At 40.0% G+C, this 144,179-nt stretch overlaps 3 protein-coding genes across 5 annotated transcripts; 2 read left to right on the top strand and 1 right to left on the bottom strand.

The window, feature by feature from the left end:
* Window positions 1-52,936: 52,936 nt before the first annotated feature.
* PDCD10 (programmed cell death 10) lies at window positions 52,937-65,553 on the bottom strand. Its single transcript, XM_065845034.2, has 8 exons — window positions 65,417-65,553; window positions 58,712-58,926; window positions 58,031-58,084; window positions 56,639-56,756; window positions 55,874-56,000; window positions 55,414-55,492; window positions 55,023-55,105; window positions 52,937-53,422 (listed from the first exon to the last, which is right to left on the bottom strand). The coding sequence occupies exons 2-8, from the start codon at window positions 58,805-58,807 to the stop codon at window positions 53,341-53,343; spliced, it is 639 nt and encodes a 212-aa protein (XP_065701106.1). The 5' UTR covers window positions 58,808-58,926; window positions 65,417-65,553; the 3' UTR covers window positions 52,937-53,340.
* Window positions 65,554-65,690: 137 nt separating this feature from the next.
* SERPINI1 (serpin family I member 1) lies at window positions 65,691-114,962 on the top strand. 3 transcript variants are annotated; one of them, XM_065844952.2, is made up of 10 exons: window positions 65,691-65,799; window positions 89,830-90,095; window positions 91,759-91,989; window positions 94,581-94,775; window positions 95,578-95,782; window positions 103,510-103,607; window positions 109,333-109,419; window positions 110,669-110,758; window positions 112,516-112,638; window positions 112,895-114,962. In XM_065844952.2, the coding sequence occupies exons 2-9, from the start codon at window positions 89,846-89,848 to the stop codon at window positions 112,590-112,592; spliced, it is 1,233 nt and encodes a 410-aa protein (XP_065701024.1). In that variant the 5' UTR covers window positions 65,691-65,799; window positions 89,830-89,845; the 3' UTR covers window positions 112,593-112,638; window positions 112,895-114,962. The 3 variants fall into 3 exon arrangements, with proteins under 3 accessions (XP_065701024.1, XP_065701023.1, XP_065701026.1); XM_065844954.2 differs by adding an exon at window positions 66,206-66,312 and having other exon boundaries at window positions 65,695-65,799; window positions 112,516-114,962; XM_065844951.2 differs by having other exon boundaries at window positions 112,516-114,962.
* A 12,513-nt stretch (window positions 114,963-127,475) lies between these two features.
* On the top strand, window positions 127,476-138,908 carry LOC136105354 (uncharacterized). Its single transcript, XM_071812301.1, has 8 exons — window positions 127,476-127,509; window positions 128,530-128,641; window positions 133,845-133,995; window positions 134,968-135,061; window positions 135,965-136,083; window positions 136,993-137,135; window positions 137,808-138,005; window positions 138,315-138,908. Exons 1-8 carry the CDS (start codon window positions 127,476-127,478, stop codon window positions 138,424-138,426), a joined length of 963 nt encoding a protein of 320 aa, XP_071668402.1. The 3' UTR covers window positions 138,427-138,908.
* Window positions 138,909-144,179: the final 5,271 nt, after the last annotated feature.

Here is a 144,179-nt window from a genome sequence, read left to right as displayed (position 1 = left end):
GTCTCCCCCTCAGCACCCATTTGCTAATTGCCATCATATGGTGCTGTAATAAAGCTCCTAAACACTGCCCTATAGTAGAGAAATGAAGAAATAAAATGTGATTGCTATTCCCTAGTTCAGCAGAGCTGAACAGAACTGTAGCAGGACTAAGGGACTTGAATTGTGTGTGGATAATGAACAAGGAAAACTCATATGAGGAACTGAGATTCTTTCTGAAATATATTCCGATATACGTACTTGTTTGTTTTAATGCTTAATTTTGTTCAGAGACAGTGAAATGTATTAGCAGAAGGGCTGCTGTGAGAAGGGTAGCTGAAGATCAGTTAAATCTGTTATAATAATGAAAATAACCTTGTAGACTTCTACTATATTCTAATAACTACATGAGTCTATAGGTAGTCAGTTTTTCACTGAATGAAGAAATCACTTCTATTTTTCCCTTTTTAAAATCAGCTACCCAAGATCCGGTTTTGGGTCATGAAGACCAGGCTGCATTTGTCCCTCCTCAGTTGGAAATGTGGTCAGGTGTCAGGATCTGCCATCACAGGCCACTGTCCCATCGCTGTCGGTGAGTAGCTCATTGTGCAGGGAACTGACACACCTTAGGAAAATACTTTGTTAAACCACGAGTTAAAGACAACTGAACAATTACAAGGAAGAAAATCTGCCGCAGTCTTTAGATGGACACCAAGTAAGATGCATCTTCTGTAAGGACCTAACACAAAGAATCATTGATAGTAACCGGCATGAAACAGCAGGTGGTTTTACCTTCTTCCATTCAAGACATGGCATTTCATCTTAAAACTTATGCACAGGGCATATTGTAAGTTATTCTGTTTTAAGAGTGGCTCTTACCTTCCCTGCAGGCATTTGGCAAATGGAAGACTTAAAATGGCTCGCTTAAGTGACAATGGATACGCTAAAGCGTATCCATTGTAGTAAGTCAAGTTATCTCCAGTTCCCTATTAGCATCCTTTCTATATGTAGTAAATCACTTTTTCTCTATTAAAACAAGTTCACAAGCAGATGAAGGGCCAGAAAACTACAGCAGAAATTAATTTAAAGGCTAAATTAACATTGCTAAGGTGTAATACAAAAGCAATGCCAACTGCCAGGGCCCAGCAGTCCAGGGTTTACTGGTGCTCTGCACCGAAGGAGTATTCACATTCTTTGCTCCCAGACCATAATACTCAGAAGGTGCACAAGTAGGTTTCTTAGTGTGCACAGAGCAGAGGGTCTTGTCTTCACTGGCATGGGTGGCAATGAGTCCAGAGGAACTGGATCTTCTGTGTATCGAAAACAATGGAAAATCTCCCATTAAATTATGAGAAGCAAGATAAGAGCTTGATACCATGAACACCCTTGTAATTTCTCTATGTTGAGCCTTCAATTTTTACATAGTGAAAACCAACAAAATACAATACAATATCAAAAATACATCACTTAGCGAAAGGCTTATTTCTACTTCTTCCTCCTGTATTTCAGTAAAAAAACAACAAAGGAGAATGGAAAAAAGTACAATACCAAAAACGTTATTGAAATGAAAGCTTATTTCTGCCTCTTCCTCCCTCATTTCAGTAAGTCAGTCTCACATCAGCTGAACTGTAACACCTTTCTTCTACCACTTCTATAGCTATACATTATGCAGAAGTGTTAACGTTAAGCCGAACTCTTCCTCTTTTGTGGCTGTTGCAAAATTCAATAGTCCTCATGATTGTCAGAATGGCAAGAATAAAGGCAAAAAAGTTATGTCTAGTAATTGATGATTCATGCAATAGCTGTTACTTGATATATGTGGAGAACTCCATTTATATTGAAGTACCAGTTCTCATTCTCTGGGAAAAACACCACATTGATACCTAAGTCATAGAGAACATCTTACTAAAGGTGTTTATGAGCAGCCTCAGTGCTGATGTTGTTTTACTCTGCTGGGCAGTGGAACTCACCAGACCAAATTCTGCACTCAGAATCATTTTTGTGTTATTAAATTGCCCAGAGAAAGAGTTGTAACCCTATGAAAAAAAACCCACAAAGGTATCAGCCACTATCTTTTAAATTAACTTAAAATCTAAAAGCAGACCACATGGAGTCTGTCACTCCCATCAGAAGGAACAAATTCTTTGCTCGTGTAAGCAATGTGAAAATAACTTGTGTTCATGGCAAGACTTTGTGATACATGGCAATATCCTTTTAGAGAAGCAGATTATTGTTTTTACATTAGTAGCACACCACACTTCAGAGCTTAAAACTCTTTATAGCCAAGACTTACCTGCTAAGAGTGGAATTTCAGGTTGCATTAATGGCCACGTGCACTGTTAGAAGCCATTTAAAAGACAGGGACTTTTTGCTTGGTGAGTTCCCAATGTTGCAATTCCTTAAGCTTTAGAAAATATTCCATATAAAACTATTAAGAAATGATGGCTGAGAATCTAAAGCAGATCACTGATGTTTTCAGAGCAGCTTTCCTGGCCTGTACAGATTAGCCCTTCATGTGAACAGGCTACAGTGGCGCCGACTTCCAATTCCACTGAGCAAAGTCTTGAATCTGTCATGGATCACAAATTCATTGTAAAACAAACATTGAGGACATAGGGAAAAGTGGAGAAGAACTGGCAGAAATGATTCTGCAAAAGCTGCAGAGAATTTACCATCTGTTTTGTTTTCTATCCAGGTACTTCTGGGCTCTGAGCAAGCTTTTGTGTCTTGGAAATTCACCAGTTTTATAGCCGTCTGAAAAAATTCCTCGTTGCTATGGCAATACCATTCTTTCGCGATGAATCCTTCTTGAAGGTAGAGGACATTGGCAAGATTAAATGCAAATCTATTTTTTCCTGTGTCTCTGTGACAGACAAAAGTGGCTGGAGTGGGGAGCATTCCTCACCCCCAGAACAAACATTACTAGTATCGTCTTCATTTGAACAACATAAAGCAGCTGTGTAATAGCATTGTTTGCCGTCCACAAAACACATCCATAAGCCCCAAGAACTCATGGTACGGGGCCACCGATGCTGCTTTGTGAATGAGTTCCAACGTTCTCAATGTTGCCTCTACGCCTTGAGGTCTGTTTGAATGACGCAGAAAGTTGAGAGAGATCAATAATGATCTCCCCTTCCAAAGAGCCCGTTAGTGCAATCTTTGTAAAGGTGATAGGTAAGGAAATTAGAACCTTGTCAGGTTCACACAAAAGAGGATACCTTGTCGTTTTATGGCAAACCACAGCAGGTGGAAGCCAACTGCGGATACAGGCAGAGTAACAAAGGCTGAAGAGTGTATGAAAAGAATGTGATAGCCAAGCTCCCTCTTCTTTTTTTATCCTTCTTTCCCCCCTCTTTATTTTTCTCTTTTATGGCCTCTCTGCCTGCATACCAGCACATCTCCAGCTAAAAGTACCCCAGATCTGAACCTCAACATGAGCAGCACAACCAAAAGGCAGATGTAGCAACACTTAATCTCCTGCCCCCACTCCGAGCCCTCCCATGCACACAATCTGATGGCTACTGAAGCCGCTATCGACCCTGCCCATGTAGAGTGGAAAATCAAATGAAGCCACGCCTTCGCCATTAAGACTTAATCTATCCTTCTGCAACTCAGACATGTGCAGTGATTTACGACCGAATCCATTCCACCCCTAAAATGCCCTTAACATCGCAAACAGGCTCAGGGACTACTTAAAAAAATTAGAACGCAGCTCAGCATAAGCGCGGGAAATCTGTTAACCTTTTGAGCTTCTTCAAAGGGCGATACTGAATAGAATTAAATTCCAAACTGAAACATAAGAAAAGCGATTTACAGATAGCATACCAACATCATCTTTTGATTCTCTAATAAATTGATGCCAGTTTGATGACTGATTGCTTTTCAGTGTGGGTAGCATGCTAGAGATACAGGTGATTTTTTAAGTCTCTTCTGTGCTTTGGCTGTTGTCCTTGAGATTACTCATATTTTGACATCTTCAACCTATTGATTACATATTTGATTCTAATGTTTATTTTTGTAGCCTGAATCAAGTGCAGTTCCAAAGCATCTCTACTGATGTCACTAGCATTACAGCTAAACTGCTTTACGCCGATCAGTTTATTACAGCCTGGTTTTCCCTCTCTTAAATTCCACATTCATTCTATTATTCTGGCATTGTCATTTTTACAGCCCTTCAGGTTATGAAATTCGCTCAGCGTTGCGGCCGCCCACTGTCAGTGCTCTGCTCATGCCACGTTGTATCCATAGGCAGCCTGAAAAGACACCTTTCCACAGGTAACCAACTGCAGGACACTTGGCAGCGCTCAGAGATGGTATTTAATGCAACTTTCCTGGTTAACTATTTCTAATAGTGGTGAAAATCAATTGTAATACGTAATAATTACCTGCCTGAATGGATAGACTTGCATCATAGAGCTTTGGTCTATGAATACATGATAAAACCCACGTTATCCCCTAGTTAGTATTTTTATGAGTCTAGAAAGGGCTCTGGTAGGAAACAGTGGTTCAAAGCAGCATTAAATATGTTATGGACTTTTTATTCTAAGTGCAAATCAGTGACTGTACTTGTTAAGATTGTATTAGAATGATAAAAAAAAAATAATGAAAATAGACTTGTTGCCTTTCTATGTTTTGAGATGCTCCTGCTTTTAAATATATGAATTCATCAATTCCATACAGGTTGCACATGTTTAAAAGGTATTATAAAAAAACTGTAGAATTGCCTTTTGAAGTATTTTTTTTAATCTCTCTCTGTCTGTCTTACTTTTCTGAAAGATGACAGTTGACAATACTCATTAGGGAAGGTTGAGAAGAGGATGGAGCTACAGCCCATTTCTGAGAAAGGAGCAGAATTTGACAGGAGAAATCTCTTGTGATAGTAGCGAATGTTTCATTCCTGCAGTAATTTCAGTGAGAAGTTCACGGGTGAAGTTTGTACACACAGTAACGGCGGTTGTGGCCGTAATCCCTTCATAGAGACCGAGTCCATCGTTTCAGAAGTTCTGGGTCACAACAGCTTCCCCGTGGAAGCTGGAACTGCACCCAGGAGATGGAGACTCCCTTTTTACACGGAGTCACATGGAAAAGATCACAGCAACAGTAAAAACAGAGCTTTGCAATTAAGCATTTGTCATTGTAGCACAGTTTGTTGCACTTTTCCTTCTCCAAATGATCAAAACCAATTAAATTATTGAAATCAGGAAAGTGACGTATCTTCAAAGTACTACACTTGTCTGAGAAAATGAGATAAAACAATACTGACTTTGTGGCTGTTTTATTGCTCAGTGTCTTTAGTTCATACATAAGGCCAGTGAAAAGGAACTTGTCTACATCTTTAGGGAGCGTTACCTCTGACCTGTAACAGGACTTTGAGTATATCAGCCCCCTAAAGTAAACTTCTGTATCTGAATTCACGTCAGATCTAATCACACAAAAAAACATGTAAGGGAAAGTTAAAATTCATATTCCTGGCTTTCTTACAAGTATCATTTGGTGTAATGTGATATATTTCTTTAAATGCCCTGCTCATGGACACAAAATTGTTCCACAACTTGGCAGAGAGCGTTTCTTCCCTCTTGAAAATTCGGTTAGATGATTTAATTAATTCCTTGATTCAAGCAGCAAATGCTATAAGCACAAATGTTGTATCACTCTTATACATATAATACCAAGCCTGTACGTTATTTTAATTACTGTGAAGTATTCTGTTTCAAGCAAAGAGTTGCTCTCATGGCCAACATGAACCTGGATTTTCAATTGCTTAGTGCCTTCCATCCAGAATGAAGTCAAGATGACTAAAGGTACTGGTATCAACCTGTTCTCAAGTAACATTTAAAGAATACAAATTTTTTCACTGAAGCTTGGAAGCCCAAGTCAAACTTTCCTTTAGAAATGTTAGTTTCAGATATTGCCTTAGAAGTGCACTTTAAAAGGATCACCAAAACCCACACACCCTTCTCCTCCATTCAAAGAACTGCCACAGCATATTGAATTTCTTTTATGGGAATCTTATTTATCACTGGACAAGCACTATACAAAGAAATAGGATATCTCCAATGCGTTAACCTAGAGTATAAACTTCAATCACATCAGGGAGCTGAAGGCAAGGATTGTAAAAGCATCTCACTTCAGCTATTTTGAGAATCCTGTACCAAACCCATAACTCTGTTTATCACCCGCGCTGTCCTAAAGGCATCATCTAAAAAGGAATAAAACCAATGGGACTCTTCCCATTTACTTTAACAGGCCTTGGATCAGTGCGCAAACATGTTACATTTCAGAGATAAATACATATTTCATTCGGTAAAGTTTCCCAAAACAGATTCTGTTAAGATCAATAGCAAATTTACCGGTCTCCTGGGGAAAGAGATGATGCCCACACCTACCGCTCCGCTCTACCCCTGAAAGCTTAAACACAAGTAACCTGCATTTCGGCAGTGGTAACACCAAGCACAATGCCAAATATTTAGCTTTCTTGTATTAAAAGCTGCCACAAACTCCTGTTGCAACACTGTCTCATGTGAATAACCATCGCTAATACATTAATTCTTCCCAAAAGCCATTTAAAGGATTGACATGTGCGACTGCCTGGAAGACAGTATCACACCTCTCCACCGTTGGGCTTTAAAGTAGATTTGCCTTGAAAAATAAAGACTAAAACAAGGCCAAAGCTAAGCTTAACATGAAAAAGTCTCTGATTAACACACCAAGGCCCACAACAGGTGCACACCAGCCTTTGTGCCGAGAGGCTGCTGTCCCGAACGCAGCAGGGTTAACTGGGCTGCTGGTAAGAAAGTAATAGGGAGAACAACGTTTTGGTTCACTGGGCTGAAGGGACCTTAAGAAATATTCACCTCTATCCCAAATTACCTGACGTTTTTCTTTACCTTGCTCTGAAATGGAGTTCAGAGCTTTGTATTTGAAACCAACGTATTATTACACAGGGTTCGTTATGATCTTGTCCTGCGTGGCTCCATCAGGAATTGCTCTGTCCCATGTCCCTTCCCTTTCTTCCCACAGGAAAGGAGATTGGGAGCAGCTTCTGTGATCCTCCCTGGACAGCACAGGGGCTGCCGTTCAGCCTTTCCCCAGGGCACATTCTGCAAATGCAAACCAAATTCCTCAATCTATCACTGGCAGAACAGGCGTACGTGAACAAAACAGCTTCAGCCTAAAAGCAATCCAGTCTAAACCAGAGAAATATTGTGACATTAAAAGCACTGGAAATATATGATACAACATCTAGAAAGCATTTAATCTGGATGAGTCTGAGATAAGGCTATTGTCACTTATGGAAGTTGTCACAAGCGCATTTCAACTGAGTTATGTGTTATCTGGTCGGTGCATGCGGTATCTGTACCAATAACATTATTTGTGGCTGTTTTACAAACATTCATTGTCACTCCGCATTTTTTAAATTCAAGCTTGCTCAGGCTTTAAAGGAAGAAAATACCATAAATAATGTTTTAGAAACTTCTGAGATTGACCAAAAAGGCTTCTCTGTAGATAAAGGTGACACTAGTTTAAAGTCCAATCTATTGCCATCTCCCAGGACTAGAAGCAGGTGTTGTGGGAGGGCAGGAATCTTCTTTGTTCGAGAGTATAAAGATTTAATTTCAAGCCCCGAGGACAGAAATAATCAAGTCTAAGTTATTGCTACAGCAAAGCTGTTGCTCATTTGCACCTCAGCCCCGCACAGCTCTGAGCTGGGGCAGATGTGCAACAATCGCTTCCCATTTCTGGGAGGCAAGAAAGGGCATTGCTGCAGCAGATCAATTTTTAAAAATTGGCCTCTGCTGGAAACTCCTCAGGTTTGAAATTAAATTTAACTGATATGAAGAAGAAAGTGTTTTGTGCGAGCATCAGGCAGTCAAAAGGGAAAGGACCCTCTGCTCCCGCTGTGCTGGCAGATCCATCTTTCCGACATCCTTCGTAATAATCATCTCTCTACCTTTTCACACCCCAGAACTGCACAGCGCTCAGCCCAAGCCCATCTGCTTCTGCCCTGCTGTTGAGACCCTTTGCCAGACCATTTACAAACCTACCCACATCCTGCTTGTCTCATTTCACTCTGCCATTTGAATATTTTAATTATGTAACTTGGAGTTTCTCAGAGCAAGGATAAATTTTGACTGCTTAGAAAGCATCAAGAATCCAGTATGCATGTCATTGAGGTCCTAAAGTCATTAAGACAATAATACAGGAGAGCTGTAAAAAATTATAAGGTAAACAGACATAAGAAATGAGAGATAATTCTTGGAAAAATAAATACAACAAAGATTTAAAGTTCTATTCGTCAAGTCTTTGGCTTAGTTGCTTTACTCAGTTTGCTTTACTTCATGAATTTGTCCACTGATTCTTATATCCATGCCACTAGGTGCTAGAATGGCTCTGAATTAATGAACACATACTTGATATTACTCATTATCATGTTACTATGCAAGTATATTCTTGTAGGAGTAGATTTGATTAACTTCGATGTTTACATGATACTGTAAAAAACAAGTTTTGACCTTGCAAACAACTATGCCATTGATTTTTTAATATCTATATATATTTTTTACAAGCATTTGTAAACCTGAATAGTCCTACTGGATTCAATATGACTGACGTCTTGTTGCAGGATTTGGTCCTGATTATTATTCTACGACAGAATATTTTGCAGATTAACTTAAACTTGAGGATGAGTCAAAATGCTAACATTATTCCAATAAGATATGTAAATGGGTTTGAATAACGTCCATTTAATAGTGAGAAAACATTTTCAAATAGAAATGATAAAGACAAACACTCTGCAGAGAGCGGTATTTCCTGAGCAGAAGCTGCATCTGAGGCTGGAAACCAGCTTGTTATTTTCTTCCTATAATCTGACCTTGCTCCTTAATGAATAGCAAAGCTCCCGGTGGAGAAAGAATTAAAGCTAGAGTTTTTAGAAATAGTACCTCTTAAAATGTTTCCATCAGTTCAGGCAAGCACTCCAATAGTCAATTGCTTTCCCCAAATTCATCCAGAACAGGTATTAAGCGAGAAAAATATAGGAAATTAGGTTGTCTACAGAGATTTCTTGTCCTTCACATTCAGAAAGGAGATTAAACAGTGTCAGAATATTGTTGTGGGGGTTTTTCAATATCCAAAGAAACACAAAACGTTTATTTTCCATTTCTCAGTCCAAGGGGAAAAGCCATAATTGCCATGACTAATGCTTTGACACTACCTACTCCAATCAAGCATCCAGCTCAGCTGCTAATTGCCATTTGCATGTGGCTTCACAGATATAAAGGGATGTCTGGTAGAGGTGTGAGAGCAAGTTCAGTGCCCGGATTTACTTAATCTGTATTAATAAATATCAAACCTTGGGGACGGCACGTGCGTAGCAAGAAAATCCCTGCAAACATCAGATTCTTCTCTGGCCTCGCATTTGAATTTCTCTTTTTAGGGTTAGAACAGGAAACTCTCACAGAAAACCTGGAATTTGGAAGAGGGTTAATGACTGATGAATAACTTCACTGGACCCAAACTACTTGGTCTAAATCAGATATGACTTTGATTGATTTGATTTTAAAACACTCCGAGGAACATCTGAACACCTAGAAACTTCAGCTGGGCTTGAGAAACGATTTAGAGCAAACAAAAAAAGCGCATAAAAATAACCTCGGTGATTGTAGGTACTTGATGAAAAGCAACAGGAAAAGCAAGAAGAGACGAGCTCCTGGTTCAGCCCTAAGAGCTGCGTAAGGACAAGAGCCCAAGTAATATGGCTGAAAATGTTGCCCCTAAGAAAAAAGCGAGTGCATTGTAACAACCAATAATGTGTAGCAAAGGCACTTTCGCTCTGTATATGGTGTTCTTTATACACACCTCCCTTTGTAAGTGGAGGTGTATTTTTCTTCCAGCTTTGCTTGCTACTTATTTCTTTTCATCTTGCCTTCGCTGCACAATAGTTCACAGAGTTGCCTTGCTTTTTGTTCATGCATTTCTTTGGGGAACAGGCTCTTCTCATCAAATACAGCTTTGAAGGCTACGAAACAGGAGTGAATCCCACATCAAAATCAGTTATCCATTTGGTGAGGTACAGAGCGACAATCAGGATGCTGGAAGAGGCAAAAAATAAAAGCGGCAGACCTCAAGAACTGTACTTCACAGAGAACAGCGCTGAATTTTCTGCTTCCAGTTCGGCTGACAAGTTTCACTGTATGGTAATTTTTCTCCCAGGTGGTGAACCGAGGCTTGTTCAGTGCTGAGGACCACGCGTGCTCATCCCTCCCTTGCAACCTTTGAGTTCATTGGCCAGGTCTGACAAATCTGATACAAGAGTGAAGATCTCAAAGAACTTCATTGCTACAAAACAGGAAAATAGATGGATGGAGGGGGAAAAACCTTTTCCTTAGGGAAGAACAACATGGTAAATTTGGTGCCTTAGAAGACTAAAGGGAGGACAGACCTTTGGAGATGTTTACAGATATGTAAAGGGTGAGTGTCAGGAGGATGGAGCCAGGCTCTTCTCGGTGACAACCAATTGTAGCACAAGGGGTAATGGGTTCAAACTGGAACACAAGAGGTTCCACTTCAATTTGAGAAGAAACTTCTTCTCAGTGAGGGTAACAGACACTGGAACAGGCTGCCCAGGGGGGTTGTGGAGTCTCCTTCTCTGCAGACATTCAAACCCGCCTGGACACCTTCCTGTGGAACCTCAGCTGGGTGTTCCTGCTCTGTCGGGGGATTGCACTGGATGAGTTTTCCAGGTCCCTTCCAATCCCTGACACTGTGTGATTCTGTGATGTCCCCATTCCTGGGAAATCCTCAGCCAGAGCCTGCACCGTGTTGGGCACTGAAGTCAAACCCCATCAGTCTTAAGGAAGAAATCCCTGGGAATGTCCCTTCACTCATCTTTTTCTAACTGCTTATTATATTTTATTTCTTTCCCATTTAAATATCTGTATTAAAAATTAGCTGCGAATCCTGAACCGACTGAAGGGAGAGGCCTCCCTCCCTGTATGTGCTGCCTGTACCTAAACCCTTGCAGCATCAAGCAGAACTTTGCTTTTTACTTTTGCAGAAGCAGTTAATCCCCTGGTTGACTCAGAGAGACCAGAGTGGCTTTATTGGTTTTTCCTTCTCCAAACCTCCATTCTTTTAATTTATTATAACTTCTATCCTGCCATTCTCAAAAAGAAAAACAAATCAACTGATTCTCCATTGAAACAAGAGCACTAAAACTGTTCTCTGAAAACCTGCAACCATTTGTTTACATATTTACAGCAGCCTGATCTTCAGGGATTCCTCCAGTTCCAGATTAAGGACAAGATCCTTTCTTCCCATGCGCCTATATCCCTCTCGCTAACAGCAGATGAGTTCATGAATAGGAATTAAATGATATTCACTGAGCTGTTACTATGACATCAGATAGTATCTCATTTGAGCAGCGTAGGCTGGAAGTCCATAGTACTTTCTTCAGGAGAGAGGCCTGAAGAATTAACTTGTTATGAATTTCATACACTCGTATATTGTTAATAAGATGATGAGCGTTAGCTCATCAGAACATGGATGAGCTGCAGAGACTGAAATTGCTGCAACCATTTAGGCTGAAAATTCACTTGCATTTAACGAGCTATGAAGCCAGTACGCAAAGACTGAATTTTATTCCCAAGTTATTGTTAACAGGGTAGAGACCATTAAAAAAATAAAATCAAAGGTATCCGATACTCCCTGAGCCCTGCTCATTACTGCTTACCCAGGAAATGATTCCCTTTGTGCAGAGGAGGAAACCAAGAAGCAAGACATTCAAGACAAGTTTTGGTCCAAACTGTGGAATCTCACCTTACAGCTCTAATTACAGATATTTAGCTCTTGGGAAAGCTACAGGAGTTTATCTATTGATTTCAGTAAGCTTAGGATGAAACTTGCAGTGATTTAACGGATTAACATTTTAAAGATGTAAGTTGTGTTTCTGGCTTCAGTTAATTAAAAGATAGATTAAACTGAAAAAAAAAGGCAGCTAATTAATACATTTCCAGAGCTTAATACTTAATTTCAGATACAAGAAAGCAATTTAAGCATGCACTTAAACATGAACAGTTTTGAGTAGGAATTGTTGTTAAACTTAGCTGCAAAAAAAGAATCTGATACCAATTTACTGATCCCCTGATCCGAAAGGCAGCAGAGTGCTGCTCCCGGCTCTAATGAGATGCTTCAAAGCCTCAAACAAGTCAGTTCATGGTGCCGATGCCCACAGCATTGCAGGAAAAATTCTGAATAATCAGTGTGCTTGAGGTATAACTGTGTCCACAGAACATTAAAAATACTCAGTGGCACAAACTGAACTGACGTGACAGAGATTTATATTAATATTAACAATCCAGCTGTATCCTCCAGAGAGTAGTCAGGTTTACTAGTAGCTGTATTTAGTTTGATCAAGGTGATATTCACACACAGCAATTACACTTCCTTCAAGCTTTGCTTTTAAAATTGCATCGCCCACACTGTCCTTATGGCATTAACTCTCATTTATCTCTCATTTTGAGCATCTCACAGTGATGTGAGAAGTGCAAGACTTACTCTTCTTTTGCCTGGCGAGGATGAGCTTTGAGCAGTTAAAGCTAAAATAGTGGGAAAGTTCTGAAATGCTGGAATTGTCTATAACAAAACACAGTATTTTACACCTCGCCTTTCACAGGAAAAGCAGAGAGAGACACGGCAAATTAAATCCTTAATGAGAAAGAGCATCCCTTGGTCGGATGAAAACAGGCACCTGATTCAAAAAATTAACGCTCATATAACAATTAATTCAGTTGGCCTTGCTGAGTCAGCTGCAAAGTGTCTGAGTGTCTTTCAGCTCATTTCTTTCCATCGGCTTTGCTACTGCCCTTTGCTGTCCATCTCACCGAAAGCCAATAGTGCCTCACAGATACCATCAAATTCTGACCTTCGAATAGCTGATTTTTGCGTCTACAAACCATGATCAGTGGAATCGTGTGACGTGCATGGTTGTAAGTGTCGTATATCCTTCATACCACAGGCAGGTTGGTAGCTGTCATGTTTTGAGCGGAGATTTTCTAAGTAAAAGGGAGAAGCTGCAAAGCAAATTGCAAAGCCATCAGAAAGCCTCATCGCAGATGCAAAGACACTAATGAATGCACAAGTCAACTTCTTTAATACATCAAATTCAGCAGTTATAAGCACCTTGCCAAGAGCCAGCTTGACTTGAACAGCGGAAAGGTGTCTCTGAAATGAGATGACACCAAGATAGCAAATGATGATTTTAAGGAGGCTGATACATTGATATTTTAGTGGGACTTTGATTAGTGTTTAGTAGGGAGGCGTAAAGCAGAACGTTGTGTCTGAAGGTGCTTGGTAAGGAGAATACAGAAGTAATTGAGTTTTCCCAGCCTCCTTTTTAGTGCTATATTTCCCTTCAAAACATTTCCGACTTTGTTCCGTTTCATCAAAAATGTCCTTTTAATGACTAATTAAGCCATCGCCAGGCACTTACACATTCAGCGTTGGTCAGGGAAATGAGGAGTTGCCTGATGCTGCTGGGTTGTGACTGCAACTACTCCAAGGAGAAAATTAGTTCTCAAGTTGAGTGGAGCAGCGGCTTGCCCAGCTTTCCTTCTCCCACCTTCAGTCATCAGTTATGTGTTCCAAATGGACGGAGGGAAGTCTTTCGTCTTATTAAACATCACACCCGGGCAGAAATCAACTGGTAGAATATCCAAATATCGTTTCCATCTCATACTCTTGCACATATTTTTTAAAAATCTGTTCACAAATTAAAACCCTTTTTTCCTTCGGTCAAACAAATTCACAAGTCAGTATTTCAGACTCAGTTTTTTCAATTAACCTGTAGAGCCTGATCCAGTGCCTAATGAAACAAGTTCTGATTTTTCCAATCAAATTCAGTGGCTTATGAAACAAGCCCTTACAAAGTAAGGATTATATGTCTTACTACTTACTTGAAGCCTCAAATCAGCTGCTAAGCCATAAATCTTGGAGTTCTCTATTACCTTCATCTCATTTTAGCACAGATGGTAAAAGCGAGTGACCTTTATTTTTTGCCTTTCTGCACTGAGAGCTGGAGTAATGAGAATGTAATCAAGGTCTCCTCATTTTCCAACAGCCTAGGAAGACTCAGACTTTCAGAGCACCACTCCTCTGTCTTTTCCCTGAACTATTTCTCACACAGAACAACAAAGTCAGACCCATTCGTGCCATCAATCTCCTTAAGGGCTCCGATATTCAACGACTTAAATGCACCTTAAAAATCCAGGTTTACTGAAAACCCAAATGTAGTTGTGCTTCTGTGAGAAGTTAACTTTTCTCGTCTAATCTTCATAATATTACTCTACCAGGCAATCTAGTTACACGCAAAAAAATGTTCAGGACCTCTAAACAGGTGTGTAGGATAAAAACATGATTATTCTTTTCTGTAAGACACAGTCAATACTTTACTACCTTTCAGGGAAAAATAAAAATGTTACCTTTCTTTCCTAAAACCAGCTTCCACTTGGGTTAAAAAGCCAAAGCTCTGCCTGCTCCAGACAGCATCCTTCCTAAATAAGATGAACACAGCGAGTACAGTAAGCGCTGGGAAATTGGGCCAGCCTCTTGAAGATAACTAATAGTGTTAATTATAACTTCATTTGGTGAAAACAAGCCTGTACCGAGAAAAATTCAGGTGCTGCGTTTCATTCGTTGCTGAAATATTTAGATGTCATTTGCAACAATGATACTAAGAGAGCCAGGCTCATATCAAAAGCAAAGATGTCCGTGGTGCCACTGAAATAAATCTGTACTTGGCTGCGAGTCGCGTCTCTCACAGACTCCCTGAGCACAGCGAAGGGGGTGGAAGGATCTGCCTCAAGGTCGGGCTCACCGGAGGGATCCGTCCGTATTGGTATTGATCCGGTGAGCGAGTTATTCACTGTTTGTGTGTCAATGCCTGCATTGCCATGTCGCACACGCTGTCACCTTCAGTCTTTTTCTGACATATAGAACCGTGAGATTCATCTGCATTTGAGCACAAGCCCTATGGGGAGAGGCTGAGGGAGCTGGGCTTGTTCAGTCTGGAGAAGAGGAGGCTTAGAGGTGAGCTCAGCACTCTCTAGAACGACCTGAAGGGCAGTTCTAGCCAGGGGGGATTGGGCTCTTCTCCCAGGCAGTCAGCAATAGGACAAGGGGGCATGGGCTTCAACTCTGCCAGGGGAAATTGAGGCTGGAGATGGGAAAGCAATTCTGTGCAGAGAGAGTGGTCAGCATTGGAATGGCTGCCCAGGGAGGTGCTGGACTCACCGGCCATGGAGGTTTTTAAACTGAGATTGGCCATGGCACTTAGTGCCGTGATCTGGTCAATGGACTGGAGTTGGACCAAGGGTTGGACTTGATGATCTCTGAGGGCTTTTCCAACCCAGTCCATTCTGTGATTCTGTGAAAAGCATTTGGGGGAGATATTCTCTTTATAGATACATTTTATATATTTTTTTTAATATTTATATAGTTATATATTTCTATATGTATGTAAATGCGAAACAGACCTTTAGGGAGGAATGCAGAATAAAAATTGTATTGTCTGTCAGCTAAATAGGAAGGTTTAGGCAGCCACAAGTGTTCTGCTTTTAGATAGATCCCTTTTATAACGTGTCTATACAAAGAAGTTTGAAACTATAACTGTTCTTCTGCAGGAAGGCTCTTTTGTGTTATCCATTCTGAAAAGAAAAATTAAAAAACAACCCCAGAATATCCTGTGCTACATGTAACTAGGGAAATTACATCAAAAGAGTTGTGTACCACTTCACCACTTCATGTTGCTTTGCCATTTAAAAGTTTCTTTCCTCTGTGAATTTTTCCCAGACAATTGAAACACTTTTTGGCTATAACATAAAGTCCAAAGGGTCGCACGGACTCTCTCCTTTTGCTGGGATGAGACCCCTTTTGGAAATAGCCACAATTTCCACAATAGGGTGAAGTGACGGGACAGACAAATGTGTTTGCAAGTCTGTGCAAGCTTCTGTTTCAGTGAGCGTAAGCAACACAACTAGTCGTAGCAATTTACGGTCAAATCAAAAGCCCTTTAAATCCAAAAGAAAGATTCTTCATGGTTTTGGAGGCCTTCAGCTATTTGCAAATTGTATGTGAAATGACCCACTCGCTGTGCAAATGCAAACTAGAAGTGTAGCGAGTGAGCCAGTAATGCAACTTACATAATAAGGCTCCTGATCATCACTTTTTAATGAAGTTTTAATTATGTAAAAATTAGTAACTGGTCTAGAGGTTTAGACATTACCATCAAAAAGAACACACTCTCAGAAATGCCTCACATCACTGCAGAATTGGAAACTAGGTCATGTTGATGTGATCCCAAAGCAATTTTTACTAAAAGCACTATTTCTGAGTAGTCTGGCTCTAACAAAAGAAAATCCCTTGCGAGGCCAATTTCTAGTAAAATATTTAGGAGAACACCCAACAGCCAGTTTCTTTTTCATGTTCTTGTAGAAATGTACCCAAAGTGGTACAACTTGATCGATTTCTCTTTCGACGCTACTGGAACTCGGAGACAAAATCTCTGCCATCCCATCCCTAAAGCCACTTCCCAAGGCTGGAAGGTGGCAGAAGGGGTTGGGAAAAGGCAAAACCCAGCAATGCTTCAGAAAAATGCACCCAAAATGACACTTACTTAGTAATAAGCAATTTTCCTATCAAAATAATATAAACTACAATACCGGGTCCCATTCACGTCTGATTTCTAACTGCTTTACAGAGCGAAATCTAAGGGGAATGCTCTGAAATTCGATTCCAAAGCATATTAAAAATATTTTTCACTCTCTTCTTTTTATCTGCCTCTCAGTCTTTCACAAGTACTTTATCCTGTGTAGAAATTACTCCACACGGAACCAAATTACCTTCAATTTTAATTCCTTTTGATGATTCAGATGGTATTTTTAAGATGAAATTTGTGAATGTTATCTAAAAACTATTTTCATACTGTAAGCATTTTGAGATTTTATGTTCAGAAAATTTAATGCAAGGACATATTTTAGTACAACTGCCATTTATTCTGCTTCTATTTTTTATAGTCCATGCTACAGAAGGTTGTTGAAGAATGAAATGCTTTAAAGAGTATCAAAGCAATAAAGATTAATACATCATATTGTCAGCAGGATTAAATATTATCTTTCATAATAGCATCTAACAAAGCATACATCATTTTTGTGAAAACAGAGTCCATAAATGTAATAATAAAGCCATATATGCTATATTAGCAAACAGGCATCACTCTATACTGTCCCCCTTCCCTTTGAACGGGACATTTTTTGGCACATAAACAAGATGCGCTCAGCATTTGCCATCCAGGCCATGACAGACAATTCCATTTGCTCTTTGTGCATTGTATGAATCCATGTTCCTAACTGGGTGGTGGGGAAAGCAAAGCTTGAAAAACTTGAGAAAGCACCTAAATTAATTTAAAATATCGTTTATGTTACGTTAACAAGCAAACGGTTCAAATTGGAGACAATTCCAATCTTTTATTTTAACATAAAATCTTGAGGTCTTCCAATATTATCAAAAGAATTGGGGCTGAAGTGTCCTATATTTTTGGCTTTTTATCCAGTTTTGCTGTAATAGGTCAAAACATAGCACTGCATAAACCCACCTTTTATAAGTTAAATTACTGTTTATCCTCCATGCCAAAATTAGGAGATTGCTCTTCAAGACAAGAGCATTGTTTCTCTTTGCACCTTCATCCTCATCAGCCTTTTTTCTTGCACTTGTTTTTGGCAACATCCTTCCTGTGAAAGGCAAGAAGATTTTTAGTTTGCTGATTTTCTTCCCGAAAGTACAGAGCAAAGAGTCGCTCAAAGCTTGAATAATTCCTTGTAGTCTTCAAATAAAATAGGCAGACTCTCCTACATATAAATAGATGAATTGTCATCCTTTTCCCAAAAGAAAAAGAAAGACACAAAGCAAGCAAGAACAAATCTCCCCCGAGACATCCGTAGAGCTGGAGTATTTATTTCAACCGTGGCAGTTCTAAAGAGTGTTGTTTTTAAAAGTCAGAATAACTACCATACCACAGCTATGTTTTGTGGTTCATATTTCTACCCAAGCACGGTTTAAAGAGGGAAAAGTCACTCCTAAGATATTCCAGCTTTGCAGAAGGAGCGGGCTGGGGGTCCTCAGGGAGAAACAAATACACCCAGAACATGGGCAGGAGGTGCCCATGGCAGTGGTGGAATCACCATCCCTGGAGGGGTTTAAAAGGCGTTTAGATGAGGTTCTTATGGATATGAGTTAGTGCTAGAGTGAGGTTATGGTTGGACTCGATGATCCTGAGGGTCTGTTCCAACCGAAATGTTTCTGTGATTCTATGAAAGCTTCCCCAGGACCATTGGTGACTGCTGGTGATCCTGGCCCTGGAGGCTTGATATGGAAAAGTCTCCTTCTGCTGCTCCCTGTTTGTGGTGGGTAAGAGGGGAAGGAGTTTTTCTCTAGGTGCCTGGTTAAATGCTCCCTAGGGGCAGGTAAAGGGCTCCCGGGGACTTTGCTCAGTAACTTAGACCTGACATTTGAAGCTTTGGCCCATTTTTCCCTTTGATAAATAAAACAAAACCATAAGTGAAAACCAAATCCTTTGCACTTGTCCTACCAAATTAGAGAACAAAAAACCAAAAATAACGTGGACTGATTTCTTTGTATTCTACCTCTATATTCCATATTTTCACTTACCTGACCTATTAGAAGACACGGACTCACTTCACCATTAGCCGTGATGGATCCAAGTCCAGTGTGAGCGTCTCACCCACCATCGGCTTCCAGGGATAACAAAGTTGGCTCCACGCTCCTCCTAAAACACAAATGTGGCCAAATGGGCAGGCTGAGTAATTCTACCTAAAGTAACTTCTGTTGTGCACAAACTCATTGTTCCAGCCACTTTTAAAACAAATCCGCTAATAAATTTAATCCATGTGAAATACGTATTCCAAGTGGGTTGCTAGAAGCATCCATTTCCCAAAGGAATGCGAAATGCAGAAGAATTATAGCACAACAAAGATGTTCTTTCAGAAATGTAACCTTTATTTCCTATTCATGAATGCTGCGATCCATATCTCTGTATAAACAGTTTTCTTCATAGGAGTGAAAGTAACTGGTGAAACTGCATATGGATGCAGAAAAAAAAATTAAACAAAAAAAGAAATCAATAGCCCTATGAACAGATTTCTTCAAACATAGTAAATATATCCGCAGCTTTGCAAATCATTTTGTAGACATATGATCCAGATTTGAAGAATGCCCAGTAAAAACAGAGTATACTTTACATTCTCAGGGCAGAAAGCAGCTGAAGATACTGGTACAAAACCAAAATGTGCCATGACATATCTCCTATGCAACCTCACTGACTTTGGAGCGATTTCACAGGCTATACGTCTGTACATACCATTCTACGCTTGTTGCCAGACTGGGTTTACACTATTTAAATTCCCTGTCAGTATCAGTTATGATCAAATCATTTCACATAAAAAGTGAAATGGATCCATAATGAGACTTAATGCTTTGTTGTTTGAAAAACTACTCCAACATGCAATTAAAACCTCCAAGGTCTCTAATTGAACTGTTGGTTTTTTGGTTTCACAAAGAGAAAATTCAAGATTGTTACACAAGAAATCAGGGTCATTAATAACCCCTCTTCTCACTAAATCTCATTTTACTCATGATAGACAAATTGAGCCAAAGCACTGTACGGAAAATACTTTAAAACACCTGTCAATGAAATATTCCTTCTACTGTGTAGAAAGAAAAGCCTCCAAGCAGATTGCAGAAATCAGTGTCAGTCATTAAAATCACCTGCAGACACCGTGTGCCTTCTAGAAGCCCTTTAAGCACAAGCACGTTGCTGTTTTAGTCACTGCTTATCTACAAGAGATATTCCCAGCTTGTATCGAGGAGCTGGTGTTTGTAAATAGGGATTACAGAAACTCACAGCCAATTTTCCCGGCTTTGTACTTCACTGCTTTCCGAATCCCGATCTCTTTTGAAGAGAACTTGCACATTCGTGCAATTTTATTATAACGAGCTAAATTCTGCCATCCTTCATCACGATAAAGAGAATCATATCCCAGAGATTAATCACTGAATTTCAGTAGAACCATTCATTGACTAATGATCAAACTCAACAAACAAGGCGGCAGATGGCGGCCATATGAGATTTCTCGTGCCTTCTCTAATGAGCACAAAACAGCCTCCACCTCATTTGCACATCCCAGCCACTACATCAATGAGTTGTCTACACACAAGCAGCTGTTTGAACAGAAAAAGCGGTGCCTAATTACGGGGCCACATCCTCAGCTGACGGAAATCTGTCTTGTTCCTTTTAGATCAGCGGAGATGGAGAGTTTATGTGACCTGAATACTGGGTTGGTGACTTCTGGAGGTGTTTGTGTGGCTACAGGATCATCAGAGACACCTTTTCCAGGGAGCTCCAGGGCTGCTTGCTCAGGATTCCAGCAGCAGGGTGAGGAATAATGCCTAAAAGCTCAATAAGCTGATTGCTCCTTTGACATATCGCTGACATTCACAGGATTGTGAGCCTTCCTCTCCTAAAATATTTAGCTCCTTAGAAGCAGTCAAAGTGATCTGCATCCTCGCTGGCATTACACACACAGGAGATCACTAATTTATTTCTTACAGCCCCCCTGGGTGCTGTATGTGCAGAGAAAACTGCGTTCCTAGAAACAGCCATAAATATCTCTATTTATTTTCCCATCATATTGACTGGGGAGTTGGGGAGCGGGAGCCAGAATACGAATCATAGAGAGAAAATGGCTTGAGAAATACTCTCAATACTCTTCCTTCGGTGGAGTACTCGACATCATTTCCCATCTACTGCGCTGTAGTTTGGAGTGGGCCATAATTAGGGATTTCCAACCGGCATGATGATTATTATATATTAGATTTTAGTCTGTAAAGACTGCCAAACCAATGAAACATTCAGGTTTTGAGTGGCCTCCAGGGTCGGGCTCTGCGAGACTCAGTTTCATGAGCAGTTATGTGTAGTCTAGAACTAAACAAGGCTTAAGTGAAGGGAATGCTGCTCGCTGAAGGTAATGATACGAAAATGCTGCTGCAGGTCTGTGACAGCAGACAGAGCAACAGCCTTGGGAATAGATTGAAAGTGTGGAGGTGAACAAGGTGAGTGGCACCTCAGGGCTGCTTTTCGTCACTCTGACAGGACAAAGTCATAAATAATCCCCCCCCTCCAGTCTACACTCAATTATCAGTAATTTAGTAGAACCCAGGATATTATATGCATGCGAAAATACAGCATGTCACCTGCAATTCTCAACAAAATCACTTGGATAAGTTATTTTTTCACCTGATTTGGATTGCAGAGGCTTTGGAGGATTGAAACATGGTTTAAGGTAGATATTTTCCATGCTGTTGCTCCAAACAACTTTTCCACCATAGCTCCCTGCTCTAAACAACAGTAACTTTAAATGAATTGGGCAAAATTACAGAGACAAAAAATAATCTTACCAAACCAAACATATACGTGCGCTATAGAAGGTTCACCTTAGAAAGGGTAACAGAACTTGCATTCCTATATGGGTGTAATACTGGTCACTGGAGGAAAAATAAAATAAGATTGCATTTTGAAGATCAGACTGTTAAAATACTGGTAAATGTTTTCTGAGGAAGGGAGAAATGAGTGTTAAGGGCCGTGCTGGTCTGTATATCGCAACTCCCACCCCTGCCCAGATTGATTCTTCAGCCTTTGAGACAAGGATGGGAGATGCAGGGAGAGTTGAAGCTTTTCTCTCTGCCCCTTTTAGGCAGGAATAAGGTTCATTCTCAAGGGCTTTTAGTCCTTCCTCCTTGAAGTCAAGACACGAGCTTTGCCTTGTGTCTTCTTTTCAGTGCCTGTGTAATTGCCAAGTCGATTAGCAAGAACTGAACTTGCAATCTTCGCTATCAAAAAGGATCTAAATTAAAGGCTGAAATGCGTTACCTGCTATCGCTGCTACAATGAGATGCTAAGGAACACACACCAACCAAGCCAGTGAGTTATTTAAACAGCTAAAACCACACTGATTCAAAATGAAATCAGTGAGGAGTGAAGATTACATATAGCACTACATTTGAAACGTTTTGTGTGTGTGTGTATATTGTACTTCCATGCACGATGTGCTACACGGAAAACGTTATTTGGATGCGTGTAGGATGATACGCGCCCAGCTGTCCTCGCAGCCTCACCACTGTAAATCACACACATCCTCACACACCTCTGGGGAAAAAAATGCTATATTTGAGGAAAAACTTGTCCGCAGTACACCAATATAAACCTATATTTGTCCTTGACTCTCAAAATGATCCGATTCGGTCATGTTTGGTAAATTATAGAGCTTGGCCACCAGCCAGCATCTTGGTCCACCCATGGAACTGTTGAGCAGCCACGGTGATAACGGCGGCACATTCCCAGCTGATCTATGGGGCAATAAACATCCTGCTATCTGTAACAAGTGAAATAATGCAGCAGGAGGGTAGGATATGAATAGATATGGATAGCGACCCCCCTTCCCTTCTGCAACTTGAACAGAAAATTGCTGCAGGTTGTTCAGGTGGAAGGCTGTAATTACCCTCATAAAAGGTGCACAAATAAAGCAGGCGCAAACAAATGAATCTAGTCACGCCTTACTGCTACACAGGAGTGTTTTATCTGTATTGTCTTAAATATGATTATTATTTCTAATAGGTTGAACTGAATTTTGAACTGAGCTGCCATAAAAATGCCATTGCTGATAAATCATAGGATGAAACAGTAAGTGCCACAAATGCTGTTTCTCACCAGCACTGAACACTGCCCTGAATACAACTTATATCATGGCTACAGTGGCCCATACATACATATATATACAACCATATCAGTATCTCAGAACATCTGTTACCTGCAAAGTACAATGACATCCTAACCTCAAATGATACTCAGATCTACAACATGAGTATGTGGATCTTACCACCTGAAGAGGTGGTTGATGCTTTTCCAATGATCAGTGCTCAGGGGGATGTCCGTACTTACCCACAATTGTAGGAAAGCCAAGGAAACTTAAATTAGGCATTCCATTGATACAACTCATTGCATTCCTATTTAGCTATTGATTGGAAAGAGAGAAACAGAACCAGATAGCAAAATTGGTATCTCCCCAAGCAAGATTATATAGGATATAGGTGGACATGGCAAAGTTTCAAAGAGGGAAAACAGCTGGTTTGTACCTATGCCAGATAGAAATAGGAGGTAGAAGTAATCAGCAACGATAATATTTTCTTTAATTTTATCATTTGTTTTTAGGAAGGAAGAAAAGCAAGTAAATCAAGTGATCCCAGATGAAAACCAACAGGTTTGATAGTCTGATAGAAAGATAACAGACTGATCTTCACCAAAACAGAGGTCTTTCAATCCTGTCCAATGTACAGATTACAAACAGAATTTAGTCTGTCTGCAACTGTATTTTGCAAAGCACAGCAATTTTTTATTGTCTGTAGATTAACATGGACTTTCTGCTCACCATGCCAAACAAAACTGTATTTAAAAGAACCAAAGCCGTATCTACAATTGGAAGAAAGAACAACGATTCATTGAGAGGACAGCATGGAAAATAAAACAAACTTCAGGCTCCAGTTAGAGCCTGAAGTGCCTGTGTGAGAACACAGGTGGGTTGTTCCCAAGCAGAAGTCACCGAGGACACTGGCTTTGGAGCTCACCATAAAGCCCAGAGGGACCAGCTGGCTCAGGCAGAAACTCAGTATTCAAATAGTCCCAGAAAATGTGCTGACAGCTCATGGGGATTCATTTCATCTTGTCAGTCACCTGTACATTGGATCTAAACCAGTTACGTAGTCTTTTACGGTCAACGGAGCATCAGATAACAGCTCATCCCACCCACAAGACAAAAACCTACATTTGCTGGAGACAAAAAAAATAAAGAAAAAAAAAATCAAGCATTTCGATGATTGAATTTGGATGAGGTCAAGTTTAGACCCAGGTCTCAATGGAAAACAACGTAACAATGAATATTCTCCATTCATTGCCATCACGGATTCAGGGGTTCAAAGGGAGTTTTAGCTACTGAGGAGCTGTGAGGAATTTGCAGGCACGTGTGAACAGCAACAGTGTGTTCCCAACTTGCAGCTGGTGGTTATTTCATAACAACAGTGAGTACTATTCATATTGCAAAATAGAGAGAGAGGTCCCATGCACCTTGGTACTAAAAGGCATTTTTCCCCATTTCCAGCGCACTGCCAATGTATTGTCTCCAGCATGCTTTTGGTCCTAACTGGGTATTTTCCTCCCTGAATTTATATCCTAAAAGGCACAGAAAGATATTTTGTTTGAAAGTTTCAAAGGAGACAAAGACACTAAAGCAATTTATCCCTCTTTATCCCTCATTTCACAGTGAACAACTGCTGTGTAAGTCATCTCCGATAAAGAAACATCTGCATTCTTTGAAATTCCAAGTTTACAAATGAAATGTTTGCAAATTATGCCTCAATATTTTTCATAATAATGGTATAAAAATTTAGTGGAAAACTGCTTTTTATAACTTCAGTTCTCAAACAATTTTAAAGTTCATTTTCTTCTCTACTATAAAGCAGAGAGAACAAAGCCTTGGGAAATCAATGTTGCAGCAACCCTGTGCTGTAAACACCAATTCTACAATAGCCTGAACAGGGGCAGACCCATGGCTGGAAACACGATTCAGGATTCACCCTGCAGAACGGGCGCTGTAGTTTGCAAGAGATACGGTAACACATTTCTGCAACTTTTAAAGCAACATTCAGTGCTGTGCCAGACCTCAATCTCCATCCTGTGCCGAGCTGCCAGCCAGTGCGTTACTAATCTGAGAAAATTAGACTTTGATAGATTTTTATCTTAAAAAAGCTGAAGCAAACTATACATTTCAACAATATATTTTCTCCTGTTTTTTTTTTTTTGTTATATCATATACAATACACATCCTAACACGTAACCATTAGCATCCTCTTTAGTGCCAGGATCTGGGAGAAGTCAACTGCTCCGTCCTTTCCGACACTCAGTTCATGATCACGGTGAAATCCATCTTTAAAATAAGAAACCAAAAGAGAAGTTAGTGTAGGCAAAGCAGAAAAATGCTCTAGTAATTTCAGAACAAATAAAGCAAAATATAGCCAAAAAAAAATGATATAAGCACAAAAAATAGGTGACAGGAGTTACGAAATCACACAATGCTATGGCTAAGCCAAATACCTCCCATTGTGGCTTTTTTTCCCTCGATACACAGAGAAAAGCAGCATTGACAGTACGTCCTGTTTTACAGGTAGAGGAAACGGACAAAAATCAAATTACATGTTGCAGGTCATAACATAAGATGGTACCAGAGCTGTGTATCAGAGGTAGAACACAAACCAACGACATGATGCATATTTTATCCAAATCTCCATGCTTCTATTTGCACAATTGAATGCTTTGAATGAAACTCCTCTGTTTTTCAGTTAATCCTACGCATAGGATTGTATAACCGAGTTTTTCCTGCACTAGCCCAACGTCGTGCTAAAAAAACCCCATAAATTAGGGTCTGTACATTGCCACACGCCAATATCTGCTTTTCCTAGGCTGATATTCATTAATTTGCAGTCTGGCTTCACTACCTTAAAATAGCTTTATCACAAGACAGAGTCTTGGGAAATATTGATAGTACATCTCATTTAAAATGCAATATAATTCACGCGGTGATAATTTATATTGACAGTAATTTCAAATAAGATGTATTTGCCACTAAAGATGGAATGCATTGCACCTGTTGGTATGGCAGCTATGCATATTTCATGGCAGGAATCCAGTTCAAAGGCATCGCATACACTTGTTTTATGCAAGGGAGATTCAGGGAGGCTCCATCTTCAAGTTTGATTTACAAGACAGAAAAACTGAAATAAGGAATTCTGCTGCTGTGTCATCCCTGCTGGAAACGCTTGACCTCAAGCTTCAGGACACTAATTCCAAACTCTGACTGTTCTTAAAATTTAGGCTTCCCCAACTTTATTCTTTCAAGAGCACTACCATTGCGCCTGATTTTTTTTTTCTTTTTATACCGATTTAAAATAGGACTATGGTTTTGAAATGCTACTTTTTAAAGGTTGAAATGGAAGACAGGTATAATACATAGAAGACCTAATAGACCTAATGTTCTAAGACAGAACTTTGGTACTTAGACAAGGCCTAATGTAGCATTAAGAGAAGCCTCTTTTCCAGGAAATGCATATTATTGTTCGTATTATTAGGTCTTCCCACTTCTCTGAAGTGACATTCCCCTGAGAACACTTCTCATTAGGCAAAGCCAAGAGTTTAATTCACATTAACCTCGGCACCAGCACTGTGGATAGCAGGGAAAGGCATAAGGGCATAAGCTTGACCTTTCTTACAAAACTGAGATCAAGGCAGCACAAATGTAACATTTAAATGAATTTGCCATTATATAGAGAAGCTTCTGCCTGTGAGGTACCACCAGATACCAGAAATACTTTGAACTTGTACATTCAATTTCGACTGTCGTGTCTCAGCTACAACAGCACGCACCCAACTTGCAGTGATTTTGGTGACCGACTTAAGTCGGTCCTTTAGTCCAGGGTAAGCCAGATATACAATGGGCTCAGAACAAACTCTATTGACTTCCTAAAGCATCACCAGCAGCAGCACGGTCTGACCAGCAAGCACCACGCTGAGAACCACCACACTGACTCCTTGTCAGCTCAGCTGCTGAATTTGTGCATCACTTTTATCAACCTTGCGCTCTTTGCGCTGCCACCCTTCACTCTGCAGCACCAGCAACTCTCTGCACATGGATTTTTTGCTAGTGGCTGTGAATATATATGACATATTTTATTATAGAGCTCGTAAATGAAATTGGATGTGGCAGAGCTTGCCCCTCTGAAGATGCAAGTTTGGTCAGTAAGTTAGAAAGAGTTTCATGTGCGTTCAGCTTAACAATTAACAGTGCTATATACTGGCCAGTTCTTTGCAAAGCACCTATTTTCACCTGGAGCATATAGGCCAAGGTCCAAGACTAAAGTCTCCTTCGTTCAAACAGTGGTTTGCAACATCACCAAACTTTTGAGAACATTACAAACCTGTTTAATTCTGATTGCCTTTTAACACACCAGTGTTTGAATACACACCACGAGTGTGTAAATGTTATAACGTTATAATGTTTACTGACATAACTCCCATTTAAAAATATTTATATTGCAGTGGCAAACGTATTAACCTGTTGAATGAACCGGTTGATGACACATCTCTCTAACTGACGAGTGCTCCAATTAAAAGTCCTGCTTTGGTTTCCAAAAGTCTCACACCACACTGGGCCTGGCACATTGTAGGGGCTGCTCAAAAGCTGTGCTAAAAGGCACCATAAACCAGTGGGGTCAGTTCCTTGCCTGATTTCTTATACAGCCTCTCTCATTTAGAAAGAACTGAGTAAGAAAAGCAGGATTTCTACCAGATGTTGCACTGTGCTTGAAGCAAGGATGCTACGGTTTATGTGTCTATCTAGGATTTTAGACAAATAATGAAATCTATTTCCTCAACAGCATTATAGCTTTAACATCTTTCTTAGCAAGGCAGTGGAAACCAATATGCTATTCTTCAGACATTTTGTATTTGGGTAAGATTACAAGAGAAGCCAACTCCTCAAAAGGCTGAAGGAGAAGGATGAGCTTTCCTGCACCTTTCCGGTTCCACATGTGCTCCTGGTGAAAAGCCTCGTCTCGCTTGCTTCCAGAGCCACAGCGCTAAAGAACTCCACGTCACCATGACAACCAGTAAACGGTTTGATTTTCTGCCCACTGTCAGTCAGCAAGAAGGTAACAGCAGATCCGTGTTCCAGCTGAGTACCTGGGGGAAAGCAGAAACTGCGATGAAATATAAAGTCTTGCTATATACGTCTTCATTACAATAACCTCATACACACGTGCTCCGAACTTACAAAACGCTTAAATCCAAAATGCAAATTGCAGAGTAGTTGGCACTGATTTTTATTTCTTCCCGCTCTTTTTCATTAAAATGATCTCTGATCTTGCACTATTGAAGCTCCTGGGAAGATGGTGAAGCAGGGCAGCAAATCCAGCTGCATGCTGCTCACAATTTGGGAGGCACGACAAGCAGGAGCTGGTTGGTGCTGAGGTAAATCACAGAATGACATAATTGACTGGGTTGGAAAAGACCTCAGAGATCATCCAGTCCAACCCTTGGTCCAACTCCAGTCCATTGACCAGATCATGGCACTAAGTGCCATGTCCAATCTCAGTTTACAAACCTCCAGGGCTGGTGAGTCCAGCACCTCCCTGGGCAGCCATTCCAATGCTGACCACTCTCTCTGCACAGAATTGCTTTCTCATCTCCAGCCTCAATTTCCCCTGGCAGAGTTGAAGCCCATGCCCCCTTGTCCTATTGCTGACTGCCTGGGAGAAGAGCCCAATCCCCCCTGGCTAGAACTGCCCTTCAGGTCGTTCTAGAGAGTGCTGAGCTCACCTCTAAGCCTCCTCTGCTCCAGACTGAACAAGCCCAGCTCCCTCAGCCTCTCCCCATAGGTCTTGTGCTCAAGTCCCTTCACCAGTCTTGTTGCTCTTCTCTGGACTCTCGATCTTTCTGATATCTCCCTAATGGCCAACACAGCTCGAGTAATGAATTACCAGCCCCTGGAAAGTCAAATTCAAGAGAGCCGATGAGCTTTAGAATTCATCAGTCAAATTAGATTTACAAGTTAGGAGAAATTTCATTTAAAATCCACTGTAATTGTTTCTTTTCTGTGTTTTGGTCAGTGGACATGAACTTGCTCCAAGTTAAAGCCCTATCATCATTTGCTGTAAAGTTACACCAGAAAGTCACATCTGATCACTTGACTTCAACCCAAAGCCAAGAAATCATCTCGCAATGCATCACAAGGCATCATTTCTGATTGTACTATCACAGTTACAGCCCTATTTTTATAACATAAAATTGCCAGCCACTTCAGAGGCATCATCGTGAGTCTTCTACACGTCAGCTCAGGACCGAGCCTCTGTGCAGTAAAGGTGCTTCAGACTCGCTCTGTATTATTTCTGTCTCACAAGTAAGACACACACACTGCGCTGTCTGATGCAAAAATAATGCAGGGAATTCTCCTGGAAGCAAATGCATAATACCTTCCAAATTCTTTGCAAAAAGCTTCTCACTATATTTTAAGAGACAACTTCAAAAGTTGTAGTTCTTCGTAACGCAATTCAAACCTAAGAAAATAGCCTGGGGTTTGCAGCCAATGCACACGACTAAAGTGGAGAAAGCTTATATCATAAATTAATGTTTGATCTTAACACATAAGGCCATCAATTTAATCCTAATCTATTCTAGCAACAACTGGTCAAAGTTATCAGAAATATTTTTTGTATATTTGTAAAAAAACGAATTGAAGTGAATCAGCATGAAGCTGCCCTTTAGAAAGTCTTATAATATTTAATTACTTAAACCTATTTGAGAAGCAATATACCTCATACTTACTACATTATGAAGGCTGCTTCTGCCCTTAAAAAATCTCAAACAGCGAAAACTTAACTCTGAGTACAAGCAGATTTCCTTTTAACATGAATGTTGATATTTTCTTACGCATTCTAAGCTCTCTGCCAGTTGCTGAAGGACCCTGAGAGGCACAGGTTGCTCAGAAAGGGGGAAAGAGAAATATTGTATATTAAAGAATTATGCACTGTCTCAAAAATATGCTGGTAAGGCTAAAGGGAAAAACATCACGGCAGCTATCACAACTCAGATCACTAATTTCAGAGGTTTTATACATACATGCATATATATATATATAAAAATAGTGCTTTATAAGCAGCTAGCAGAATCAAGAGCACTGAGCAGTACAATCACACAAACGTGTAAGGACAAGAATTAAAGCAAAAAATTAAAATCCCAAGGCAAGAAGCAACTTGGCAGAGTCAAAGATAAGGAGAATAAGAGGAAAATCAGGAAAAATATTGGTTCATTACAGTAAGATTTCGGCAATGCCAAGAAGGCCAAAGTGTTCAGTGTATTATTTAATTAGGTTTATTAAAGATGTCAAGCAGGTGGTTAATAGCAATGACAGAAGGGCAAGAGCTCTCCCTGAAATAGGTCAGCTCATAATCAGACAAGATGGGTGTTTGCAACGTCTGAGCTGCAAAAGCTCAAAATCTCAACAGTTCTCACTTGAGGAATCATGGATAAAAGTGCGATTTCAGGAACCTGGAAATGGCAATTGTTCTCCTTGTCTGCTAGAAGAGGGAGAAAAGAGATGAGAAAGAAGAACACGACAGCATTATTTTGAGAGGTGAGGAGGGGTCAGCATTCACTCATCAGGAACAAAACATCTCATTTCCTTGCACAGCAGCATCGCAGAAAGCAGTTAATTGCATATATCTTGATTTTAGGCAGACATTCTCCTAATTAGTTGTCAAGATGAAGCTGTTCTAGGAGAGAAGCAAAGCAGGTGGACGGTCGTGATTTACTGCTGGTGTGGGAGGGCGCACGATGTCACGGTGTGTCAGAGCTCCGGATCCATCCATGACTTCATTTACCATCTGGATCGTGGAAGGGCTTGGAGACATGGATCTGGGAAGAGAATGAATTAGGAATCATGATAATTCTAGCTGTTATTCTTCTGCAAACCCCAAAAGTTAATGATATATTGACATACCTGTGAGACTTTGAGCACAAGACCTATGGGGAGAGGCTGAGGGAGCTGGGCTTGTTCAGTCTGGAGCAGAGGAGGCTTAGAGGTGAGCTCAGCACTCTCTAGAACGACCTGAAGGGCAGTTCTAGCCAGGGGGGATTGGGCTCTTCTCCCAGGCAGTCAGCAATAGGACAAGGGGGCATGGGCTTCAACTCTGCCAGGGGAAATTGAGGCTGGAGATGGGAAAGCAATTCTGTGCAGAGAGAGTGGTCAGCATTGGAATGGCTGCCCAGGGAGGTGCTGGACTCACCGGCCCTGGAGGTTTGTAAACTGAGATTGGACATGGCACTTAGTGCCATGATCTGGTCAATGGACTGGAGTTGGACCAAGGGTTGGACTGGATGATCTCTGAGGTCTTTTCCAGCCCAGTGGATTGTGTGATTCCGTGTGATTCTGTGACTTGTGAGGCATTAGAACTGGTCAAGCTTCCCCCACAACACCATCCCAGTGCTGGAGAGAGGTCCAGAGAAGATGCGGATCAAGGAGAACAACGAGACATCCAGACGTGATTATTTTAGTGTAGAGCGGGCTGAGGAAAAATACGACAACAATTTCCAATTACCTGAGGGCTGTTGCACAGTGAAAAGGGAATAACCTGTTGTCTGTGGCCATGGGGGGACAGACAAGCGTTGGTGACCTCAAATTGCAGAAAAGAAAATCTAGTTAGACATTAGAAAAAACATTTTTCAAGCTTTTTTTTAAAAATTATTTTTTGGAGAACATACATCTAGAATAAATTATTTGAGGAATTAATGGAGACTCCATTACCAAAAGCTTTTAATGGCCCATGGCTGCCTGCCGGGACCTCATTTCTCCTCCATGGCAGAGGCTTCTGATCAACTCATCTAAATTAATTTAAACAGGGAGTGTGAGAGGGAAGTTCATATCTAGTCATAGAGAAATAGAAAAAAATAAGATAATTAAAGAACTGGCACCAAGAAACGTAAGCTCTGTTGCCAACTGTGTCAAAATTGTCAGATAAAAGGTACAACTTGACACAGAAATGTGGTTGTACCCCAGTATGAGAGAAAGTCGAAAGGTGGGGGAATTGGTTTAGCACTGGGCAATTCTGATTACAGCTCCAGATATCTTTCAGAAACTAAAGAATAAAATGCCAATATTGCTCTTGTGTGATTTAATTACCAAAGCAGTAGAATTCAAGGTTTATAACAAGCATTTCATGGCCAAGTCAGCAGACCAGTTAATTCTGTGAAGGCTTCTCTGTTCAAGCTTACCCACGGTTCAGGATATGATCACTTTGGATGCTGACAATAGCGTTGAATTTAGCATTAAATTCTACACCTCACTTCCACGCTTTTGTGAAGACCAGTTTTCCAGATGAGAGGTTATATGAGGATTTTTTACCCCCCTTTTAAACCATTTCTAATAGGTGTTAATACATTTAGTGGTAATTGCAAACAATTTTCAGTGTATAGCTGCATAGTTAATCTTGCCTTTTAAACCAGGCATACAAAAACCTAACTGAATAACTCAGTTTTTACAATGGGTTCCAGTAGGATAAGAAATGAAGTTTTATTTAATAGAATTGTGTATTAATGGGTGATAATGAACATGTCAAACTCAACAGATGTACTGACTGGAAGAGAAGCTGCTCCTTTCAAAAAAATCAGCATCTCCAATTGAATGAGTAGAAGACTAAACAGCAGAGGGGAAAATAAAACACAGGGCAAGGGATAAGAAAGGCCCATACACCAGTGTAAGTGAAGATGCACATTTACAGCCCAGAAAATGTATATTTCACAGGTACCTGCCCTGAATGTTCTTATTTTCACACTTCAGCAAGGCTCCAGATACTAAAAAAGCCAAACTAGATTTAGTAATAAAAACCACAAGCCACAGGGCAAGGAGTTAGGTTTAAATCTAGACACTAACTACCCTAAATACCTGAGGGAATAAATCTGTAATCTAGATCACATCCATTTATAGATGTGAGACAGATTTGCTCCATGGAAGAGGCTGATTCATCTCAATAGATACCAGACTTGTATTTGAAGTTTTTCTGAGATGTTTCTGTTCTCTTTCACATGGACCTTATTTTATGACAAGCTTTCTTGAAGAAGTGTTTCATTTCAGGAAATGTGAACGAAAAATGCAACATCTCATGTGAAATCCATGATGCTCATTGCCACCAGAATTAGTTGTGGTATTTAAGCATCTATTCCCAAATCTCCATGCAGCAAGATCTCACCTTGCTCCTCTGAGCCTCTCCAGTAGTTATGAGAAACGCTGTAGGCAGAAATGAGAGAGAAATTGATAAATAGTCCACAGCAAGCAAAAAAGTTTATAACAACCAATAACGACCGTTTTTTCCCCGATTTCAAATGGAGGATTTTTCAAATTTTAAATTTAGGCTTAATTTCAAGAGGGAATGCTCTTGACAGAAAGCCTGGAGTGTTTGAGCAGTAGGTGTTTCCATTTGGCAAGGGCAAGATTTTTTCCATGAGTTTTGTATGCAGTGATATTTCAGAATCCTGAAGTAAAAACTAAAATAAAATAAATAAAATAAAATAGCAGTAAGAGGCCCAAAGATGCGTATAGAACGCAGAGAGTGATCTGAGGACCCACCACTCAGCCCAGCGCTGCCACAGGTCTCGGTGCTGCCACCTTGGTTTCACCCTTTTGGCAGCATTTTGCACCACAAATTACAGCCTGTGCTTTGAGTATTTAACTTTTCAGTGTTACATCAGAACAGATTGATTATCCAAATGCACATATCTCTCTGGTTTTTGAATATCGCTAATAAAAACTCCTTATAGGTGGTTTTGTTCCCAAAGTAAAGGCAGCTGGGGATGCTGCTGGCTCATCCTTTCCTTTGGATTCTGGTTTTGTGGCTCACAGAGCCTTCAATTTCAACAGCTAAACTGAAAATGCATTTACCTTGAAAACGGTATTCCTCTTGCTATGTAAGACTTTATTATTAATAAAATTAATTTGATATTTAATGTTCCAAATTCCTTTGAAGCCTTAGACAGAAAACACACAGGAACTGGTCCACAGTCCAGGGACCTTCTGCTACTGCCACAATAAATGCATACATTTGTTTGATAGCGTTAGAGTAGTAAAGTAGAACTCTAAGTTACAAACAAGAGAGGATTTGCACTGGCAAAATACAAGAGTCATGGCTGAAAAGCAGGTAGGATACCGGTGCTGGCAAGTGACATTTTGATTCAGCTTCCCGAGACAGGAAAAGACTCTCAAATACCGATCTCGCCTGATCCAAATACAAACTACTCTTGAAGATGATAGATTTCAAGCGTACTCAAAGCTATTTGGGAAAGACAATTCAGCCTACGATCTATCAGCATCAGCTCCCAATGATTCTAAAAGTTGTTTTAGCACCGTGCGATGGCTGACAAAAAAATTGTAAAGGGATAATTGCTAATCACGCAGGCTCCTAAGAGATTGCATTAGCGTTCCCATTAATGAAACAGTCAAGTAACTTCTTGTAGAGTTAAAAACATCTTAGCTTTAGGAAACATATTTAAGAAATATTGGTTTGTTTAACCTGAACACACTCCATCCAGAGGGAGAGGATTCTGACCTGTGCTTTCAGAGATGTGGGCACAGACAGATGGCTCTGACAGCAAACTACATCACTGGCTGCTTTTCTTTGGCTTTTTCTTTCCCTTATATTTTTTAACAAGATTGTAGCATTTCTGCCACACTACAAACATCCATTTGCACCAAACAAAGCAATGAAAAAAGACACAATACCCCGTATCGGGACACAATATGCTCCTAAGTTTGTATCTCAGGCAGTAGGTATAAAAGATGCTGCTTGGGCATCTAGAAAATGTTATCGGAGGCGTTTCCCTGTGTAACAACCACAGCTCTTCATTGAGATGCAGGTGCTGCTGCAATCCCAAAGTCTGCAGCACATCGTTAAAGTCCTGTGAAGACAAACAACACTCGGGCTGCATACCAAGTGGTGTTACATTTAACAGAATCATTTCAGTATGAACACATCCAGGTCTGCCACCGGGAGCCACTGGTGTAAAAAGCGCCGCCAGAAACGGACCCGCGCTAATCACATTTCATACGCAGTTCAGAATTGACCTCAGGGGTAGGGAAAGGTGGTAATAAAGAGCAATTTTATAACTCAGTTCATTTGCAATTGGCAGCCACATGAAGTCGGGCTTTCCTCAGAGATAACCCCAGATCAGGAGGTTTATTTCTATTACAGTTGGTCCACTGGAGCACAGGACACACAAAGATTTTGTATCTCTTTGAAACACCAAACCTTTACCAGAAACTGAACCACTTTCAACCGTGAAAGGCTGGAGCACTTGGGCTGATGTGCCAGTGCCACTGGCGTTTAGGAGAAGCTGATTACCCCTATTTCTCTCCAGGGAACGGCACAAAACATCACAATTAGGCTACAACAGTATCAGATCATTTCCTACCCAAAGCCAAGGGCTGTTTCTTTTCATCCCTCTGAGCTTTTGGAAATCTCTTCCAAGGACATACTTCCAAGGTTTTTATCAGGGAAACACAAACAGGTCAGTTTGCCTTATTCCTTTACCTGGCTCAAGACTGAACTGCTCAGACACAACTATCGGCTTTCTCACTGTCTCTAATGGTTCTCCTAGTTTCCGGCTCCATTTCCAGTACCTTCAGTTCATTCTAAAAAGAGATAAAGGACCATCTCTGAGCTTCATTAGAACAGAGAGAAGAACGGCATTTCAGGTTTCTGGGAACAAGCCAGCAATCTCCTGGATGTGCCGCTGATGCCAAATGCCCCAGATCCTCAGCACCTGTAAATGTAATAGAGAAATCACCAGTTATCCCCAATTTCTGCTTCAGAATGGAATTCAGAAATTAATAGCTTGCACTGCAGCAGGTCTGCCTTGCTTATTATTTTCCTCATTTGCCCCTAAACACATTTTGGTTTGCCTTGGAAGGAGCTGTCAACCACCATTTTCCATCATTATTTGTTTTGATCCAACACCCTGTTGTACTATTTTTCATTGCATGAATACACAATATATTCCAGCGATATCCTGCTCCTACTCCAGCACGTTATACTTTATGGTTTTCACATTCCTTTACAAAAGATTTTACGTTATTGTACGGAGCTGCAGAGAGGTTTGTGACTTGCAATACACGAGGTTGTGAAGCGGTGGGGACACCCAAAATAAAATACGAAGTGTGGAGGTGCCTGTGATTGCGAGGGAATCGGCTCCATGATCGCCATCAGTGCTTCTAGTCACCTATTCTGAAGACACAGTCTTTGTCTAGACGGGCTTATGTATTTCATGTTCAAAGGAGGGGAAAAAACAAGCAAATAGGTGATTTATCCAAGGTGACGAAGTAGATAAAGGGCACAGTTAGCGATCAGTCCTGGTTCTGATCTCACTACAATGGCTCAGCTAATGAATCACGCTCATTTTCTCTTCCACAGTTCGTGACTTTCTCATTTGATGCGTCTGCATCGAAACGTATTTGGTTTATAATCAGGCAAATGAGAGGAAGCAAAGCCATTATGACTAAAATCTCTTGCACACAGAAGGAAATTAGTTATCAGAAAAGCTGAAAGCTCAGCAGCAGCAGAGCTATGTTTTGCAAGGGTCTCCAAAGACCTGGAAATATCATATATTAGCTCTGCAGCTAATCAGCCCAGTTAGGAAGCAATACAGCAAAAATCTCCTGCGGAATCACACAGGGACTGATACAAGAGACCAGCGGCTTAGATGGAAATATCATGGTCTGTTGTGCACATAAATGAACAGCCAATTTCTAAACCAATATTTACTCGGTGTGTCGTAAAGGGCTTTTCATAAGCCTGTGGCAGTAACTGCGACAGATCGTAGGAACTCGCCCGTTCTGCAGGGACGCCGGGGTCCATCCTTTGTAGCATTCCTGAAAACATAGAGCTGCAAGATATCAATAACTAAATGCAGACAAGTAATCGATATGCAGGCTCCTTCAAACAGGGCTCGCCACACATTTCCTCTGGATCTCTTGCTGCAAGAGGCCACCCAGAAGAGGCAAAGATTTTACTGGATGAACTAATCCCATTTCTCAAAAAAATGAGTGGATTATATATTATCTTAAAATCTAAACGTTTATTACAGTGGTAATTATACATAACGTTTTTACTTTTAATTTCATCTTCAGCTACCCAAAATTTCACCCAACTATTTTTCCAGACTGAATCTTCTCTCTTTCCAAGGTGATTTGTCTTTTGAAATCACAGCCACCATTTAATCGCTGCGATAATTCACCCTGCTGGGTGATGTCCACACAGGTAAGGATCCATATAGAAAGAGTAAACGCTCCACCTGACTCAGGAACCACAGCTTCTCAACACAAACACTCTATGGTGTGACAGCATCAAAATGCGTAACGACCTGACAAACCCCCACGTTATTTTTTCCAGTTAAAACCCAACTGCATTTAATTTTCGCAAAGGTTGTAAGTGGTATTTATGAAAAGTTGTGTTCGCACGCTTGGCAATTTGCAGTTTGTTACAAAGACAAACTCATTTCTGATTAAATTGTATTGTCACATTCCTCAGAGGACGCCTGACTAAAAGGTGATGTTGAAGTAATTTCTATAACATCAAACTATACAACAAATTAAAAACCTTGTAGAGGAGCAAACTGGGGAAAAGGAGCAGGCTGAGAGTTGGGCAGGGAAAAATTTAATGAAATATAACAAGGGCAAGTGTAGAGTCTTGTGTCTGGGTGGGAACAACCCCAGGTTCCAGCATAAGTTGGGGAATGAGCTATTAGAGAGCAGTGTAGGGGAAAGGGACCTGGGGGTCCTGGGGACAGCAGGGTGACCATGAGCCAGCACTGGGCCCTTGTGGCCAGGAAGGCCAATGGTACCTGGGGTGGGTTAGAAGGGGGTGGTCAGTAGGTCAGAGAGGTTCTCCTGCCCCTCTGCTCTGCCCTGGGGAGACCACACCTGGAATATTGTGTGCAGTTGTGGCCCCTGAGTTCCAGAAGGACAGGGAACTGCTGGAGAGAGTCCAGCGCAGGGCAACAAAGATGCTGAAGGGAGTGGAGCATCTCCCGTGTGAGGAAAGGCTGAGGGAGCTGGGGCTCTGGAGCTGGAGAAGAGGAGACTGAGGGGTGACCTCATTAATGTTTACAGATATAGAAAGGGTGAGTGTCAGGAGGATGGAGCCAGGCTCTTCTCGGTGACAACCAATGACAGGACAAGGGGTAATGGGTACAAACTGGAACACAAGAGGTTCCACTTAAATTTGAGAAGCAATTGCTTCCTGGTGAGGGTGGCAGAGCCTGGCCCAGGCTGCCCAGGGGGGTTGTGGAGTCTCCTTCTCTGCAGACATTCAAACCCGCCTGGACACCTTCCTGTGGAACCTCATCTGGGTGTTCCTGCTCCATGGGGGGATTGCACTGGATGAGCTTTCCAGGTCCCTTCAACCCCTGACATTCTGGGATTCTGTGAGAAGGAACAGACTTCTTTATGGTAGCGCTCAAAAGGGGAAAATTCAGCTATTGCTCTGAAAACTGCGATGCTGAATCTGTTTTAAAAAGCACGGCATTTGATTTTCAGCTCCTCGACAATGTTTTGCTTCATTCTTAGAAATCATTTTTCAGCAGCATCCAGATACCAGTAAAACGTTCTCCGAGGAGCCAGCCACCGCCGTTTGGGAGTTTCATTGCATGGGGACCTGGGCCCCAAAGTTATAATAAGCAAGACGAAAACCAATTCTCCCGTCCTCAAGAAAGGATTGAATCTGCATGTACTCCAGCAATCACAATAATGTGAGATATCCTGAGGGGAAAGATTATTTCATCATTCAAGAAAGAAAACATTTGCAGCCTTCCTCTTCAGACCTGGCTGATCATTTGAATGAGCAAACTGGAGCAGTGAAGAAAGTAACTTAGAAAGACCTAACGAGGAGGAAAAAAAAAGGTTCTGTCAACCTTGAAATTTCAAATCAGGACATTTATCAAGGTGGTTGTAGCAACTGCAGCATGGAGATCCCATCTTGTTAACAACCCCTGCCTGGCAGGTCTTTACATTTTAGCATCACTGTGGTAGCTATTTTCCTTAACGAGATTGAAGGTGGTTTTCTTATGAGAGATTGAAAGACCTAAACATGTACAACTTGGGCATGTGACAAATAAGGTTGTGACAAAGTGAGAGAGTCATTGAAGGCAGCCAATGTAAATAGGAAAAAACCTGTTTAGTATAGTAGGATGATTATAAATGTGAGGAATTGTGTGCAGCAAAGATGAGGGTAATTTATCCTGAATATTAGAACAAGCTCTAACAGTGAGACTAAATTCATGTTCTGTGCTGTCAAGGGAATGGACTAAATGACATGAGAGGGTTGGTTTTTTTTCTCCTGTAATTTCCATCATCTTATGATTCAGTGATATTTCCTTCCTACCTTTGCGTTTCATTCCAGTCATGCACAGGTAGCGCACCAGCACAAATCTCCTAAGCCGCTGGGTTGAAACCTGCGATGCTGTGAGCAATTTATAATAGTCTTTTCAGAAATTTAGTAATATCCCTCTCAAATGCAGTAATGCCAACTGCAGATTTTCTTGTTGTTGGATAGCTTGTCTTTTCTTCCCACTGGACAGCTGTAAAACCACCCACCCTAATGGTGACAGCACAACTAAATCATTCAAGGGCAGTTTATATATGTTCTCCTGCTAGTACTGTCCTTTCTCCTGGCTACATTTTTTCCGACCCATTTATCACCCTAAAATATATATGAATGCTATCACATGACGCAAAGAACGCCGAGTTTACCATCTCATTTACTTAATGGAGATATTTTTCATTTCAAAGTGAATTTAACGTTATTATAGAATTTTTATCAATGTACAACCACGACATTATGTTGAAATGAGTGTCCGGACCTTAGTACCTACGAACGTCAGAGTGACTTCATGCTGACCATGACTTTCTGTCACAGCTCGCACGCCGCAGCGCTCCTGTCCCAGCGCTCCGGTACAGTCTGCACCGAGGAAAAGTTCTTGGGTTACAGCAGCAAATCTCTTTACTTGCAAGAACGACAGCTATAGAAGAGCCACCACAAATTAAAGAAATAATGCATCTGATAACTTGCATATCCCTCTAACAGAATGGATTTAACAGAAACTTCTCTGAATTGGTTACTGGTTATTGTTGGTACCAACTGGCAGCAGGATGTCTGATTGCTCAAGTGGACCCCTTTCACCCTGGAGACTCTAAAAAGGGCAAGGAAATAACTACAGTGTGGCTTCTGTTGCTCATAAATCTCAAATTGTATTTACCAATGAGCCAAAGCAGCTTAACTATGAGTTGTATCCACGCCACCCGTTCTGAAAGATCCCCAAATATCTTGTTATCATAACTGAAATGACCCATCTGTAATTTTAATTATCAGCAAAAAGTAAACCACATTGAAATAATAATTCTTGTCAGCATTGTCACCTCTAAAGTTGACACAGATGTTCGGACTCAGAAGACCGGTCCTAATGTCACGATCAATACCAAAAAGGCTGTGCCAACATGTAACAATGACGCAGTAAGATCAGTATTTGAAAAACATAAGAAGCACATATTTGAACTTTAGGCAGAATTGATAGTTGTGGCGACTTCCCTGACATCGAGGGATGAGATTACTCCACAGCAAGGGATGAAGCGTATGCGCCACCACTTGCTCTAATCTACAACCGTAACGACAAGGGTGAATTTCATACATTCTATTCAGCCTAAAAGAAAAAATAGTAGTAATTCCAATACCTTTCAATTCCCTGGGGAGTACACAGTGATATTGCTGATATTGCTTCCTCTGTGGGCCACTCATTCTGCTGAACCTCCAAAAGGTGTAAATTAATTCCAGGCCTAATGAGGTAGGTTTTTTTGTTTGTTTTGGTCTTGTCTTTTTTATTTCAGATGATCTATTGACTGTTGGATGGTAATGATTTTTGATCTGGCAAAACTGTCTGGAAGCTCCTGTATCTCATCGGTGATCTCCTCAGCAGTTACCCTGGAGCACACTTTACCTCAACTGCTTCAGTTGACCTTTACGAGCAACGTGTGGAGTTACATGGGGCAGGGTGGTGGAGAATCCAATCCTGCTTCTTCATGACAAATTCCCGTCTATACCAGTTAATGTTGACTCTATTTTTATGATAAATAAAATATGAGAAATAAATTCAGCTTCATAATACCTGTGAAGAAAAATCACAGCTAATTCTTACATCAGTTCTATCAATATTTTCCTATTATTTCTGCTAGTCTATATTCCACACGTGATAGTCTAGACTACAAACGATATATTTGAAGAAAAACTTGCTTCGCTCATGAGAATGAGGATCTCTGCTTTATGAAATGTAAATATACCCGGATTTTCTAGGGTGTGAAGCAACCCACACTCAATGCTTTGCCCACGGGACAGTAAGAGCAGAGACAGAACAACTTATGTTGTGTCTTGGTGGCTGAAACCTAAAGCCAAAAGGAACAAAACAAAATCAATTTTCACATTGTGATGTATAAGAAGTCCTCAAGCTCAATCATGAGTTTTCTTCTACTAGAAATGTTTTAATTAAGACTTAAAGTCTAAAAATTAAATTTCTGAACGTGAATTTTTTTAAAGTGTAAAATTTTTTTAAAGTGTTGCTTTTTTAAAAAATAATATTTCCCCCATGTACACCCTTCTATTTTGGCAGTTAAGTACCAACTTCAATCTGTTTTTACAGCCAGTTTCAATCAGTCCAAAGTGGCACTTTTCACTGCAAAAGAATTTTCCGGTCGAGAAAGCTCGCTTAAAGTTTACACGAGAACGGAGCTTCGGTACATCTGCTCATTGTATCATCACACACTCCAGGTCACAACCCCCTTCCAAGCCATTTACAATTTATAAGACCTCTAAAGAATATCTGATAAAGGGAATTGCCGTTGGCTCACAGCCCTGCAGTTCATCTCGCTGACTTCACACTCTCCAGGTACTCAAGCGTTCACACCCAGCGCTGTGTCCACTCGGCTGCAGCCAGGTCGCTCACTTAGAAAGTAAAGAAAAGCCCAAACATCCCATCAAAAAAGAAATAAGAAAAGAAACTACAGTTTTCTGTCGGGGAGAATTGAATCCCTGGCCCCCAGCAGCAGCTCGCGATGGGGATGGCGCAAATGCTCACGTGGAAATCGGCCGCTCTGCAGCCGCTCACCCTCGCAGACCGATAAGCCTCAGGTATTTATAGGCTTTATCTAATTTCCTGTCCCCAGAAACTCCCCTGCTCAGTTACACAAGGTCTTCCAAGAACTCGAATTCCACTTAGGTTCTTTTTGCTTTTAAGGAAGAGCACACAACTTCTTCCTTAAACAAGGAGGAACGCCCACTTTTAATAGCTAACAACTGTAGACTTCATATTGTCATAATAACACCAACATACAACCACATCATCTATTAGCTTAAGCAATTCTCTTTTTATCTATCTCTAATATTAAAGTAGAGAGTCATACTCTTCTGATCTTGATTAGATTTTGAACAAGCCAAACCCTTAATCTCTCTTCACAAAAAGATTAATCGATTCCCTTGATCTTCTTAACTGCACTTCTCTGGTTCCATTTCCATTCCAGGCGACCTCTGCAAAGAGGTTCCAGGAACTACCCACACACGTTTTCAAGTCACCACTGACCATCATAATTATCAAATACTTCTCTGACTCTAAAAGTGTTGGAGATGCTTCATTTACTCAAAAAATAAAGGGGATGCTTCCCCATGGCTCTCACGCTGGTGACCACAATCATCCTTCAATCCAGATACAGCCCTGAGATGTTCTGTGTGTGAGCGACTTGCCTGGACTCACTCACTTCCAGTGTGGGACTCTCAAAATGTCACCTATGGCCTATTGTAAACACATGTTTAACCACAAAGACAGTATGTGCCAAAACATCTTCAGAACTGGGTCTGTCAATCTAACCTACAAATGCACTTAATGTAAAAACATTTTCTTTACCCCTTTTGGCACCATCACCTTCCTCTTTTTCCATTTGATCATCTTGTGTCAAGTACAAAATGTAACTTATAAATTCACTTATAGAGTCAAATTGCGGCCATCTCCTGTGAGCAGCCTCTGAAGCCAAAGATGGGTTGTTAGAACAATAAATCTGATTTGCCCAATTTTTTGCCCCGGTATCAGCACATGATGCTCATCAAGACATAAAGTGCATGACCCTGAATACAGTTTGAAATCCAAAATCAGTCTGTTCCCCACCACCACCACCTTACATTAAGGGATTTTTAATTTTTTTCTGCGATACAGCAAACTATATTATACTTTTGTGTGATTTTTCTGTGATATTCTCTCCTAATATCTTTGTTACTGAAATCAGACAATAGGATGTTTTCCCCTTGCAGATGCAAGCTGGTCTATACAGAAGTGACATAATTCAATAGTTTGGACAAAAGGCAAAGGGAACCTTGTTTCTTCTTCCATTGTGCCAGCAATCTTTGCAAAACTCTTTGCTATTCTACAAGTCATCCTGTTTTGAACTCCAAGGTCTTTCACCCCTAATTTATCTCTGCACAAAATGAAGCACAACAGGACCCCACTCTGAACTGACAACTTTCAGTGTTACGACACAATAAATAACGCTGTATTTCAGGAACAAGTTTGAAATAGAGACCACCTGGGAATAATTTTTCATAAAGATTAGGAGCTCCTACTGTATTCTTAAAACAAAAATGATGCTGAAGACGACATTTTGTTGAAGCCAGCATGTTATACAGCAGCTCCAAAAGCCTTGAATTGGGAATAAGGCAGATATCTCAGCCAGATATCTCCAGTCTTGGAGCACGATGTGTGTCCTGTGTGTTGTGGTACTTACCGATGCCAGGAGGAGGACACGTGGCAATAGGTGGTGGCAAGATGTCCAAATATTGTCACGGCCCATGGAGCCACAGGAACCACAGCTCAGTTCCACCCGCACCTCTGCAGGTCCCGCATTGAGCAACGCGCCATTTCAGACACCACTCGCATCTTCCTGCTCTGGGAAGAAAACACGTAGTAGACATTTTAACGAGACAGTAAAGATTTTTACATTCCACACAACCATTTTCTACACATTATGACTATTCTTCCCCCCACCTCCCCGGTATTTGCTTCTCTGATTTTGTTCTGCCAATATAATCCATGCAGAAAATTGTCAGAGCTCTTTAGCTCAAAGACACTTGTTTTACCTCGATTCTAAAATATTTAGAGGATACCATCTAGTTTTTGAATGTTGCCATACCACAAGTGATTTGCCTTTGCTCACATTAAAATGTTTCTCATTCTAAAGACTATGCAGCACTCGAAAATGTGACAGACTCATTGGCTTGCAAATCTTTCCTTTCTGCTTGGGAAATTTTATTGTTATTACAGCAACATAGCCGGGATCAGGGCCCCATTGTGTACTCCTTAAATAATGAGCAGGGAACTGAGGCAGGGAGGAATTAAACACGCCAAAGAGGTCAGACGAAGGTTGGGATTGCTGGAACTGCAGCCACCGTTTGGGACAAGGCCACCCTTGTTCCCTGCTGTGGTGTCAAAACTGCCCCGAAACTAGGGACAAAACAACCCACCCACCGCTTTTAACGAAACAGAGACCACTTACACCAGCCACACAGCAGAAATAAGTGAAGAATGAGACAAATGCATGAGTCCAGTATAGACGAGATGAACGCGGTCCCACATCCCTGTTCCTCCAGGCTCTATCCCAGCTATAACATTACTTTATTGTGCCAGCACATGTACAAAATCACTCCGCCCACCAGGTCCAAGGCAATTCCCAGCAGACATTTCCAGTTGTGTCACGTACAACATAATAGGATCTGCCTTTATTCAGTTAAAACGGGACATAAATCTCGTGGCGTCACGAATTTGCTGGCAGCATCAAGAACAAATGTTATATTTTCATCGCTGACCAGAGTTAGGAATTGGGGGCTGGGTGTTTAGGGCATGGCTTAAAGATATTAAAGAGGTTTTATGTTTATTTTAAAAGTGCCACAGTGATGGAGCATTGAATATTGTCGCACATAGATTTTTCACAAGAAGCAAACTGGTCCTAACAATAGTGATAGCTGCAAAAAGGAAAGTGAAACCCCCCTGCACCATCAAGTTTTACTGGGATTTGATTTTCCTTTTCAACTTAGAATTACCTCTTGATTGATATTCTACACATTGGGAAAACGTTGGTATACTTTGGATATGCAGATATATAGTGTTTGCAAAGCAAAGAGAGACCTTTACCAGCTAGAAACATTCCAACACTATGTCTAAGGTAGGAAGGAACTGTTGTGAGGTTGTGAACAGGCAATAGTGGGAGTTCCAGGCTTGCAAAAGCCACTGCAGGTTTGATTTCCCTAAGCCGGCACTTGGTTACAGAGAGGGGCATCCAAAATCTGCCACGTCTGGAAACCTGTTTGTACGGACAGAGGCAGCTCTCGGGGATAAGCTTCCAGTGTCACACTGTTCATAAGGAAAATTTCAATACTTATTTTAATACTTATTAACAGAATTTCAAGCACTGTCTTTCTCGTTTTCAGTTTCCATCCATAACAGCATTAATTCTTTTGTCCAGCTTAGAGTTCTTGCACTGAGATGAATCAGCAGAAATGCAGCTTTTTACTGCAGAGACTGAAGACAGAGGATTTTCAGCACATCATCCCTGAGAGATGCGGATTGTGTGTTGGCTTCCGGAGCTCAGGTCAGGAATGAAATACAAAACTACCTCTTTGGTTTCTGTTCCCAATCCAGCCACAAAAATCTGAAATGAACTTACAACTCCTTTGCTTCATGGGAAGGAGAGATCATTTCAGCAAAGCAGCGAGAGTCTTCACAGAATCCGAGAATGTCAGGGGTTGGAAGAGACCTGGAAAGCTCATCCAGTGCAATCCCCCCATGGAGCAGGAACACCCAGCTGAGGTTCCACAGGAAGGTGTCCAGGCGGGTTTGAATGTCTGCAGAGAAGGAGACTCCACAACCTCCATGGGCAGCCTGGGCCAGGCTCTGACACCCTCACTGAGAAGAAGTTTCTTCTCAAATTTAGGTGGAACGTCTTGCGTTCCAGTTTGTACCCATTACCCCTTGTCCTACCATTGGTTGTCACCGAGAAGAGCCTGGCTCCATCCTCCTGACACTCACCCTTTCTATATCTGTAAACATTAATGAGGTCACCCCTCAGTCTCCTCTTCTCCAGCTCCAGAGCCCCAGCTCCCTCAGCCTTTCCTCACACGGGAGATGCTCCACTCCCTTCAGCATCTTTGTTGCCCTGCGCTGGACTCTCTCCAGCAGTTCCCTGTCCTTCTGGAACTGAGGGGCCACAACTGGACACAATATTCCAGGTGTGGTCTCACCAGGGCAGAGTCTTGTGACTGATCCTAAACATAACCACCCAAAACGTGTAAAATCCCCGCACATTAAACTATGCTCATACACTGTAGTCTACAATATATACACCGTGTAGTTAAGACTCTGCCAACGGCACAGGAAAAGGCAGTTAGAAGAGAAGCAATGTCATCCCAACAGTGAGCATGTACAGTATATATAACCAAAAATCTTATCCTGTTTCCACTGTGGTGGGGCAGCCACACATTTAATTCAGATGGAAAGACTTTCAGATATTATTTAAAGGTTTAACTAATTTGAAATCAGCATCACCTGACACCACCCCCAAGAAATAACAACCCACGAGACTAACACTCACCACTTTGAATATTTTCCAGAGGCCAACAAAACAGATGTAAAGCCCAAGTTTTTCATTCATTCATTAATTCATTCATTCATTTCTACCATATTATTCTCCTCCAAACAGCTTCCTATCTAGAGATGAACAGAAGCAACAGCAGTTTGCAGCTGGGCCATTCCCCTAGTAAAATCCACTTCTCACAGTGAACTTTTCCACTTGTTCCTAAAGTCAGGCTCAATGGACAGTGAATAATTGTGTGGAAAAGAATTGGAGCTTGTGGTCTGAATGCACCAAACGAAGGCCAGTGACTGGTGCTATGAATATAAATGGCAGTGTGTAGATGTACCTTGTCCAAATCAATTCTGAAGTTGTCGCCTCGCACAGAACGGCCATGGGCAGAGTGGGGACCAAGAGGACTCAAGCAAGTGATGCCAGAGCTAAACCCAAACTGGACCAAGAGACACAGTTGTGGTCTGTAGAAATTAAGGATGATTTTGTAACAAAATCATTAAATAAACAAACCAGCCAGCTTGCATCTCCTGCTTCTTACATTTTAGAATGGCAATATATATAATATGACATGGAAGAAGACATCGTAGTTGTTCGTTGACTCAAGAATTTGGTGGACAAAGCAAGATCAGCTCAGACCGAGGGGGCTGTTGGTTTTGTCCCCCACAAAGCTGATGTGAGAACACCCAGCGTGTCCCACAAGGCTCCGTGTCCTTGCAGACAAAGCACCGGCACAAGGTTACACATCACACTTGACACCTCAGTAAATGAGAATTGGCCAAATGACACGTTTGATCTCCAATTATTCCACAGCGTCAGCCTTGCTGTTCAATTTGTGTCTAACAGACGTGATTACTACAGGTTTTATTCGCACCTCAGCTGTATTTTTCTTACGCATTACTATGCAAATGCAAGTTGCTTTCTTATATTGGCAGAGAATTACAGAAGCATTATTGCATGTTCATGAGAAAAAGCTCCAGCCAGAAAGAAGCCAACAGGTTGAACTTCACTTTGGCACTGTCAGCAGTTGTTATTGCTTGTGTTTCATGATTAAAACAACTCTCCTTATGCTAGAAGTGAAAAAATGTAGTTAGCTTTTCTGTCCTGGTAACGCAGGTATTTGTTCTCTTTTTGAAAACAGTTCTCATCTGGGTATTTCTGATAGAAAGTATCGACTTGCACAAGGCTTTACTGTTAAGCCTTTGCCTTGGTTTTTATTTTTAAAATTATGTAAAAATGCAGGTTAAAGTCAGCTCTAATTACATTTTCCTTTGCCCCTTAACCTTTGTAATTCTTATTGAATAGAAACAGATAGGATTTTTTTCTCCCATTACCTACAGCAACCGAAGCTCTTTGTGAGAGAAACCTGCATTAAATTTGAGTTTGACAAGACTCTGATCGGCAGCACAACTCCTGAAATACTAGTGCTGGCTTAACTGACCACAACTGGACTCCACCTGTGGTGTCACACGCATGGGACCTTTACTTCGATATCACTATTGCGGAGATGGTCTAGATTGAGAGGAGCCCTCCAGCTGGGATTGTTTTGCATCTTCACCTTCAGAGCTAAGATTTATTTATTATCCTTCCTGCATCACAGGAATTTCTGATTCCAAACCACTTAAGAAAATTCTCCTTGTCCCTCATTAAGAAGCTGTAGAAAATCACACCAAATTATTAATACCAGAAATCTACGTAAACAGCAGTGAAAATTGTAACCACGTTTGCCTTGGTAAGCGAGGCCAAATCCTTCCAATTAACATTTTAATTAGAAAATTCACTTACTATGAAAGCATCCTGCATTTTCTTAAAGGTTATAACTCAGTCGCCTTTCAAATTCTTCTGCAGCATTTTTCACTGTGGTTCTATCCAAGATCAGGCACCCAGCAGCAAAAAGGGAGTTGAAGCGAATTAAACCTGTAGGTCATACTTGATTCTCTTTACTTTAAAACTTCAGGTACTCGGGCTTCTGTTTCACCCGTCACTTGTCCTTGGAGCCCAATGCAGCTTCAGGGGAAAAAAAAAGCAATTACTGACTGAGAAAAGTCCAGTAGTTACAATTATGATTTAATAAAATGTCAAAGATTTCTAATTTAGATAGAGAGTTTTAAACTTTTTAGTTTTAGCTACAAAATATTCCCTAATATCATTACATCCACCAGGTGCAACAACCCCTTTGACTGTGAGAACACGTGCAAATTCACCAACGTTTACACAGCACATCTGAGCGTGCATTAGAAATCAGCACATTGAAAACTTATTTTGCTTACCTTGTCCCCAATAATGGAACTAGGGGGGTAAGAAACACGTTTCCTTCCTGAACACACTTTGTAAGTGGAACACTTGTGTCTGTAGGGTGAAATGAGTTCAATGTTACCATCGCTCAGTGTTTTTCTTCCTCCTGGTGCTCAGGAGTCTCACGGTCCCTGACGGTCCCCACAAAAACACCTGAATTTCCCTCCACAGCCACCTTTGGTTTCTGGTTTAAAAAGGAAGCACATAGAGGTCTTGAATAGCAAGAAGCAAATCCCAAAGGAATACCAAGAGGAACGTCTAACCAAGGAGAAACCTTTAACTGGAATTTTCTGACCAACAACGCACATTTATCTTGCATGACTCCTAAACTGCAAATTCTCACTGCATGTGCTGCCAGATCCACCCATCTTAACACCATTTGATGGGTGATAAGAGCATTGCAAGGCGGTAGAGACAGGGAAGAGATTAAACCTTTTATCCGATAACTGTGTACTCTGATAGTGTGCAGGAATCCTTATCACACTCCAAGCCACAAACAATTCTTGCGCCTCCCATTGCTGAGCTGCATTCCTCGTCCTTACAATGGTTACGCTATGCCTACAAAATCAGCGAGAGGCAGAAGAGAGGGAGCGAGAAGCCAAGAAGGGTCATCAGTTCCACAAAAGTCTCCAGATGAGTCAAATCCTCCACCTTGGAGACACCAACTCCAATTAATTTAGTTGCAAAACTCAGGTTTGCGTTACAAAGACCAAGAAAAACAATTCTCAGCCTTAAAGGAGCAAATTCATCATTGCCTACTAACTCTGCTCTTCTTAGAGAGGATCAAAAACTGGGATTATACATCTTTAAAAAGCGAAACCCAAGATGTCATCCAGCTCATCCCAAGACCAAGTGAAGAAGGGAAAAAGAACAGTTGGTTGTGGACAAGGTTAGCGAGTTCTTTATCATAAATTAAATTTATGCAGCATATTAAACTTGAGTATTTGAAGGTGTTTTTTTCTTTTAGACTGTTTTAAGGTGACATCTAATAAGAAGAATAAGGACAAAGTTGGCCTTAAAATAGAACCTGACAGATTTATGATCAACATTATATGATACTGTTTAACTTCTGCGACAGGGACCCAAACTCGATGACCGAGGAGCATCTTTTCAGTCCTATTTTTTAGCACTGAGGTTACTGCTGGGAAGCACATTTCCTGCTAATCTCTTTCGAAAGCAACATCTGCCCAGAGGAGTATGAGGAAAAGCAAAATAAAGGAGTGAAAAATGACAAAATGAACAACTATGTGGAATCATTATGCAAAGCTTGAAGAATTCCCAGACCTCACAATCAGAAATTCCCTGTAATCCCTTTTTCCAAAGGCTCTGGTGGGTCCTGCAGGAGGATGAGCACAGCAGAGCAACGTTCTCCAGCACAACAGTCAGCACCTACTCCAGAGGTAAGTGATAATATAATCCAGTTATTAGTATTGCACACATCAACTTGCATTTATTTCATCTCCCTTTCAAAATGGAATAATCTCAAACTTAGATTTATGGCAAGCTTGTCTAGATAACCTTCTTTTCATTCCCCACCTAATTCAGAGGAGCAGAGACAGTCTCTTTGTAGAATAAAGAGATCAGATAACACCTGCAGAATAAACGAGGCACATCCTCCCTTGACGTACGGTGAAAGATATGAGAAGAACATCAGGGAAGAGCACTTCAGCGGTAATCTAGGTAAGATCACGTGAAAAGATAACGCTTAATCAAGACTGATACCATCTCGTCTTACTGGATAAATGGAAGTTCTGACACCAGAACTCCGTGAAATTTCATACTTACCACTTTATGTCAACTCAAGATAAAACTTATATTGAGCTGGGTACCCAGCACAACTTATGGAATTTCAAACAAAACTTTTTATCAGTATTAAAACAAGAAGCTTCTAACCAGAAATAAATCAAAGCTTTTCTTCATTTCTTTATAGGCTGAGAAAGATCAAAACAAGCGATTAAGACATTTCTTTGCTTCGTTAACAAATATACAAAGTTTTATTTTGTTTATGATTGGTTTTCTGTACGTTAACATTATCATATCCATTCTAACCCATAATCACATCGGAAATTTTCTGTTAGCATTTTGCGACGCTAGCTGCTCTATTAGAAATCCTTAAGAGAAACTTATCTTTAGCTACTCAGGTTACTTGAATAATAAAGTGCAAAACCACAATAAAAATTGACAGATATATGCTCCAGACCATATCCAGTGGAAAATAAAAGTTTGTAAGACCACTAGAGTGGGATTCACTGCACACGATAGAAGAGCGTGACCTGAAGACATCTGGTTTCAAGTTTTCCCATTACAATGAATGATTTTCCTTTAAGGGTAACAAAAATAAATGAGAATAAGGTTACCAATGAAACATCGTACTGGTCAGACTACACAAAGCTTAGCCCTCAACTTGGTACCTTTTACCCAATAAAGGTTTTAGGAAGAACTGATGAACAATTCATTTCTTGATAACCTTTTTGATTTTCACTTCGAGGAATCAATCAGCAGGACATAACAGCATCTTGTTCGGGACCCAAGTCAATTATTTATTGTTTGTCCTACACCTGCAGACATAAATGTGGAGTCATTCAATCAGTCGGGATTGCCCACACCACTGTCCCTCTCAATCCAAGAGAATTCCAATAAAATTCTGAGATTTCTATTACGCTCAACTCACAAAGTATAATCCAAGCTTTCATGTCTCCCCTTGCAGCCACTGGTGCAGCCTTCCCAGTACCAAACACTTTTCAAGACAAACGAAATATCAGAAAGTCTGCTTTTCCCTTTCTTCTACCTGACTAATTAGTTTTCATTAAACCCCTTGGTCCTACAGTTTAAAGTTCACATCAATCGCAAGGAAGACTACTCAACCTTCTCACTCACAGCATTCAAAGATGGAAATTGAATACTACTCCAATGGAGTCAGCCCGCCTCCTCAGGACCTGCTGACATCGCTTTATCACTTTCCAAGAAATTAGTTTAGCATGTCACACCTTAATTAATAACAAAAACTTCAACTATAAACAGTGTATGCACGCCTTTGTCATGTTACTAAGATCAATTTGCTGGTTAACACAAAATACTGGCAAAACAGCAACCAGCCTGAACAGCCAGCTTTAAGGAGCATGTCCTGTTCATAGCTTCATGTAACCAAGAACTTCAGAAATACATTCCCAAGAAGTCATTTTTACACAATAATCTCCTTCACATTGATGATATTTCACTAGTCAGTGCTTTCAGCGAGGGAACTTTTCCATGCACGGATATACGGCACAACATCCAGAGCTATTTTGGAGGGCTGAAAAGAGCACTCTCTGCTTTTATATCATTTACGCAGATAACCAAGTTCCAAGACGCAGCAGTTGCACTCTGGATAAGGCACTTGCCCCAACGGAGCAATACAGCACCAGGCCGGTGTGCAAGAAAAGTCTGGATGTACCTTTTCTTCATCATTTGTACCTAAACAAGGAACATAATAATTGTGTAGCAACTATGCTTTCAGTCTGAAGCGATCCTTCTGCAGCAGCTTGTGCAGCTTTACAAACTCCTTTGCATTCTTCCCAAAACTTACTAGTTACGTAAATATTCTCCAAGTTTCCAGTGGTTTATTCTATAAAGATTCCCTTTCAAAATCAACTCAAGGTGTACCTCAAAGGGGCCGGCAAGATATTCATGACAACTTGCGAAATATTACTGATGAAATCACAATGCTAACACTTGAATCTGGCCATCGGCAGTTTTTAACCATCTACATCAAGTTTTGTCAATCGAGGTCTCACCGGATTTCAATCCCTGAAACAAAAGAATAGTTGCCTTATTGGCATGCATAGTATAGACATCACTAGTGCTACCTGGACGAGTTCCGTCTTCTCCTCCCTCCCAACAGGGCACCAACATTAGCTTAATATTTTCAATTCACCCTTTGCTGCATAGTCAATTGCATCTATATAAGTAATTCGCTGCTCAAAACGTCCGAGTAGCCTCAAAGTACAAAAAACATTAATTCACCACCAAAATATTAAGAAATAAAGGGAGATTTAGTTTCTATCACAAATGCACACCTCACTTCTGGGTTTCTAGATTACTTTTCCAAAGACATTTAAATATCAGAGGCTGTACTGATTTGAACTGCCAGTAGTTTTAGGCACCCCAATAACTTCAATTTTTCCACGTAATGGATGTTCCGCAATTCTAGAAAGGTGAGTTATGCATTGTCGTTCACATACAAAAAGTCAGTCTAACAGATGTAAACTATTTATTGAATATTTGCCACCAATATTGTTAAATACATAATCTTGCAGTTTTCCCGCTTTCAAGTTAAAATGTCAGAAACAGAACACCAAATATTTACAATTCTTATAAGGAATGTTACATAATGACACATTAAGGCGAAAATTCTTTTGGCTTATAATTCTGAAAAGAATGATAATAGCAAAAAGTGATGCAAAATCTTCATTGTGAGATTATGATTAAGCTACAATGTTTTACAAAAATATGGTGTAAGATGGCAATAATCCCATTCAAAATCCTGCATTAGGCCCCTCAAGAGGGACTGATAATTTATACAGTCAAAACTTTAAAATTTACATACAAAGGTACCCTATCCACCATTGAAAAGTACAACTCTCAACATATACAGTTTTCAGGCCACAGTTTTGAAGGTCTGGAGTATCAAGTTGGTTTGATGAATTAGTCGGTTGGCACTTATGAACACATTTATTGCCCTGTTAAAAGAGAAAGATAGTGCATCAGACATTTCCAGAAACATATAATTCAATAAATAAAGCATTAACTTCGGACAACTAAATATACTAGCATCTGGGCTCTATGACTTGGAAGCATGTTGATGTTTTACCCTGCTCTGATCCACCTGAAGCTCACTGCTGGCTAACAGACACTCATTTGCATAGCTAATCCTAGAAAGACTATGTTTATTGGCAGAAACTTAAAGACTTTGGCTCTCAATCACCACTGACATCTCAATCATGTATCTCTGAGGTATTAGCTAACCAAGAGTGGAGCAGATGATCATTAAACACCTCTTCTTTTCAAAGCTGAACACTCCATCCCCTAGTAATTTCAGAATTTGCAACTCATTCCTCATGAAACATGTGGAAGCGACACACTGTTTTAGTTATCTTTTTTTGTTAGGAAAGAGGTGGGGAGTCACTGAGTTTTTCAGCTCAACAATGACATCTGTGAGCACGATTATTTTGTTTAGTGCTGTTACTTTCCAGTGGGAGCGCAGTATCTTCCTCAACATGCAGTTCAGACAGATTTAAATTACTTCTGATTACACAAGGATATGAAATTCAAGCTTTACCTGGGATTTCTTGCAATATTGAGAATATTCACGCTTAAATTATGCCCACAATACACAGCACAGTTTTCACTTCATGCAAGGCTAAACAGAGCTGGTGTCTTTCAGTACCATGGGGGTACACACACAATATCCAACCCTTCCCCCATTCCTTCAGTCAAATACTTTTCTAATCAACTGAGACTGTTTAGACTCAGTTAATGTGAAAACTTATCCATGCATCTGTGCAGTCAAAGCTAACAAGGTCTAAATTTCTCATTTTGGTATAACCAAATTTAGCCCCGATTACAGTAAGAGGAGGCAAAAGAATCTTTGATAGGCAACGCACTATCCCCTGGGTGCTGTCAGTCTTTGCCAAGCTCAACAAGACCAGACATGAAAGTTAGTTCTCATCTTTAAAACAGCAGCACATGGAACACGTTGGCACTGTCAAGGTCTGATTGGGATACACTCATAATCCAAACCAGTCGCTATAGTGAAATATAACAGTAGCAAACCCAAGGTGAAGACCTGAAAAAAGCCTCACTTTGAAGGCTAAAATATTCAAATATAAAATGATAAATCAGCAGAGTAGCTCCAAATACTGTGAAGCACTATAAGGAGCTATACAGGACAATAAAAATGTAAATCAAAGAAAACACTGCACAGATGTTTAGTGTTTGCAAATGGTATTTCAAATAGGTAGACTACTTTTTTTTCAATAAAGCATAATTTTTTGGCACTGAAAAAAACCCACACAAGACCATGAAATTTAACTTCACATATTCAAATCGTAAGCTAATTCCACACGTGGGTGTCGTATTGGTGGTGCATTTAGAAGACTTCCCTTCCCTCAAAAGCATTACAACAGGTATAAAAGTATTTTAAAGCAGCTATGGTGGCCTGAGGACACAAGTGAGGAAGTCCTGAAGAAGGCAGCTTATGCCCAAAAGCTTGTCTTATCTTCCCCTGTTAGTCAACAAGATCTTTCATTACATAAAACACTAGTATAAAAACATACTTACTTTCCGTCTTTAAAATAAGTTTTCAGAGTATCACTGAAGCTTTTGGAGTATTTTACAAACTCTTTCTTTTGGTGCTCAAGTGCCTAAGAAAAAAAACCAGCAGGAGCAGAGTCTTAGTTCACATATTGCTGGGTACAATCAGAATCTTAATGTTAAACTGAGAAGATTGGCTACCATTAAGAAAATACAGAAATTTTGATTATTTTAGATGACATGCAGAAAAATCACCCTATTCCTATCAAAATGCTGAGACCTACCAAAAACCAATCCTGTTGTTAAAGTATTATGTCACTGACCCGCTAAGCTCTCCTATTAATCCTTTGATCAAAAGGATACACACTTCCTCTTATACTATTAAAAATATCGTGTAAAAAACAGTTATTACACATACCCGCCGGTTCTGGTATTGGTATTTCTTGAAGACATTATTTACTGTGTCAAGAAGTTCCTTTATTGCACTTGCGATGTCCCTGTTTGGCAATAAAAAGATAGGTGTAATATCCTTAAGATATCCTATTTAAATATTGGAACTTAATCCCCTTCTTGTAGTTAAATATTTCTTAAAACAGTCTCTACAGAATAAGTATCAGAAAGGATGTAGCAAGATCAAATTCAAAGTGACAGATCAGTAGACATAGGAATTCAAACTACGAATCAGCAACTTAAGCTCAGTCTAATAACATAGGGCTCTCGTTAAAAAAAATCCTTAAATCTGTCCATTTATAAGTGAGGATTAGGCTCCTTTCCAAGGGAAACAGTGTTGTTAGCATCTCCTACAGCATTTGAACATTCAGATTTCAATAAAAAGTTTGCCCCCTCAATCTGCAAAACATATATAATACAGTACTTACTTGATTGTCTGAAGAAACCTCACTCTGTCATTGATCTCGTCAGGAATCTTACTAAGAATCTGTTTAAGTGCTCGTGCCTTTTCATTCAGATCTTGGAATTCTGGTTCTGGTCTTTCAATCATATACTCTAAGAACAAGAACATATTCAAAAATAGCATTAGTTTTTCCTCAAGTCTCTAGTGGCAGCTAAAACCACGACTTCACAAAATGCAGCAGTATTGCCACGTTACATTTGAAAGTGAACAGCACAAAAATAGCCACGATCGGAAAACTGCAGTGAATACACCCTGCATCAACAGAAACACAGTGCAACAATAATCTCTATTGCGGCAAGCTGGAAAAAGAGCTTGTCTTTATTTTAGTGAGACAGTGAAGACACTGCACTAATCAAATGCAGTATTAGAATAACTTAAAGCCTACTGTATGCCCTGACAGTCTAACTACTGCTTTTAATTTGAAGCAGAGAAAAGGTGTATTATATTCCACATACACCTTCTTCTAGTCGCTAGCAGCATAGAAGGTGAACTATGCACACACATAAACATAGTTCTAAAAATTCATTTTCTTTCTCTTAGTGATCAACTATGTTTTTTTAGGGAGAGATAACTTTTGCAAAAGAGGTATTCAGAAAACACAAATATTATTTTGCCAAGGTGAAAAAAAGCTATTTAGAAACAAATAACCTGTTCTGAAAAGAGGCACCTAGAAATACATGTTCCTAGTTAACGGTGTAATGAAAAATACTTATTCAACATATGATATTACCTTCTACATCATCAGCTGCCATACGCAGGAGAGACTCCGTGAAGTTCACGTCCACACTTTTTTTCTCCAGAATTTTCATAATTATGTCCTGTGTAAGACCTGGATTTTCTTTTTCAGCCTGAAGGGCAAAGAAAATTTGTTTTCTTAAACACACAAGACCTGAATATTGCAAGCACAAAGGCAGATTTTCATGTCACTTGCTCCATATACTGCAGGACTTTGCCAGAAACTTTACAAGTCTGATGGCTTTAAACTAGCAGACTGCACTGAAAACCATATTTCCACGACAACACCCATTTTTCTCAGATTACAGTGATTTTGTATGAACAACTTTTCCAATAAGCTTTTCCACTCATTTCAATTTGAGTAAGAAAATTTTTCATGAATTCTATATTCTGCTATATTTCCCTAAACACTAAGCTTTGAGACAAAGACATTGTATCTGCTGGGATTTCATTCACTCAAATACAGGTGCTACTCCTCCATTTTGTAAACGTGCCTCTTATGAATCACATCATATGCTCAAACATATCTTGGAATTGCTTTTTTCACAGAAAAAAACCCTTTTGTTTGATGACACATTTAAGGAAAGCTAAGCTAGACTAACATTGGAGGTATTCCCACTATCTGTGCTGCTATCGAAAAATTACAAGGGTGTGCGTATTTTAGTTAGCACTACCATTTCCATCAATATCTCAGATGGGCATTATTTGGGTTTAGCTTAGCTCCTTACCACCATTTGTAAAAATATTTAACTTGTACAAGCTCCAGTTGAGACTTAGGACCACCTATGTACACTTGGATTTAAGTGTAGAAACAGGGGAGTGTTACTAAGTTGAATAGCTCATATGTTAAGATATGTCATGTCTACAATTATTTCTCTTTAAACAATTCCAGATGATCACCACTTCAATAAAGCAGCATAAAGGAATATCTATATTTTCATTCTTTAGGAAAAGTTAGATGAATCTTGAACTTATCCTCATCCACAAAAAAATCCCATTACCATTCACTTTGTAAACTATTTTCAAGTCTGCTTCATGTCTGTCTCTCATGAGCACCTATTCTACATAGTCTTGTCATATTTAGGCTAGGTTTATTACCTTACCACCTTCACTGACTCCTCATTTAAGCTTTTATACTACGTAGACAAGATTCTGTTTGTCTAAAATTGCTCAACATGCTTGTATCATTCAGATTTCTACTCGTAAAATTTGCAGACATCTCAAACTTATGGTCCATTGCAATTGTCCACTTTATTTTCAGACTATTGGATCACGGATGCGTTCTTCAAACATGAAGACACAAGGAAACAAGACAGCTGAGTTTTTAGCTTCGTCATATACGGTTTACCTTTCAAACAAGCATTCTTCAATACAAGTTGCTTCTCACCTTAATAAAAGCTGCTCTCAGTGTCTGAGCTGCAGACAGATTTACTCTTTCTAGCTGCAAGAGAAGTTGAGAATTATTAGCAATTCTAATGTTATCGGAACAAAACAAGTACTCATGCCTTGCCTTATACAGCATAATGAAAAGGGGAACTGACAGTATTCAAGTTACTGGTCTCATTTGAGGGAGAAATACTACAAAGTTTCATCCCAAAGGAAAGACTTCCCCCTCCCTAAAATAAAAACATTAAAATCAAACACGTCGCTGCATTTACCCAGCCTACAGCAGAGGTCTCACAGAAGCTTTTAAGAACATCTCAACCACCTCCGATATTCACAGAAGAGCAAATATCCTATTAAATTATAGCCACTAGCAGCAAATTTATATGTATCAAACTGTTCGCGGGTACATGTTCAACTGTATGTTACTTCTTGCCATCAAATGCAGGACCTAGCATTTTCAGGAAAATCCTCTATAAAGGGTAAGAAAAAATGCTAAGGTCCAAGACAACTAGCAAACTTTGATGAGCAAGAAATTGTATTTACAGAAAAAAAAGATAAAACAGTACATAGAAAGATGGTGTTGGACACAAAATTTCCCCAATGAAGAGGAGCAACCTGCTACTGTGATCGTATTTCCTAAGGTAAAGGAGATTATTACATTTTAAAGCAAAATGTTACTTACCTCGTTAAAGACAGGGTACATAACAGCATAGAGAGGCATGGAAACCATAGAAGTGGTCTCTGCTTCATTCTTCATCTCTTCCATTGTCATCCTCATTCAAAGCCCCACTTCTCAAGGAAAACACTATAGAAGCAAAGAACTCCTCATTCACTGGAATGTTTTTTCTTTTTCCTCGTTGTGCAAGAATACTTGAAGAACTTGAAAAATATACGGTCCTTTGGTTGTGCAAGAAAACAAAACACAACACACAACAAAATTATGAATGCTCCTGACTGGCAGCTTCTAAAAATGAAAAAGCACATAACAGTAATTTGTTACTGCCTACAAACTAGGAATTACTTATGACATGAGTTGAGTAAATATGGAATGACTGCTTCATGTAACTTCAAAACCTTAACAGACATCTATTAAGCACACAGATATTTTAAAGAGTGAGGTATTACCAAAGACATTTTACTTCAAGTTCTTATGGAATTAATTTTCCTGAAGAGGTTTTATTCGAGAAGTATTACAAAAAACTTGTAAGCAGCACCATAAAATTCCCAACAACTCACATATATAAAAAGCCTGAAAAGGATTTCATGCTGTAAACCCAGACCCCCTACAGATGCATTACGACAATTAACACAAAGGCTACCTATAAATACTCGATATTTTTGCATATGGTCAAGCTGTGATTCTGCTGGAGATCAGTGCCTACTTTCTGCCCATTTGAATTCCAAATACTACATCTTTGTTTTTATATAAGCAAAATCTTAAGTCATGTTTTCACTCAGGGTGTGTCAACGGCTACGTTAACTCAATGGAAAATTATTGTTCCAGTAACTGAATCGAGGTTTTGGAAATTCTCCACCCAGTCCAGCTCATCATATCCAACACAGAGTGATCATTGCTCAGACCCAGAAATCATGTGGAAAAGAAAAAAGGTCACCCTAGTGTTCATAATAAATCTTTATCATAACTTGCTTCATTTTCTGTTAATAACATTATTTTAAAATATTTTATGTGACATAACCAAGTTCAAAGACCTGAAGTTCAAGTTAGGAATAAAGATAAAGAGAAAGAAATTAATGGTTTAAGTTTTTAAATTTCCTTGGAACATTGAATGCATGAGAGTTTTTTCCTCCTAACAAGCTTCAGACATCAGGCATTTGTATGTTTGTGTACTGATTTTATTGATATTTTAGTAAGAAGCAAAATAAGTGAAATTTTTAAGAAACAGCTGAAGCTATTAGAATAATCAACATCACTTTCCAATAGCTTGAACAGGTTACAAAATGCAAGGTATTTTTGCAAGCTATACTCCACACTGGCTAAAAATCTTCAGGCTGTTTAAACAGAAGAACAGATATATGTTTTTTGCCCAGGGCAGGTATACAGTAGTTTAGTTAAAATTATATAAGTGAAATCTGTTATTGATTACAGTAAGCGTAGAGAAGAACTTGGACGAGTAGAAAAATCATGCGCCTCATCTGAGCCTAAGATTAAGCAGTATGAATAAACCCAAAATTGAGAACACAAGTGAAGAACTGGTCACACTACAGAAAGAGCCAACCGTTAAAACCTGAGTTGAAGAAAAATGAAACATGACCATAGTAACAAGCAACAGCTCTTTATACAAGTCTGCTGACATGGACTACTGATTGCAAAATCTCATCTTTGTTTCTCTTACTGTTCCAATCCTTCAACATGACATACATGTAGGCACAGAACAAGATTACCGGGACTTTAAAAAGAGTTCTGTGTAGATGAGATGCGTCCCCATGGATGGAAGTGCAAAAATCAGGGCTCTCGTACTGTTTATCACCTACTCGTTGATATTCTACAGCTGTCGAGAACGTGGAAGAATACAAGTGAGTATTTACCATTCCTCGAAAAGTTGAATATCTTTAAAGAACTTGTTTCAGAGTTATAGAAATTCATGCAAGGTCTACTCACATGGCAGGAGGGAACTTGTCTGAACAAGTTTTCACTCACAACTGCAAGTACAAGCTGCCCCATTTATTATACATGAATGTTCCCTGCACTACAGACTCTGGTGTGTAAGGGGCAGAGCGGATGAAGAGCTGTTTGTTTCACCGTTTAATTCAGTGTTTCTGGAAGTTCAGTAAAAATATATACTCATGCAAGATACTACATTAACAAGCATCACAGAAGACAGCCTTCGCAGATTAATTCACTGCAAGTTTTTATCTAGAGTACTGTATTGTCAACAGAATAAGTTTTTAAAATAGTTAAATCAGGTCATTGAACATTGTTCTAGTCTACCCAGAAGATTTTTCACCAGAGGAAGAAGGGCAAAAAAAGGACAAAATAACCATCAGATACAATTACTTTGTTTTTATGGGTTAGCAGTATCCACAAAGAAAAGAACTTCTAACTGAAATGATGGATTTTTATGATGATGAAAAGCTATTACACTGTGGACTACCATGAAGAACTCATTTTCTCCTGAAGAGCCATAAGCTATTGTTACGAATCCAAAGTATAGTTAAACCCTCCATATAAAAACAATTATACACCATCTATTACTGCTTTACCAGACACTGACACTCTTCAAACACCACACAAACCCTTGGATTTATATTAACACAAAGGATACAAGTGTTGTGACTGAAGACAAGAGGTAGATTCAAATACACATGCACAGAAGAAATACATAAGAACAAATACTTTTTTTCTCAACATATGAAATGTACTCAATATATCACACTGCTTGTTCATTATTCCAGAAATCTTCCCATTTTCCAGAAGATACTTGCACAAGAACATGACATTACCTCGCGTATTTGACCGCTAACATTGCCAAACTATTTGTCTTTGCAGCCAGGGATCAACTTCTTGACATCTTTCAGATGTAACTTAGATGCACTGCAGTCTTTGCTAGTGTTAAACAGCAGGGATAAAAATCTTTACCAAAAAAACCCACATTTATTTATATTAGAGAAAGATAGTTTGTCATGGCTGCACTATACCACATACAAATACCTTTGAAGAAAGTCTCGATCCTGATTATGGCCCAAATCCCCATGAAAACTGAACTTTTTGTTCTATTATCTAGATCAATTATTAGAAAGTCCACTAGCTTTCAAAATAGCCTGACTAAAGCCAAAGTTTAATGCACATTATCATGCAGCAACTAGGAGCTGTCAGTATTTCTTTTGGTATGTGATCACAAGCAGCCACCTGCCAAGTTTTATGGCAACACTGACTTCTAAAGGCCTAACTTCAGTTCACTACAGTCTCAAAACAGTCCTTATTTGAGAAGAGTTTGCCCTAGTTTCACCTGTCAATTGTGTTTTTACATTTTCATAAAAAGGTGGAACAGGATTCCATGAGAAGGTGATCTATTAGGACAGCACAACGTGGTCATGCTGTTCAGAAAATCCTGGCAAATTGCTGTAAGATCCAAAAAAGGTGTCACTCTGCTGGTAAACTCGTTAATTGGTCTGAGAGGGAAGCCAAGGACAAGACAGTAGGATACTGCTATATGTTCATCTGCATGCAAGATTCTTTTTTTGCTACAGTGATCCCACAGATTCAAATCTGCTTACGTGCAACCAGAATCGTGCTTCATGCTACATCAGATAAAATCACCCATCGGAGAGAACGTACAGAACAGTATAGACGATTTAAAGAGAATTTAAATTTGAAAACTATGCTGCTCAGTCTTAAACCATCAAACACCTCAAGCTGTATTCCAGGAGATGCACTAACATGGAACATATACTTTCAGTGTTACTATAAGTCTTATATTCTAACCTTTAAGTTGCAGCACTAAAACATTATCCCAAATGTTCAGCAAACACTGAGAGAACTGGTATATTTTAGGTGAGGAACAAATTCGTATTTTTGATAGACCTATTCCTAAATATCCATCCAATAATATTTTAAATCATTCAACCAAATTTTATCAGGAAAAGAAAAAAAGGAGAAAAAAACCCCAATAACATTAAGATAAACTTCCTGTAAGCCAAATAGCAAAAACCACCACACTTCCCAAAATGTACAGCTACTGTAGTCAGTACCTAAGGTGACAATTTGTTTAATCGGTGTCATTTACTGACAGACTTCAGGTCATGCACTAAAACCAAGTAGCAGAACTGCAGAGCTATTAACCAGAATGTAACCACAGCAATAGAAGTGCAGAGTGCAGTCACCTTCCACAAACCCACGTCTGTTCATTGGCCAGTGACAAAAACAAGCAAGGTATCCATGATGGAAAGGTGTTTGATTAAAACTACCCTTTGAAACAGTGTTGAAAGAGAACAGAGTTTCACAATTAGAACCTTTAGAGAGTTTTAAAACAACAGAAACATTAAGGATCAACTGGCAGGATTACAATCTTTGGTTATGTCATCAGTAGATCTACCTATATACTGATGTTGTCTCTATTCCCTTCTCCAGGCTCCATCTACCTTAGATGTGAAAAACTTTAAGCACCTAGACATTAATATTCTTTTTTAGAAGAGTACTAAAGAGGAGCAAAGCCTGAGGCAGTGATCTACCAGAATGATTATTTCAATGGTTGGGTTCTAGCAAAAATTACAGCTCTATTCCCGCTAGAAAAGGCCACCCTTACTGCCAAGAAGTTCAGCTTCACTTTTGCAGTGAGGATTCAAGAAGAGGTTTGACTTTTAGCCTGATCTGTGACCCCTGAGTTACCAGAAAAATTAATTTACATTCAGGAAGAAAGAGTAGGGGGAGGGAAATAGCAGCACAAATTCTATCCTGAATTCAGCAGCAAAGAGCTTGGCTTCTGTTTGTAGAACCAACATGCATGAAAGAAGGGAGTTTTGGTAATTTACTAATTACAGTTGCAAATATTACAGAAGAAAGACTTGCAGAGTATGCTCTTTTTAACTACATGCATACCCCACACATAGCTGGGTAACTAAGTCTCCCTTATTAACGGTCACTTAAATCAAAAAACCCACACTCCTTTTCCTTGTCAGATGGTAACTTACCTACCAGCGATGTATTTCAATTATAGATTGTAATTATCTCCCATTGTATAAGTCAGATCATATGGCACAAAACTTAAAGGCTTTGTGCTTCAGATACAGAACTACTTTCCTTCTTTTTAAAGCTGATGTGGCTTCATGGCAGTATGGCTGAATTAATTTGAATTGCATATAGATCAACTGCTACAATAACAATGTCTGTATTTTAAAAACCAGTAAAGATAACAAGAAACTTTTAAAAGGTACTATGCTGTACTGATCCTATATTCTTCTAATGCTTACACACAGCAGCTTTGCTAAAGAGTTAACAAAATGATTGTAATTAGAAAATAGCATTGAGGTTCTAAAAGTATCTTTAAATGCCTCTCACTAGAGCAGAGATTGGCAGTTTTCAAATATGCACACGCATAAAACAGCCACTTACAGTTGAGTTCACTCTGACAAAGCATAACTGCTTATGCATTTTATTATTTTAAGAGCAAGTTGTATGACTAATTCAGAAGTCACACAAAATCACAATAAATCCCAGATGTCTATTTGTAGAATCAGATCAACTTAAAAACAAACAAACAAAACCAAACAAAATCCAGGTCTGGTCTTAAGTCAGATTTACAATTAGTTCATGTTCTTTTGCAATGCTGAACTTCATGATTTACTGATTTAGTCTGTCCTAATACACCCAGCTTTTGTGTCTGCTCAACCCGTGAGAAACTATAACCTCCTGCACTGTACCCCAAATTCAGTAGTTACGACCACTGAAATTATTATACAGCATAACTAAACCAAGTAAGGGTTCTTAGCTGATATAATCATAACATATCCCTGTTTTCATCTTTCTTTTTTTTTCTCCTTGGAAACGTGAAAGTAAAGCTATTACTCTGCAACTACTACCAGCTAAGGCACAGTTTCAAACATATAAACACATTCCAGCAAGTCAACAAATACCAGAGAGCAATTAGTTCCTCTGATAACAGCACAAACCTGGCCCAGGATTTCAGCGATCCACCCGTGCCCCAGTGTGTGTAGGAACCAAGCAAACCGCCCCAGCTCAGTGAGCAGCTCAATGGGACACCGGGCGTCTCCCCAGCCTGTTCAGTGTTTCAGGGGCACACACCCGGGTACCGGTTGCCCCTGCCCGGCAGTTTCGCCCCGGAGCCGCCAGGTTTGGTGGGAGGAAGGAAAGAGCCGAGACGCCTTTTCCTCCGCTCACACCTGGGAGGGCCCAGCCACCTGCCGGTGATCCGCTCCGACCTTAGAACGAGCTAAAAATAAGACACACAGCCGGGCCTACGCTGCTCGGGGCCGCCTCAGGTCGAGCAGCCCCCTCGGCCGCTCCCCCGCCCCGGAAGGGTAGGGAGAAGGACGAGCCCTCGTCCCGCTGCACCCCCGCCCTGAGGGGAGAGGAAACAGCGCCGGACTGTCCCCTGCGAGGGAGGAACGGGCAGGGACACCCTCCGCCGCCCCGCACGGCGACGCCCGAGGCTGCGTTCACCTGCGGCGGGAGGTCCCGGCGGCCTCACCGCTCCTGCCCCTGCCCCCGCCCCGTCCTCCTGCCGCCAGGCCCCGGTACTGGAAGGAGTTTGAGGCGGCGCAGCCCCAAAGGGCGAGCCAGGCCCTGCGCAAGCACACTAACGGCCCCCCCCGCCCTCCCGACGCGCTCGCTCCCCCGTGGGCACACGCCGGGAAGGGAAAGACGGCGGTAAAGCCCAGGGACAAATCGCAGCCCCTCACCGGCCCTCACCTCACCGCCCCCGGAGCCCTCGAGTGCGCCGCTCGCCGCGCCGGAAGCGCCCGCGAGGAGGAAGCGCCGGCCGCGGTTACCACACACCAGGCGTTGTCCGGAACCAACCGGCGGCCGCGCGGGGCCCTGGGGGTTGTAGTCCCGCCACCCGCGACTACAAGCCCCACAATGCAACGCGGGGCAGGGGGTGGAGACAGGCGGGGAAGAAGGAGGCGGGAGTGGCCAATCGGAGCGTGAGGCCGGCGGGTGGGGGCGGAGCTTCCGCGAGGCGATGAGACTACCCCGGCGGCGGCGGCGGGGGGAGCACACCCGCGGCGGAGCGCGGAGCGGCGGGAGCCGGGGCTGACAGCGGGTGGGAGTGTTACCGCGCCGGTAGCGCTCCGGTGAGTGCGCTCGTCTATTCACTGCTGGGAGTGCATGTGCTGGGCGGCGGCTCCCGTCTGTTTCTTGAATTGAGGGGTGCTTCGCGTCGCTCCGTTTCGGCACTAAGCGGGTGTTGGTAACGGCGGTGCGGCGGAACGTTCCCCTATTTTCCTCTCCCCACCCCGCGCGGGGGCCGCCGGTGGGAGCGCCGGTGCGAGCTCAGGAAGGCGCCTCCGCAGCGGTGGCGGTTCCGTTAGTGCCTGAGGGGCGGGAGGACGCGCCCGCCGGGGGGAGGCGGCGGCGGGGATGGAGGCGTTGGGGAGTGGGGGCGCTTTCCCGCCGCTGAGAGAACTTAACGGGGTGGGAAACCAAACCCCGAAGTGCTTCAAGTGCTCAGTCCCCCTTTGTCTCTCCACCTGCCGGCAGCGGCGGGGAGGATCCCGCTCCCGTCTCCCGGGAGCTGAGGCGGCCCCAGCCCCACTCGCCACCGTCTGCGCCGCAGCCCGGGCACTTTGTTGTCAAGTTGGACTGTGGTAAGTGTTGCGAAAATAGTTCATAAAATCCCGTCCCTGCCGAAGAAATTGTCGGGCAGGTCAGTGTGGCGTTTCTGGGCGCTCTCCGACCGGAGCTGGAGCCCTTTTTTGAGGAGATTTTCTCGTGTGTGGCACAGTCGTGCCGTTAATTTGGTCAGTGCTCCACAGACCGTACGCTTAGATGGAGTATTTTGTCTGCTAAAAAATGCTTAACTTGTGTGTTGTTTATCGAGGTAGTTGTGTCACTGGGAAGCTTTAATACTTGAAGTTTTAAATATTTTTATTATTTTAATATTTAAAATTAACTCTACTATTGAGCTGCTAACTCAGTTTTGGATTTGATTTGCATTTCTGATGCATCAGTGTGAAAACTTGCCTTTTAAAAAAATACCGACTAGCATCATCTGTGCTAACAAGGCAGATGGGTTCCAGTGCGAGCAGGTGAATTGACCAGTAAATTATTAAACTTGTCAAACATGGGCTGTAAGTTGCAGCAGTGAGATGGCAAAGTGGGAAGACTTTGATGTCTGTGAGAACAGACAAATCCTGTGCACAGACTGTCACCGGTCCCCATCACCTTCACGTACGTGAGCAGAGAATGCTGGGGACAGGGAAAGAAAAATAAAACACCTGGATTGTTATATTTATTATGTGTACAGACTTCTCACCCTACCACTTAGTTTTATTTTAATCAGACCTGTGTATGATTTTGCATATATCAAATACTCCACTCATCTCGGTATTGAAGGACTGCTTAAAATTTACATAGTGTGTATGGATTGTGTATTATTAATCACTGAGTATCTCTGATTCCTCAGCTCTTGTCTAATCATTTTTGATGCTATCAGTAATTCAGTCTAATGGAGAATGATACTATTCTGATTAGGTGAGAGACATTTACCAAAATGTCATAGCGTGGATTGAGCCAAATGCATGTCTATGGTGTTTTATCCTTTCAGTGAAATGAGTATGTTTTCAAGTAAAACTACAAAGCTGCAATCCTACTGGTGCTAACACTTGAAGTAGAATATGTCATCCCCCTCCATCAATTTAGTGATACTTCTTCAGAGTCTGTCCTTTTGGATTGTTTGTTACAAAAGCAACAAGGTCTTGGACCGGATTCATATTTTCTTGTGTATATGGTATTTATCAGAGTTGTTGTGGCTTGGTTGAATGTTTTGAGGAATAACTGTCAAGGAGCTGAGTGATTGAATGGTTGTTGGCTTTTCTGTAAGGTCTGGGTTGTCTACAGGATTACAAATGGCAACTTAAGAGGTAGTACAAGGTGAAGGCTTGTTAAGTTTGGTGTTAGATGCGGTCATGAGTTCCGAAATTTATCTTCACAAGACCGTCCGTCTTATGTGTTCATGTCCTCAAGTCGAGTTTGAGATTTTAAATTTGCTTTGTTGTTGTTTCCCCATCTACCATTTTCAGGGAATGGTTTATTCACAAGCTGATGAAAATATCCGTGAAGTTGTCACTCATCTACTTTCACATTCATTGTTGAAACCACACGATATCCTGTGTGTCTGCTGGCCTACTGAATGCCTTGGATACGGTGCTGCCAGCTCACATTGATTCCAAAAGTGGCCTGGGATTAACACCTTTGAGCTGCGGAGTGACCGGTGTGATGTGTTTCTGTGCCCCTTAAGACCGGGGTCTCTTGCGACCTCCTCTCCTATGGAAGAATGCGTATATGTTCATATATAGTCTAGAGTTCTGGGGGCATGTGGCTGTGAATGCTACACAGTTGTGATAACTCTTCTGAAATTTATTCTGTGGATGTAAATGTCATGTTTACATGTAGTTTAATTCAATTTCTGATCTTAAGTATCACAAAATATAGCAGTGGAGAGGAGGTAGTACAGGTAGGTTTATTCACATCGAGATCAAGCTACTCTCATCTCTTCAAAATCCTTTTCAACTAACATATCTGATGTTTTTTTTCTCAGAATTTCGTATTTGTGTTTTGATTGCTCATCATTCATGAAGGCACATTTTTTGATGTGGCTGAATACCTTTTAAAAGAATTTCTGCCAATTTGTGTTCTGTGTAGGCAATATGTTATTCTTTGTAAAACACAGGCTGAATATGAATTAAATACGGTACATCTGTCCTATACTCAGTCTTTAAGCTGTCCTCACATTAAATGCACTGTGTGTTCAAAAGGATGTTAAAAAATAGTGTGTAAGCATGGCTTTTAAAATGAATGCCTTATTTTCTTTATTTTGTGTACACTTGCCTGCTTCTGATACAGTCAGTATCTCTGGTTACAGGTCAGTATAATGGGCACATGGTAGGGAAAGACATCAATATAGACAACTGTGATTAGTGATAGCTTTGTATTTTTCCTCAACTATATGAAAGACCAGTGTAGTTAAATTTGGAAATATCTTTAAAATTTGGGGGTTTAGTGTCTTTTGAGTGCTGTTAGTCTTGTGAACGGGATGTCAAAAGGTTAGTGAAACTTCGGGTGGAAATACTGCAACATACGTTCCTGCAGGAGGAAAGGATATACTTTATGAATCTTGGAAGATTCACTTGACATAATAACAAATTTTCTTCAAATTTAATTGTAAAATTATGCTGGAGATAATGAAGCTATCCACATCAAGACAAAATACCACCATTAAGTAATAAGAGTAAAGTTTTGGACTTACTTTCCACTCTGTACTTGGCATTTGAAGCAGTACAAAATGAGAGAGGTGTAAGTAAACTGCATCAATCACATGAGGAATATATATATATTTTTATCATGTAAATAGCTTAGTTCAGTCATTAGCAAGGGAGTTTGTGTTGGAGAAGGTCTGTAACAGCTCAGTACTGTGAGAATTCAAGTAGGATGAATGGTGGTGTGAAACCTCTTGAGTTTCCTGACTTCACTGAGAGAATGCAATGTCATCTTTTTTCGTTTTCCCCTCTTTAAAATTCTGTTTCTGCAAAGGTAAACATAAATGTACATGAGATGGTCTGTGCTTTTTGCTAGTAAGTAAAGCTATGCCACACTGCATTATTTTAAAACTAAAAGCTTCCATTTCTTTTTTATCCTGGCTTTGTACACATGTGTGCATTCTGCTTCTTGCTGATCCCTCAGCCCAGTCAGGATCTGAGGTTCGTGTTGATGGTTTTCTGGTGGCTTCGCATTTAAAAGCAGCGAAGTCCCTTTGCAGGAGGGTCACCGCTTGGCTTTTTCTGCCCATTTGTGTTTTATGTCACTCTGAATAGCATCTCATTTGGCGGCAAAGTGTGTATGGTAAAGAGTTGTTCTTATGTGGTGTGATTAAAATATCAACTGTAAGGTCATGTTCTGCTTTGTTTAATATGCTTCAAAGCCAATGATTATGAAAACTGCAGACTGTGGCTAATGTGATAAAAGCTGTGAGAGTTATCCGCATCCTTTTTGGTCTTTAGAGTGACTGCAGAGCAGCTGTAGCTGTGAGATGGGAAAAGAGAAAATTTCTTATTGATACAAGCTAATGAGTTAAATATGTGTCTGATTTTTGGGTTAATGAGATTTGACCTCCTGTATTGTAAAGGATTTTTGGTTTAGTTGAGTGTTTAAATATTATGATAATTCTTGAGAACTATTTTTTGAGACCTTGAGACTATTCTTTCAGGAAGAATCAATAATGACAAGTTATATTCTGGCTAAAAGAAGAGAGTTAAACAATGTGATTGTATTCAGTTTTAACAAAATAGCTAAGCTATTAATCAGGAAACTTTTTAGCACTTCATTATGTACTTCAGCCCTGCAGTCCTTCACCATTACCATTACATATAAAAAATAAATTGTTAAATGGTGGAAACTATTTCTAATCTGCTGTGTATGTCTGACAATTCTAAAGCTGAGATGACTTGATGGGGCTGAGGGACAATTGACTTCCTCTAGAAAGATCAGTTCTGTCAGAATTGAAACTGAAACTGTACCATGTGTGCAGTGGGATTTCTTAAATATAGAAAAACCAAGCACTAGTTAGGTAGGAATGATCTCTCCAAACCTCGGAAGAACTTCAGGTCCTGTGTTTTCATCTGGTTTTGTCTCCATGTTTCTGCATGCGCAGTGGGTGTGGGGGACTTCTTCATCTGAGAAGAGAGAACTGTCATTTCCTTTCTAACTTCTTTGAACAACATATTTAAGGCTTTGTTTTGCTTTTGGAATTCTGACCAAGTTCTGAGAATTTTGCTCAGACACCACTGGAAAGCAAACACTTTAATTGCCTTTGCAATAAGATAATATGCCCAAACGCTTGCTCACTAGTTGCATTTTGCATCTGGTACCTTTTGAGCAGTGATGCCATTCCAGCCCTTGGTTCTCCTGTAGAAGTTTGGAGTAAGCTGGAGAGCTTGGACATCTACTTTTCAATGTGATATTTATTTCATTTGTTTTTTTAACTGACCTTGGCATGTCAAGGTAACACCAGGAACATGGGTACTTTGCCAGGCAGCCTGTCTGAACTCCTCACCGTCACTGAGCCGCTCTCCTTCTGTGACAGGAGAGCAAAACATCATTTTTCAGTAACAGTTTTTGTGTCGGAGGTTGTATTCACTGCCCCAGTTTTCCCCATACATCTCAATTATGTAAGTTGTAGCTGGAAAGAAAATAGGTTTAAAGATTTAAGACATCATTAATTGCTACACTAAAACTGCCCCTTTGAAAGGTTTTCTTTCCACATTTAAATTAAAGCAGTTCTTGGAGCATTTAATGATTGTGTACTTCACAAAGCAATTCGAGTTCACTGAAGCAACTCATGTTTTCTTTCTCGGATACTTTTTTTTATTAAAAAAGTGTTTGCTCTACTTTCTAAACTATTTAAAGGTATTAATCAAAACCTAAGACAACAAGAACAGCTTACTGTAATATCAGGTCTTCAACTTGAGATCCTGTTGATGTAAAGGAAAGCTGTCTAGGTCCTTACCCAAATTGCTGTAAATACATGTAAAGCCTGTAGGTGAATGAGAACCTTATCATCCGTAAAGAGAAACATGAGAAGTAGGAGGAAGAAGAGAGGGAAGCCAAGTTATTTTTACTGTAAATATGTCAGTTTATTGACTTGTTAATTTCAGATTTATGCAAAAAAAGCGTGAGGAAGAAACAGTTACGTCTGCCAAAAACAAAGTAATTAGTGGGAGTTGAAATATGTCTAATGATTCTTACAAGTACTAAAGAGGAATAAACTAGTCTCTTATTAAACTGGATATGGACTTTTAAAACACTGTAGTAGTTCTATTTTGTCTCTGAAAGCATGTGCGCTTGCATATGGTGAATAAAAACCTCTTTATAGAGTAACACTGTTTATTCACAGTAATGTTACAGGCAACAGGTGTTTTTGTGATTATCTTTTTAAGTAAGAAACTGAAGCTGACTCCACACTTCTAAAATAAAGGTTCAGATAATACTTGACCAAGCTTTTGCCTTTGCTTTAAGTCATTCCTTTGCAGCAGAACTGGGCCTTTCCTCTTCATGTGCTGTTCCTCGGTGCCCAGGCCTGACCCTGGAGATGTCCCTCTGCAGCATGTCCGTGCCCGTCTTTGCTGCTTCTGATCTCCAAGGGACATTACCCACCTCCTTCTGCCACCTGAAATGCCATTTCAAGGGAGCAGGACTGTCAGGACTGCTAGCTGTGGCTTTCGTTTTAGTGTATGCAGAAGTAACTTTACTATTAACTCTTTGAACAGGAAATAAAAGTAGTCTCTGGAATATCCCACCCCATGAGAACTTTTCAGAAGTGTTTTTTTTTTTAAAGTTTGTTTCTTTTTTAAGCCAGAGGCAAGAGAATGATGAAAAACTTCATATGTCTCCCCATGCCCTCATCTGACAAACTCAGGTGTGTAAAGAGCATCTTTAAATACCTATTGGGAATTCAGCAAGGCGTGAGGTAACATTCTCAACGCAAGTGTGGTGCCTGTTAGGACTGAGCAGCCTGAAACAATGTGTGCGGTGCTTTGTAGCTGTAAGCTTTCTTGTTATTCTTCCTGGAGATGGGTTCTGAAGTCTCACATGCCATGCATGCCTTTATGCGGCTTCTCAGTTCGATGTCACCTGCGTGATCACTGCATGCTACAATCGCGCTTTTTCTCAATTTCATGCAGGAGAGTGTCTTTGATTAGTCCTCCCCAGCATCGCTGAGGCACAGAAACTGTCATGGTAGCACAGGAACCCATGTGGATTTTAGAGCTTTTGGAGTCTCCACTTGCACAGAAGCTACTTGGCATCATCTGTAGCTTGCAGTTTCCATCTGCTCTCCCTACTGTGCATTGTGTTGGAATATTAGAGAAAGCAGGATGTTAGATCTATGAGGAGATACCGAGAAAAACAAATAACAGAAAAACAAGCAAGCATAAATATCTAATTATGTGGGATATGGAGCAGCAGGGCATATAGAGAAGATATCCATGAAAGTGAGTAAGAAACAAATTGACTGTAAGTAGATTTATTTCAAGGGGATGATATGCATGAAGTGAAAAAATGCCATTGGTAATTTTTCATATAAGACTGTGAGGGAGGAAAATGTATGAACAATATCAAAACACAGTGCACTTGTGAATTTGACAGAACTGATAGCAGGTCTTCATATATGAAGTGACAGCAGAAAACCCTTTAGCTTCAAGAGGGCAAGCCTTCACTCAGTAACAATTAAAGTAAATTATTGAGCTGATGGAAGCTTATTTCTCAACAAGAATGTTAGGATATCTTGTATTTGAAAGGAGAAGAAAGCAACGTAAATTCAAGTCTGCATATAAAAAATTATTACAAGGAGCTAGGTCTAATATGGTATCATCTTTACCTGTAGTGAAAGCCCTGTGGAGGCAGATGTGTGAGATATGTTCCCACTATTCATCATATCAGGATTGGTAGAGACTAATTGAATTGATATTCAGCATCCTTTCCTAATCCTTATTTATGCAACTGCCCTATATTTGAGTTATTACTTTATCTCTTAAGAATCGTATGGCTTTAGAAGAATCCCCAGAAATATTGCTGAAGCGCCAAGAGATCAAGGACAAAATCAAATTCTTGCTTTCAAAAGCTCTAGGATTGTCGTAGGCGCTCAGAGAAAGGTAATGCCAATGGATAGCATCGTTTTAAAAGAATAAGAAAAAAGCTTGCTTGTTTTTTAGATCGTTTGGTAGTGGACAAGTCATTTAATCTATACTTAACCTGTGTTTCTCCAATGTAAAATGAGTCTTCCTACTCATAAAATAAAATCTAGTAATGAGTGTGATGCATCTGAGTATTAGTATGTTAAAAGGTGAAGGTCTCTTTGAATATGATTAATACTTTTAAGAACCATAATGTATTTGTATATAAACCATGTAGGCAACTAGGTGGCCATATAATTCATCAGGCCTGGCAGGCTTTGCTATGCTAGAGCAGCTTGGTATAGATTTTTTAGGGATATTAGATCATGCATTTTACTTACTCTAAGGATAAATGGTAAAATTTATCATAGACTTCCCATTTTTATTTTCTAAATCTTTCAATACAATGATTGAATAACATTTGAGAGCTAACAATTGCAAATCCTAGATATTGTTTGAATTATAGAGGTATTTTGTACTGTCTTGATCAAAGTAACATGTCATCAGTAGATGTACATAACACATAAATCTCACGTATGTTCAAGGAGGCCATTAGAATACAGCATTCATTTGGGAAATATTTGAGATAATAATGTATCATTCACTCATAGAAAAACTCAATATTGAGTTGAATTTCAATCAAGGCTGTGAAAATACTCGATATCCTTTGGAAACAAGAAACTGTGCCATCTCTGAAGTCTTTCAAGGTTGTGCATAGACAGGAAACAGCAAATTAACATAAAATTTCCATCTTTTTTCATGCTTAAATGATGTAGATGTGAAGTGAGTTCATTCAACAAAGCACCAATTTGGAGCTACTTTGCAGAGCTTGCTTGAGACAATGTGCTCTTGCAAGTTCACTTCAAATATGGATTATGGTAACTCCTGCAGATTTTTTTCACATTTAAATTACAACTAATTTTATTTTCTTACTTTTTATTTCTCTAGTCAACCAGGTAAAATTTTTCCTCACTCTCTTCTGGCTTACACAAAATATAGTTAATTAAGACATGCTATACTTTCTCCCCAGAGTCAAAGTATAATGTTCAGCTGGCCGACTTGCATGAATAATCCATCACTGTGAATCATTAATTTAGAAGACAAGCTATGGTAATTGATGTCTTTATGCAAGCTATGGAACCGCTTAGGGAAATAACTTATTTTTCTTGTTGGTACATTTTAAAATTTGTTCTAGAGTATTTCTAGGCCTGAGTAGTGTTGGGTTGTAGCCTCTGAGACTGGTTCACCTGAGATCACCTGTTTCTTTGGGAATGTGATCTGTTTCTTCTTTTTGAGGCAAAATGTGAGTATTTGTGTTCTTAAAAACTATTAAAACCATAAGGCACCCTTGGGCTCATCTTATATGCATATACTGGATGAACCACTGTTTAAGTTTTGGACGTTTCTGGTGAAAGGACTTGGCATAGTGATATTAGCAGAAGCCTTTATGTGATAAAAATGCCTTTCAAAAATCATGCTGGTTGTATCTGATAATGCAAACGGGGATTGCAAGCGCTAATACCTACTGTGTAAGTTGGAAATTAGACTCTTATATTCTTTTATGTTGGAAATTATTACCTGATGAGATGTTTCTGCATTGAACTAAGCATATCAAAGGCTGATGATATGTATAGTTTGTTGGAAGACTTCTGCTTGAAGATAATTTAGAACACAATTCATGAAGTCTGCTTATATGTTAAATTATACCCTTACCATCATGTCTATATGGCAAGAAGTGGTACTAATTTTTGTTTCCTTTGTTAAGAATCTCTTCACTTTCCCTCATAATTGAAATATTAGGGTCTGCTAGTCTGCAGCAATACATACCAATTGACAATTATTTTGTCTGTCTTCAAAACAAAGATGCAGCTTGGTCAGTATTTGTGTGGGAACCAACAGCTTGGTGATGTTTTGGTGGCAGTTCAGAAGCCAAATATCAATTACCTGTTAAAAGGAGTTAGGTTGCCGAGGTAAAAACAAGTGGCAATGGCTTTTGTATTATTGCAGGTCAAGGTAGTTCCAATGTTCTTTTCTTTTGTTGCTGATCTCCTGTATTTGAAAATAAAATGTGTATTCTGCCTCTAAAATTCTTCCTGTATCAGCAACCAAAGATGTTTGTCTTCAGTTTGAGTCTTTCAACTTTGTCCATTGTATTCCAGTTCTGGGAAGGTTATGAACTCCTCCTCAAATAGACTTTACATTTTTCATTAGAAAAACAATTTTATGAACTTATGAAAGGTTTTTAATGCACGTGTACAGATTTCATATGTGCCAAATATGACAGAATTAAAGTCAATTTATTTTAATGGGTCTTGTACTAGAGGTACATAGCACTGGGCTGTTTTCTATTCCATAGAGAAAACTTCTTAAATATTTCTAATGTGTTCTGTAACTGAAATGCAAAATAAACCACTTCTACATATAATATTTAAGTTGTAATGATTCTTAAAACAACCAGGTGTGTGTTTGTTCGGGTTTTTTTAACCTAGAATATTTACCTCTCATTTAGGCACCAAAATAGAGGTTTGTTGTCTCATGTACTTGGCTGTTCCTGTTTGTTCTCAGCTGAGCCCTGGTACGCTGTGCTCTTAGAAACCCACCCCTGAATTTTGACATTATATATAGGAAGAAGAGAACATGTTCACAGGAAACTGGTGTTTGAGCTAAATTCAAACAGGCTTTGCCATTTTGGTTCAATTTCTCAAGGTATGAGGAGTATCATATTGGTGATAACTTCAGTTATTGAAAAATGGTAATCACAACTTTCATAAAGAGAGATAAACCGTGTTTATTAATGCTTTCTGTGGACACACAGTGATTCAGCCTTGGAAAATTAAATGGGTAACTGGGTTGTGTAATTAACTTTTTTCCCCTATGGACTGAATGGCTGAACATGAACAATTTTGAGTAGCTCCAGAATAGTTTTGTAATATTAGTTCAAGCCAAGGGAAAAAAGAATTTTTTTCAGGCCTTTTAAATAAGAGCAAAGATGCATAGTGAACAGAACTTGGTTCCTAATGGGGTTTGTATGGCAGCTGTAAAACTCGCACAACAGCCACTACTTCTGTGTTTCCATACCTGGTACAGGAGAGAGATTTGAACCTTAATTGCCCGCTTGGCCAAAGAATTCCGAAATCATCGAACCAAAAGAGATTTTGAGCTGGACCTTTCTTAGTTTTCCCATAACAGTTGTTTCATTCTGTGTAGAGCGCATATCAGGAGCAGGTTTATATGGTCTTTTTGTCTTGCTTTCCCTCATGCACCTCCCAGGCAACCTATTCCAGAGCTTTGTTTTATTTACTGTCAAAATGCTATTGTTAAAGTCCAGCCTTATGTTTTGTTACTACAACATGAGACTCTTCTTGTCCCATCCACTACGTGCACAGAATCAGAATAGTATTTTGAATCCTTTTTTTCTTTTCCTTCAGTGATTGACATCAAAGAAATTGGAATAAACTATTACCAAACTGGCAAAATTTGAACTTTTAAATCCACGTTACTTTCGTACTTGTCTACCTCAACTGGTGGTGTTGTTATGCAGATTGAAAAATAAGCACCTGCTTTAAATAACTCATAGCTGGACTCATGGTGCAGTCAAGCTTGGGAGAAAATAACTTTGATGTAGAAAACACTTCTGTTTTTTGAAAAGCACTGCTTTTATTTCACAGTAACCAGTGTGACCTCTTTGACAATTCATTAGTAATATCATAAACCAAATACACTATCTGAGATGTCCACAGTTTGATCAGGACATCACAAGGAAACATTTCTAGTATTCATTCTTGAATAAAATAACCTCAGTGATTGTTAGATGGAATGATGAGTTGCCAGTGTCAAACGGCAGGTGAATGTGGTTATGGTTCTCTTCCTGAAACAATTCAGCCAAAATACAATGGTGAGACCTACAAAAATCTGAACAATCTGAGGACTTTGAGGTAGTTAGCGCTGTAATATCATGGTCTGACTCTTTGTATAAACAGGTTAAACTAGTAGAACCTTTTAAACCAGTACAAAGCAATATTTGTTTAATAAGGCCATGGTAAAGATTTCTTCCTAATGCAGACTGAGGGAATGGGAGTGGAACCAGTTTGAGGTTAGGGATCAGCTGTGCCCATTCAGGCTTGTAATTACAGCTGTGATAAGTGTATTTTCAAGTCTTGCTGTACTGAGAGTTTTCTTAAGCCATTATTTTATTAGGCCTTTCATTGCCCCTCCTAGTGCATTGTAACAATTCCTGTGAATCATGGGAAAACAAATGTTAGGCTATTAATTTATAGCTATATAGAGACATAAGTTTAAGTCTTACGTAGGCAAGTGTGTGGTCATGTCTGACAATATTATATTTTGTAACCATGTTAAGTGAGTGAATATTACACCTATATATGCAGTGAAGACCGGACTATTTAAAGTCTAGCTTTTTAGTCTAGCATTTGGGAAAAAATATGAACTGTTAGTGTATTATTATTAATAGACTTGGTTGCTGTGTTCTTTAAGAGCTAGGAAAGATGTGTCCTGTTGAAGGTGTGGTGTTTGCTGCAGTTGCTTTTCGTATATTTCGATGAAAAGCAGCACGGAGCTGATATCTCATTGATTCCTGTGTGCTCTTTAAGCCCCGTGGAGATCCAGGCCATGGAGTGTCAAACAGGGTTGGACACTTGGTGCGGTGGAGCTGTTTTCACCTGCTTGTGAGCAGTTCACAACAAATCTCTCAGTGTTGTCCTTTGTGTATCTTCCACTTGGATGGCTTTAAATAAATAAGAAGTAAACTTAAAAAGAACTTTAGGTGCATAATTTCATACTCTATCTGCTGATGAGACGGAGGTGGCTGAGCTATGCAGTCTGGTTTCCACAAGGGGTACAGCTGATCTCTATGTGCTTCTTCAAGGATTAACAGATTCCATATGTGATTAGAGATGAGCTTTTGCCCATTTACACTTTGGGAGGTATTTGATTCCAATAGAATAACTGTTCTGTGGTGAATAACTAAAAAATAATGTGCATGCTTTGGGCAACACTTTGCATACAGCTGCATCAACTCCAGGAGGTCCATATGAGGCAATGCATTCTGGTTAATGGTTGGCTAATGAGTTTGCTGCTGAGATATATTGATTGAAAATTAAAATACCTTTTCTGCTGTGGCTGTGTTAATGGAACTGCTTGGTACAAACTGGGTCTAAATTCCTTATGTTGAGGTACAGCTGTCCACCTCGCCTACTTACCAATGTAATTTAGACATAAATCAGAACCTGCAGAAAGCTTGAAAATTGGCATCTTGGATACAGGCACAAGAATTCAGGTTAGCCGGTTTAGTCTTCAAAGCCACGCTAATTAAAAAGATTAACCTAATTTTTAATAAGAATGTGTATATTATCCGCAGATGTGAAATATTAGACGCCTATGAATCATAGCATATAATACAAAAAATGGGAGTAGTACTGCAGTCTCTCCAACAAAAGGTAGAATTAATATTAACTTGCTGTAGGAAATTCTAGAGGAAACGCCTATGACTTGCTGGAAAATAGATAGTCTGGGTTTTGGGAGGGGGAGACAATGAGGTTTCAATGCTCGTTTTTCACACTGAGGGTTGGAAATGACTTGATTACTTTCTGTAGGCTCTTGGAGTTTTTGAATTACAAGAACCCATTTAAAAAATCTTGAAAAATAATAAAAGAAAACAACCAACCAAAACCCAAACACCCTATGTAAAACATACCATAGAGGTGTTTATGTAGCTGCAGGGAGCTTGTATAGATGTGAGCCAGTGAACAACAGAAGTTGACTTCACGATTGCTCTTCTTCATGTGAATTGCTTTAGCATTTAGAATCAGATTTAACATGATACAGACTTCTCTGTGTGGGAGAATAAGCAAGATTAAGAGAAATTCAGCTCCCTGCATGTGTTGTTTAAAAGGCTCATCATTGCGAGGATACTTGGAACAGCAGCAGTTCCCATAAACACAAAGCAATGAGGCTTGAACAGTGATGGCAGAGCCGCGCTCTGGGGCCAGATTCCACGCACACAGCTTGAAAACCGGACTGTAAACTGAGCTGTTCTGTATGCGGTGAGCCAAGAGGGACAGATCAACAGCTACAGTTCTCCAAGGCCACGATAAACAAAGCTATTAGAACAAAAATATTCATATTTTCTTTTTTATTTTTTTCCCCAAGTAAAACGAGCCTTGTTTTTTGCCTCTAACTGAAGAAACTGTATTTCTTTGGTTGTTGCCTATCTTCTGTTGTGGATAAGATACTTGCGCAGCAGGGATTGTTTTATTCTGCTGTGCCTTTCTCTTTACGTTTCCAGCTTTCCCATTTATCCCTTGAAACTGTTGATGTTCCAAGTATTCTCTCTGAACAATTTCAGTCACAGATGCAGGGCGCTGAATTTGCTTCTCATCTTCATACCCCGCCAGCTCACCCACTTTGAACAGGATGAGGCTACTACTGTTTCCTTGTATTTTTGTTTTTCATGAGCTGGATGCTTAAGAAAAAGTGAGAGGGAGGGAGGAATTGAATGAGGATGTGGAGAAAAAAGTGAGGATTTTAGTGGCAATTCTGTCCTCTGTGCCACGCTAGCTGGTTTTTCCTCCTGTCCAGTTACTATGTGAGCTGATCAGTTGCTTGTGTTGGTGTCTGTAATCAGGCAGATGTTCTGGGTGCTTCCCTCTTTTTGGTTTTCCCTTTAAACATATTTGCAGAGCTACTCTTAAATGGAAGGAATAGAAAATTGGAATTCTGGAGCTGAAGAAATCATGGAGATAAGGGGAAAAAAAGGAAATATTTGAAAATATATGAAAACTACTACAGCAGAGCAGATGGCAGTGATGCTGAAGCCTGAGAGGCAAGAGTTGGAATTGGCCTTAGGGCAGGAGGAAGGAGAAGTTGGGTTTTCTTCTGCACATGGGCTCTCCGTGCTTCTCACTCCTTTGGGAATATCGGTGATCAGCATGCATCACATCAAAAAGAAATTCTGATCACATGTCTGCTTTGGAGTTTTCCATTGTGTGAAATGCAGAGTGAAAAATCCTGCTACTGGCTGAATATGGCATCCAGATTATGCTGTAGTTTTTAGAAAAAAAAGTGTTTATTTTGTAACAGATGTTATGATGTTATCTTAGAGTAATATTTGAAGTGGTGAAGCTTATGAAGATGTGCTATATTTTTATCTCAGAGTTGCAGATTTTGATGAAATGAACTTTTTCACCGACTCCATGGTGCTGTTCAAAAGTAAACACCCTGTGAGTGCCTCTCCTGTCTCATCCTTTTGTCTGTCACATTTGTGTGCAAGACCAGCTTTACCAGGTGCTTTTATTTTGACTTTTGTACGAGCTGTGCCTCTGGTTGGGCTCAGCACACACACCAAAACATTATAAATAACAATCCTTGTAACGATGAATTGCTGTTTGTAATTAATCAGAGGATAACATCTACTTTTAATACTGGAGTTATTTTTTTTCTTTTAAGCAATTTGTATATCTTATGACTCTGCTGTAAGAAACTAATTCTGATCTAAGTAGTGTTAATGCTATAACAACTCTTTTGGCCATAGCAACATTACCTAAATATGAATGGAGCTCAACGTTGGTGGCAGGTCTGAAGCCAGTATTGTTTTTAGGAAAGCAAGCTGGTTTGTATGTCACGCTTGCATTCAGTTTATCAAGTGGTGTACTACTGTTCTGAAATCCTGATACATTTTAATTAACTTCATCTTCTTGACATAGTTATCTTTAGCCTGATCTTTTTTCTTCTGAAGTCCTTGTGAAGGAAGCTGAACAATGTATTGAAAAATTAACTCCTGCTTTGAACTTTTGAAAGGCTGTCTCACAGACAATATAGACCTTGTCCATTTAGTTAGTTTTGGGTGATTTAAGGATCATCATTCTTCATTGAATTTTGTTAAAGACATTTAAAATTTTTCATGAGTTTTTGAAATGCATTCAGCAAGTCTCCTCCAAAGAGACACAATTTTAAGGTACTTTAGATGCAATATTCTATATTCCTATGAATCACAGAATAGGGAAGGGCTCCTATTCAGTTTTTGTTTATCCCTAATTAGTTGTGTCCTTCAGTCCTCCAGGTTCTGGTGGTTTAAATTTACCTGTGAGATGTTGTATTAATATAATGCCAGGCAAAGTATATAGTTTAATGTAACATATCTCAAGTGACTTTATGGAGTTGCAAGGAAAAGTGTATGGCACTTGAAACATCGTGTTCTGAACTTGCTTGCTGTAAATGCTTTCACAAAATGTATTATTAATATTTTTTGGTTCTGCTGAAACGGTAATATCATAATGCATTACGGCAATGTCTGTGACATAAGTGACAGCTTTCAGCGCTTATAAAACTACGCTCCAGTACAGGCAGTAACGTCGCCTTTAGACTTAAACTGCAATGATTGCATCTGGCAGTTGCATATGGTGAAACTTCACTGCTGCCCTTTTAATTAAATTATAGTTGGGAGCTCGCTTCTGGGAGCTTGCTCATCAACTGAATTTCACAGTAAAACAACAGAAATGAGACTGACTGTAAGTAAGGGGATTCACAGTGTGCACAAGAACAGGCAAGAAGTTGTTCTTGTATTTGAAACAACCGATTGGAGTCATCTGCAGCCATCTCACTGCTTCTGGTAGAAAATGACTAGTACAGGATCTGATCACAGCCTCTCCTTTCCTTTCCCAAACCACCCTAAGGAAATCTGAGGGAGAGAAAATAATCTGAGTCATTTGGGGTATCTTCCTTAGATGGTTCCACTGTGAGTGAAGTACTACCAAGACCTCTTCATTCAAAAGAAAACAAATCCAAAAGTGCAACTTGTTGAAATTGTTTCTGAAGAGCCTCAAAGACCCAACCTCAGCTCCAGTTGTCTGGGCCTTGTCCTTCCCACCATAGTGGAACCAAGTCACCATCCTCACCACGAGATCAATACGACTGAGAGCGACCTCATTTGGAGTGGTGTACAGGACTGATAACCCTCACTAAAATAAAGATATGTAAAAAAAGCCATTGGTCTGTGTGTGGTTAAGCTGCTTTTATGGAACTTGACAGGTAGACCCCTCCTTTTGATCTGTTGAAAGCAGATCCTACATAGCATTTCAATCTCTTGAGACTCACCCCAGTTGGGCTTTTTTACCTTTCTTAGAAGAGACGTGTGTACACCACTGATTCTGAACCTTCAGAAATCCTAAATTCCCTAATACTTCAAGTCTTCTCCTTCACAGAGCTTGTTTGATTTGTGTTTTCTTATTCGTAGCTTTTATTTTGTGGGAAACACTGTAACTGTCGCAATGCCAAAGGATTTATAAGACACTTTTTCTTCTAGACAGAAAGAACAAATAGAGAAATTGTATATGGGGCCTCACAATTACAGGCCTTATAGTAATACTTTTTGAAATAAGCCCACCTTTTCATAATTGTCTAGGCATGAATTTAGATGTTTGCTTTAGGCTATTCAAATTTAAGTATTTTGGACATGGCTTCTCAGCATCTCTTTTTATTTTTTAATTGGAGCTGAGGGATTATGCTTGAGGAAGCTCAATTAAGACAACTTTGGCTTGCATAATTGCCTCAGCAGGTTGGTGACTCAGTGCCAAGCTCGGTGAAAGTTTAAAAACATTTGGGATTTAATGGCAGAAATTGTCAATATGAAAGTTTGCAGTGTACCATTTTCCTTTCAGGTTTTCTCAAAGCTGCTGCTGTTATGAGGTCAATTAATAAAACAGAAATAAAGAATCCTGAGGGGCGTGCATTGCTGTGTGTTGGAGAGCAAGGTTTTAGTATGGTCCAAACACTTACAGAATGACTCTTCGTTGTTTCAGTTCCTATATACTAGAGGTTTGAATACCCCGGTATTTGATATATTGTTACTGTGCTACTTTTTAATGAAATTGACCTCAAGGTTTCTTGCTCCAGAAGACAGCGACTCCATAATTGACAGATGATGCGAAAATCCCACAACTTTATTACTAATGTTTGTGCAGATTGAAATATAGATGTCATTGCACATCTCTGAAACAAACAGATTCAAATGGGATTAATGATTCTAGATGTGTCTGTAGAATCTGTTTGACAAGGTCATATGCTCACATCAGCTAAGGACAAACTTTTTTTTTCAACACAGAAAATGTAAATATGTACCCTAATATGAAGGAGTTGACTTGCTTGCTAAATATAATACATGTCATAGCATTTGTGTACCTGTCTGGTACCAAGAGCTGTGTAAGATTTCACATGGTTGTCACCACTTCCAACAACCAAGCTACTTCTAGTAACCAAGGTGCTTTGTAGGTACCTCCATGTACTGCTTGCACTATCCATGACGGCCCTAACTTAAAACATTTCATAGATATCTGATTATTCTCCCATTTCCTTGGGTATATTCTTCTGGCCACAAGCAATAATACCTCATGAATCGCATATCTGTTGCTCTGAGACCTGGTACTTCCATTTACCTCCCATCACCTTCAGGCAGACTCTCCTGTGTCTTGGTTCTCAGTGTAAGGGTTTCCCAGTGGATTGTCTAAGCAAACCCTTACACCACTTGGTAGGATGTAGATTTTTTTGCCTGTTTGCACTCGTTATGTAAAAGAAATTATTTTTCAGGTTAAGCCACCTTAGGTTCTACCTTGTTTCACATCACACTGTCTGTCAGTCCCTGTGCTGGAGGGAGAGAGCGGCTGAAGGACAGGCAGGAAAAGGATGATGAACAAAGACAGCAATTGATGAAAGTGCTGCATTACTTCTGTGGTTAAAACCACAATGTTCCAGGTGTGAGAGTACTTTGCATCTCTAGCTAGCGTTGCTGGAGGACAGTTTTGCCCAATCTTTGAGTAAAGATCTGAAAGGTTGGATTACTGGACAAAACAGAAAGGATTGAAAAAAATTATTCTGAAATTGTTCTGCGGTACAAATGCATCGAGTGGATTTGTGAGAACCTGGAGATGTGTGGTAGCAGCCCCGTTTGCCTCTTGTTGCAGGGCAGTGCCTGAGGCAAGCCTAAGGCAGCCCAGAGCTCAACCTGGGAGTTTGAGCTCAGCCTTATGCTGGTCCCTCCTCTGCACATCCCTGGGGTAGCCATGACAACCGTGCCTGGTCCTGGGAACAGCTGATGGGCTTGCAAACTGCTCAGTGCATCTCCTCTGCTCTTCACTGGTGGCTGTTTGGATTGATTTTCTAAATTATTATTACTAGTTATACAGTCCCTCCCTCTTTGATATTGTGTTAGTTAAGATTGTCAACAAGAAATCATCTAGAGTAAAGGTGCCTGCGGCGATTGTCATGTTTACTAACTGGAAAAGCACTAGTGACTGAATTTCACCAAACTTGTTCATCCTTTTGTGATTATCTGTCAAAACCGTGATACATCTGTGAGTGTTTTTGAGGGGAAGGAGGAGGCACCCAGCTCCTACCTAGAGCCCTCAGTAAATTCATCTCTTACTTTATAAAACTGTTCTGCCAGACTTCTGTCTCTTCCTGCAGATGCTCTTCTTTACAGGAGAGGATGTAATCAGTCTTGTTACCACGCTTGTTTTTCTCCTGGAGTGTTTCTTTCCTACACTGATCAGGAGGAATCAGCAATTCTTCTTGTTGGTGCTTCCCACACCTTCGGTGTTTAGCTTGCTTGTAGCCAAGCGTAAGCTTTAGTGCAACTGATCTTAGTTTAGTCTCTGTGTGCTGAGGAACTAAGGTGATATATCGGAGTTTTATTTGGTAGGTTTTTAAAGCCATAAATGTTTTTTTTTATAAAACCCACAGTCTGTAGAGGTGTGAAAGACAAGGAAATTATAACCTCTTTTTTCAACCTGTCTGGCATGCACAAGGTACTGGAATTTAACCCTTATCTGAATTTTTGGCACCTTCCTACATTGAGTCCAATCTTGCCGTTTCAAAATTCATGGTACTTCATGTCTGTGAACTCAGTTTGAATTTGTTGATACATCTCTCAAAATATCTTGGCTTACAGAGGATGCTTGCCCCTTTTGCATTTTTCTGAAAGCATATGTACCAAACCGAATAGTTCAGAGTTTGTGGGTGTGAGGGGGCGATGTTTTTCTGCTTCCTCTTAGTCATTGCAGCCTTATGCTTGGGGAAAGGCAAGATCTATAGTTAATCAGTCCTCTATTCTAGCCTATGAATGTTTTGCTTCAAACATAACTAAAGCTGGTGTGTTTTGTGCCTGTGTACAGGAATGCGTCTGTGCCGGCCACAGGCAAATGGACAGAAAGGCTGCCCTTAGCCCAGGCTGGTTGTGACCTGGTGTGGAAACACAACAGGCTGGACTTTCAGGACTGATTAAATCTTTACAGAAGGTTTCTGTAATTTTGAACGAAAAAGTTTCTGGGAATTGAACTAGTCATGGCCTCAATGCAAGTACCTACTGCATAACATATCTCTGAAATACCTTTTTATTTTTAAATTCTTTTAGTAATGCGTGAGGACAGTGACGAAACAAATCAGAAAGAGGAGTCCCTTTCCTTTAAATTGACTCCAAAAGACTCTTAAAACTCGTACAGAACAGTGCCCAGAAGCCCTCAGACAAACCAGGCATGTCTCCATACCCAGAGTGGAAACACCAGAAGAATCGCACAGGAATGTCAAATGGAGTGGAGCTGGTATTCAAGATGTAGATGTATATTTGAGAAGCCAGTTACAGTGAAGTTGTCATAAACACTGCCAAATAACACCTGTGCAGGTATAACTGTGCAATAAGGTCTCATCTATAGGTTAGAGATGTTTCTCAGGTTTTTTTGAAGCAGTACCACATTGGTTAGTATTCTCAGGAAAAAAAAACAGCAACAGAGCAGTTGCAAGTAAGAATGAAACCAGTAATCTGAGAAATGTCTTTAGCAAGCGATGATTTGCGATACACAATTGTTTGTCAAGAAGAGGCTGTTGCAAGGAGAGTATTTGTCTGTTTGTGTTGATTCTTTGATTGCCTGGAAGGAGAGAGTGGTGTTCATGCCTCGATTAAGATAAAATAGAACTTAGATTCTATCTGAGCTTGGCCCTCAAATAAGAAATTAATATCTTTGATCTTAACAACTGTGTGATTGAGGAGTGAAGGTCATTTCAGCAGCTTTTTTCATTCATATAGGTAGTCAATAAATGCAAAATGCACACAGTAACATTTAAAAAAAAAAATGAAGAACCATCAGTTTCAAACACTGTTCAATGTGGACTTTGTCTCCTTTTCAGGTGATGCAGTGTTAATTAACTAGATTGCACAGGTGCAGAACAGCTATGGCAGACTGTACTGCTGGTCACCCTGAGGAACAGTCTAAAAAGACCGACTTAAGTTTGATTATACTCAAGAGAATTGTTGACTTCCTGGACATACTGTTCAGCTTCAATTCCTTCACTTAAAGCAGGTTTGAATAGGGTACAGTCAATTTTAAAATAAGCTCCCTGTGTTGCTGGAGAAACAAAAGAGAGTGCCCTCGACTCTGGCTGAGAGATGCTGAGATGATGCTGCCCCGCAAGGAGCGCTCAGCTGTTTGCTGGATCAAGACCTGCTGCATGAGGAAGCATAAAACCAAGAGTAGGATTGCCTAAAGTAAAGCAGAATCAGAGAAGCAGCAGCTGTCATGACTAGAATGATAATTAAGAGCTGGATTCCCAGGTGTCAGCAGAACAGTATATGCTTGTACTAGAAGTACAAGAAGAATTGGACTGAGGAATTTACCGCAGATTTCTCACGTTAGACCACTTTCACATTGGCTGGCAAGGCTTCATCTGTTCTGGTTTATAGTCTTCTCCCCACTTCCCATCTCCTACAGATCTTCGGTTTGCTTTGAAACATCTTCCCTTGCCTTGTACTCTTATCTGGACCTTGTGAGAGAGCCGTGTTTTCACCAGTATCTTCAGAGTTGCTGCCAGCACAAGAGCTGGTTGTATCCTAAATGTGTACTGGGGCACTCGTGCCCACCTCCTTGACTCCTTTCTTCTTCCCTGGACATGTATATGGGCACCTTCACTGTGAAACTCTTATTAGAAAACCTCTCTAGGCTAAAAGTGTTGTGGAGGGGGGAGATCTAAACTGTTTGGCTTTCATTCCTACTGGGAACTCTAATTCTGCACAGCTTAACCTCTTGCTTTGCCATCAATGGGATTGCAGCATGTATTTAAAAACTAAGTTTAGGTTTGGTACTTTGTCTTGTAACAGCATTTCAAATATCAACTTTATTTGTCCTCATCTGTGTACTTACTATATATTCTTGTCCAACTAAATGATTAAAAATGTTATAACTCTATTGTTTCACATAAGAAGCTTTTGCAGAGTGGTCAGGAAGAAAGATGATTTGTGTACATATATATACATTTATCGTTGTGTGATACCAAATATCTTATTAGCATCCAAATAGTCTAGCCTACACATTAAGCCCTTCACTAAGTTGTACAGATGTCCCCACTTCCCCCCCTCCTGCAATTATTTGAGACTGTCTGGCACATAAAACCAATATCAGTGATAGGGGTGTGGAATAACTACCCCTGCAACTATAAAAGGCTGGGGAAATTTCCCATTTTAAAAGCAGTTATTGGGCAACTTTGTGGTTTGGTGATACTATTTAGAAAAAATAAAAAGATTCTCAGCCTTTATGAAATAAATAGCGATGGTCATGGTCCAGACTGATGTGTTTTCTTTTGGGTGGCAGTGAAGTGCTGGGAAGGGTTATAAGTGTTCTAAAATATGTATTCATCAAGTAATAAGCACAATATGAAGCTGGTGACTTAGGCTCCTATAACTTAGTGTGTTTTGTTCTTAAATAGAATAAGATATCATGCTGAGTATCTCTCAAAGAGAGATCGATCAGGTAGTCCAGAGAGATGATGCTGGCATAGAGGAGAGCTTGTTAGAAGTGGTGAAAGGGTTGTATTTCTTATATATATGGGAGCAATAATCAGAAAGGAGAAATAAGGCTCTCCCTACTGTGTTGCCCTTTTCCCCTGAAGCATGTGTGGTTCCTGCACTTGTTCATCTCGTCAATTTTTTCAGTGCAAAAATAAACAAAAGGCCAATCTGGGGGCAGGAAGAATCCTGACTAGTGACTGCATCGCTTGCTGCCAAGGCACGCATGTGTTGCTTTTATATTTTCTCAACTATAAAATGGGAGTCATAATGCATGAATTGTGTATCGTTCAGTGTTGTGCGAGCTAATTAGATAATGCTACATAGTCCTTTGAAGAGAAATGTATAATATTAACGTTGTGTAGAGCTTACTAAGGGTGTGAGGTGCACACAAACCCTTGGGAGCTGCAGAGCTGGGAAGCACAAGGCAGAGCCGCTTGGGCTGGGTGAATGCAAATTGACTTCAGCCAAGCAACGGAATAGCACATTCCCATAAATTTGTCCCATGCTGACACAGCAGCATGTAAACACTTCTGGACTAAAGCTACTGCTTCAGGAAACTTTGCTTTGTGATGCGTTTTAAGTGGCCAAGAAGTGCAGGCTCTGTTGGTTTGGCATTTCTGCCCCAGGACACTTGGGTGAGATGCTGAGGCAGTGTGGAGTCCAGAGGACAAGTGGAAGGATGGAGACACACAAACACTGCTCCAGGAGCTGGGATTTTAGTGTTGGTAGTTGTATGATGAGCTAAACTGGGATAGAGTGAGAACTGCTGCCTCCTGAAGCGGTTTAGCAAATCTTGGAGGGTGGATTAGTCAAAAGCGTTAGTGCTAACCCTTTTTTCCACTCGGTTTACTGTCTTGTTTCCCCTATTTGGATCTTAACTTTACCCTCTAAAGATCTCTGAGCAGCTGTTGTCCTTCAGCTAGCGTAACGACCCATCTTTTCACCATTGTTTACTAACAAAAGGGATTTCATTTGGTAACTAAGGCATGATTTATTTTTCTTTCAAAGAATTTTTTGGCTGCTTGCCATATGTTTTGCAGCTGAGCAACATCATGGTACATTTCGTTTATCACCGGTGCTGCCAAGCTCTCTTACACCGCTTGAGATAGTTGTACCATTTTGGGGCTTAGAGGGACTTAGATGAATAAGTTGCATCTTGCTGAAAGGTCAAATGAAAGAAAGGTGGATTTTTAAGTCTCCTTGGTGAAAAAGTACAGAAATACAGACCAATTCCAAGTCAGCGTTGCTTAACAACAGCAAAATGAAAAGTAAAAGTAGGAAAGGTGTTGCTATATCTTTGAGGTCTTTTTCCGTAGGAGCTGTGTTTTGTTAATCTGGTGCGGAAAGATTTCAAAAGCATAAAGTCACATAATGAAGTACTTTCGGTTTTGGGTTTTTTTGAAAGTAAATCATTACTTCAGTTTGAACAGTGTGTGTGTTACCTTCTCTTCCAAACAACTGAATTGTGTATTGAAATCCATAATTTTTTTTTCCACGCAGATTTGAAATTGGAAGCTTAACTTTTTTTTCTCTCTTGAGTCAAATCTTTTATTACTTAAGTAAGTTTATTTTCTCCGAAATTTATCTTGCAGATCTTAATCTCAAGACATGTATTTCCTTGGACTGTTGTCTTTGCTTGTTTTGCCAAGCAAAGCCGTCAAGACAAATCTTCCTGATGAAACCATTGCTGAGCTTTCTGTGAACGTTTACAATCAGCTGCGAGCTACAAGAGAAGATGAGAATATTCTCTTCTCTCCTCTGAGCATTGCACTAGCCATGGGAATGGTAGAGCTGGGAGCCCACGGAACCACTCTGAAAGAAATTCGACATTCCATGGGTTTTGACGGCTTAAAAAATGGTAAGGCCTTGTAGTCACGTTGTATTATGGAGCTTTTTGTCTTAAAGAAACAGGTGGTGATGCCTGAACAACAGCAGAAGTGGCCTGGTCACATCTCTGGGTTATGAACCAGGCGGCTGAAGCTGCGGTGGATTCTGCATAAGCTGGGAGATGCCAACGTACGGTCCTGGCTTGGACACCTTAATCTTCAGCAGTTGCAGTTAACTGTTGATCTTGGATTCTTTCTGCAAAATTAACATGCCTTTGCTCCAGAGTTATAAGAAGACTTTTAGAAACATCCTTTTTGAGGTTATAATGAAACCGGAAAGGGAAACTAGTATTTTAGCAATATTCCTTATAAGAAAATATGAAAATCTTAGTAATTTAACTCCAAAAGTCTCCTGCTTTGATACAACTTCTTTTCTTCTTGTCGGTAGAACCTGTAGGTTCTTTACCCTGATTCTATATCCCAAATGGTCTGTCTGCATTGCATAATGTCAAATACAAGCTAATTTAGGACATATAAGCATCTTGACTGCTTCAGCACGTGTTTCCATCAGCCTTTGAGAAATAGGATTGATTTATTTTGCGGAGAACGATATTACCAGCCAGTCCCATCTGTGGTGGGGGATGAGCTGAGTCGTGTGCGAATCAATGCTGCACTGTGTGGTGCGAGCAACTGGCATCTGACTGCACATGGAAAGGGACGAGGAAATGGCAAAAATTACTTTGAAGATGCAATTTCAATGAATTCTGATGTCCAAGTGATTGGTTTGGAACACATATGATATTTCTTATATAGTGTACTAGACGTCAAGTCTTCAGTAAAAGGATCTTGGGGAAGAATTTGTGAATACGGTGTTCAAAATGAGTTCAATGATGGATAATGCTCTGTGGAGACTACAGCACATATTCAGTTCTGCAGTTTGTCTCTGAAACACTGATAAATTATCCCCTAGCTATAATTGAAGAAGTTATGCAGTTGATTTGACCTGATTTGACTCTTACTGCGTGTGAGGGCTATTCAGTGAAATACTGCAATGATTTCTGCTTGAATGTATCATTGCATTCAGTTTTTAAGTTGTTTTTAAAAATGAATTAGAAACTTCAACTCCAGGTAGCCAAAGCAACAGTACAAGCTTTCTATCTTAAAAAAAACCCTATTTCAGTCCTACTCAGGATTCCTTATTATTCAAGGAAATGATCCTGTTCTGCCCCATGCAGGATCCTGGAGAATTCTGAACCTGGTTTTTGGCTGAGGGAAATCTATGGGGAAGTCCTTGACTTCAACACTTGAAGTTCATTTTTCCTCCAACAACTGGCTTTTAGGATGTAACAAATGCTGTTTTGCCATTTGTGATGGCAAGACACAAAAGTGTGACTTAGTATACTTCTTTTGTAATTACTCTTCTGGTGTTGAAAGGGTTACCATTGATAGCTTGGTGTGTGGTAGGATCCAAATGGCTTGTTAATTGCACTAATTATAGGTAGCAGAAAAAATATGCTTTAAATAATATGTTTTGCCTCGTAGATTTTTCTTTCAGATCTGAATGTGTGTTTAGGTTTAGAAACAAGTTTATTAAAAAAACCCTTTTTTTAAGAAAATGTGTTTAATTTCCAGCAGAAAAAAAAACATGGAATAAGCTTCTTTTCTGAAACACTGAATGTATTGTTCTTTCCTCAGGTGAAGAGTTTACCTTCTTGAAGGAACTTTCCGATATGGCAACTACTGAGGAAAGTCATTATGTTCTGAATATTGCGAATGCTCTCTATGTGCAGAACGGGTTTCATATCAGCGATAAATTCCTGCAGTTGGTGAAAAAATACTTTAAAGCTGAAGTAGAGAACACAGATTTCAGCCAAAGTGCAGCTGTAGCTGCCCACATCAATAAATGGGTGGAGAACCACACAAATAGTAAGTCCACGTGGTTCTTTTGTATTCCTCTTGCAGTTTCCAAAGTTGTACAGTGGTTTTGAATTGTTGCTTTGGCTTTTATCTCTTCTATGTAAGACCGAAGTATCTCCTCATGTGAAAAGAATCATAGTATCAGCTTTTTTCTTGTGCAAGGACGATCTGCCTTAAGTAATATTAGCTATTGTTAATCATAGTATCTAAATACTTTTTCCTGTGTCTTATTATCTTAAAGTACTCATAGCATTTGCCAAATGAGAATGCTTTAATGGTAGACATTTTAATAACGTTATAAACCAGATTTTTGTATTAAGCTACAAAAGTTAAAAAAGTACTTTTGCTAACTGTAGAAAAACTGTCTATGAAGGGGTTATTGGCTTATGCTTTGGATGTGTGGAGTATTGCTAGTTCTCTGGGGAACTCATAGTTACAAGGTGCTAAGAAACAGAATACTAACAAATACAGAAGCTAATTTGGAGCCACAGAATCTGACCCTGTAATGAGGGAACTAGATAGCATGCTGAGAGTCTCGTTGATTTCAGGAAAACTGTCAGAGTTTCGCAACAGAAATTTGCAGTAGGGGAGTAAGCGCAGAGTTACGGATGTGAATATGCACGCATATTCAGATCCACATGTGCTCGCTTCGCTTGTGGAATCCCAGAGATGTGATATTTTCTCAATACATGCAGAGCCTCAAGGTATAGGAGTGGAGTTAGTCCCCCGTTGTAGGGATCAAAGCAGAGTCTGGTTCTAGTTGATCTGGCACACTCTGGAGGTTGATGTTTTAAGAGTCGTTCACCAGGGGTCCGGCTCCAGCATCGCTTGTACCATTGCAAATATGAAGGTGTTGGAAATCCTCTGTATGGAATTAACATATCAACGTGTAGTCTGAGCATTTAAGAATCCATAATACTTTATGGTAATGTATTGCACTGAAGTGGAAAAACACCTTATAATGCTTTTATTCCGTTTTGGAAATTACCTGCTTTTTCCCAAGTGAAGATGCCAGCTATCGTATTCATAATAAATTCTGCCCTTTGTCTCATGCTACAGAAATAGAGGGGATTTAAGTGAGGCAGCAGAGTGTTTTCAGAGAAGGGAAAGGATAAGAAAATTCTCTTTGTATTTGAAAGAACAGCAATTTCTTCTGGTTAACACCTGCCACACACGCTGCCCGAGCTGGTGGCCGTTGTCCTGGCAGGAGCTGAGCTCTCTGAGCTGTAGGTTGTGATAGTGCTGGTCCCTCAGCCCTGTCTGTGACTGCTGCTTCTCATTCTCTCCTGCCAGCTCAGAGGAGGAGGCTCATTTTCTCATTAGGAAAGGGGCACAAGACAGGCAAGTTTCCAATCCCGGCACCTTAGGTGTGATGGGAGGCTCGGAGCGGAAAGCATAACTGTCAACGATTTCTCCAACCGGAAAAATTCTTAACATTACACTAGTGTATTAACAAGACGAGGCTGAAAATATAAGGGAGTATGATGTACCAAATAAAAATGGAAAAAATGGAAGTGTATTCCTTCTGAATTTTTCCTTTTTGTTTTCTAACCACAGGGAGTGAGGATGGCAGGATAAGTCGCATCTCATTTCTAAGTACAAACAGTAACCTAAAAGAAATGCTGCCGTATGATAAACAAATTTTTCACCAGTTAGTCGATGTCGTATGCTCTAGAAAGCAGAATTAATTTGTATTTTAAACCGTGGATTAAGAAATAATAATCAGACTGAGGAATGTGTTTGCAGTGCAATGTCAGTTAAAAATAGAAGTAAGTAAGAGAGCTGTCTGAAGGAGGCTGTAATTCTTCAAGAATAGTGACAAATCTGGTCAGCGCACCAAATTTAACAAACTTGAAATGACTTTGCTGCAAAGCAAGCCGGTTAAGATGAGCTAAAGCAGGTAACAGACTGTTTTCTGATGGAAATGGCTGATTGAGGAGTAGGCGCAAAGCAGCTGCCATGCTCAGCTGCCATACCTCCCATGAATAGAGCAGATGCTAGATGGTTTTTTTCCTCTTTTGCTTTTCAAGAGCTAATGTCACTGCAACAAATGCTCTAAATTTATGTGCATTTTTTGTGTTTTGTTGTGTGTTTTTCTTTGTTTGGTTGTGGGGGGTTTTCTTTGTTTTTATTAGTCCTCACTCTGAAGTTTTTTCCTGATTAGAAACGGTTCCTTCAGGTGAATTTCCAACGAGTACTCTTATACAATTTAAATTAAGCACCCTTTTAAGTGCTTCTTTGGATTGGAACCAAAGTTTGTAGAAGTTCTGACCTTAAGACCACAGTGCTGAACTCTTATTGTAGCACCAGGGTAAACATTCCTTACGTGACCCCTTTTCCGCTCAGTTTCATTATGGGCTATGCTTAAGTAGTGATCAAGAAACACTTGACTAGCATGTACTTGATGGAAGGGTTTACGCACCTACACTGTGATTTAGGTTTACAAAACATTGACAGGTTAATTTGAGATTTAATCAAACATCTGAATTGGAAATTACACGGTAGCACGGCTTTTTATTTTCTTGCATTTTTCAAGCTGTCTTAAGTTTTGATTTAAGGCTCAATTTGACATGCAGACTGACAGTTGGTTTTCCTCCTAGATATGATCAAAGATTTTGTGTCTTCAAGAGATTTTGGTGCTCTAACTCATTTGGCTCTCATCAACGCAATCTACTTTAAAGGCAACTGGAAATCACAGTTCAGACCTGAAAATACAAGAACTTTCTCGTTCACTAAAGATGATGAAAGTGAAGTGCAGATTCCAATGATGTACCAACAGGGAGAGTTTTACTATGGTGAGTTGGAGCTTTAGCAATTTAAAGCTGATAAGTCCTCCCTTAATAGGTTTGTTGCAGTAATATTCATTTGTATTGTCTGTTTTTTCACCTACAACTTTAAACTATGAAGGGACTCTGTCTTTTTGTGTGTGCTTGCGTATTATAACTAGATAGCAACACGTGTAATGACTTTCTTGATTACTTTTTTAGGTGTGTGTTTGGTGCAACATGATGGATTTCAGAATGTTTATCCATTTTATCGAACCTCTTTACAATGCTGGAGCTAGTCCTGCTTCTCACTAAAATATTGTTCTTCTGCTGTGCTAAGTATTAAAACTAATAATGTTTGCTTTTACTGTTGTAATATTCTTAGAAAGGTAAAATAGGGGTTTTTTGAACAGCAGAACTAATGATTGCTTTTATCTTAAGCTTGAAGTCTAAATGAGTTCTACAGTCTCCAGCATTGGCTGCATTTCGTTCGGTCTCATTATTGACAAATTATCTCTTCTGAGTAAAAAACTCCTCTGCCTATTTCTATGAAAGTCTTGGCAGCTTTAACAACTTGTAGACTTCTCTCGAAGCAATCAAACTTGGGTAATAGGTTCAGAAGTATAATTATCTATAAACACTGTGATTGCATAAGCTTGCTTGTTTGTTTTAAGCAAGCAGATGTGAACCTTGAGTTCTATGATGAAGAAACCAATATACATTTGATACAGAACAGAATAAAGATAAACACTGCTGTTTTTTTCCTTATCTCCAGTGAAGGCAAAAGAAAATACTTTACTAGCCTTTTTCATTGTTGTTTTTTCTTTTGTAGGAGAGTTCAGTGATGGCTCCAATGAAGCAGGCGGTATCTATCAAGTTCTGGAAATACCATATGAGGGAGATGAGATGAGTATGATGATCGTTCTTTCCAGACAGGAAGTTCCGCTGGTCACACTGGAACCGCTGGTCAAAGCCTCCTTGATTAATGAATGGGCTAATTCTGTAAAGAAGCAAAAAGTGGAAGTGTATTTACCCAGGTGAGAATACGCTCCCATGCCAATAGAATGGGTGAGGCGGCTTTCAAATTGGATGGAGTGGCAGAGTAGGTAAAACTTGAACATCTTGATCAAGGCTGCAGTTGTGCAGCACCCACGGAATGGTTGGTTTGACAGGAAGGCCCAGGGGGTGCAGTGCAGAATGACGGTTGTTTGAGGAACAGATGAGCACTGCGTTTGCATCCCTTTCATGCGTAAGCTCCGGAAAGGAGAATTTCATCATCAGGAATATATCCACCCTGCGTGATGCTCGCAGTATTTGCAGAACTTGTTATGGTTAAGTTCCATTTAGCTGGGAACCATAGAAATATTGCAAGTCTGATTTAATGAAAGCTTAAATGTTTCATTTAGGTCCTAATTAGATTTCTATGTGTTGCTAATTTGAAAAGTTCTAATGGTGTGTGTCTGTGTAGATAAAAATGGTTGAGTGTTGAGAGATAATTCCAGCCAATTTGTGTCTTTTGTCTTTTTTTCTTAGTTGTAATAAGTGCTGGTTTCTTTTTTCTCAGAGGAGCAATAGAACAACAAGACGTTACTACCAGAAGGGATGAAACTTCTGTCAGTTCATTTGTAGACACGAGTTGTGTGTGCACTGTGGTGTTTTTCCCCACATATACCACTTAGTTATCTTTCCTAGAGTTCTGTTCTATCTATCTTCAAATATTTTCCATGCTTGCCATACACTTGACTTAGTAACGGTGTTGTTTACTACTACAAGTCACTAATAATGTACAGTTGATTCATGGTGTCCTTCAAGTGATTCATAAGGATTTCATTGAAGTGTTTGTGTAACAATACATCACAAATTTGGCTGGATCTCTTCTACTTATTACACAGAATCACAGAATGTTAGGGCTTGGAAGGGACAAGTAAACTATAGTGAATCATTTTAATCATTAAAATAGTTGTTTGTTTTCAGGCAACTTGGAGACTTGAGTTTGCATTTTCACACATAAAGAGCAGAGCAAGAAGCCTGCAGCTCATCAGCTTCCTTTCCAAAGCAAAGATGACTTTCACAAAGCTGACAGCAGCTGAGCGCAGTGATACAAGGCTAGCCAGGATAAACGCTGAGACGGACTGGTGCTGTCAGTGTGCCCTGATGCCAACTCGAGATGGAATTCCACTTCTCTTTAAACCCCTTCTGCTTAGAGTCAGAGTGGTGAGGGAGCAGCAGCATTTTGGGGTTATGTTTCCCTGCCCCATAGTAAGATTTCCTCTCTTTAAGTGGCATTTCCTTTGAAGAAGCAGGGAGAGCAGCAAGGAGCTGCATTGCAGGTTATACACAAACTGAAGCTATTGTATGCTATTCCTGTGATTTTGTTTGTTTGCTTTTCTCTTGGAGCTTCAAGTCCCAAGGGCTTTAGTATTAACAGTCCGCTGAGATGCAGGGGAGGGGCTGTTTCTCCTGCAGGCTTGTGCAAACCTTACCTAGATGTTCCTGAGAAATAAAATACGAGGGGTCTTCCATCCCTTAAGCTTTCCTTTTAAAACTGGAGCATTTCACAGCCTGGGCATCAGGTGGCAAAGTTGGGCATCTTTTCTCAAAGAATTTCTAGAGTGCGAAATGCACAAGGAAAATCTCTCTCCATTGATTATACAGAGAATCTGTCAAAACTACCTTCCAAATTTGACACTTAGGTGTCTAAAGTTAAACACATGAATGGCATTGAAAACATATTAATTGTGGTTGAGTCGAATGAAGATTATAGCGGTAGCTTGGGGGTTTGTTTGCTTTTTACTCAAAAGCAGAGACTCCCGGATTCTCTGTTGCCAGGTTCTCAGACATAAGTTTGAGGCGTAGGTTTTGTGTGATCATATAATGTTCTTATTTATTCCATCCTCGGGCTAGTTGCCATGCCTGTCGCTCTTATCTAAGAACCTCAAAGAACTTGGTAAACATTTGTGAATCAAGGCTATATTTGTAAATACAGGTACAACCAGGTGTTGATTACTTGCAGTACTTTCAGATTATAAAAGATTATGACCATGAACTTGAAATTCCATACAGTAATACTGCGGTTTCCTTACAGAAATTCCACGGATTAATTGGCTGCTCCCAAGGTGTTAGATTTCCATTAAGGATTCAGAGGTGATCTGCAGGATTTTATCAATGCTCTAAATAAACACTTCATGAATATTTTATGCTCTGACTCAGAAAGGCATGTTATGAAATGTGGCCTGCAGGCTCTGTCCACTGAGAAATTGAAAGCAGCAGTGGAATAAAATTAAATTTTTATATCCTGAAAGACGCTATCCAATTATAAAGTGAACATTTTTTAAACTTACACATTTGTAATAGGACCTGAATGAGTAGCCAAAGCAGAGTTAATCACAACTTTCCAATTTCTCTCCGCATTATCTGTGTGCAAATGAAATTGTGTATTATTCCTCTTAATAGCAAAGGAGAGATTGGTACAGAATTGTTAAATTATACTTTCTCATTTTCATTTTCAAATCATTGTTTCCAGCTTAACCCAGACTAAAGTGATCAACATTTTAATCCACTTTTTGCATAGGAGTGAAACAGACCATGGATCTCATTTGCAAAGCTGCCTCTTTTACATAAATTATTTGAAGAGGATGGGAGGAACTAGTACCTAATAGATCTGCAGACTCCAGCGCTGTTATTAAGGATTGCTCCACTATACCCGGTTATATGTATTAACCTTCTCACTTTTTTGTCTAAGGCATTTTAAAGCTATTTTCAATATACGGTGTGTTGAGGTTTTTTTAGCTGAAGGTTTTGTCTCTCAAGGGAAAGAAACTAAACCAAAACAAGCAAACCCAACCAAACAAAACCCACAACAACAGCAAAGCAGACATCCTCTCTTTATTTTTTTTAACATGTTCTCTTGAGTCCTCTTTTCATGACAAACAGGCCAGTGCTGATTGTTCTTGAGACACAGCCATGGAAGAGGCATCAAACTGTGCCACTGACATACGCGCTCAGCCAAGTTCTGCAACCCATATTCAGCCCTGGACAGAAGGGCTTTGCCTGAGAAAGACCCACAACCTGCCATGCATCACCTATTCTGTGGGGTTTTTGTTTGTATTTAGCTTTTAAATGATGTTTTTCCTTGGTTGTTTTCAGGCTATTAAATCATACAAGCTAATTCTAGCACCTGAGAACAACCAGGCTGAAATTCCAACCGAAATGTTGGAATTGATATCAGCTGGCAGCTTTATATTCTGGGCTTCTTGCTCGGTTAAAATAGTGACTGAGATCCCGAGGGCCTCTAATCCAACCACAAATATTGTTGATTTCAAGCAACGGACCCATTTCTTTGCTTAATGTCCTGCAGAATGTGATGTATTAGAACCAATCTGAAACCCTGGAATTTCTTGCTTTTGCTCATTCAGAACACTGAGTAATTTTGGAAATGATAGCTTTTGGGATGAGTCACACTAGGCCGTAAATCACTTCTGTTGTGTAACTAAAGAGAGCACCCGAATCCTTCGTGGTTCTGTGCATCCTGAGGATCTAAAGACCTCAGGAAGAATTCAGCTTTTCAGAAGGGTTGCACAGCATCACATGAGATGAAGATATCTCTTGGAAGCCTGTAAATAGGAGAAAGATGGCCTGATATGGTATGTTGAGGTTAATGCTCTATCCAAAACCTAAAGGTTCAGATACATAACTAAGGAGACTGATTTAAATGCATCATTTTAATCTAATGCTTGTGCAAGTTTTAAATTTCATTAAAATGTTGTTACTCTCTGCTAAACTCTCCAGAGAAGTGTTGGTTTCTCAGTCTAATCCTGTTTCATAGGCATCTCATTCAGTTCTTCATTTCATGTGGGAAAAGTGGTGGAAATCAAGGGAAATATTTTCTGCTCTGCTATTTGAACTGCTTTTCATTCGTAGGAAGTAGAGCGACTTTACAGATAAACACTGCAAAAATAAATATAGAGCTGACTCACATCTTCAGGTCTTGACTTTAACCAGCAGTTGACAGGCAGGATCACTACCTGTTATTGGTATTTTTCTGCTCAGTGCTTTAAGGAGGTCTGCAGAAGCTTTATCCATGGCCATTTGTGTTGGTGAACCCTCTAGAACAGCTCAAGTACAGGAGCTTTTCTCTTGATTCAACAGACCAGTCTTTCTGTTCTGGTCCTGTGATGGAAATACATCATCTTTTCTTCAGCATCTGAGATTTCTCAGCCTTCCCTTTGTGGTTTTTAATGTTCCCAGTTGCAACTATTCCATGGCTTCTGATACTGAAGTATTGATTGATTTTCATAATATTTTTAGCAGAAGCAGCACCTACAAGATTGAGGGGAATAAAAAAATACGACCATTTGGTTCATTCTATGTGACAAACACTGCAAATAGTCAGGGTTAGGATTGTAGAACTGGGCATTTCCCAAGTCTGGAGGTAAAAACAAATGCTTGACTTGGGAAAAGAGGTTGAACATCTCTTCTATGCTCTAGCTTGTCCGCTTTGATTGTGAATACCCACATCACTATACGGAACGCAAAGAAATCCAAATATGACTGCAGAATAACTCATACTGCGTGTTTACATCAGTTTGCATAGCCTGAAATTGTATTTCAAAGTCTAAAGCAGCTCTGTTATTTTTCAAAAGATGCTAGTTCTGGTGTCAGCTGAAATATTATTAATAATAGTTTATTTGTAATTCTTGCTGCTCTTCCGAGCATGTGGGAAAGAAGGGGAGATGCCATTTTGAGTAGTGGTTCAGAGTGGGTTTTTACTCTATGGTGAAACTAAAAGGAGAAGGGAAGTAATTAGTTTTATTTTCATGAAGGGATAGTTTGATATTTATACAGCTGATGTGATATTTTCCTTCTACTTTGTCATAAAAAGCAAGAACTCTTATAGATATTGCAGCGACCTTCACTCATCCACGATGTTCAGCATTTGCCTTGCCAGAGGTTTGCATTTTCTTTTTTTCAGGTGCATATTCTTCTGCGTCTTTGTGGTTTTCTGTAAGGGTGGTTGTTACGTGTGTGTGTATATATATATATGTGTGTGTGTGTGTAAATATATATATTTCCCAAAAACATCTCCCAGACCTCTTCCATGATTACTATGCAGAGCATCTCTTGTCGTGCTTTCTTTCTGGGTCACAATTCATCGCTTAACAGATAAGAATGTTTTCTGTCTAGTGGTCCAGAGACTTAAACCCACATGATTTCCATTTATATCTTCGAGTGATTCTCTGCAGTTGGAAAAAATGCTTTTTGCAGTTTTGATTTTTTAATTTGTGGCCTTAAATTTTGCGTTTCATTCAGACTTTTCTTGCCTAGTGTCCCATCATAATCTTTACTAGTTTGACATGGCTATTTAAGAGTAAAATTATCTTGAAAGCTGGATACGTTTAATACTAATTGTGGTGAAATAAAAGGCAAAAAAGGGGAAAATACATTCTGAATTTTTCTATAAGAAGCATTTGAACATTAATTTGCCTTTTCTGCATGCTTGTAAGGTAGGTACAGTAGCAAGTGGTTTTCAAAATGTTATAGTATAGTTTTAATATCAAGGGAAATATTTCTGAATTTATTGAATATGCACAGACAGAACCTTTGTACTGTTTAACTCTAGTGAACTCTGGCATCAGGGGTGAAGTCTTAATTAATCTTTATTAGTGTTTTTACTCAAGTCTCAAGAGTAGGTCTGGGCTTATGTTACAAGTGTGTAGTGAAGGTAGTGTCTAGTTCTGGAGCCTGTAAACCAGTGGGGAATTTGAATCAATGAGCAACTTGCAAATTTGTTTCTCAGCGTAAAGCTAAAATTGTACAGAAGGTTTTGGGAGCTCCCTGCGTGTAGGTTTTGACCAGTGTGAGTGTCCACAGCTTTCCAAGAGGAAGGTGAGTGAGGATGCCTCTTGAAGAACCTTCACAGGACACAGTTCCCTTTCCTACATTTCCTACATAGGCTGTTTTCAGGTTATCTCATCGATGAAACTACATCTCATTCATTAAGATAATGCCTTTTTTATTATTATTATTATTTTAAACTGCCACACAGACTGGTGCAGAAAATACCAGAACACCATAACCTTCCTCCGGTACATAAGTCTTTGTTGGTCTCTTCTTATTCTTTTGAGAACAGCCAGAACAATAAAATGGCAAGAATGAGTTCTTGTGTTTTTATTCCAGGCATATCCTGGAATTCAGCTGGACTTGTGGTACCACCAGTGATTTATCGATCCTGCATCATCTCCACATCTTATTTTAACTTGCATAAAATTCTTTTCTGGGTGATGACTAATATCTGTTCCATCAGAGATTTTTGGCTTCTAATGGCATTTCTGCATTCATTATGAATGTAGATTGTGTAATGGACTTTTCACATTCTGTGTAAATGTTGTGAGGAAGATCCACTTGGCTCTTAACCAGTTGTCTTTTGATATCCAGATTATTCTATTCCAAGCTGCCAAGGCTTGTACGTGCCAAAGTATCACACATCTCAGCTCTTCATTCACTTCCCTACTGGGAGTTCTGACCCATACTTTCTTTTGAAAAGATCATGTTCTTCTGTGTAGCTGAGGGAGTTTTGTCCTGAAGAAAAATCCTTACAAGAAATTGCACAGAAACACGTTGTATTTGATTTTAGCACAGGCAAGACCTTTCAGTAAGGACTGCAGAGTCATTGCAGAGTTGTTTATGACAGAATAGTTTGCTGGAGAAACCAGAACAACATCTTATAGCTTATATATTTAGTATTGTACAGTTATAACCAGTCATCGCCAGCATCATTTAAATCACTGATAATTCGGTCATTCTACAGAGAACCCATAACTCTCACATAACAAACAATTATAATTAATCTCTTGTGTTTATCTGTAGACTTCTGGTATTTTCTGGTTGGGGCTGCCATTCCTGTTACTATTCTGACATATTTTTCTATTTCTCCAGATGTCAAGTCTGTTTCTCGCCATACATAAAGTCTTTTTTACCTTATTGACGCCAGGCATAACTTCTAAAACATTTGAAAAGAAATCTTTGTAAATGGAACAAGTTTTTGTCCAAAGTCTTGCCCTCGGGATTAATCTGAATTTGTCATTTCAATGCGGTAACGCAACCTCGAACGTGGCATTGCAATCTGTCCCTGAAATCCTGCCGGGTTGTACTCACATGTGCATTACACTAACAACTATTTCTTTTCCCTGTTCTTTACTCACAAGCAAACCCAATTAAAGTTTTGCCACCGGAGTAATTAGAAGCTGAGTCAGAATTGCTTTAGATTCGTGTTCGTAACTGCTGGGCTTTGCTTACGCTGTCTAAATAAAAATAGAATATCTTCCTTACTTTCCTACTCCTTTATCAACAACTGCCTATGAAGTTAGTGCTGTTCTTGGCCTTATTTGATATTCTATTCTAGTATGTGTTCAATTAAATTCAGTTCTTACAGTAAACCTTTTTTTTAATGAAAAGTAAGCATTTACATTAGCCGCTGCATGATTTTTCACTGAGGTTTTATGGTCAGGGACTGTAAGGTACCATTAGCATCTTTTATTAGCATCTTTTTGATTGCTTCTGCATTAGAGAAAAAAAGTCCAGCTGTGAGAATAATTTGTTTGTAAGCACTTTTGTAGAAGGTGTCGCTATATTATACTACTAGTACCAAATCTGCTTTACATTACTTACCTCGGTGTTTCATTTGTCATTACCCAGACATTTTAACCTTCTATTAATGCTAAGTACTGCTTACATCTGAGTTTTTTTGTCATTTTCTGTTCCCCAGGTTCACAGTAGAACAGGAAATTGATCTCAAAGACGTCTGGAGAGGTCTCGGAATTACGGAGCTTTTCAGCAGCAGCGCCGACCTCACTGCCATGTCTGGTAAGAGCTTCTCCTGTTGTCTCTCAAGGTATAATAGGGAAGCACTAAAATCACCTAAAGATAACTGATAAGCTCCTCAAAGTGGTTTTATGGAGAGAAGAAAGAAGAAAACACACCAACACCTGCTTGCAATTTTTTGATCTATTGGGGTTTTTGCGTAACGTGGGAGTGTGGTCATTGTAGGAACACTCGGGGCAGGGAAGAAATCCATCAAGGTGTGTGCGCCATGGGGGATCTTTGACCTGGGAAAGCATTTCAGAACTGAGTCTCACTAGAAACACAGAGAAAATGTAACGCTATGCAAGAGGCAGATCCACTTTAGAGCATTATATGGCTTTAGTGCCTCAATGGCAAATGAGATGCGCCCGACAAGGGGGTTGTTGGCATCTTTTATCTCCAGAGGCTGTATGTTCACAGTGCTAAGAGCATTAAGCTGTTATACATTTAGTCATCTCCCCAGATAGCTGCTGGATAGAAGAGCACAGGGAAGAAAGAATTCTGAGATAAAAGCAATTTAGTCACAAGTGCTGCTTGCCTGTTTCAATATGTTGTCAACACTTTATTTTCAGAAGTTGAGCTATTCAACACATTTAGAAATTCAGGTGGAAATGAGACAGTCATGGGTTTAATACCTTCTAAAAGGTATTGTGAAGCGGCACAAAAGGCAGTTGAGTCATCAGGTAGCATGGAGGGGGTTGGTCTCTGTTCCCAAGTAGCAAGTGATAGGACAAGAGGAAATGGCCTCAGGTTGCACCAGGAGAGGTTTAGATTGGATATTAGGGCAAAATTCTTTATGGAAAGAGTTGTCGAGCATTGGAACAGGCTGCCCAGGGCAGTGGTGGAGTCACCAACCCTGGAGGGGTTTAAAAGGCGTTTAGACGAGGTTCTTAGGGACATGGTTTAGTGCTAGAGTGAGGTTATGATTGGATTCGATGATCCTGAGGGTCTCTTCCAACTGAAACAATTCTACGGTTCCATTCTATGATTCTGTCTTTGCCTGAGAAGCTCTGTTGCTTTTTTTGTGTGACAAAAGCAGCAACGCAAGCAGTGCGTCTGTCTAGAGCTGAGTTTTGGCAAACCCAGTTGCTCTCTGTCTAGAAGCACGTGTCAGTGTGAGATTGCTGTCGTTGTTCTTGTAATTGATGGCGATTTACTGCTCCCCGGGTGCATTTCTGCTCTGTGGGTTACTGCCTAATCAGCCAGACAGATCCTTCGCTGGTGGGAAATAACTGTTGTTAATTGTCTCTGGAAGCAATCGCACCTGTGTGGCTTGTTTGAAATAGTGACAATGAAGGCCAACTTCTCCTAAAATTCACAGCAGAAATGTTTGCAATTTCCATCTCCTTTTCACTGTTGCTAAGTTTGAAACGTTGCTTATATAGGGTATCATGTAGCTTAATCCATTGTTTCGCCACTTTCACTTTTCCAGTGAAACTGTGGGAAAAGCTGAAGTTAGCTAGTGGGCAAAGAATTTGAATAAATGAAAAAGCCTTCTTTAAAAAAATACAACTTTTCTAAAGAATAATGCTTTGTTTCTCTGCTGCCCCAGAATAAGCTTTCCAATTACTTCTGGTCTATATATATATATATATAAAAAATATTTACTTGATGAAAAGTACTAAGGAGAATGGAAGATACACAGGGGAGATTGAACCACAAAGATACTGTTTGGCTTTTATTTAATTGCATGGAAAACTCACCTATATATCTGGGACTAATTCTGTAGTTGAGAGGGTAGCAGGAAGACTGGAATGTGCTCGTGTTTTCATCCATCTGACTAAGGACTTGTTTAAAGTTTTAGATTTTTGGCAATTGTGCTCTACAAAATCAAAATACCATGTTTTGCATGACTGAATTAACTCTTCTGCCATTTAAAGATTAATTTGTTTAAATAATGTAGAGCAGAGCACAGAGATAATGCATGAGATTTACTGTAACGTGATTTTTTCACTTAAGGGGGCACGTGCTACCGGGTGATGAAAAGGTCATTCATAAGTTAAGAATAAGACAATGCATTTGAAGTAACATCTTTAATGCAAACCCTGCTGTTGCTGCTAGGGAGATGAACTTTTAAGTAATTAAAACACAGAATATGTTTCCTATTTCTAATTTTCACAGTGCAAAATGGAAGGGGGAGGAGGAAACAAAAGCGTAGAGAAAAATGTTGAAAGCTTGCTTATGCAAATACCTGAATAGTGTGTCAGGTAACAGGGAAACTGAAGCCTAAAGTTTCCACATTGGCCCTCTGGGAAATCTGGCACTTTTAATTTAGGAAGATACAAATCATCAAAGAAATGGCAGGAGATTTCTGAGAAATTCTGTTCCTTTTAAAAATATTCTCCTCCTCCTCCTCCCCTGTTGCTTTTGCTTTTGGATGATTGTCAAGGAAAGCCTTCTGCAATTTCAGCAGTAGCCCTAAGCCTGTAATCAGATCCAGGCACAGATTGCTGAGATCAGTGGAATTCTAGGTGGGTTTAGTGGATATAAATCAAATTACAGGATTACAGACTTATTTTTCAATATTTAGAATTTTTGCTTTTTGCACCCAATCTCAAATACGGAAAGCAGACAAGTCAGCTTCACCTTCTGGGATGGCTGGATTGTGAGCAGCCAAAGAGAAAGTATTAGTCCAGATGCACTTTTTCAATGGTGTGCCCTTGCAGAAATTAAATTCGTTGTCCATTAAGGCGGGTAATTAGGAGGGCATCACTGTTGGGCTGTCCAGTTGTGTGTATTCCGACTCTCAGCAAAAGACTTTGACAGGTTTGACTTGCATCTCTGATTCCATCAGGTGTTCAGAATAATCTTGAAACAACTTCTGGTATTTGAGATTTTATCATTTATCCAGCACATAAACTTGCTAGTGGAGTATTTTAACACACCGCTTAGGACTCACGCTTGAACCGATTTCAATACTAAAATTCCCCTTCCCTTTCAAATGATTATAGTATTTCTTACTGTTGTATAATACCTTAAATGGCAACTGCTTTTATCCTCAAGGTGACCTGCATTTCAGTAAGCAGAGAAGTAATCTTAATGACTTACTTTTACAATATAAAGTAGTTAGAAGAGCACCAGTCCCGTAAATTGTTCTTCAGAGTCTTGACTGAGGTAGGTATAATTTTTCTGGGACAACTTAAGCTAGAAAAGCTAATAAACCTACACACTTTTTTAAAATAAGATTTGCAGAGCAACCAGTTGGTGGCTCTGAGTAGGAGTTTGCAAGCATATGGAGTGTAATGACAAACGAAATGTGACGCTAACGGAGTCATGAACATTAGAAGTAAGTCTCAAATTACTCCCACACGTTAATGGGTATCTTGGCCAGCATCCTGCAGAAAGCTTCAACTTTGATACTAAACCTCTACGGGACTTTTCTGAGGCGCTAACAATGGTTCAGATAAGCCACTAGAGGAGAATGACCTGATAATAGATACGCAGGTAAGCCCCACCTTATCCACAGTGAAAGCCATAAAGACAACATATATAATAATAATAAGATGTGTATGATATTGATGTATTGCGGTCAGTGATTTGACAATCGCAAAAGAGAGCAAAGAAAAGAATGTCTGAACACTAGTATGCATCCATAGGAAAACAGATGTATTCACTTCAGGGAGAGATGTGTGTGATAATGAAATATAAAGAGAAGAGTCTAGAGAAGGGAAATTGGGATGTGGAATTGCTCTTTTCAATATCCAAGGACAAGGATACCCAATGAAGTGAAAAGCAACAAATTGAAAACAACTAGAAAGCACTTCTCTTTGGAAGACTTAACCACAGGGATCTTTGCTGGCTGTTCTTGGAGGTCATGAGATTGGTAGGATTAAAAAAAAAAGATGGCTTCAGAGCAATCAAAACTGTCTATACTACATTGAATGAAGGTGTTCTGTGGATTAGAGGCTTTGTTTAAGGTACAAGGCACATGCTAAGTGAGAGGATATTTCTCTTACACTGTAGTTTTCATCTGTAAAGCTTCTTGTATCTTGTTCTGAAGCAACAACTGGAGCAATGTCCCAGACTAATTGGACTTACTGGTCTTATCTACAGTGGCACTTCTCATATTCCTATCAACTTAACAAAATATTGCCCTTTTTTTTTTTAATGCTCAAATCCTGAATACATTTACAAGTAGGCCTACTATTATGCCTGATGGTAAATACGCATTTTGCCTGAATTAGGGTCTATTAAGTCATCAGATGGAGACCAATCTTCTAAGGTGCTAAATGTTCTGACCAGAAATATATCTTGGAGAGCCATAAGCACCACCACACCGTGCCAAATAAAGCATTCAGGATGAAAATAGGGAGTATTGAAGTGAATGTTGCAGGTCACAGATTAGGCTTAAGGCTGTAATAAAAAACTAAAATAATATTTTCTTTTAAGTGATTGAAATATGTGATTAGGCTACATAGGGATTTCTTTGCTATTAAACATAAAAAGGGGGATTGGACTAGGTGATCTTTCGAGGTCCCTTCCAAACCCTAACATTCTGTGATTCTGTGTAATTTACTTGGGTTTAAGGTAAGGGGCTCCAAACCAGCATTTTTCTATAAAGACTGCAAAATTCTTGTTTTCTTTGGTAGAGCTCAAATGCTGTAAATCTAGAGTATGTTTTACTCCACAGAATCCCGAAGGGAACAATTTGGGGCTGTTGGTGGTGAGATTCCAGTTCAGCAGCTGAACGAGGAGGTTTAGGCCGGGTTCTGAGTGTACGTAGCAGGAATGATCTGCTGGGGAGAGACACTTTAAACTGTTCTCGTGTGGTTTTTACCTTGTGTTAGTATTAGAACTAACGGCTGTCTTGACAACCCAAATAAACAGGTAACAATGAGATGAACAGTCCCAAGCTTTCCCTCCTTAGTCAGCCTTCAGCTGGAGTTTTGGTGTTGGACTTTTGTTGAAGGCTCAGAAATGTGAAATGCTACAGCTGTCTCACTTAGAGTGCTTAGATGAGATTTTTATGGCTGTCGAGAAGGCTTTTATTCCCTGCTTAACTGCCAGTTGTGTTCTGTCATTACTGGGGATTTTATGCAAGTACAATAAATGTGTATCTGATCTTTATTATGTCTTACTGATGAAACTTACAGATTATGTATTACTTCCTGCAAGGTGCCGAGTATTCCAATAGGTCTGATTATTTAGCCGCTGAAGAAAAGTAATGAAACATCCAGTGGCTTAAGCAGGAGCAGGACTGGACTGAAATTAAAATACTGACAAAGGAGGATGGCAAACAAACAAGACTGAAAAAACCTAGTTTCCTGGTGGTTTTGCAATGAATATTTATCCCCAGCTTATTTTAACTATAATGACAAGAAGAGAGAAAATACCTGATTTTCCCGGAGGAAATCTATATTGCACATAATACAGAAATAGAATATTTGCCATATAATGTCTGGTCTTTTTTCCTGATAGTTGCATTTAAAAATCTTATTCAAGGATTGTGTTTTACTCTGCTTAGAGCACCAGTAGACCAGTACCAAGCTATTTCAATATCCATTGTGTAGGAGAGCACTACAAGTTTAAGTGAGGCAAATGGTGCTATTAAAGATACTGGCAAAAGGTGTTTTAATGCAGGTCCTGTGCATAGGGCTCCCATCCTTCCCTGCTTGCTACAGAAGGCAGATAATAGTGTTGGGGGCTTTGACAGTGTTTGCTTTGGGTTTTTTAACTACTTCAATCATACTGTTGAGCCACTTGAAATATGTTTCCTTTTCCTCTCCAGATAACAAAGAACTTTACCTTGCGAAGGCATTTCACAAGGCATTTCTAGAAGTTAATGAGGAAGGATCAGAAGCTGCTGCTGCCTCAGGTATCTGACTGCAAAGCAGAACTCAATCAAATGTCTGGTTAATTCTGCGTTAATTAATATTTTAAAACTGACTTACTGTGCAGCCAGAAAGCTAAATAGCAGGTAGCCTGAAGACGTAGTGTAGCAGGTATACAGCTTCTCAGAAGAGAATTTTGGAGATTGAAAGTGTTATTTATTTAACATGGTGTATTTCACGAAGAATTTTGAGCATCCTGTGGAAAACCTATTTTGCTTCTGATTGTCAGGAGGGTGCAGGCTGTGATTTGTATTTTTGTTATGGACCTTAAGCATCTGTGATTTTTTTTTTATCTGCTAATTGAGATAGATGGTCAAAGGCATTTGATCCAGAGTACTTAGAAGAGGAGGCTTGTAACAATTGCATTTTAATAAGCTTGTAGAAAGAGGTGAAAGATGAGAAGTGCTAATGGAAACATGCAACTGGCCCCTATTAATGCTTAGGGACCAGGTGGTTGGTTTACCAGGTTATCACATGCTTTTCCTAAAAATAAAGTACATTAGTTGCCAGTATGTATCATGAAGTGATTTCTAATTGCCTCTGCTTGTACCAGCCTTTGAGGAAAGGAAGAATGATGCCTCTGGTCACAAATATTAGTAACTGGGTTGAATTGTAACTTTAAATGGACAGAGATTACTGGTGTGCATGAATCGTTATTAACAGCGCAGTGAAAGTGTAAAAGTAAATGAAACGCTGGGAAGTAATAAATATGTCCTGGAGAAATCTACACATCTTCAACTAAAAATAACAAAGGGTCAAAATCTGCCTGATTCCCAGTTAATTTTACTTTCCAGCCTCTGCATTATTTAAAGACTCAAGCTAAAAGCTGCGAGATCAGCACATTTAGTTGTCGCATATCCCATAGTTATTAAGGGTTATCTTTTGCTATCAACTGCGGGCTCGGAGCTGTTTAAAACAGGTCAGCAGTGCTGGCTAGCATAGCGCATTTTCTTTTTATGAGTGAGTGGGAGTCGTAACTCCTCTTCAGTTTTGGGTCTTATAATTTGTAAGCCACTCACTCAACCTGGGAAATTGTGCCACTCTCCCTTTTTAATCACGCTTAAAGCATAAATAGGTCTGCAATTACTCTGTAGGTCTCTTTTATTTCTTGGTGACACTTAGTTCTGAGGGTGACTTGAGTGTCTGCTCATGAGCTTCCCAAGAAGCTTCTCATGAAGAGCAGGAGAATGTGCAATGATATTTAACAAGTTGCCTGTGTTCTTTTTCCTTTAGGAATGATTGCCATTAGCAGAATGGCAGTGCTGTATCCCCAAGTTATAGTTGATCATCCCTTTTTCTTTTTGGTCCGAAACAGAAAAACAGGTGAGAATATTGCAGACTCTTCCGCATTTTTCACAGTACATCATCATCAAGTATACAAAAGAAAACTGCACATTTTGAGCGATGAACTGGCCTTGTATTATGAATTTTCTTTAATTTGTCTTGAAATACCTAATATCAAAAGACTGACCTTTTCTTTGTACCCTTAATGTTACTCCAAGTAAGACACCAAAATCTGACATAATCCTGGAAAATATGCACAATTATGTGATTAAAAACCCCAGGGAAGAAAAATTTGCTGTGTTCTTCAGAGAACACAGTGTTACTGCCCTGAATATCCATAATGATTGTATTCTGTAAGAGCTTGGCTGTACTAAGACCAGTGAGATATGTTCCCCGTACCAAATGATTTGCATAATGGACAGATATTATGGCTATGAATAATTCTGTTGTGCTCCTGAAGTGTTCTGTGGCAGAGAAGGGATGAGAACAGCACTCACTAGCAAAATGGGCAATGATTAAGCAATTCCTTAGTTTCATATTTGTAATTTGTCTTAATGATGTGGATGTGACCGGGTGGCAAAACATTACTATGCACACAGGCTAACGCAGCTCTTTGCGTTGAGGTATCTTGCATGTTCTACAAGCAAACTCTGGTAGGTTCAATTTTATGGGTTTTTTTTTTGGGTATTTGAGACCCCCATCATAGGTATCAATATTTATTAAATTGCAGTAATGCTCACAGTCTGGCCAGGTAGGGTCACCTGTGTGCAAGGCACAATACCAACTCCTGGGGTTTATTTTTGACCAAAACTAAGCTGAGTATCCTTGCTCTTGTAGACAATTAGGCAAAAATGTGTCTGGAGGAGTGTATCTGTTCTTTTCCGTTCTCAATATACAAGAATCCCCCCCAAAATAAAAGTTTAAGTCAAAACAGAGTAAGAGCTTTGGCAGCCTTGGGACTGTTCTTAACATTGTGTAGACCTTGGTTTGGCATGTAGAAAGAGGAGTCACCAACAGCTCTAGTTAAAGCCCAAAAGCTCATTACTAATCTAGAAATCTAAGGTTAGAAATATTTTGAAAATAAATCTGTGATGGGTACCCTTATTCTCAAAAGTACCCTAAGTGCTCATGATTGATTGCTGCCTATGTACCAAATGGGAAAGGTGTCGATGGTGCTGAAATAGCGTAGGGGAGCAGTATTCATGTAGAGAATTCCTGCTCGTGGGTTGCATCCTCTGATGTGGAGTAGATCTGCAAACTCAAAGTATCTATTAATAATCATTAACTGATTGGTGTGGCTGCTTCTGAGACTCATGTTTAATTCTCTGAGGAACATTGTCTGGCAGCTCAGGCATGTCAGAAGTGATCGGGAAGGTGACTCTGAGGTGTGGATGCTCTGGTTAAGGTTGGTTGTCACCTTTGGAGCCCCTCAGCTTAGGAACTGGTCCTGTGTCATGACCACAGTGGCCTTCATGGGCCTGCATCAGAACCACTGAGGTGAAAGAGAACCTTTGTAGATTTCTGGTGTGTTTTCAATTGAACCTTCAAAATAAGCAGGGGGGCACTGAAATGCAGAGGATTTCACCATTCTCTGTGCTGTATCAGTCTGAATACAAAGAGATTCTTTTCTCTAGGGCTGTTGATCCCCTGCCTTTCATGGCTCCCAGGTGCTCTGAGACATAGGTTCCTGTAAAAATTGTGCACCACATGCTCTAGAACTTCTTATTAGTATTTGTCATCTTAGAACCTCAGCTTTTCCTTTCTGTTCTGACTTTTCCTTCCCACTTTTCCCACAGGGACCGTGTTGTTCATGGGAAGGGTCATGCACCCCGAAGCGATGAATTCAAGTGGCCATGACTTTGAAGAGCTTTAACTGCCACCAGCTACCAAAAAGAGGAGATAAGCACATAAAGTTTGAAGTTAATATATTTAAGGTTTACTGTGTTTTCCCTCAAGATATTGTTTAAATTGCTTTCAGATCTAACTGTGTGCAAGTCAGTTTCTGGAGGAAAGCTTTACAGTATTAAAATAATGGTTCCATTTCTGTCATTGTGATTGCCGTGTCCTTAAAATAAAATTGTGTACACGTCAACAACTGTTTCTTGTTCCCAGTGAATTGTAAAGCAAAAAAACCTTGCAAATCCGTTATTCGTCCTTTTTTGTTTTTTCTTACAGTCCAAAAACTGACTTGATCAATGAGACAGGAGCGGAATGTGTGCAGCTCTGAATAATGCACATGGCAAACCTTGATGATAATTTATAGAGTTGAAGAGCTACATCTGGAAAATGTGATCTCTTCCTGTTCCTGTAAAAGTAGTAAACAGACTGTGGTACACAGTTTCATCAAAGTTAATGGAACAAATTAAGCCTCGTGGATTTGATTCTATCAGACGACTGTGGCAGACTTTGTGTGAACTCTCCCACGTGTGGTTCTAAGATGTTGCTTTTATGGATGCTCCTGCATGCGACTCTGCACTTCACCTTCCGTAACTGTTGATGCCAATAAAACTTGATCGCATGAATATTTGAGAATGGTCAGTGTAGAATAGCTGTGTATGTGACTGCAGTAAAATAGTTGAATAGTAATGTCATTTGTGTGGACATATTTTTCTGCCCCTAAGTAGTTGTTCTACTTTAACCCTGCCTTTGCAGTACCTCACTTCGGTGATCTAGAATGACGTTTCTCAAAGGAAAGCAAACAAAAAACCTTAATTTTAAGTGTCTAGAAGTGTTTGATTCATAAATAAATGTCTAAAGGAACAACATAATAATTTTGTTCACTACCTTCTTATTGAGAATAAACTGACAGGAGGATGAGACGCATCAAAAGTAAATATTAGCAGGGGAATTAGTTGCTGTTTCCATTTGCAAGAGGCTGAGAAGTACCACTTGTCACCAGGGAGGCACAGAATTAATTCTTTCCTCATTGTGAAAAACATGAAAAGAAGTTACTACAAAGGTATGAGAGAATAGGAGAAAAGAAGGGAGGAGCTCCTTTGAAACAGATCAGAAATACAAACTTTTAGATAATACGTGGATTTCTTAGTCAATAGGAGTTTTGGCTTTTGAATTCTATGGGAACAAATGCATATTGGCTGAACTTCAGTATTAGTTTAAGGCTTCTCTGACATATGTTCACTTCAACATGGCATAGATACTGCTTACAAAGTTACTCATGCAAGGAGAACTTCCAAAATTTGACACGTTGTTCACTTTTTTTAATACTGTTGGTGCAAATCATGCAGGTCAAGCTGTGAAGGGATGGAGTTACATGGTTACCCAAGGGCTAGTTCTTCACACTTAAATTATTCTACAAGCATCACTTACCACATGGGTCACTTCTATGGATGTTAAGGATCTCTTGTGGTTTTAACCGTACAGGAGCCAGATTTTTAAGCTATTACATGTTTTCAGGCTAATTTTTGAGGTGTTCACTGTGAGCTGGAAAGATGTGAGAAAGCAGATGACAACCCTCAATCATGTTTATTTTCGGTCCATCACAAGTTCTTCTTGACCAATTTTGTGTTCTCTTTGCGTTGGTTCCTTGCAGCACAGATGATTCTTACCAAGGGCAGGACTGAAGACAGATTTGAACTAAAGCTGTGGAATTATGGAAGGACAGCTGCCAGTCAGAAATATTTATAGAGGGTATCAGGCAAGTGCCCAGACTTCTGAGCAGTTAGACTGAGCATAGGTATTATTGGAATGATGCAGAATCGTGTATTCCAAATCTGATTCATAAGACTTGCTTAAATGGATGTATAGGAAAACCAGCAGAAAGAAATACAAACACTAGTAGTTTGACTTGATACTCTCCTGGTCCTTAGAGATGCAAAATAGCATTTAATGTTTCTTGAAAATGGAGAATTTTCCATTTTTCAGCAACATGAATTGATTTATTACCAAGTTATGCAAAGATGCTGTAGGCCACAATGAGAACAGCTTGCAAACAATATTGGTTTTCAGTAGTGTTAGTATCATAAGTATTGTTACCAATTTATTGAGGTATATGAATACTATACTATTGTGGTTTTGATCTAGATTTTGTATAATGTTCTTTTCAAAGATGCTATTGCTTTTTTGAGACAAAAGTAGCAAAATAATTCTTTTTGTTTGGATTATTTTTGGTAAGGGAAATTTGTCGGTAGTGGTTCATATGTCGGTTTAGGTGTATAGACTTAAAAACAAAAATAAGTGTGTTTTGTGTTGGAGGCTATATCAGAAAATAAATAACTGAAACTTCTATAGTTGTGCTGCGTAAGCGACCCATGATGTGACACTGTCTACTGAGATCTTTCTGTGATGCAGATGGAGGTTAAGCATGAAATGCAGTTGTCTAGTGCCATCATATTCTCTTCCTTGCCTACATCTGCTGGAGTTGAAAATGTTTGTCAGAGCTGCAGCTGGAAAGAATCCTTTCCCTATGAACCCTTTTAACAGTGATGCTACCACCAGAGACTGACTGATTTCACAATAAGATCCCACTTTTAAATAACTGTGAGCATCAAGCAGTTTTTCTAGATTTTAGCAAAAATCACAGAATGGACTGGGTTGGAAAAGCCCTCAGAGATCATCCAGTCCAACCCTTGGTCCAACTCCAGTCCACTGACCAGATCATGGCAGTAAGGGCCATGGCCAATCTCAGTTTACAAACCTCCAGGGCCGGTGAGTCCAGCACCTCCCTGGGCAGCCATTCCAATGCTGACCACTCTCTCTGCACAGAATTGCTTTCTCATCTCCAGCCTCAGTTTCCCCTGGCAGAGTTGAAGCCCATGCCCCCTTGTCCTATTGCTGACTGCCTGGGAGAAGAGCCCAATCCCCCCTGGCTCGAACTGCCCTTCAGGTCGTTCTAGAGAGTGCTGAGCTCAGCTCTAAGCCTCCTCTTCTCCAGACTGAACAAGCCCAGCTCGCTCAGCCTCTCCCCATAGGGCTTGTGCTCAAATGTGTCATGGTGAATTAGAATGTTTTTGTGGCTGTTCCAAGCACTAATTTTCTCTATCCTTCCACAAGCCTCGATGGTGATAAACTGTTGTATCAGTTTCTGTGCATCAAGTACATTATACTCCTTAAACAAAAAAAGATCTTAGTGTTATACTAGAAACAAACAAACAAAATTAGGCAAAATTGTGGCTAATTTTTATTTTTCAATGATGGACAAAAGAAGAAACCACAAGATGTCACTCTCTCCTAAGAAGCTGAGAAGTGCTTTCCCACTGACAGCTGGAGAGCTGAATATGCTGAATGGGACTAAATTATATGTAGGTCTTGGTAAAATCAAGGAGAGTTGCTTGTGTTTGAGAGCATAATTAGACCCAGGTGCCTGATACTAATAATCAGGGGTGGGGAGAACAAAACTCAGATCTCTTTTTCTTGGTAACAGGTTGCTGGATTGAGTTGACTGCCCGTAGGGGAGTTGTTGTTCAATTCATCGCCTGTGTGATTGTGCTGTGTGCTCAGTGTGGGGCGAAGTAAAAGTTTGTTGATTCAACCCATCCCCGTGAACAGCAGTGGAGCTGGACTGTGGTTACTTCAGAGTGTTGGTGCTGCAATAGGAGATGTTTTTCTTGGTTACAAGAGAGAAATAAGTAGGATCAAAGTCATTGATATGCTGGCCCTGTTATTCTGTAGTTCTTTTTTGCTTACCCCTTTTCGTTCTCCCCTCCCCTGCTGCCTTCCACACAGCCACTAGAATTTCTGTGTAAGCAGATTCCCAGCGTGTTCTTCCCTTGTACAGTGGGGTTACACCGCTCTCAGGTGTTCTTCTCTTTTCCTGGGGAGGAGACAATATTGTTCCTATGAGGATTTTCTAAAAAAGACAACGTGAACTCTAGAAATGGTGTGTACAAGCCAATTCTTGAGTTGTTTCTGATCCTTTTAACGGGCAATCTTTGCTTTTGTCCCTACAGTAGAAATGCATGGAGAGATGGATGATTTACCCCAAAACCCAGTGCCAGGGAGGAAGAAAACAGAACTTTAGTAATGCAGATAATACCAGCAAGAAGTGAGTTGACTTATTTTGTGAGCCACTGCATTTAGTGACACAGTTGGTGAGAAACGAGAGATTATTTTAGCTTATAAAACTCTCTGCAGTCCTCCAGGGTTTTGGATCAAGCTGCTGTAGTTCCAGGGGTGCAGACAGAACGAAGACACCACCTGCTGACCAGGGACCTTTGTTATTTGGTTCAGTAGCTTGTGTTTGGCTTCCAGCTGGGATTCATTAAGGGCTATAAAACAAAGTTACACCTGAGAGACCATTTGCAATACACAAACATAGCTGGTACTGTGAAGCTCATGACCAACACTGCATATGTTACCCACATCTACCAGGGCTTCTCAACCGATGTTCTCTTTATGTAGTTCTACCACTCTTACAACAACATACGAATGAATATTTTTCATTTCACAGCACTAATTAGAAGCCTGAGTCATGGACCAGTTGCTGTAGGCATTAGGCGAACAAAAAGATAGACAAAAGTCATGTAATAAAATACAGTTTAAATTGCAGTTTATAGACAATAGCACAGTGCTGTAAGGCTAATGAAAGATATCAGGCTAATGAAAGATATCAGGCTTATTCACAGTCACTCTGGCAGGCAGGTAAATGGAGAAAGCGATGAAGATAAACATATTATCCAAACAATAAGTGAGTCTTAGCTACACTCGCTATTTTAGACATTTTTCAGACTTTTTCAAAGCAGGAATGCAGCCTCCAAACTCCATTAATGGCTGCGCCTGGAACTCCAGCAGCTCATCATTCTCAGGTAGGTGCAACTCCAAACCAAGCGCAGCAAAGCTCAGAATGTTGGCAGCTGTTCCTAAGAAGCACCGCATGCGGGAGGTTTCACAGCGCTCTCCGCTTTCAGCTGTGATCAAATAGTCTGAAAGTTCTTTTTTGTAATGATGTGTTTGCAACACTGTGTCCTGGAAACTAATCTGGCAGATAGTACTGGTAAAATTCTAAGGTCTACTAGGAACTGACTGAGGAAAATGATTGAAATCATTCAGCCCGTTGCCTGAGTTTTTATCTTTTCAGCCACATGGAATCACAATGTGAATGATGTTTCAGATATGACCCATGCTTTACTGATGACAAGTTGTTGTACCATCTGGCTCTCATAAACACACATCTTCTTTTCTATATGGAAGAGTTATCTTTTGGACAAACTGAGGGAAGAATTCCTACAGAAAAACGATTCTGTATTTGTGTAGAAGTGCTTTTAACTAAGGAAGAAAAGCATAGAGAGGAAAAACAGGTTGTGTCTAAAACATGTATTTGTGCTCTCCTAAAGGGATTGGAATAGGCCGTGGAAAAATCCTGTTTTTTTTTCTTTAGGTGGGCTTCAAACATTCCTTCAAGTACTTTAATGCTACCAAAAGAGTTTAGACTCAATCACAGTTTAACATTTTTACTCTGTTTACAAGTATTTGTTAGGAGTCATGTTTTAAAACCAAGCAACTTGCAGTGCTGGAATGCTTACAGGCGGCAACTGTTTGATAGCATTGCCTGAACAGAATGAAAGAAATATGTCAAAACATGCTAAGAAATAAAAGACATCCAGAAGTCCATCTTGCCCTGAGAATCATAAGGGTCATGGTCTCGACGACACCAAATCTCACCAGTAACCTCCTCTGATACAAAAAGCCTATTTATTTGAGGCTTTTGGCATTGTCAGTATACTTTGTAGATGGCAGGTTTCTAAAAGTGGCAGCCAGAAAGCTGGCATAGTTTGACACAGGAATTAGTGAAATTTCTCAGGTTTATTACAAGGAAAATACTGGTCTTAAAATTCATTTGGTCTCCTCAGAAATGTTCTCTCTGGGTCAGGCTGGGCTTGGAATTGCCAGCGTGTAGTGACAGGCTGTTGTTTTCCAGGAGCAGGACCGTATAAAACTCTGCTGCCAACTCTGATCCAAGGATGTGTTTTTATCAGCTGAGCTGCTCTTAAAACCCTCAGAGAGGTAAAAGAGGACTATTCTCATGTTGCTGTTTTGCATATGTGTCTACATTGATTTGTCCTCTACAGAATTTTCTGTTTGGTCTAAACAAAAAGAGAATTGGAGACAATGTGCTGCGGTTTATAAGTTCACTTCAGATTTCTTGAGCAGAAATTATTTGCGAATCGTCGCAATATTTCAGCGCTCGTCTTACTGCTACAGCTCCGTAGGTTGCAAGTTGACCAAGCTAACCTTGAATACTTGAAATTCATTTATTTTCCAGTGTTGTTCCAAGATTAATGTGTAGGCATCTATGGAACGAAGTGTTCTGAGGAGGTGATTTCTTTATTACTGACCTTTTGAATCATGACACATGTGGAACAGAGCCTGGAACCATCAGTAGAACAGTTTGCCTTGTATTAAGTACTGGATGTTACCAGTCCTTCCTCTTCACTCTGATGATCACAACAAGGTAGGCGGACGCCATCCTAAGGGAGAAAGTGCAGTTACCTCTCAGCAGGAATTAGGAAATGTCTAGTTCTATAACCTTAAATGTTTAAATCAGGGAAGCAATCACATAGTGTCCAAAACGCCTGTAACAAAGAGCATCATCAGAAAAAGCTAAATGTAATCAGAGTCATCTCCAGCCTGTTCCAAATCACTTTATAGTCCACAAAAAACCCAAAAGATTGCCATTAGTTTCAGTCAGTTTTGGACCATGTGCAGATGTTTCTTGGGCTGTGCCCTGAAGCGTGAGTACAAAGAGCTGGGTGGGAACTGACATAGCTGTGATTTTGTGTGATTACTAAGAATTCAATTTTTTTGCCCAATTTGCAAAAATGACTTCAGGCTATTTCCTTGAAAATCTGGAATGGACTTCTCATCTTCTCATCACACTGTTTCTACAAAAAAGAACCCAAAAACACAAGACTATAAGTGTGCAAGTTGTAGAATTTATAAAGTTGTATTTTGTGTGTGTACACATGTGCGTGCACTCCATTAAATGTGGACATACTGTGAGAATTGCAAATACTATTTTTCTGTCATTTTATAAATAAGTAAGCAAGACCTAATCTATCTTTGCATGAAACTTCAAGATGGTGCAGTACAAAACAATGAAATTATGTCTCTTGGTTTAGATGCTGGAAGACTCTTCCTTGGTGCAGGATGCTTGTAATGGAATAAACATGTTGTTTGTCACTCTCTCAGTAATGGTTCAGGGAGCGTGGCTTGGCTGGCTTCCTGTCTTCAGGTCCCCCAAGTTTAATGAGATGAATTCAGGCCTCTTCAGACCATTGGCGATAGATTCCTCTGCCTGCAATCGCTGCACAGAGATTCCACAAGGTAAATATGAGTAGACAGATAAGGCAGAGAATCCAGGGGAAATAAAGGGTTATCAGTATGTAACACGATGGGCAGTGGCAAAGCTCAGCAGCCACCCAGCCAGAGGGCTCTGAAGAAGAGCTGCAACTCCTTTTGAGGAGCTGGCAGAATTCACACCCGTATATGTTACCTTTATATTACTTTGCATGGATTGTCTACACACAGCAACTCGTCAGTGGATTTATAGGCAGGGCACTGAGAGGTACCTTTAAGACAGGTTAATGCAGGCTCTCTTAGACTTAGTATTATCTGCTTGAAATATTCTTCCTTCTATGAGCACCAAGCATACAGAGATGATGTGATAGTAGTTCCATGAGAAGTGACTTCCACAAAGCAACATGGAAGGTTCTGTTTCTGAAGGGGCATTAACCATCTGGCAGCTCATTTTCCACTCTTCCTTGTAAGCTTGGAAAAATGTCGCTCCAAGTCTTTGCTGTTTCCACAGAAAATGCATCCTGATGACTCTGTAAACAGAGGTTTTCAAGTGGAAAACATGTTTTACATTTATATCTTTCAGGGCTGTAAAGCCCTGCTTATTTTTTAGATTTTTCTGTACAAGGCCTCTTTTTTTTAAGCGGATCTTGGAGATTTCTTTTCCAGGTATGTCCACATTCAGCACAGACACATAGAGGAAAAAACCCAAACAACTAATAAACTAAGGGGGTTCTACAACAGTGTGGTTCTTTTGTGTGTCATGCCATTTTAACTATGGCAGTAGTGCTGCTGGTGACTTATGCTGCTCTAATGTGCTCTAAACCTGCCCAGACACAGCAGTTAGGACTCAGTTTTCCCCAACGGAGTTGGTAGAGGAGTCTAAACTCAGTCTTCACTCCTGTCCCCAGTCTCAGAGGACCTGACTAGCATGTCTTATGGTGGTTTGTGTGCCTGTGTTTCCTTCCCATGCAGGGATGGTGGTTGAAATCACACAGTTCTGCTCCAAAATGCAGCTGGAGCATGGCCAGGACACACACTGGATGGACTCAGAACTAGGCTCTGGTCCACCCGTTTGACTGTATCCCAAGTGTCTCGTTCCTTGGAAAATAAAATCATTGTCAGAACAGAGAATGTGCCCCTCGTGCTGAGTGACCAACAAGGAGAGTTGGTCTAACGCCTTGGGGCAAGGAAGGTGTCCTGCTAGTTTGGCACGTAAGTTCAAGTACTCGCTCTTTAAACTCGGGTCTTGTCTTTCTAAGGCTGAAAATGGGAAGGATGTGATGCTGTATATTGCTGATCATAAACCAAGATGGAGACTGATGTGCAGTGACCCACTGTGTCCCAAGCTACTGTCCAAATCACTGCTTCACCTTGTCGGGCCAAAGTGTCGATGGATTTATGTAGTAGGAAAATCCAAGGAACAATCAAAGCATTTGAAAACAAGCCAACAAATACGAAGCATGTGGGTGCAGCAGCTGATGTTCCCTTGGAGAAATAACACATGATTTCTATAATCATAAAAATACATTTAATTTTGTTTATTTAAACCAGCCCGTGTTTTGCTCGGAGCATTAATCATCTGGTGTCACACAATAGCACACTGAATGTCACACATTGAATCACATCTCCTGCAACGCTCTTACAAATATTCTGGATGTACTCCGCAGCTGTAGAAAGAAATACTTCGTGCCTTGCTGGCTTGAGAGCAAACGCTCTTGCAGCTTCATTTTGTATTCAGTAGCTCTACAAAACAGCGAAGGCAGCATGCGAAATGAGGAGGAATGCTCAGCTGCTCATCTTCCACTGTTCAGCTGCAAATACTGAGGTCTGAAAGAACACATTGAAGTACAAGTGTCAGTAGAAATATTAAACTACCTTAATCCAGAGGATTAAACCTGGTCTTTTACTTTTCTAAGAAGATTTGTTTGCCTGAAGAAGCAACAACAGCTCATCATGTGTCCCCCTGAAGACAGGGTCCCCCTTTTTCCCCCACTGTAAGTCAAGGAGAAAAGGATATTCACATTTCCCAACTGCTGGAATCCAGCATGGAGCTGGCAGAGCAAGACAAGGTGTAGCAGCTGAAATATGGGGTTAGTTTACATTTGAGACTAGTTTGGTGGCCTGGCAGGTCCGTGAGTGGAGAATATAATGACATAAAGTTGTTTAACAGCACCTTCCTAACCTGCCTTTACGGCAGCAGTGGACTTTGCCTCTTCAGTGTCCAAAGATCAGGATGGATCTGAATAGTATGGGTATTTCTTAAAGAAAAGCTGCTGTTTCTATCACCTCATCTCCGTTAAAGCAAAAGTGTAAGGGGGAGAAATGAAGCTATGAAAAAAAATCTAGATTTGTCCTCAGAGGGCGTTTTGGATGAAAACCACTAAAGCAGAGAGAGGCACTGGATGAATTCGTTGTATTTCAAGCCAGTGGAACCTTTACTGGACCCTCCCTGAACGAATCAGTTGGCAGGAAAGACTGATGCATATTGATGGCGTGCTCCCCTTATCAGTGATTGCAAACACATGCTCTGGGAAGTCCCAGCAACAGATCCGGTGCCCTGCAGCACCAGAACTTGGGGGGAATGATTGTTCTGTGTAGAGTGAGGGGAATGTGCATCATCAGGTCTTCTTGTCATTTGAATATACGTGAGTCAAGAATGCCTTTTCCACTGAAATCAGAACACCTGATTTAAAATAGGTATTTGTATCTGTTCCTTGTGAATGCAAAATGCTCGTTACTCCGAAATTCCTCGTTTGCTGAGGCCAACGCTCACACTTGTGTAGCAGCAGGTACACATACCCAAGGGACAAAGCAATGGGAAATCAGTCACGAGAATGCTTAAATAACCCCATTACTGCTGAAAGGAGAAGGTTGTGTTGCCCTCAGGACACATACACTGTGATACAGCAAATGCAGTCTCTGACTTGGACCAGAAAGACTTTTTCATTACATTTAATTTCTTTTGGCAGGCCGTGCCAGTTTCTGGCTTTAAATGCAGGAATTGTGGACAGCAACAGCATGTCTGTCTCCGTCCTATAAAAGAAGCACTGGAGAGAAGCGAGGCTCTTTCTCCTTTCTCGTAACACAAGGCTGCCATTTTTTCAAGCTGAAAACAAGTGGGAGCAAATTATTTGGATTTCCTGGCAAAAGCTGCATGAACAAAACACCTTCTCTCATCTTTTTGCCATGATCAGAGGTGTCCCTGCTTTCTGTTTTCAGCCAGAGAACATCTTTATTATCTTTGCAGACAGTGAATAACAAGACATTCATCTGAAATACGTTTTTTTGGCAATAAGACTTGGAGACAGAATAGGGATAAAAAAATCAGAGATGTCAGGAACAAGTTCTGCCTGCAAAGACATGCTCATACTTTTAAGTTTCTTCTTTGCTTGCAACAGGAGGCAGGTGTTTCTGAATTTGAAACAACTAAATTATGTTTGTCATTCAGCTATATTGCTTTTGCATGCTTTGTTCTTCTTAGTGTATGTACAGCTGGGTAGTTTTTACCATCTTGGCCCAGAAATGCAATAACATCAATCAGAAATGTGGTTCAGTAAAACATATTGTATCATTGAAACGAAAGTAAGAACGAATAGATCTTGGGAGGAGAGTAGATAGGTTTTAAAGCACATTTGTACTGACATGTGTGGGTCTTCCATGGAATTTCCATCATTCTGTTCCCCTGCCTGTTATATGTCTGCACATACGTGAACACACACATATATATATATACATATAAAAATAGGCATATCTCTACATAGGATTGTAAAAGGGGCTTGCTGTGCAGGTGGAGTTTGGTTTATTGTGTGTGCATGCACGCAACTGAATGTATTTCAGTATAGGAATGAAACAGATGCACACGTGAGGTGGAAGGACCTGGGGAGAAAGGGAGGGAAAGGTGCAAAGTGTTTCTGACAAAAGGAAACGCTGCCCACTATAAAAAATTGAGAACTGCTGGTATTGATAATGGAAGACTGAGTAAAATGTATTATGAGTAGTTTTCCCATTCCGTACTTAAAGAGATGATGCCTGTTTATCCTAAATATCTAACATATGACAACTTCGCAAAGCCAGTTTAATAAAGGAGTGCTCTAGTGACTCCTAAGTATTCCCATATTTGCAAGATCTGAGTTTCAGGAAGGCAGGGGTTTGATGGATGAAGTGAAACCATTTTTTCGATATAATTCAAGTAATCAATTCTCCACAAAAAAAGGAAGTGTAACTCTTGAGTAGCTGGCAGCAGTTACATAAATAAAACAATTTCTGGAAATACGGTGGCATCTGCAATGATGAAAGTCAGAGAGGAGAATAACCAGAGACACTGCTGCAAATGCCAGAGTGTATAATAAAAGGATGCTTACCCGACTGCAAAAGGAAATTGTTTATCAAAATGATTTTCATATGATTAAAATAACCTGATGAAACTTATGTTCAATAAATTAGGAAGTACTTAATGAATGTTATGTTCCATTGGGAATTATTAACAATTAACATATGAAAAGGTGAAACATGAGATTCATACTAAAGATGTGGGTGGAGGCAAATGAGATGGCCCTCAATTGGAGTTTTCGTCTTTGGGTGGCTTCATCAAACGTCTGATCTTGTTTGTTTTGGCAGCTTCGGATGCTTCAGATTTTGAGAATTAGACATAAAGGGCATTTAGACAAGGGAAGACTGAACGAAAGCTCATTGAAATGGATAGGCAGCTCGCTTATCCATTTAAATGAGCTCTAACCCATGGCTTCTACAAAAGAACACTCAATTCAATCTCTTGTGAAAAATCTGGCAGATATCTGGCAGATACCTTTGGGGGTTTTCTATATGCACATGCAAGTTTGAGTCTGCTCCAGTTGAGTTCGATGGCATTACTCTTAAGGACTAAAAGATTAAGCGTAAGCTTGCGTGCATCTGTGGATTAGGGATGCAATAATTTTGTTCAATATAAAAAGCCATGTTTTAAAGTGAAAGGGGAGATGTATCTCATCTCAGTGAGACATATAAAGGAAGAAGTCATTATTTCATGTCAATCAACAGGACTCCTGCATGCCACCAACTTCATGTCAGGTACAATTATGTTTTCTCTTTCATACATGCACAGATAAGTTGCCAAGTGTATAAGAAAGCAAGTTATGTCCGTTATTTTTTAAAAAGAAACTTCTGAGAAAAAAAAAACCTCGAAACATTACTTATATGTGATCTTTCTTTAGTGTCAGAAAAAGTCTACTTCATCCAGAAACGGCTGACCGATGCTTTATTAGAAAAGTCAGATTTGATACTGAAGTAAGTCCCTCCTAAAGCAAATAAAAATGCCATTCTTCATCCCGTAAACATGTCTTTTTATGGCTTGATCCAAAGGCCATAAAATCAATGACAAGGCTCAATCTTCAGTGCCCGATATTGTCATTATGTCTTGCAAGCCCGTTGTTTTTCCAGAAGAGAAGAACAAGTTTCAGAACTTGTTGCTTGGTTACAGCCCCTCCAGCCCTCTTGGGGCTGTTTAAAACACCTTAGAAAAACAGACATATATGGTTTTCACTTCAATTATTTATGCAGCTGGTTGTTGATTCCTTTTTGTCTGATAACCCGGATGAAATGTTTCAATAACTCTGTTCTTCTTCTATCCAGGGCTTTATTCTGCTGTACTTGGCTTTTCCCTGTGCATGCTCTCCAAGTCCTACCAGTGGGATTCAGATAGTTTACTGGAATCCTGAATGGGTAGGACAAAAAGACATTTGTTGCCTAGGTAACTCAGCAAAATAACCAGTCAGTTTATGCAAGTGTGCCTGCTTATCTGCTGAAGCATAGAAGAGTATATATACATTTAATATTGTGTTGTTTTTCTAGTTCTTCCTATGAGTATCCATGCAGATTGTACTAATGAAATATTCAAGGAAAGTCTCTCTAACTGATTCATCCCACATGAATGCCGTGGATTCCTGGATATAGTCAAACCAGGTAAGATCAATATAGAAATTAACTTTCTGCTTTCGCTATAATGTCATTAAGTTTTTAGATCTGATTTTACTGGCGGCATCAACCTAATGGTTCGATATCACCACTAAGTATCAGGCTAACACTGAATAAAGTAACAATTTTACATAAAGAACATGAAATTACATCAACAAACTGATTTTTACAAGCTGCTGTATCCCTGGATCAGAAAAATGTTATAATATTATAATAGAAAGTGTCATTGAAGTATTCTTTAACGATGATTAACATTATGTCAAATCAGAGAAACTCAGCCATTTAAATGCATAGACTTTAAAGCCAGATTGATCATCTAGTCTGACCTTAACAAAGTCAGACTCTGTGAATCCTGTACGAATGCTGAATCTATTCACATCAACAGAAGTTTTCCTGTTGAATACTACGGTGCCAGGATTTCATGGTCTGAGCATTTCAGTTATTTCTATATAAAAGGAGCTGGGTGGGGGGATATTATTATTTCTTTTCTTCTACTCTTTGAGTGCTCTGTTCAATTAGACTACAAACTCTCTGGAGCAAACCCTTTTATTGGCTTTCTGTGGTGCCCAGGACAATAGGGCCTCGTGTGGCCTACTCCACTCAGAATAATTTTAATTGTTTTCATCATTAATCAGCTCTCAGGATGAGGAATATCCTGCCCAGTTCATACATATTGCAGGAGTGCAGCTGTATCTGTAGGACATGTAGGGAAGTATCTGCTCGGTTCAAATGCAGATGGGAGAGAGGCAGGGTTGGGAGTGATGCCCACCCTGGATTTGCCTCACTCAGCCATTTCAAAGCCAGAATTACTGCTCAAAACTGGATAAAGTGGGAAGAACTCTTTTATGCAGGGACGGGACATGCTGCTGAATTTCTTGGCAGAAGCACATTTTTTTGGTTCTAAAGATCTGAAAAATATTGTTTATAATGGAAAGGCCAACACCATATTGAATATGTCACTTCGCTGCCATAGCACATAGATAATTTTTCGGATGCTTCATAAGGAATGTATTTGCCGGAGAAGATATGAAGCCTATTATGACTAATACCCTTCATGTTATATAGAGAGGAAAAGTGGTGACTAGAAAGGCCCCAAATTACACTCTTGTTCAATTTAGAAATAAATATTATGCTTTTTTCTTAGCAGGTAGAGAAAAGAGATGCTGAAATGACCTGATGAAACTCTTAATACCCTCCACTCTGCCCACCCTGTAATAAGCTCAGTTCGTTCCGCCTGAAGATTTAGTGAGATTTGTGTGGAATGATTCCTTTGTTCAATTTCAGACGATGATCTGACAATTCACCATTTGGAACCACAAAGCGCCTTTGCATGGGAGCTGAAACTTTCTGATGAAAATTATGCTTCTGTGCTTTACTCGCACAGTGAAGTTGGCCAGCAGAATTCCTAAGAGAATGTTCTAGAGACTTCAGTCGCTGTTGGGGAAGCACTTACCTTTATATACAGAAAGATTTTATAATGATCAGCCTTTATAAGGACAAAGAAGAAGAGAAAAGAAAAATCTGAAGGAAAGGGAGGATGGGGAATAACTTTTCTGTGAAGAAACTGAAAGGTAGGTAGGCTGAACCATAGAGGTTTGTGACTATATGGTATTTCCAGTTGAATATCCCTGGGCAGAGGGGTTTACTACATATTTTTTCCACATTGATCTAAATTTATTTATCCCCTCTTCCTTCAGTGTGGAGCCTGGGAGCTCAAGTGAAGAAGGAACTACGCCTGTAATATGGGAGATGGAGATAATAGAGCACGATTGACTGCTCTGTGAGAACCTAACACAGCACAGCACTGAAACTTGCTCCTTGTAACAACTGGTTGAGTTTAATAAACACCTGAAACCTTCAGCAGGGACCGGCCAATGCCCATTACAGCGTGGGGCTGCCAGCGTATGCACGACTGAACCAAACAAACCCGATTTCAAGCACATTTTGAAGTGAATAGCTTCACTAGACCTATTCTCAGAACCCATAGCTTTAATGCTTTAAGGAAAATAGAACATAAAAATAGCCATAAAACTGACCTGTCAGTTCCCACCGAGGGAAGAGTCTCTGTGTTTGTTCTCAAATGCAAACTTGAAGAAGGAAGCCTGGAAAATTGTGGATAAATGGCTGAGCACATTCAAATGGAGCAAAGACATTCAACAGAGTGAAGAGATGCTCACGGAGAACTTTCATGAACATTGCAAGAAATATAAGACTCTTTGAGTACCTATTAAATACTGGGATAAATTAAGTGAGCATTTGACCACCATTAACTAAAACAAAAATCAAGACAATTAAATTAAACAGTATTCTCTGAAAATGAAACAAACAGTTTCAGAACAAATATGAGGCCTTGGTACTTATTTTAAAATTGTTCTTTAAGCTCCAATGATTGTTTGCTGCTACCCTTATCAACAGGCATGCTGAATAAAGCTATAGCTAAATGGAAAGTTAAATGTATTCACAAGGTGCTAATGTCTACATCTTATTATTTGCAGCCTCTTAGAGAAAGCAAAAGTAACTACAAACAGCGCTATGCCAGAAACTGGTTTCTTGACCAACAATGTTACTTCAGCGTGCAATGAACTGATAAGCAAAGAAAGGATATGCTTCAAGTGGGAAAAATGTGAAAACAATCCAGAAAAGTGAAGTCACTGGAGTGAGCACACCAGAGATTCATCCGGCCGATCACGTATCCCGCTACAGGTATCACCAGCCACCCTCTGGAAAGAGTGTTCATTGATACCAGCTAGATCAGCCCGGGAATTTGTTTGATGTGCTTAAGAGATTGGTAACAAAACCTCCTAACGTGACTGGGTTGCGAGGTGACAGCGTTCCCTTGGAGACGGTGAATCCACACAGCCCCAGCCAGGATCCCTGCGGGTCCTCTCTCTCCAGAGGAGGTAGAACCACCTCTCTATGCAAGGGCAAAGATGGGAAGATAAGCTCTGACTCTAGACAAATAGCCTTATGCAAGATGTGAGGATTTTACGGAACAGCAAGACATGTCTGAAAGGTAGGAGGGTGAAAGAAGAGAAGTCACTGTAGTCATTGCACAGCTGGCTTGACATGCTCTGACAACAAAGATAGTGTTACAGGATTGAGTATCTTTTTAAAGCGTACCAACCGGTGTTGCTGATGGAGACGGCTGTGCAGTGAAAACAGGAAGAAAAACGGGGTTTTTCTTGGTGGTATTACTGAAAGACAAAAAGATCTCTCATCAAAAATGCATAATTTGCCATAAAAATGTGCAAAAGGCGCATCGATTGAGGCGCGGAATTTGTGTTGTTGCAAGCTAGATCCATGAAGAGCTGCACGGAATGTTAGCTGAGATACTAGAAATGTGTAATTATGGTGATAAGACCTAATTATGTTAATTATGTCATTTTGGGGGGCAATTTTATGATACATAAAGCAAGCTAATTGCTGATCCAGCTAACAGCAAGGGTGCATTGTAACCATAACTTACAGGTGTGTTTGTCAGAAAATTATGCTCAGAAGAACTGCTTCGAGGTGTTGCATAATGCCTCATAAAACTCCTATAAAAAATAATGGAAAGGTAATAGAGCATGGAAATAGTATGTCCAAGTCCTCTACTGTTCTAAGTTCAGAGAGTTCTGATAATAAATGTTTGCATACAAGCAACAGTAGCGACATAGCAGTAAATTGTGTGCATTTTGAACAAAGCACAGCCTTGAATTCTGAGCTTGCTGTCTTTTAAATACCTAAACAAACCGTGCTTGTAAGTTAACCCTGCAGTTCGTTTCTCTTGATCAGCTTTGGCGTGTGCAATAGACTGAGACAACAGAAATAACCCGGTATTTGTATCATGCAAGCAAACAGCTGTTTGTGCAAGTGGCTCGGACAGATCCGTAAGCAGCTCTGACCTCGATGCAGAACTCTTCTCTTTGGGAGGGTTTATTGCCCTTTTTTTAGTTTGTTTTGGTTTGGTATTGGTGTTTTGTGGGGATTTTTTGGTGGTGTATGTGTGGGGGTTTTGTTTGGTTTCTTTTCTTAGATTTGGTTCCTTTAGAATGGTCCGTGGTTTTCACTTACGTAGTAGTAGAACTGAGAGAGCTTGGAGCACTTTGCTGTTAAATAACAATCTGACCAGACTTCCACTGAGGTCAACTGGCCTTTCCGTCCTGTATGTGCTCTGGTTTGGTGGGTTGTGAAGCTGTAGTAGGAATTCTGACTGAACAGGTAGTATAAATAACCCCACTACTTCTTCCCAAAGGGCATTTCAGATCTACAGGGAGAGCAGCCACGGCTCAGTAGCTGAGAATAAGATGACTGGAAGAGAGACCAAAGCCCCAAACCACTCAAAACATGGGGACAAAAGCCTTTCAAATCCCTATTGCAAGAGTTTCCTTGTAACCTTCTTTCTCTTCACTTCCACTGAGTTTTCCATTCGCCATTTTCCGTGAGGCAAAGCTGAACCTGCACTGTAGAGTCTAAAATGTTTATCAAGCCTGCTGGTTATATCAGGAGAAAGGAATCTTTTCACCAACAGTCTTTTCTTAATGGCTAAATATCTAAAATAATACACAAGAGGAAAGTTTTTCACTCAGAGTATCTTTCACCGGTGTAGTTTCAGAAGTAGCTCAGCTATAGCTCTTCCATGTATTTCATGGGCTTTTAATATATTCTACTCTTAAAGTCAGCATGGCTCAAATGTACTCGCACTGCAGTTAGGAAATCCTCAATATTTTGCTGCTTATGAAGATTTTGCCAAGGGAACGGAGTCATTTCACAGACACACAACTGACACCAGCATCTTGATAATGTGTGATTTTTATCAATGAACTCCACAGGGGTTCATGATTTTCCGAGATAGGGCCTTATATCTCCTAAATAATGTTTTGAAAAATGCAGTAGCTGTTCTGTACTCATTCCTTTCAGTTTACAAAATGTTTCAGCCACTTAATTCTCCACTTCCAATGAGGAAAATGCATAAAATACACTGGGTTAGTTACGAGTGCTTTCCCTTACCCCACAGTCTGTGCTATTAAACCTCTACTCAGCTCGTGTACAGCGCTCTAGATTTCAAGGTGCTAGCAATAATTTGCTTTGTAGCATTTTTTGTTTGTTTATTTAATTATATAGATGAGCTGGCTATTGTATAGATTTCCATGAGGCTGCACGGAGCAGAATGATTTCCTTGAGCTTTTTTGAAGTGATCAGAAGTCCTTCTATTTCAAAGCACCTTTCGGCACTTAAGGTGGGATCCTCCTCATCAACCTTCAGATGCCTTGAAGTTGTGTCCACTCAGGGAAGCCCATGGGCTCCTCATGTAGACAGGGTGGACTGTGGTTTGCTCCAGCTGAAAATAATTGATATCGATGCTGGGTTGAGTATGGGGGTGTCTGGATGTACCCACTTGTCTCCATTGAAAGAAAGAAAATTTGCTAAGCCTGGCTTTGTAACCTGGCAACTCCAGGTAGGTGGGAGAAGTCATACTTTAACCAGATGAAGGTTTTAGGCATTTAAGTTTGACATATTCTGAATTTTGTATAATACGCGGGTTTGATATCAGTGGCAAAGCTGTAGCCGGGATGCCAACAACTAGACTAAGGGCCAGGCTCAGAAATCAGAAGTTGGCAACACAAGATTTTTCCCCCTTACCATTTTATATATTTTTTCCAAGTCTCTATTATAGGATTCATAAAATATAGTCAAGTATCTCTGCTTGAAAGTCATCATAGATACCCCCCTGCCCCAAGAGGAGAGGGAATGGAGGAATGCTACTGCCACAGAGGGTTTCCATTAGTGAAATTAATTCCTCTCTCATAAGAATTTAGGTCTATGATTTATGAAAACCACCAATTTCTCACTGCAGGCAAAGTGAGAGGAAATGACTCAGCCTGGACAGACATCATGAATCTCATTTTTTCTTCCCCTAATGCTTGACATAATCTAGTGCGCTGCTCCCGGAGGTGTCATTGGAGATTCATACCCAGCCCAAGGGCCTCACAATCAAGGCAGACAATTTTGTTACTTTCATGTGTTGTGTGATCTGTAATTGTTTGGCATTGCATCCTGCCTCGTTCATTGCCATTTCTTTTGCATCAGTTTTGCAAGAGAATAGTAAAGGAAACAAAGCAAGGAAGAGAAAAGCGTGTCGTGCTTGCTCCTTCAGAGAAATCTTCTGTGACATAATGACAGATTCCAGCTGGTGCTTGTTAAACCCAGGCACTTTTGAGATGAAAAACGCTTCCTTCCGTCACCCTTTCCAATAGGAATCTCACTACTCACCTGATGGGAGAAACCTTATCTATCACATATTGATTCTGGAACTTTGTGTTTTATTTTCTATCACCGATACAGAATTTTGTGAGTGAGTTTCTGCCAGAAGATCAGGATAGATATCATGTTAAATGGTTCAGCTAAAATGTTCTCTCCCACTTTTCAAGGGACTAGGAGTGTATATTCGTGTCTCGGCAGAGCAGGCAGGATCTGGCTGAGAGGAAGGAAGGTTTTGAAAAGCCGTGCAGTTATAAATAGCCATTTCAATACCTCTTAACAAATCGCTTCCAAAACTGAGAAGAATAACAGATCTTCTTAAATATAAAATAATTTCTACGCATTTCTCCGGTGCGACCTCGTTTAACACACAAGGAAGCAGAAGCAGAGCAGATACCAAGACAGGGCTAAGGAAGAGTTCCCAGCACTTCTTTAAAATATTATTCTTTGTATTGACCCAATGTCAATGCTCTTTTTACAGGTTTGCCGTGTATGTGACTGCCCTTTGCTCTGTAGCAGCAAACACGCGTGAAAATGGTCTGTTTGCCTCACAGGGACCTCTGAAAATGCCTGAGTAAATAGCTGTTATTTTCAGAAATGCTGAGCTTGCTCAGCTTCCTTTAAGTCACCTACAGTTTATTGTGGCCGCTTTGAATCCCATTAAGTAAAACACCCTAAGCATGAAGGAAGGAGTAGTTCCCTGTGTCAGTGCTGTTAAGTGCAATCTATACGCACTTTCAGCCAAAAGCCAGGAAAGATGCAATATTGGGCTTTGATGATGTTTAAAAATGGCAAAACAATTTTACTTAGGTCAACAGAATCTGTCTCTCCATGATTATTTGCCAATAATCTGTAATCATAAGTTTTAACTGCTGTTCTGTTTAGTTTGTCTGTTACGCTCAATATGAAACTTTCATTACCATCCTCACTAGACCATTTTAAAGCTGCATTTTATTCTCCATTTCTGTTCCTGACTATAAGTGTTTGATGCTTACTGACAGCTAATACTTTCTGGCAAGCTCACACCGAGCTTGTACAGTAAAATTACAGTGCTGTATGCACACACTAACTTGAAATTATTATTTTTTTAAAGTATTCTATGGTAAATTTCTAAATTGCAGCTGCCAGTCTGCAAATTATTCCATCTCTCTAAAGCACAGTTGGAGAAATTTCATCATTTGAGATATGTAAAACGTACTTGGAAAGTGTTTTTAGGCAGTGAACTTCAGCACATGACTTCAAGACTGTTGAACAAAGTTTAACTCTTCTCTATAGCCTTGATATTCTACTCAAACATACTCAAGGGATTACAAGAAATAGGCAGTTGAGGTATCTTTTCGTACAACCCGGATCTATAGGAGCATGGCTTTGCGGGATAGGAGGAGACATTTCATGCTATTGAACAAGTTCAGTTCTTCATTTTCTCCAAGACTGAGATTTCCTAAGGAACTGCCAGTAAGTTTCTCTTTCTAATGATCAAACATATTTGTGAAAGCCTCATACCTGTAAGTAAATGGTACTTAGATGGCGTATGGTTTGACCTCAAGACCATGGTTATTGTCTGGTGGTAAGTCCTGCCCCTTGCCACTCTGTATTTTCTGTTATTATAAATTAGTTTGCATTTCTCTGAACAGAATCAATTACTGATTTAACATCTCCTCTCTAGTTCCTCAGGTCTGACGACAAGCAATCAAAAATTCTGTCAATCCTATTCATCTTGCTGCTCCATCCTAAGTGATACACACGATATTCCACCAGTTTTAACACAAAACAGAGGAATCATCTGGCAGAACTGTGATTCTGGGCTACCTTCCCCAGTAAGTGTTTGGTTTATCACTCTGATTACACGTTTGTAGAAGAAAGACATTGACAAAGAGTAACTAAGGCAGAAATCTCTTCCTCAGCTTTGAAGCTGATTATGTTTTGCCTCCTTTTATCTTCCAAAGATAGGTCAGGTTATAAATAAGATTATATGATATGGTGTCAGCAATGACTCAGCCTTTGAGCACTATGCACAGAACGGGATACAATGGAGAAATATCTAGTTAGTCCTGAGGAAGCTGTGTACATTTGCTATAAAATGTCATAACCAGGAGCGCTATGAAGACATCTGCAAGATCTCATTCCAATATTTGAGCTGATTTGTGAAAGTAAACCAGGATGGACCATGGCAAACTACACCTAAACTGTGAATTCCCACAGCGTTTCTGGCTGTGGCTCTAATGGGAGGGGATGAGTCAGAGGTTCATGCTCCATCTCTCCTCCCTCCTCAGCTCCACCACCATGGTTTCCAGTGGAATAAATGCTGAAAGTTGAAGCAAACACCAAGCTGCGTTGCATGGGGAGGTTTCCCCATTGCAGGCAATCGCAGAGCTGTGTCTGTTGGGCACGACACAAATCACACCAACTGCAAACACTGTGGGCAGAGCTGGAAACTTTGTTCCTTGCCGTCTCTTGGGAGACCGATGCCCTGGAAATTATAGGACATGCTTTAGTGGAAAGCAAAACGGGCAGAAACCTCATATTGCTCACTGCAGTGGCAGGTTTTCTGTATTTAGATGTAGTGCCTCAGTTGTAAATGTGTTCACATGCATATGCATGCACAAATGCATGCCATTGTATCTTCATTTTCATAGATCATTTTGCTATTCACCAGATGGTATTAAGGCAGAAGACACTGTAAACATGTATGAATATTATTTCTGCTGTAATAAGGCCAGAAAAATTAGAAAATACAATGCCAAAAGCTGAAAAATCCTAACTGATTCTTTCATATCTTTATTTTTAAGCTTCCTTCAGATTCCTTCAAGTATCTCAGGTGGTATGACATAGAAGAACATGATGTTCGAGGAAATCAGCTTCAATGTCCCCGAGTGAGAGAAGGTAACGATCAAAAAGACTTATTCGTGTTTAAGCTTTAATTTTGAGTATGTCCTTAAATGTTATGAGCTTAAATGAGTTTGCCATTGTTCTGAAAAGTGACCAGATTTCATCCCGTATTGTACATGTTTATTTTTTTAATCACTAGAAAAATGCCCTTTGTAGCTTTGAAAAGGGGAAAAAAAAATTCAAAACCATAAGTTGAAATTTTTTAAGATTAATATGGTGTTGATTGCTTGCCTCTAAATTTCATTAACATTTAGATACTGTTCAGAATGCAATAACCATATACCAAACAAGAAACCAAGAGTGAAATCCAGCCCTGCAAACACTGACATGTACTTTATTTTAAGACTGAATTGACACAATCACAATCTCTAGACACACTGCAGAGAATGAAAGGTGGATTTTTAAATCTGGTGTTTGCATTTTGAGGACTAGATACACCTCAGCTTTTGAGTATGGCTGTCGATCCCAGGTGCAGTTGCTGTCAGTAGACTGGAAGTTGCAAATATATCCCTTTTTTGGGACAATTAAAGAATACATAACAGTTACATAAGCTCATAACGTGAAATAATTTATATAAACAGTATTTTAGAACTCAGATGCTTATGCTCAACCATTTAGAAAAAGCTTTTAACTTGGGCTGTAGAAGAAATGTCACTTACTAACCATGCACCAAATCATCATGACCTTAAAATGCTTGCTGAATTATGGGTCCAGAAAGGGTAGAAAAATCTTCACATTAATTTACTTCTTAGAAGCCTGAAAACCTACACACCTAGAATACTATATATGTTGCTTCACTTCAGAAATCTTCCCAGCTGTATATAATACTCTTTGAGCAAGTAACTTGACAGTTCCATATCACATCCACTATTGTCAATCTTGCTTTATTCTGATCAGGGCCTTCAGAAGAAGAGCTATTTTTCAGAGGAGAAGAACATACTTGGAAGAAAAGAACACAAGTAACTGACACAGAGAAGTGGCAAAAGAAACTGCAAGAGAACTGGGAAAACTGTGCTGTAAAACTTTCTCATTAACGTTTTGTACTGTAATAGTAAATAAGCCAAATAATAATGTACTAGCTGCTCATTGCAGCTGACAGTTTGAAAGCTCTGGTTGACACTGTATTATTGTAAAATAGAAGGTTTTTTACAACCTGGAAGCAACAATGGCATGTGCTTTTATTTGGGTTGTGACCCAAAAGAGTAAACTCCTGTGTTGTGACAGGGCTTCATTTGTGCTCAGGCACATAAGAACTAGTGACATTCTTTGCCTGCCGAGTGCCTTCCTTTAAAAATCAATGATGAATGAATGACTAGAGAAAAATTGATGGTGAATGAACAGTTAGAGAATGGAGTAGTTTCATTTCAGCTCTTCCACCTGCTCCTCATGCCAGCCTGAGCAGTTCTTGTGGCTGGAGTTACTATAACACATTATTGCTGGTTCTGATCAGCAATAAGTCACAAGGAGGAAGCCAGGGAGTAACTTCATCTAACCCTGAGATCCAGTGCTCTGGATCACGCTTCTCGCTGCGCAGAAACACTCGATACAGACTGGAGAAAATTGACACCTGGCTGCTGCACAGCACTTTGTTTTCCAGATCAGTTTAGAAGCCAAACCAATAGGCCACGATCACTTATTCCTGCTTTCTCCACCGAGAACACACACCCTGGCATCCCCACTCAAAGAGGAAGGAGGGCTGGACATGAAGACTGACATGCTTAAGAGATGGTTTATTTCTTCGTTACTTTACCTTTTTTATGCAGTTAATCAGTATGATTCTAAGGTGAATTTGGCAATCGGTGCCACCAATTAGTATAAGAGCAGCATAGTGAAATAGATTCACCTTTTAACTAATTCTGACATTGACAAGATTTAAGGAAATACTTATTAGAAAGATAAGATTTCTCTAATTTTTCTCTTCCCAGGAGCTGAACCTTTCATTTCAGGACCTGGGTGATCTTTACCAAGCAGAAAACTTTAAAAGGATTCTCCAAAGATTAATTCGGGTGGAAAAACTTTGGCTGGTGGACAATTCTTTGACAGATCTAAGTGCCATAAGGTTGCCAAGGTAGGGAAAATATCCTCTGTTTCTATTTTACCCAATATCATAGAAATCAAAACTATTATTTCCCTAAGTAATAGGTGGAACAGGCTCGTGAGAACTGCCAAAATATGATATTTTGGGGGGTATTACATTGATAATCTATCATTCTATTGCTATTCTGAGTTGATGTCACTCCCAAGTTGAGGATGTCAGGTGATGCCTCCTTTATTCCTGGTGGATAATTCCTGAGTCTCATTAAGTTCAATGATATTTTTACTAGAAGGGAAAGCTGTTGAAAACTGAAGGAAGGTGTATGAGGAGACGGTGGAACATGACCCAAGCAGAGAGGATGTATGTGACCATAACAACTATCTTTTTATTGCTATTATGTTGTTGTGTGTCTTGGTACATGGAAAGTTTGAATACTGAGGATGGGAATAATGATTTACATTGTACAATATAATGAAAGCTGGGAGTTTAAAGTGTAGGGATCTGATCTTACAGTCCATGGGTAGGCAAAAATAACACAAACGTAAAACTAGTGTGAAAGCCGGTCTCAAGGAATCAAATTCTTGATTTCCAGTCTCTCATTGGAAGGCCGAAGTTGCCATGATTTCAATTACATGAAGAGCCATCCCTGTGTTGACTTAATATTAAAGATATGATTGGTGATGTCACATGCTTTGTGCCTTACAGATGCAGAGAACTAAATGTCAATAAAAACCACTTTACATCCTTCAAAGAGCTGCCAAAGATACCTCAGATTCAACACTTATCACTCGCTGAAAATAACATTATGACACTAAGCGGAATATCAGACTTCAGACACACTCCACTTGAATCTCTTGTACTCAAGAGGAATCCCTGTGAGTTTCAAGAAAGATACAGACAACTGTAAGTCTCATCATTCTATAGCTAATAAAAGTTGATCAACATAAAGAAATGTTTGTGAGAGAGTTCAAAAGTGATGCTTTACTGAATCTAGGATATAAAACTTGTGCAACAGAGTGAAAACTGGAAATTTGTAGTTAGCTCTTTGTCAGATAAATTCTGCAACAAACGACGAATCAAAAATTCCAACAATACAAATATATTCTGGATATGTTTTAATCCACTATTTATTTTTACCAGTGTCTATTTTATTCTCAACATTTCCAAAGAGTTTTTTTCTCAATTTCTGTTTTTCTTTTGTCTTTCTTTAAGTGTATTCTCCAGTTTGCCAAATCTGAAAATGCTGGATGGTGTCCCAAAACTGCCAGAGGACTGTTCCCCTCCAAGTATCAGGTTTTTTTTCAGAATGTGTACTATACTCTAGCACTGTATTTTTGTAGAATCGCGTCTGTGCTATAATCACCTCACTTCAAAGATACAATATATCTTGTGTATGGAAGTTACTATTTTTTTCTGATCAAGGAGATGTTGAAGCAGAAATGTAATTTTTGAATGTGTTTGTGATACCACAGACTTTAATTAAGTATGGATAAATGACATGTAAATAAGACATAATGTGTATGCTGAATGTCATGAGTTTGGTGCATTAAAAATATCGGGTGACTTTCTTGTCTAGGAACTCTGTGTAGACAACAGCTCGATATTATTGACTCTCACTGCCTTTACTTAAAACGTGTCCAAGTTCAGATGACGTGTCCATTGTGGGAAATGATGCAGGGATTAGAAAAACCAAGACAAAGCAACTGAGTAAAATAACAGGCTATGCAGTTTCCTTCTCTGTGTCTCACCAATGTCCTAGTGTTCTTTAATATGTTTTGTAGATGGAAAGGGCAGACCCACCTCAATCATTTTGACCTTTAGAAATAAAAGAAATAATGCAAAAAGCCCTTGCTTGGGAGTTTGGTGTGGCTAGAGAGCCAATAAATAAATTGTGCAAAAGGAAAGTCTTTTGACTCGTCGCTGGCCTTGTTTAGAAATATCTTCTTGCTTAATAGAGCTTCCTCGGACCAAAGCCACAATGAGGGAAAAGAGCTGTGGAAGCTGAAAAGGGATTTGTGAGGGCTCCCTAGGATATCTGAATGCAATTATCTTTGAGAGGTGTCCGTCCTTGGCTTTGATTCATTTGCTGTTCAATTTTAGCTTTTTTTTCTTTCCAGGCAGCTCATGCTGGCACACAAATAGCTGTGCCACTAATGGTTCGGGAAAAGAATGACAGAGCCCTGGAAAATGAAGACAATTAACAGAATTGCCTAATTCCAGAGACAGTCAATAAATTCTCTGCTGTGTATTGGCTGCAGGCTCGCTTTGGTTCAGCTACACAGGGAGGAGTGATGGCTGCTCAGCCCCATGGAGCTCTGCAGTGCAATGACTTATCCACAGAAAGGTCGCAGCAGCTCTATATGATGTGTTGGATCGGGGCAAGAGAAATGACCAGCTTGAAAAGTTTCCAGCCTTTCCCTTCAGACCGTCCTTATGTCTCCCACAGCCTCGCAGTCAAAACAGTTGATCAAAATGTTGCACAAACTAGATCACAAAGTTTAGGATGTATGACGGTTGTCGAGCTCAGAGTGTTTTCTACAGCTGTGAAAGGAATAAGACAATGGACCACCGCAAAGAGGGCTCACACCCAAGAAATACTCTTGCAATTTGCAGAAGGAAAACCTTTCCCTCCCAGACACAGGTATTTATATGCTCACAGGGTTTGATAGCAGGATCCAGTCAGCGTACTCCACCCCAGCAACATGAACAGGCCATGCTATGGCAAACCCCTCCATAAACACACTACAGGATCCTGGTGGTACAGTGCAAGAGTACACAGCAACACACTTGTATAGATTCAGAGGAGATGTGATGTGGTTTATGCAGAAGCAACAAGAAAACTAGGGCTTTGTAAATGAAAAGCAGAACATTGTGTGCTGTACAGCATGGCAAACTGGTCCAGAAGAACGGGAATCTTTCACACGTGGAGGATAAGAACAGAAAACCTGGAAGCTTTCTGAGTGAGGCTAATATTCTACCTCAGATCTGGAAACTAACCCAGACATACTAGAATACAGTAATCAGCATAAAACCCCCACTGTTGTGTTTGCAAATGGAAGGGATAAAAAAACCAAAGGATGGAATATACCCTTTGAGGTGAGGATGTGTGTGAGCAAACACCACCTCAGATGCAAGGCAGGGAGCAAAAACAGAGAAGAACTGGAACCTGAAGGACCAGCCCTACTGACCCAGCCAGAGACCGAGAGCAGCGAGCAGCTGCCGTGAGGCTGTGGGGCTGGAGATGGGACAGGGAAACGGTCTTTTCCCCAGGTCTCGGAAACTAGGGAGCACTCAAATCAGGAGCGTTCAAATCGCAACTAAAAGCCCTTGAGGACTAGGCTGTCTTCCCAGAATTCAGCATTAGAAAGTAAGACTGAGCTGGGAAATTGCCTCTGTCCCATGGGTAGGTGTTTCACTTAGAAGCTCCTGGTGAAGCTACCACCCACTTCTTGCACATGTAATTAGGGGCTGGTCAGTTCTCTCCCGGGAACAGGCCCGGAGGTCTTGTTCTTTAAACCTGAGGCCTGGGTCAGTCACAAGAAAGAGGCAGAAGCAGTGATTTATTTTTTCCGGACAGGAATTTGGTTCCACTCCTGTAACTTTTCCTTTCGTGATGTTAATGCTCTGGCTTTGGAATCCCAGGGAAACACAAGGTAATATCTGGGGATCTTTGCTGATTTTATTTAAAGTGCATCCAGGAGCACGAATGTACTGGTAATGTTTGAGTCACTTTGCTGCAATGAGCTTTAAATGAGATGTTCGCTATTAGCGATGTCACATGGGAAACTGGGAAAAAAGAGCAATTATGCCCCAGCTGGTTGACTGGACAACAGCCAGAAGAGCGAGGAAGCACACTGGTTACATTTCAACATTACCGGTCAACTAGAAACCCCAGCAGCACGAACCTTTTGAAACTGGCCTCAAGTTCATGCCAAACCAGGGATAAATTAATATACATTTGGGGTACTAAATTAGATTATTACTATCTAACTTGCCTTTCCTGCCAAATTTACACTCAGCTTCACCCAAGAAGAAATGGGCCTGTAGCAAATTACTCCTTGATTTTTTACTCGCTTGCTTTTCCACAGTTATGCTATGGAGTGGTCTAATCTAACCCTAATCTACGACTTTAGGAAAATTTGAAGGAATAGAACAAGAGTAGAGCCTTTATTTTGCTAGAGATTTTGAGATTTCAGCTATTGTGATTGCACTCTGAAATCTAAAATAACAGTTATCACCTGTAACCTCAGTATCGAGGCATCATGAAATCAACTGTGTATTTCCAATAATTTGTAAGGATTCTGACATTTCATGAGAATTTAAGAGCGTTCCCAAAGTCTTGCCTGACATCATGGGACAGGTCCAGGGCTGACACAGTTCAGAAATGAGTGCCCAAGTCCCATTTATCGGTCCTTTCATTCGTCATTGCATCTAAATCTCTCGATACAAAATGAAAAGTGAGCAATACCAAATCAAAAGACAGATTTCTTAAAAGAACAGAGAGAATCCAAGACTTTTCATTCCATTCATTTATTATGATCCCAGGAATTGCAGGGCAAGGTTTAAAGCACCTAAAATCATAATAGTACCTGGATCATGGAAATAACCAAAGTTGTAACAGAAAAAGAAATTATCAAAGACCCTTTGCTCATGTACACATTCATATACACTAAACACAAACATTATGTTCATATCAATCCAAATGATTTAAATCACACGGGAAATCAATACTTTGAGCCAATATCCTTCTGCGGGCCTGTGCATTGCAGCACCAGTGCTAGATGTGAATACAGCGAGGCGGAAAGCAGTGATTTCCCTTGCAAAAGGAGGAGTCCTTGCAAAAATGTCTAGTTTTAATTCCTTGCACCGAACTTCAGAGGCTGAGAGAGCATCAGAGGCAAATCAGAGTGGATTAGTTAAATCAAAAATGTTAATGGAAATGGCTCAAGCCCAGATACATACAGCGGTATGAGGTATCAATAAATAACTTGGCCACGATTCCCTAGAGTTGAGCCTGTTGGTGCTGGAGCACAGGACATCACAAGGGACTTGTTGGGGTCCTGGGCAACTCTCAGGTCACTGTACTGTAATCTTTCAGGAGCAGACCGCTGCTCTGTTCCTTTGTCTTTCGAAATACAGACTGACTTTGGACGGAGTGATTTCTGTGCTTGGGAAGAACACCATGCTAAAGGGGTATATCCGGGAAGCCCCAGGAGAGTTGTGCCTCCTGGGAATAACTAATGGAAATTCTTGTGCTGGTGATGCACGGTACCCAAATGTCTCCTCTCAAAGCGCTGTGGGGACTGGAGTTCCCTTAGGACTGTTCAGAATTCATCCTTCTTTCTCCAGCCTTCTGGCAGTGTTTTAATTAAGTTGTAATTCGTATCTTTCTTTAAACAAATTGTTTTTCTCATTTACTCAGAGATGCATGCTTTAATTTGAGATAGGGCTATATGGATTATATGCTATTTGCCTCAGAGCCAAGCTACAATCTTTCAAAGAAAATGAATTGGTTTCCCAGCTCTGCTGAGCTCTTGGCCTTTTCTATAGATGGGTGAAGGGCAAGTGCGCCCATTACCAGCCGGTCTGGGTTCATCCCTGAAGCTTTGTAACTCCCTTAGTACTAATTTTAGCTGCTCACTATAAAATCTCCTTTTATTCATTTCAGTGTATAATCCTATTTTAACAAAGCCAATTGACTGCAAGAAAAGATATTCACAGAATTAGCGGTGGATCTGTTAGATAGATATCTCTATGAGCACAGAAAACTGTCGCAGCAATTAATATCGTCTTGGGTGAAATAATATGACCTGAACCATCCGACAATAAGAACTGTAGAGAGCAGAGAAACCAGCAAACCCTGGCCAATATACCGCAGTGCAACTGCCAGAAGTTAAAATTAATTAGAAAAATAGAAAAGCTTTTCTTTTTCTCCACTGGAATGAACTACAGCCAAAAGAAACACCAATTTCACAAAGAAACACTGAACTTTCGGACAGTAACAATGAGGTGCAATGTGCTGCTCTTCCTCTCATCCATAAGCCATTCTGGGTCTCCTGGTTTTTGACTTTTTGCTAAAAGCAGAGTCTGTTATGTCCAGCATGCCTGAAAGAACCTGCCTGAGGTAACTGGCCATAGGCCTTGGGTTTAAAGTGCCCTTTTCCCTCTTCGTGCTAACTTTTGGGGTTGTGGAAATTTTACTTCGGGGTACTTGTTTCATAGGATGCCTAAAGGAATGAAAGCTCTTTATGCTGGTGCTTCTTAAAATTAACTAGATGTTCATTTTAAAGGTCTCTCTTTAGACTCACAAGGTGCCACTTCTGTGCAGAGATACTGAGCTGCCAACAAATACTGTAGAGCTGAGCACATTCAGCTCCCCATGTGTCTGCCACAAGGTCTGGCTGTTGCTCTTTGTTTAACCATTTCTTCCTACAAAATTGTGAAATTTAATTTTCTCCCTGTTATTTCCACTTCTAATGAACCCATATCAATATTTTCATTCCTCGGTTTGAATGTGTGTTAGTGAACAGCCCCTGTTGCTCCACATTTGCTCTCATCTGGTCATCAAGGGTGTTTCTCTCCTTGCCCAAGGCAGCTGGGTTTGATTGCCAGCCCCACAGGTGCATCGTGTTGCTGGAATAAATTGGAAAGGTCAGGACAAGGTAGCTCAGTGTTAGTGCTTGTGATAGAAAGGTTGTGATGAATGTTGTGTTGTGGGTTGCTTCTGCTTGGAACAGACACCTCTGGAGTTCATCCGGTCCAGCATCACCCATGTAAGTGAGAATCCCATATCCAAAAGGTTTCTTTGCTCAGATTGGTAGCACAAGCTGATGGGTTTTACGAATGTTCTAGCTTTGGTACTGGATATACCAGGGATGTCTGCTTTCATACAGTCTCTATATTATTGAGTGCATTGGAAATAAACTGTACAGAGTACAGCACGAAGCTGTGCTTTGAGAGCAGTATTTAAGTGGTGGTGTCAAAGTAACGATAGACTGTATTTTGCCTGGATATCAGTTGACATGCTGAAAGGGGCTTGAGACAAGTTTTTACCCAGCATTTTTCCCAGATGTAAGA

The sequence above is a fragment of the Patagioenas fasciata genome, chromosome 9 (assembly GCF_037038585.1).
Source record: "Patagioenas fasciata isolate bPatFas1 chromosome 9, bPatFas1.hap1, whole genome shotgun sequence".
In the NCBI taxonomy this organism is placed as follows: Eukaryota; Metazoa; Chordata; class Aves; order Columbiformes; family Columbidae; genus Patagioenas; species Patagioenas fasciata.
This window is presented reverse-complemented; position numbering and strand designations above follow the sequence as displayed.

What these genes read in the sequence shown, in the direction of transcription:
- LOC136105354 (XM_071812301.1), top strand. Translation starts at nt 127,476, where the DNA reads ATGGGGAATAACTTTTCTGTGAAGAAACTGAAAG. An exon ending in AGTGCCATAAGGTTGCCAAG is followed by an intron (nt 137,136 to 137,807) that starts GTAGGGAAAATA and finishes TGTGCCTTACAG; the next exon opens with ATGCAGAGAACTAAATGTCA. An exon ending in CAAGAAAGATACAGACAACT is followed by an intron (nt 138,006 to 138,314) that starts GTAAGTCTCATC and finishes TCTTTCTTTAAG; the next exon opens with TGTATTCTCCAGTTTGCCAA.
- SERPINI1 (XM_065844952.2), top strand. Translation starts at nt 89,846, where the DNA reads ATGTATTTCCTTGGACTGTTGTCTTTGCTTGTTTTGCCAAGCAAAGCC. An exon ending in TTTTGACGGCTTAAAAAATG is followed by an intron (nt 90,096 to 91,758) that starts GTAAGGCCTTGT and finishes TTCTTTCCTCAG; the next exon opens with GTGAAGAGTTTACCTTCTTG. An exon ending in AGAAGCTGCTGCTGCCTCAG is followed by an intron (nt 109,420 to 110,668) that starts GTATCTGACTGC and finishes TTTTTCCTTTAG; the next exon opens with GAATGATTGCCATTAGCAGA.
- PDCD10 (XM_065845034.2), bottom strand. Translation starts at nt 58,807, where the DNA reads ATGAGGATGACAATGGAAGAGATGAAGAATGAAGCAGAGACCACTTCT. An exon ending in TGTACCCTGTCTTTAACGAG is followed by an intron (nt 58,085 to 58,711) that starts GTAAGTAACATT and finishes CTTCTCTTGCAG; the next exon opens with CTAGAAAGAGTAAATCTGTC. An exon ending in GGCAGCTGATGATGTAGAAG is followed by an intron (nt 56,001 to 56,638) that starts GTAATATCATAT and finishes TCTTGTTCTTAG; the next exon opens with AGTATATGATTGAAAGACCA.